A 134,725-nucleotide genomic window follows, 5' to 3' on the forward strand; every position below is an offset into this window, starting at 1 on the left:
GAGTGCGCCCAAGGCACCGAAGTCGATGGGAGGAAGGAGATGAAAAAGGGCGGTCTTGTTGTCGTCTCTTTTGTCGTGAACTGTTCAGACTGGTCAGCTTTCGAAGTCCGACTTGAAATGGCAGTAGTGAGCAGCAGTGCTGGTAATGTGTTTGTTATGGGGGATTCGACATGTCTTGTGTGAATCGCTTGGTCCGGAGGAGGTATGTCCATGGATGGTGATCTGGCGCCATAAGGCGACGCAAGAAGTTGCAGTCTTGGAAACCAACATGTGCTCGCTCGATTGGTGGGAAGCCCGACTTGTGGCACGTAAGGGACACCGAGGTGACCACCCCTTCGAGTTGAAGATGATGGGCATGGGGTTGGTTGCTTGGACGGTTGATCTCGACCCAGATGCTCAATTGACGGTTGCATTGGTATCCCTCGATGGACGGCTGAGGTCGGAGTAGAAAGTCGAGGCCGAAGGCCGTGGACTTCCTGATAGTAGCTTAAGGGCCGAAAATCATCCATGCCTCTTGTTTCCCAGCGCGGTTGTCTCCAAGGCGGCAGCGAGTTGTGAGGGCGAGATGAGGTGAGATTGTGGTGAGTTGGCCTCAGTTGTTGGGTGGTCCCTTGTTTCCAGTGGGCTTCATCCTGCCGACCGTCCGCTGTGGTGGAGGTCCAAGGCACAAACAGCGCAAGACACTCTGGAAAAAGTGAGATGCACCAGCCCCTGCACCCAATCCAGCGCTGGAGCCCGCGCAAAAGCATCTGTAGTGCCCCAAAGAAGTCGTGGTTTTCCAACGGGAGACTGAGTGGGCTGATGGATGCGAAGATGAGGATGGCAGCGATGGCAGTGATGGCCTGCAGCATCGACCAGTTTTTCGAAGAACCGTGTCGTCTGGAGTGCTCGGTTTTCTTCTGCTTCTTCCTCTTTTCCCTCCTCCTCCTTCAAGAGTCCCTTTTTGCATAGGGTTCCAGCCGTTCAACTGCGCTGAGGAACAAGGCGTTCTGCTTTGCAAAACATTTTAAACACGAGGATTTCTCGTTTGTCCTTGTCCACATTTCCACATGCGTCATGTGTATGTGTCTGCCCCTGATCTGATCCGACTTTGCAAGTTTATCGCTGCAGAAGTCCAGTGCGGGTTGAGTTCGAGCGCCATGGGTTTATTATGATTTTCACTCAAACAAACAGTGCCATGTCGGCGTCTCCAAGACGGAATTGGTGGCGGGTTGGCGGTAATGGGGGATTGCGCTGATCATGATGGCAGTGCTGAGGGGGGAGAGAGGGTGATCTGGGGGGATGTGGTTGGGGATTGGGGGGAAAGTGTATCATACCCTGCAGTTCTTGTCTCTGTCCAGCGCAAGTTATGACGCGTTCGGAGAAGAGCTGTCTCCGCGACCTTAACGTGGTTCGCGGCTTTTTGTTTGGATTGACGATGAGTCGCGAAGTTTACAACATGACGGTCGACCACCCGGGCAAAAAAAATGGGCTAGCGAAGACTGTCTACCAAAAGAAGGGGTATGGAAGGACCGCTGAGGATCCGGGAGGCGACAGTCAAAAAAGGCAAGTTAGATGCCTTATATCGCCTTCAATAGTCCCGGAAAATGAAGAGTTAATGTAGTCCAGAAAGTCGTCGCCAGTGGCCTACCGGCGCGTGTTCCTGTCGATTATGTTCGTGAGTCGGTGTTGACTTTGGATTGATGATGAAGGAGGAAGAAGAAGGGCGCTGTCGTTGCGGAGGAGGAAAAGCTGGTCATTGTTCCATAGTCGTGCCTGCCTGCCCAAAGGGATGGCGGGAAGATCTGTTGTGGCCATAAATTCAAGGCATGTATGTGGGTCCAAAGCAGAAGACCAACCTTTTCCAGGACGGAAGGGGGCCACACGGGCCCTCGTGTCTCCCATTTTGGACCTGAGCAACAGGCTCACACACTCAGCGGCTACAGCAGACCGCTGAGACCAGAACCAATCCAGGCATCCTTTGACAGGTCATTCGGGCCCAGACAGAGAAATCCACCCCCCCCCCCCCCCCGGCGGTCATCCAATTCGGGTCTACTAGAATGTCTCTCGTCGCTCGTCGGGATCCGGAGGCTTAATAAAGCCGATCCATGACATCGCCCCTCAGCTTTGGGAAGGTATCCACTCGTCGAGGAAATGTGGCTCGACGGCACTATGAGTTGAGTAGCCTTTGAGGACACCGATGCTGAGCCGTGTACGTACCTCTGTCTGTCGCAACTGCAAGTCGCCAACCTCAATCTGCCAACGCGACCACGAAGACTGGCTTGGAACATCAGCATAAACGCTCAATAGCTCTTGTTAGCCTCGGTGTTTGATTTCATGCGACTTGTCGATACACATCCCTGGCAAACCCAGCTTCATCAAGCTAGCTAGAGCTGCTAAGCTCCCCCACCATCGCCATGGCAGCGAAGGGCCATTCGCTGCGCGATCGCCAGATCTGTACGTCACATTGCCTCCAACCACTACATCCCGTATGATCATGAAACTAAGTCTCTTGAAGCCGCTCTGAAGAAACTCCTTAGCTTGAACGACTCCTTTACCGAAAGCGACACCGATAACACCCAAGCCAATGGCGGCGCACTTGGACCGACGGGCGCCATCATAACCTCCGATGGCGATCCCTTGTGGAAGGTCCTCGTCTTTGATGATCTCGGCCGAGATGTCATCAGCAGCGTTCTTCGGGTCAGCGACTTGAGGGCGTTGGGCATCACAATGCATATGTAGGATTAGTCATGTTTCAAGCTCGGTGGCCTGCTAACAAACGGACAGGCATATTGGGTCCTCCAGACACGCGATTCCGGACGTACCAGTCATCTACCTGCTCGAGCCGACGGCGCAGAACCTCCAACACATCACCAGCGATCTTCAAAAGGGCCTCTACAACCCCGCCTACCTGAATTTCCTGTCCTCCATCCCCCGACCGCTGCTGGAAGACTTCGCAGAGCAGACGATAACAGCCGGCACGTCTGACAGCATTGCCAGGCTTATGGACCAATATCTGAATTTCATTGTCGCGGAGCCGGATCTTTTCAACTTAGGCATGCAACGAGATCACACATATTGGGCGCTGAACAGCGCAACAACCAATGACGAAGAGTTGGACAGAGTCGTCGATAGAATCGTCAGCGGCTTGTTCAGCGTCATTGTCACCATGGGCGTCATTCCCATTATCCGTTGTCCTAAGGGCGCCGCCGCAGAGATGATCTCGGCGAAGCTCGATCGAAAGCTGCGCGACCACATCCTCAACTCGAAAGAAAACCTGTTCTCCTCCAGTGCCCGGCCGGCGTCTTCAGCCGGAACGCCACAATCCCGCCCCGTGCTCATCATTCTCGACCGCAATGTCGACTTAATACCTATGCTTTCCCATTCTTGGACCTACCAATCTCTGGTCCATGATGTTTTGAATATGAAATTGAACCGAATCACGATAGAGACGCTCATAGACGAGAACAACCCTGCCAAGGGGACCACTAAGAAGGCCTACGACTTGACCGCGAGCGACTTTTTCTGGACCAAGAATGCGGCCGTGCCGTTCCCTCAAGTGGCGGAGGACATTGATGCGGAGTTGACGCGATACAAGGAGGACGCCGCAGCGGTAACGAAGAAGACTGGAGTGACGGATCTTGAAGACCTTCAAAACGACACGAGTGCCAGCGCACAACACTTGAAGGCAGCTATTACTCTGCTGCCAGAACTGCGCGAGCGCAAGGCGGTGCTCGACATGCACATGAACATTCTGGCGGCGCTCTTGACGGGCATCAAGAACCGGCAACTAGACAACTTCTTCCAGGTCGAGGAAGGCGTTATGAAGCAGACCAAGGCACAAATAATGGAGCTCATCAAGGACAACACAAAGGGCGACGATCCTGTCGACAAACTGAGACTGTTTGTCATTTGGTACCTGAGCACCGAACAAGACGTCGGCCGAACAGAATGGGAGGGCTTCGAGAAGGCCCTTACCGAGTGCGGCGCAGACACGACATCTCTCCCGTATATTCGGCAGTGAGTACCGCCGACCTTTAGCAGAATGCCACTTGACTAACAAAACACTCCCAGAGTTCGTGCTACTACCAAGATGACCCAGCTCACCACCATTTCCAACCCGAACACAAACCAGGCAGCCTCCTCTGACATCTTTGGTCGCTTTTCCTCAATCTCCAACCGGTTCACCGACCGCCTCAAGGAAACGGGCGTCCCCACTGGCCTGTCTTCCAACTTCGAGTCCTTGATTGGCGGCATCAAGAACTTCCTCCCCGCCAACCGTGACCTGACCATTACCAAGATCGTGGAGTCCATCATGGACCCCTCAACCGCCGCGAGCTCTGCAATCGCTAAGACGGAAAGCTACCTCTACTTTGACCCTCGTTCCGCCAACGCTCGCGGCACTATGCCCCCACCGAGCGCAATCCGCGCCGGCGCCGGGGGCTCCTCGGCGCCAGGCGGCCTCCCGGGTCAGGCAATCGCCGGCCAGACCGCAGGCACCGGCGCCAGCTTTGGTCAGCGCCGCCAGGGCTTCTCCGAAGCTGTCGTTTTTACCGTCGGCGGCGGCAGTATGGACGAGTACGGCAACCTGCAAGAATGGGTCGAGCGGACGGGCGGCGACCGCGCCAAGAGGCGGGTCGTCTATGGCAGCACGGAGATGCTCAACGCCGAGGAGTTCATCAAGCAAGAGCTAGAGAGGCTCGGAAAGGAGGTGTCTTCGTAACGCGGGCCGGGCTAGCCATGGGAGCTTTTAACCAGGGTGGTCATTTTGACCAGCCTCACGGGCGCTGGAAAAGAAATCAAAGAGTAAATCAGGTTCCCATTCTGGTTGGTCCATATTACATTGCTCCCAGACTGCAACGGTCATCTACTCAGTCCTTGTAAGACTTGCACCGGTGCTCTCCTCTCGCATGATGGTCTTAGTTACACCAGACGGAGGGAGGGTAAGACTTGGCTCCTGATTAACCAGCAGGGTAGCCAGGCAGAGGACGGCCCCTGCTTCTCCTGCAAGAAACAACAACAAAAAGGCAAAAACGCATGCGTGCGTGTTGTGGTCTTTACCGGTCATGCCAATCTTGGGTCTCTTGTTTTTAGGTCTCATTTCGTCATTGAAGTAGCCTGTTCTATTGGGAACCTCCCTCATAAACCCCCCAAACTCCTCTTCCCGGCCAACCGCCGACTTCCCATCCCGTCATGAGCGCTAACGGCCCAACCTAGTCCAATCATCCATCAAGTGTGACTTGAGGGAGAGGCGAGGATGAACAGCATGCAGAAGAAATGAACCCCCAATGGATGTTCCATGTGATATCAGAGAAATCGAAACGCAACAAAATGACGAGGTAGAGAAGTAGGCGGCGTGTGAGTTGGGGAAGGGAGGAAGGAATAGACCAAAACGCATGATCCGAAAACGCGTGCAGGTAATGAAAGAAAAAAAAAATCCATTAGAGTTACATCCAACCACCCAAGGTCGTACTCCAAACATGAAGGGGGTTGAAAACTTCCCCAAAAAGTCGTGTTCGCCATCCACCGAGCCTTTCTTTCCAAGAAAGGGGCGGGTATAATGCTCACAATAGAATCGTCACGAAACACGCAAAAGGCGGGGAGCAGTAGTTCTTCGCCAGCAAAATGACCATCTCTCCAAGGCAACTAGACACCTCTGAACATGCGCACCACGAGGAACCACATCGCACCGATAAACTTGAACGCCGACAGCCCAGCGACGGACCAGAGCACGACTGACATGTAGATGTTGGCCCGGCCGTCAGTGTCGTCGGTAGTGCCTGCAGAGGGGTTTATTCTCTCCAGACCAGCGGCACTGAGGACGACAGCGGCGAGACCGAAGTTGGAAATCATCCAGGCAAGCACCGTGACGGAACGAACCCCGCGGTAATAGTCCATCTGGGCCTCAGCCAACTGCGATTCGGTCGGTTGCTTGACCTCCTTCACGAACTTGGTACTGAACACCTTGAGTTCGCGTTCGTACTGTGCATTCAGATCGGCCTCATCCGGGAGGTCCGTCTTTCCAGATCCGTCCTTGGTACTGACAGTAGGCAGGGTCTCTGCCTTGTCGTCACCCTTTGTACCCCAAGAAATGTCGTGCGTGTTGCAGAACGCGTAGACGTTGAGAATGTTGGTGTATGTGGGCGTAAGAAGCATGTACTGCGCAAAGGACGTAACCATGTGCCAAGGGTCGAACATCAGCAGCGAGGCAATCAGCCAGATACCGTATGTCGACATGACGGAGATAATGAGGGTGTAAAACACGGGGTTTTTGAAGAGGTCGGTGACGTTGAAGCCGTTGGCATCATTAACGTCGGCGATGATGGCCTTGACGGCAATAAACACGGCTGCAAACAACAGATACCTAGAGAAGGTCAGTGGTAAGAATCAGCAAATTCGGGCGGAAAGACTTACACCATAATAAAGGCCCAGAAGTAAACCATCGTGATGTAGTAAGGACCCGAGCCCGCTGGACGATTGCCCATGGAAAGGACGAAGCAAGTTATGAGAGCAATGCCGTAAACCCATGTGAAGACGACTCCGAGGATCTCGCCGGTCCTACCAAGCAAATTGTCCTCACCCAGACTTGTTGTCAGGATCTTGAAAACCAGGAAGAAGTTACCAATGGCGAACCAGGCGAAGATCAGGTTGATTGTGTTGAAGACGAATTCGATAAAGAACATCAGCTTCCGTAGCATGGAGTGGTCGGAGCGGAAGAACTCGTAGAAGTGGGCAATGGCGTAGATGCCGGCGAAGAAAGAACCGTTCAACCAACGACGACGTTGAAGAACCAGTTCCGTGACCGTGTCCGGCACGTCGGTCTCGCCAGTAGCAGACTTGACGTACTGAAGGATCCAGTGGCAGTTGCGCTTGGTAACAAGCTCGAAGCAGAGAATACGGTCCTCGGCGAGATACATGTTGGACGTGAAGATACCAGCGCCGGCACCCTCGAGCTTTTCACCGGCGAAGTACTTTTCCAACGGACCCTGCCCGTTCTTGTCGTTTTGCAGGGCAACATAGCGGTAGGCCGAAAAGGCGCCAGGCAACACTGAAATGAAACCAAAGGCGGATTCCAGAGGCTTGTCAAGGATGTTGCTCATCTTGTACTCGAAGTTCTGCGTCGCGACCAAAGGGTTAAGGAGGTGCTTGCCGCCCGTTCCCAACATGGCCTTGATTTCACCGCAGGCACCGGCGCACATGGGTTCAAGATCGAACGCCTTCCACAGGTGGTAAATCGAGTTGCCGCCAGGCTTGGTACCGGCATCGATGAGGACGCAGATGTTGGGGTCGAGGACACGGCCGAAAGCCTGGAAGAACCATCTGTGGGAGTTGATCTTTTTCTGGTTCTTTTCCTTCAAGCAGAACAGCATCTGAACAGGCTGCTGCTTAGGGACCAAGGTGACCACGTCGTTCTTGATTGACATTCCGACCTGCGAGGTGTACTCGTAGATGTGGGCCGTGACATCCTTGTTGTTGACTTGCTGCTTCGCGATGCCCTCCTGATACACACCCATACCTGCCAGCAGAGCTCTGGTTCTAGGGTTAATCTTGGCACGACCGTCGCTGACGACGCAGACGACAATCTTCTTCCACGCATCCTTGCCCCATGACTTGCTCTCCTTCCGGCTGCACATGTATTCGACGTTCTTGAGAACACCAATCATTGTACGAGCGAACAAGATTTCGTCCTCGTTGTACATGGTGACAACGATGAAAAGCTCCGTATGTCTTGGCTTTGAGAAGAGCTTCTGTCGCAGAGTGAAATTGTCATCGTAGAAGAAGTCGGGGTCGCACGTGGCCGCCGAGTAGCGCATGTGGGTGAACTCGTCGCGCTCGCCGTGGGGGATTTGGTTAAGAAGTCTTGGTGGCACGGGGCAGTCGAGGACCAGGTTCCCACGGTACAGCAACACCTGCTTGACAGTCTTCCACCTCTTGATTCCACCGGCCGGCTGCGGTGTTGGGTTGTCCTGGTACCCATCGGTGGCCGTGCTGTCCTGATGAGGCAGCATTGGCCTATTGTCGTCGTACTCGCTGTAACCGGTCGGCTGGTCATAGGGCATCGAGGGGTCGTGCGGTGAAGGCTCGTAGGGCTGGTTGTAGTAGGCGTCGTGATGGGCTTCCGGGTTGACGCCGTATTCGCCGTGGTTGACTGGTGTTTCGTATCCGCTCAAGTTGCTAACAGAGTGCTAATTGCGAGCGGTTAGCAGATGGCTCACACAAGAGGGCGTTGAGCCGACTTACTGCTGCGTTGAGTTGCAGCTGGTCACTAGGTGTGCCATACCGAGCCGGACCCGTGGGGACATCGAGCTGCTGGTGAGGACTGGGACGACCGTAAGGGTCGTCGATGTGTTGGGGCGGGGCCTGCTGGTAAGCGGCGTTGTTGAAGGGGTTGTCCTCCAACTGGTAGCCATGTTGAAGCGGCTGGCCCGGTGAAGGCGTGCGATGGTACCTGGGGTCCATGCGGTCGTTGTAATAATCGTCGTCTAGAGCAACAAAAGGTTAGATTCGCCGTCTTAACAAGTGGTTGAGGACTGGGTGGGAGGTGTATTAAGAAAGCAAAAAGAGGTTGTAGGAGGGGGAGAAGAGAAGAAGCTTACGCCACGGAAGGTGCGTATTCGTACTCTTGGACGACGGGCAACAAGCTCTTTGACGAATGGGCAGCGCGATCAGGGCCGAAGTGACGGGATGATTCAACCAGACAGACACACAAGGGTGTATTCTCCGGACAAATCAAGACGGGGCTTTGTGCGGGAAGGAGAGGGGGGATGTGGGATGAATGACGCCAAGGGACCAAGTCATAAGGGGACCAAGTTACTTGCCTAAACGATTATACGACATGGTTGCGATGGTATGAGGGGCCAGTCAAAAGGAACCAGTGTCTGATGTCTATGACCAGGAGAGTCCGTGGGTGGATATGGATATGGATCAGGCAGACGAGTCGCGACCGTCGGGGAGAGCGGGATGTGTTTCTAGGTGTTGGCTTGCTGCGGATGCGACGTGCTGTGCAGACTGGGGGAGGAAGGGATGTATTGACCACTCGGGAACGTCGTAGACGAGTGCGGTGAAGAGGAGATCGAAAGAGAGAGAGAGAGAGAGAGAGCGAGAGGTCGAGATGGAAAGTGGATAGGACGGGAGAAAGTTGGGACAGTTCGGATCCAGGTCGCAAAGTTGCAGTTGCAATCGCAGTCGCAGAGTCGCAGTCGTCGGATCGGTCCTGTCGGCGGTTCAACTTCAGCTGTGCCCCTATTAAATTTAATTCTTCCGCTTCGGCGACGGTACCTTGCGAGTACCCTGGTTGCGTGCCAGAGATGCGTAGGGTTTGCTCGTGCGGTGATCAAGGAGGCTGCTGGCTGTTTGTACACTGGTGGTACGGGCGGAATGCGCAGCAGCGTGTGCCTGTCTGCGGTGTGTGGTGTGTGGGCACGCGGGTCAGTGCTCAACTCAATGCGCCTGACGGGTTTCGGGGTGACGGGAGAAGGGCCCAAGGGAGGGGGGTCAAATGCGTTTGATGGAGGAGAGGGAGAGATGAGAAGAAGGGATGTGTTCGATCGAAGGTCAGGGAGGACACGACTTTGCTGAAAAAGCTGGGCCGGCGCGGTTTCAAGCTGATTGAGCCCGTAGCAGAGTGTCTGCGTGCGGGCAGAGAGGACACACAAGGCAGGCCGTCCAGGACAACCACGACAATCAGGGGGGGGATAGTTGGATAGACAGGGGTAAGCCGCATTCGGTGGTCGTTGCGCAGCAGCGGTAGGAGCCAGCTCCACGTCGCTTCCTTCCTTCTTGGTATCTCGCTTCCTTTCTTTCGACCGTTTCTTCCTTCCCTACCTGTACGTACCTAGGTGCCTACCTTACCGTACCTGGGTAAGGTAGGTAGGTAGATAAGCAGGAAATGATCCGCAGGGGCAGGCTCGTCTCACCTTACCTCAGTAGGACGTTCGATTCGAACAATATCTATGTATCCGCACTCTGTACTCTGTACTCTACTTTGGCCAGGTATTTAGGTAAGCACGACTGCGCCGAACGCCAGACAGGGGTCGAGTTGTCGCGTTTCAGGCACTAAAGTGTGGCGCGGGCAGTTTTTGACTTTGGGGTCTTGGGGTTGGGTTTCGGCAACAAGGGCAAGCAGCAGGCTTGGCGCTTCCAGAAGAGCGAACGGCTTTGCTTCGGAAATGGGGAGCAAAAAGAGAAATACAGCGCCTACGACAATAACAACAACCTACAAACGCTGTACAGATCCATCAGCGTTGTCCAGCAACAACAATGGGTTTCTGCTCCTCATCGGGGCAATTGGGGGGGGGCGAGTGACGTCGCTAGGGGGTCTAGGGACCCTCTTCAAACTTGGAGACTTGGGTGCAACAAGCTAGCAGGCCAACAGCCAACAGCCAACTGGGCAGGGTATCCGCGTATCTCAAGGTGCGTGCGTGTGCCAGGCTTAGCGGCGAGGACGGGCCACAAGAGGGTCTCTGGGCCAAGTCGGCAATGACAGCGAGACGTGCATGGCCACAGCTTTTACTACAATTTTTCTCTCTCGATTTAAGTCGAAGGTGTGTATCTGACTCTCGTCAGTCAGCCAGTCAGTCGCAGTGACATGTCGACAAGCGTCCCATAGCAACACACCACGGTCAAAGCCATACCTATACCTGACAGGACCGAACAACCCGACATCTACCACTAGCCACTCAACTCTCTGTCATGATGTACGACATCCGCAATGAGCGCAACAATGAGCGCGAGAGAGGTTCCAAGCAATCGGCAAGTTGCCGCAACAGCCGTTCGTTGCCCATTTGAAGTCGTGTTCCCAAGGTTGTATGCGCTGCTGGGATCCGTTGTTTAAATTGAGGAAGGAGGGGCGCTGACGGGGTGGACTGAGGAGGGGCCATTGACAGGGTAACCAGCACTTTCCCTTCACGACTAGGATCTGGGTCGGGACTGAAAAGGGTACGTACTACCTACACCATAAGGCATCTTGATCGCTGCGGGGGCTTGCACAGCTGTGTGCCTTTGGGGATTTAAAAATAAAAACAAGAGCAGCCATTCAGAAAGCACGCTGCTCCAGGACATCCAGCAATACGTATCCGTATGACCCCCTTCGCCGCCACACTCACTCACGGGTGACGACGCCTCCAACTTGCATTCCCGATGCGTCTCCATCGCAAATCCGCATCCTCCCCTGCTCAGCCTCGCTCGCTCCAGGACTTCCATCCGAGTTTCAACCCTGCCTCGTCAGCCCTCAAGACAAAGACTCCCCCTCTGATCCAGGCTTGGGACGGTCGCCACACCCAACCACGCTCGTTCTCCCCGCCATTGGGGCTGAATCGCTCCATTCGGGTTCCAGCACTCTCCTCCCAAGACCTGCTGCGGCCACCACTGTTTACGTATTCGTGTGCCCGCCCCTCGCCTCTCCGTGCGTCTTGTCCGCCATCAGCCCATCACTAACTTCCGCTTGGTCTTGTTACCATCTCGCGCCGCGGCGCACTTGGTTGACATTCCTGGCAAGGAGGAAATATCATCCCTTTCCGTATGGGCAGTGGCCTCACATCACCTCCTGAGCCGCTTGGCCTGGCAGCAAGGCCGCTGTTTGATCGTCACATGATACCCTCCCCATCCCAGAGGCTTCGGAAACCCCAGGCCCAAGTACCGGAATAAAATATGACTGACTTCCCGTCAATGACGATGATCCCATGTTGCTTGCTGAAACTTAAATTAATCCGAACTCTACTGCACCACTTTGCAACTCACCCCAATTCTAGACCCGGGCGTCCGTCGGTCTCCCAAACCGTGTGACACCGAGGCCACCCAGGCTTCAGCTGTGTTCTTTAGAGTTTGTGGCGGCCCAGCCCGAGGCAAAAGTGTGGCATCGACGGGTGTCCAACGTTATCGTGGCGGTTTGATGGCGCCAAGTGCGCAGTTCTTGAACTTGTCCGTAGCCAAGTCGATTCGTCTCTTGTTGTGATGTGATCAACTTACCAGGCGGGCTGAGCATCTAGACTTCGTCTCGGTGAAGCTGTTTAAGCCTTGCTTTGGTACTTATGAAATGTCAAATTCAGCTGAGTCAAGCCGGGCCAAGCTTTCCCGACGCCGTGGTTCCTCTCAACGTGATGCTCCAATACGCTTCGCTAGCATCAAAAACGACATGACCAGGAACACCATGGCATGATACTAGTCGTTCAGAATTGAAACCAGAGGGAACGCCCTCGCAATCATAACCTCAAGTACAACTGGCAATGTCAAGAACCCACGGTTTGATGGTTCGATTTCCAGTGTAGTCATTGAAACAAAACAACCTGGGCCATCATACCAAATTCGACTCGGGCAAGCTCCCAAATGTGGTTGAAGGAAAGGAAACCGCAAAGTTAAAGACCACGTACCAAAAGACCGTCCAGGTTAAGCAATCAATCCTGGCCCATGGAAGTTTGAAACTTTGCTCAATGGAGGATACCTTCGGAGTCACAATACCAAAACAAGCAGTCAGCGCCAACTCAAGCTATAGAGTGGGAAGAAACCCCCCCCTCGTGTGTTGATTTGGTATACGTTTAGCATCAGCTGTACTTCCGAGCCACTCGCATGCCTACAACACGATGGACACCTCGAATCCAGACTTGCTAGTCAAGACCCGGTTTCTAGTCATCTCGGACACCCACGGCGCAAGATGCTTGCCGGGGAATAACAGACTCATCGACCCCGTCGACGTGGCCATCCACTGCGGCGACCTCACAGAAGAGAGCAAACTGGCCGAGTTCCGCGCAACCCTCGAGCTCATGAAGACGATCCAGGCGTCACTGAAGCTCGTCATCGCCGGGAACCATGACTGGACGCTCGACACGCCCATGTTCAAGAAGAAGATCGCCGAGATAGCACCCCCGGTCGATATGGAGCTGGTCCGGAGGGAATACGGCGACTTTGGCGAGGCACAACGCATCCTCCAGGCATCCGCCAAGAACGAGGACGACGACGAGTCCGGCATCGTCTTCATGGACGAGGGCACCCGCACCTTCACCCTCTCCAACGGCGCCTCGCTCACCCTTTTCGCGAGCCCCTGCACGCCTTCGGCAGACGACTGGGGCTTCCAGTACGACGCACGCGGTGGTCACCAATGGGACATCGGGAGCGACGTGGACGTTGTCGTCACCCACGGCCCGCCGGAAGGCGTCATGGACCGCACAGCCACCGGATCACGGATCGGCTGCCCGGGCCTGTTCGCCGCCGTCGCGCGGGCCAAGCCGCGCCTGCACTGCTTCGGACATGTGCACCGCGGCTGGGGCGCCAAGCTCGCGCGCTGGCGCGGCGGCGAGGCCGTAGGCGGCCCGGCCTCGCACTTCGGGGCCTTCGACAACGACCGGTCGGTGGTCGTCGAGACACTGGCCGGCCTGACGCCGCGGGATTTCGACGGGCCCGACGCCGTCGCGGAGAAGAGGCGGAGGCTCGAGGCCCGCACGGCGGCAGGATGCTTTGCGACTTCGCATTGCGCCGGGGACGAACATCCGTTGAGGAAGGGCGAGGGGACGCTGTTCGTCAACGCCGCCGTCCAGGGAGACGGGGAGCAGCCGCAGCACTTGCCGTGGGTCGTCGACATTGAGCTTCCCAGGGCCGCCCGCGATGCTGCCGCTTGAGGGTGTTGTGGCGCAGGTGAGCCCGCCGTGGCTTCCCGAGCAGTATCTAGGAAGCAGGGGTCTGGCAATCGCGGGATGCTAGGGACCTTTGCGCCCGGGAGGGGAGAGGGGGGAGAGGGAGGGTGAGGTTTTGGCGAAATGAGAAATCGCGAGGATTGTGGGTGTCCCGAGATCCACCGCAATCAAATTGCGGGATGAAACGGCGCAAACGGACTTCGGATCCCCAGACGATCGATACTAGCTTGATGCTGATGGTATTGGGGTCATCAAACGCAGCACACTGCTTAAGATTGGTAGAATAAATTGAAGGAATATCAATAAATGGCGCAATTTCCAGTGAGTAGAGGAAACGCTTGTACTCAGTCCGTTCTAGTCGGACACGAACCCAATCTCAAAGTCGAATAACATGCTCCAACGTATGTGTTACGTTCTCATTGTGCGGCGTGCCATCTCCGGGCCCTCGGTCGAAACACCAAACACAAGAGACTAAGACGCAGCGGCGTGGGTCTATTTAATTTGCGCTGGGCGGATTCAGGGTCTCGATTCCCCTCTCCTCCATCTACTGCCCACCCATGGTGTACACGGACTTGTCGACATCGGCTACTGCCCGCATGATCTCCGGCCAGGATAATGGCTGCTGTCGTTGTCCGTCCCACAGTTGCTCCGTGTAATCCGCGGCTTGAACACGGATACACCACAAACGGACGATGGCCGTCGTAGATTCGCGCCGGAATGGGTTCGATCGTGGTGTCTGGGTGCTCGGCCGGACTCGCATACGTCCCGTCTCAACAATGCATGCCGTCTGGGGAGTTTGTTTGTATGCGGTCCTCTATGTAAGAGCCGAAACTGTTGCTTGGAGTATCCGTTGCCATGCCAGTGAAGATAAAGCCATCGTCCTTGTGACAGATGAATGGTTTTGGGCAGTTTCCGCGCATGCGTGAAAGTTTTCAAGAACGATTCGATCTGCTGAGTTTCAACTTAGAATGGCCACCAAACCAAGAGGTATGCATTTACTAAGTGATACAGTGTCTATTTGGGAGGAACAGCAGTTTCTCTTATCAAGCCCCTCGATCATGCTCGAAGTACTCTTGAGAAGGATTCGTCATATGGAGGAAATCATCGTCTTTCCTACAGAACATTGATGGACAAGAATAGAAGCATGGCTGAAAATTCGGTTCCACATGTCTAGCGTCAAGAGTGATTTCCTCATGATCCTCTGAGTAGGCAACGAGAAGCTGTTGTGCGTTGTGCGCGCAAGCCTCATCTACTGAGAGCAGACTTCCTCCACGGGTCACATTTTGACATCTCTCGGCTTGGCCTCAAGACTCCTTCAACTCAGCATAAGAACAACGGTGTCAAATGTCTTCAGACCTCATGGCAAAGCTGAACAAACGTCGCAGAATTCTAGCACATGACCTATCGCCCGAGAAACCCACCCATCGCGCACCAACGCTGGTACCTACGGCCTGAGTGTGACGGAGCGAGGTTTGATACAGGAGTGCAAGTTTCCGACCATCGTGTCGGCATTGAATACAGTTTCAAGTTATTCCAGCCCTCCAGGAGCGGGTCCCCCAAGTTGTCCAGGCCTAGTGGTACGAGGGCGAGGGTCATGCTATTAATGAACCATCCCACACAGCATCAATGCACCAGAGGCCTATGCTACGAGGACTTCAAACAGAGGCGGAGCGAAACAACAAGGAAGGAAACTTTTTTTTACAGAACCAAGAAGATTGCACAGAGTATTCTGGGACACAAATTAATTTCCATTCGTCCAGAAGACTATGATTGAAACCAAGATCTTGGAACCCGTGTTACGGGACTTGTGCCATGGTGTCGCTTAGTTTGACCCGTGCTATAACAACTGAAAAGAGCCGACAGATCTGGCCTAGGTTCTAATATCTAACCCCTATGAACAATTTCCGTCTCATCCTATAGTCAGGGTTATTCGAGACAGCGTCGGGAGACGAGAGCAAGTAAAGGATATTGGCTGACGAAATAGCGAGCTGTGCACGGCTTGGAGCCCTACATATACATACATAGACAGCAAACACTTGGATAATTGACTGCCAAATTTGCTAAGCTAGCGATCGTGCTCCGCTTAACGCAGAGCTGGTATCTCATCATCCTCCCCAATCGTACATTCATCCTGTTAATCATGACCAGGAAAGAGCAACAAAGAAGTACGACCGATGTGCAAACTTTTTCCATCTCAAACAACACCCGAGGCGCCTTTAATCCGAATGAGACTCCTAGTTAGACTCCGAGCTGGTACCACTCATATCATAACCGGACATCTCGTCACTCGAGTCCGAATCCTACGTCGACTCCTCGTCACTGGTGGCCTCGATGTTGGACTTCTTGGCCTTTGACTTCTCCTTGACAGGCTTCTTCAGCGACTCAACTGCCGTCGGCGCGTCGCCGCCTTCCTTGACGTTCTCGACGTCATGGCCTATTGTGCGGAGCTTCTCGTTGATAGCGGGAATGACCTTGACAAGGGTCTCGTACTGGGCTACAGTGAGGGAGATGCCCTTCTTGCCGGGTAGCATTTCGCCATCCTTCTCATAGTACTCGCGAATGTTGATGAAGGTGGTGTTCTTGAATTGAGAAATGCCAATACGGCGCTTGTTGGAAAGCTGTTGGGGGAGGAGCAATCAGCACCGGGTGGTGGGAAGGTAGGGGAACACACGAGACACGACGGGGGGGGGGGAGAGGAATATTGCATACATCCCAGAAGGCGTTGCCCTCCTTGTCAACACCACTTTTACTGCCCTCGGTCTCGGAGGTCTTGTTCTTCTTGGTTGGCTTGGTGGCGAGCTCGTCCTCGGAGTCGCTGCGCGAGTCGCGCGGGGCACCACGCTTGGTACCTTTCGTGAATGGCATATTGGGCTGGAGGTTACAAGATGTGCTGCTTTGAAAGACTGTTTTTTGGTCAAAATGTGGCCTAATTTACGAATTGAGAGAACGGCGTTGTGTTTCGGTGCGGGATGTCAAAAGTGCAATTGACAAGTTGCATGTGAAGCACGCTGTCCATTACTTGGTAGGCGCGTTGCGGTCAATCGTGGAAAGTGACCCGGTCGCGATTTCTTTGAGATGACGTAAGAGTGCAAACGCCAGAGCATGTGACTTCGATCACGTGAACCAATTAGTCAGCATCAATTGTGTTTGCGCAGAGGACGAATACACACGCCAGGGCTCTGATGGACAGTGGTGTGTCCTTGTCACGACTCTCGGTGCAAGGGCCATGGCTCTTTCGTCTCACCTCAAGAGCTCACTTCGCCGCCCCCTGAGGTCCTGACCCAGAATCGCTGCTTGAGATTTGTTTCAACCCCATATTCTGCCCAGCTTTGCCTTGCTACTCGTCAATCATCGGCTTCATCGTGTTCCAACTAGCTCCTTCAGCCCATTAATGTACAACGGTCGGGGCCCCCAAAGAAGTGGACTTACGCGAGTGGAGAAAGACACTGCCCAGAACCACGGGGATTTCCCTCCTGTTACGCCGTACAACTGCAGGGGGGTCTGTCACCGAAATTAGGAGACTGGAGCTTTTGGCGAGCATTTCTCGAGTTTGAGCACGAGCTAAATTCCCATTCAAGGCGGGCCAGTCTGCCACAAAAAATCCCACCACGAGACGTCAACAAGAGTCCACTGCCGTCCTTTTCTCCAATTCTCCCCCATCCGCGCTTAGGCCTCCCCTAAAACGACATCTGATTCCAACGCCAGTATCAGTCGATTCAACGCACCGCCTCTTGCTCTCCGAAACACTACTGCTGTAGAGTGTGGCTGACAACAGCCATCTCCTCCCGGAAGAGACGGACAACCTGTCCTCCCTTTATTTTTAGGCTTGCGCCTGCAGCATTACGACCGAACGACCGATCCACTGACTTAACGTTGTTTGAAGCTTATAGCTCGAGCGAAAAACTCGCTTGCTTTCCCTACTCGATTGCTCGACTCGATTGATGCACGCTTGGTCTTCACCTCCGGCGTCAGGGATGTGAGAGGGCGCGGTCCCCAAATCGAATAAGCGACGAACTAGGCAAACATGGACTCGACACATGCCGACGTGCATCCGCCCGGCGGCGCATCTGCTGCCTCTGCCAAAGAAAAGGTGCCGGCTACTGAGACGACGGCGACAACAACATACGTTTCCCCTCCGGCTGGAGAGAAGCCAGCGACTGCTTCCATCCCTTCGATAACATCTGCTCCGTTGCCCGATGCGCCAAAGCCTGCCAACGAAGAAGATGATCTGGCAACTAAGCTCCTCAGGTTCTTGTCGACCGCGACCCCCGAAACCCTCGGTGCCGTCGCCGTCGGCCTGGCAGCCTCGACCTACTTCATACTTGGCAAGGTCGGACTCGTGCTCATTGGCGCGTTTGGCGGGGTCGTCACCTTCATCACATACGAGGCGCGCCATCCAGAGGTGTCGCGGGCTGTCAGGGGCGAGAAGGGCATCGACATCCTCCAACGCCTGGCGCTGGTTAAAATCGCCGAACCGCCCAAAGATGATGCGGAAGAGGAGGAGCGGCTCATACACGGCTTCGATGACTTTCAGCCCGAGACCCGCGAGGCGTTGACTGGCCTGGTGGACGCCGTCATCCGCGACTATGTCAAATGGTGGTACTCGCCCATCCTTCCCAATGACAGCTCATTCCCTCTGTCCTGCAGGAGGCTCCTCAATTCGTTCCTCCTCTCCGTCTCGAACCATCTCCACCGCAAGCGACCTGCCGATTCCTTTATCGATTTCATGACCAACTCGTCGTCCATGTTCATTGTCTTCCTTTCCGAGCTATCCTCAGCATTTACCGAGCAGCACAATGACTCCAATTCGTCGGCTGTTGACATCATCGCCAAGTACCTCGAAGAGAACCCCAATTCGAACCTGGCCAATCTCCTGAACCATCCACAGCAAGCAGCCAAGTTCCGCAACGTGGCAGATGATCTGCTCGGCTTCCTGGACCGGTCGGCGTACAATTGTGACCCGGCGCGCGTGTTTTTGAGAGAGATCCTGGCCGGTGTCATCCTCGAGATGACCTTGCAGTCATGCTCGAAGCCGGAGTGGATCAACGGCTGGATCGTATATCTGTTGGAAGCTGGAGAGCCCGATTTCAGTCAGGCCATCGACGTTGGCATGCAGACAGGACCTGATGCTGCCAACGCCAGCAACGCCAGCATCGCGAACAACAACAATGCCTTCGTTGACATTGACGGAAACCTCGGCAACATTGCCCTGACCAAGGGAAACCGCAACTCACTGGACATGGAGCGAGAACGTCGGAAAGGTTCGTTGGTGACGCACAGGAAGCAGCTCAGCAAGGCCGACGAAGAGATGGAAGAGGCCATGGAGGAGATGAAGCGCATGAACGCCTTGATTGCTGAGGAAGAGGCTAAGAGAGCCAAGGCACGACAAAGCGTTGATTTGGCACCAAAACCAACAGTACAGGCCACCGAGGACAAGGTTGTGTCCTCGCCCGGGGAATTGTCGCCGAGATCACTGTCTTCGGCAGAGAAGCCATCCACAAGCGGTTCACATGGTTCTAATGGGTCTAACGGCTTCATCAAGGACGACGGCCTGCACTCACCCGTCACGCCGAGATCTCCTGCGGATTCATCCAGTCAGAAGTCGTCGCCGAACCACACGTCCAACGGGAGCGCATCCCAGTTCCTGAATTTCGACCAAATTGTACCACCTGCCAAAGAAGAGCCTGAAGCATCGGAAGAAGGCTCCCGCAAGCCCCCATTGACACTTCACAACGCCACTATTACTCTTTATGAAGATGGCAATGACAGCAGTAAGATTCGGAGTAAACCGACGTGGGATTACATGGTTCAGATCGAGCCATCGTCTTCCCACTATCCTGGTTGGATGATTGTCAGGCAATATTCGGACTTTGAGACTCTGCACGAGATACTTAGGCGCATTGCAACGATCTCGGGCGCGACAGCCTTTACAGAGCAGCATTCCACGCTTCCCAGCTGGAAGTCGCACACACGGGCGTCGCTGCGCGGCGAGTTGGAACGGTACGTGAAGGATGCCTGCTGGTACAAGCCCCTCGCAGAAAGTGAGGGTATGAAGCGCTTTCTGGAGAAGGACTCAGGACATGGCCACAGTAACTCCAAGTCTGGCTTGGCATGGGATACTGTCGGCAAGAACATGTTGGACGTCTTGACGATGGGTCCAAAGGGTGCCATGGAGGGCGGCAAGGCAGTGTTTGGCGGAGTGACTGGCGTGTTCAACAACATCGGCCTCGGTCCGAGAAAGAATACGGCGTCTTCCCTGTCGGAAATCCAAACATCGAATCGTTGGTCAACAGGAACACCACCACGGATGGACAGCACCACCAGCCTCAACGCGGCAGTCACATCACCAACCGGAGTGGGTCCCCGGAAGGGCAGGGACAGTCTAGACAGCCAGAGATCCTCCATCGTGTCGACCCAGCCTGGCAAGATCGCTCCCATGGAGCGACGGCCCAGCTACGATCCGCGTGGAGACACCGAGGCGGACAGCCTCAAGCCTCGTTCTGATCGCTGGGAAAGGACCTCGCCGAGCGCCACCGGCAGTCGCGAACATAGTAGAGCTTCGAGCCTGGCGCCCTTGCAGTCGCCTGCCCTGCGGTCACCGTCTTCAACGAGCCTGGATGTTATGAACCTCCAGTACCTCCCACCGCCTCCGGATGAGATGCCCGAAGACTATCAGTCCCCGACGCACGGGGACATGCAGGCTCAATTGAAATCGACCGGGGCCGTTTCACCCGGCCTGCCGCAAACTCAGGCGAACAAGAAGGAGCCGAAACCCGCAAGACAGTACGCCCCATTGTCCGAGCAAGAGGCGAACGTGGCCGTGGAGCTGGTCTTCGCCATTATCAATGAAATGTACACGCTCTCGTCTGCCTGGAATATCCGACGAACGCTTTTGGCCGCCGCAAAGTCGTTCCTCTTACGGCCCGGCAACCCATCTCTGCTCTCGATTCAGAAGATGATGCAGGAGTCGGTTATTGACGCCAACACAAAGGACGAAGGTCTTGCGTACCACCTACGCAAGCTACGAGAAAACACGATGCCAACTGACGAGGAGCGCGCTGCGTGGCCAGCCGAGATGACGGACGAAGAGAAGGAGAAGCTGCGCGTCAAGGCGCGCAACTTACTCATCAAGCGAGGTGTCCCGGCTGCTTTGTCTGGTGTCATGGGACAGGCGGCGACGACCGACGCCCTTGGGCGCATCTTTGACAGCCTTCAGATCGAGGAGGTGGCGCGAGGCTTCATGTTTGGCATGATGCTTCAAGCCGTCCGGGTCGTCACCCACTAACTACCCTTTTCCATCAACTCCCCTGGCGCCAAACGGACACGCAAATGATGAGGGTGGGACGAAAGCGCAAAAAAGACGTTGTTTGTAAGATGAGATGACATGGAGGCAAGACACGGGAAACGAACGATGATGGGCAACCTGTCGGGCAGGGGGCATATATGTATACATACATTTACACACTTATTAATTGACGAGAACATATGAGACACCGCCTTCGAGGCCTGGTGCTTTTGCATTGTGAGGACGGACTTGGTCCCGAAGGATTTACACGTTCCATATATACGTGTATGTAACACGTTAGTAATCACGCAGCTGTCTTTTGAATCAACAGACACTAAATGCGGGCTCAAGTCCCACATGCGAGGTGAGTTTGATGTCTTCGATAAGGACAAAGACTAGACCGACCACAACGGCGCAGCGGAGCTCCACGACCAGTTAATAGTGGATGGTGCCACTGGCGAACACCCCCATAACGATTGCGTAGGGCGGGGTAATGCACGCTAATAGCGGGGTGCGGAGCTCAAGCTCGTTATCTTATCGGCGACGGCCTCAGATCGTGATGTCGACCGTTAATCATCGACGAATCATTCTTCTGACGAACCATCTACTCTTCCTAAGCGGTGTCATTGAACCTTGTCTCCAAATTTCCGACTGCATTGACTGTATAACTACCCTCTGTTATAGATACGATTGGTTTGTCCGTGAAGAGAGCCACGAGAGGAACACCCACAGGTACACCGGAATCACTCACACAACACGCACCTCTCGAGGTCTACCCTTACAATGACCTTGGACTCACGAGACCGCGGCATCCGCATCGCTATTGACCGCGGGGGAACCTTCACAGACTGTGTCGGCGAGCTCAACGGCAAGGAGACCATCATCAAGCTCCTTTCCGAGGACCCCGCCAACTACAAGGATGCGCCACTCGAGGGCATCCGGCGCATTATGTCGCACTTCCTTGGCCGCGAGATACCCCGCGGCGAGGCCCTCGACACGAAGCAGATTGATTCCATCCGCATGGGCACCACCGTGGCGACCAATGCCCTGCTGGAGCGCAAGGGTGAGAAGATCGCCATGGTCGTCACCAAGGGGTTCAAGGACTGCCTTGCCATCGGCAACCAAAGCAGACCTAAGATCTTTGATCTGGCGATCCGGAAACCCGATGTTTTGTACGAAACGGTGGTCGAGATCGATGAGCGCGTGACCTTGGAGGACTACGCCGAGGACCCGCAGAGGACCCTGACGCAGGCTTCTGCCAAGGCAGGGACGCCCGAGGCCGCCGATGCGGAACTGGTCCAGGGTACATCAGGTGAGGCCGTGAGAGTACTTCAGCGTCCCGAGGCGGGAAACATCCGGGGACAGCTGCAAGACGTATACGACTCGGGCATCCGCAGCATAGCTGTGTGTCTGATGCACGGCTATACCTTTCCCGACCACGAAGCCCTCGTCGGCAAGATTGCCAAGGAGATCGGCTTCCAGCATATATCCCTTAGCCACGAGCTGATGCCCATGATCAAGCTGGTGTCTCGAGCGACTTCCGTCTGCGCGGATGCGTACTTGACACCCGCGATCAAGAAGTACATTTCCGGCTTCCAGGCTGGGTTTGAGGGGGGCTTGGGTACCAGGAGCGTCAAGCAGGAAGAAGGCGCCAAGGGGGCACGCTGCGAATTCATGCAGAGCGACGGCGGCCTTGTTGACGTGGAGAACTTTACCGGACTCAAGGCCATCCTATCGGGGCCGGCGGGTGGTGTGGTCGGGTACGCCATCACGTCGTACGACGAAGAGACCAAGGTCCCGGTGATTGGGTTCGACATGGGCGGCACAAGCACCGACGTCTCTCGTTTCGGTGAGGGTCGGTATGAGCATGTTTTCGAAACCACCACTGCCGGCGTGACTATCCAGTCGCCGCAGCTGGACATCAACACCGTTGCCGCGGGTGGTGGCTCGATGCTGTTCTGGAAGAACGGTCTTTTCGTAGTAGGGCCAGAGTCTGCCGGAGCGCATCCCGGTCCGGCATGCTACCGAAAGGGGGGTCCTGCGACGGTGACGGATGCCAACCTCTATCTCGGCCGCCTACTACCCGAGTTCTTCCCCAAGATTTTCGGCGAGAACGAGGATCAGGAGCTTGACGCCGAGGCTAGCAAGAAGGTTCTACAGGAACTTGCCGATCAGGTAAACAAGGAAACGGGAAAGAACATGAGCGTCGACGAGGTGGCATATGGTTTCCTGACTGTGGCTAATGAGACCATGACGAGACCCATCAGGTCGATCACCGAGGCCAAGGGGCACGACTCCTCCAAGCACCGCCTGGCGACATTCGGTGGTGCCGGCGGCCAGCATGCCGTTGCTATTGCCGAGGCGCTCGGCATTCAGCAGATTCTCATTCACAGATACTCGTCTGTTCTTTCGGCGTACGGAATGGCCCTGGCTGACGTCGTTGATGAGCGTCAAGAGCCTGATTCCAAGGTCTGGGAGTACCCGGGCAAAGCGGTTGACGAGCTGAAGAGCAAGATGGAAAAACTGAAGGAAAAGTCCCGCTGGACACTGCGCGAACAGGGATTCGAGGAATCGGAAATTGTGTTTGAAGAGTATCTGAATATGCGATATCGTGGTACGGAGTCGGCCCTGATGATCATAAAGCCCGATAGCGATGAACGGAACGAAGCGCGGGACTGGGACTTTGGAACCGCCTTCGTTCAACAGCACCGTTACGAGTTCGGGTTCACTCTGGATGACCGGGACATAATCGTCGACGATGTGCGCGTCCGAGGAATCGGGAAGAGCTACAGACACGTGGAGAAGACTGTCGACCAGCAGCTGAAAGAGCTGCGGCGCAAGGACGTGGATCAGAGCAAGGCACACAACCGACAGAAGGTCTACTTCGAGGAGGGCCGGCTCGATACCCCCGTGTACAAGCTTGAGGACCTGAGCACTGGCGAGACAATCAAGGGCCCTGCCATGCTTGCGGACGGCACACAAACGATCGTGGTCACCCCCAAGGCCATTGCTTTGATTCTCGATACCCATGTTGTCATCGACATACAGAAGGAGGGCTCAAAAGAAGATGGGTGTGTACCCTGAACCCAAATAGAGACGATGATGCTGACAGTTCTGATATAGCGCGCAAAAGAGCCATGAAGAACGCGAGGTCGACCCAATCATGCTTAGTATATTTGGGCATCGCTTCATGGCGATTGCAGAGCAGATGGGCCGGGCGTTGCAAAAGACGAGTGTCAGCACCAACGTTAAGGAGCGCCTTGACTTTTCTTGCGCCATCTTCGACGCGACGGGAGGTCTCGTCGCTAACGCGCCCCATCTGCCCGTTCATCTGGGTTCCATGTCCACCTGCGTGAAGCGCCAAGCCGAGATATGGAAGGGCAATTTGAAGAAGGGTGATGTCATCATCTCCAACCACCCCTCGTACGGTGGTACCCATTTGCCGGACATCACCCTTGTGATGCCGGCCTTCAACGACAAGGGCGACAAGATCCTCTTCTACGCGGCCTCGAGGGCGCATCATGCAGACATCGGCGGCATCACGGCCGGCAGCATGCCGCCACATTCCAAGGAGCTGTTCCAGGAAGGCGCCGCGATCAAGAGCGAGAAGCTTGTGAGCGAGGGCCGCTTCGACGAGAAGAGAGTGACGGAGCTTCTGTACAACGAGCCCGCGCAGTACCCCGGTTGCAGTGGCACGCGCTGCTTGGCCGACAACATCAACGACTTGAGAGCCCAGGTCTCAGCCAACCAAAAGGGCATCGCGTTGATTGAGGGACTCATTGAGGAGTACGGCGAGGATACGGTGCAGTTCTACATGGTCCACATCCAAAACAACGCGGAGCTATGCGTCCGTAACCTGCTGAAGGAGGTCAGTAAACGCTTCGAGGGCAAGGACCTCCAAGCGGTGGACTTCATGGACGACGGCAGCCCAATCCGGTTGAAGGTGACTATCGATGCCGACAAGGGCGAGGCCGTGTTCGACTTTGAAGGCACAGGCCCCGAGGTCTACGGCAACGTCAACGCGCCCGAGGCCGTGACCTATAGCGCGATCATCTACTGCCTCCGCTGCCTCATTTCCGAGGACATCCCCCTGAATCAAGGGTGTCTCAAGCCCATCCACGTCCGGATTCCGCCCAAGTCGCTGCTGTCCCCCTCGGACGGCGCCGCGGTCGTGGGCGGCAACGTGCTGACGAGCCAGCGCGTGACGGACGTCATCTTCAAGGCCTTCCAGGCGTGCGCGGCGAGCCAGGGCGACTGCAACAACCTCACCTTCGGCTTCGGCGGGAACGTGACGGGCCAGAAGGAGATCAAGGGGTTCGGGTATTACGAGACGATCGCGGGCGGCAGCGGCGCGGGGCCGAGCTGGGAGGGGACCAGCGGCGTGCACACGCACATGACCAACACGCGCATCACGGACTCGGAAGTGTTTGAGCGGCGATACCCCGTCATCCTGCGGGAGTTCTCGCTGAGGGCGGGGTCCGGCGGCGACGGGCAGCACCGCGGTGGTGACGGCGTCGTCCGCGACATCGAGTTCCGGATCCCCGTGCAGGTGTCGATCCTCAGCGAGAGGCGCGTGTACCGGCCGTACGGGCTCGCGGGCGGCGAGGACGGCGAGTGCGGGCTGAACATATGGGTGAGGAACGTCGAGAAGGGCAGCTGGGAGAAGTCGCTCAGGAGGCTCAACAAGACTGGCAAGGGGGGGCAGCAGCATGTTGAGGGGGGCGACGACGAGGTCGAGTACGAGGAGAGACGGTTCAACCTGGGCGCCAAGAATAGCGCGCCGATGAAGCCTGGAGAGAGGATCATCATCCACACGCCCGGCGGCGGCGGCTGGGGGAAGGTTGGGACGGAGAAGGCGTTCAGCCGCAAGAGGGACCCGACGGAGGGGTGGAGGAAGGGGAGCCACGCGAACAGAGAAGATACCGCGCTCCAGGTGTGAAGGGACGATATGTGATTTAGACTTTAATCTTCACGGGTACATTTGGAGATTAGATGAAATACGTTCAAACCTGCCACTCCCCAGGCAATGGGAATCCGCACTGGAGATGATGTCTGGCCTGATCTCACCCCATCCCTAATGCTGGGAACTGGTGCCCAGCCACGCTCCAGCTGGTAAGAACACAACCCTCTAGATTGAGTACTTACTGGTCGATGACTACTGTCATTAACTGCTGAAGTAATGGTGTACCTAATACAACTCGTTTTACTGAATCTACTCGCCCTCATGGCAGTCCTCACCTTCCCTCTTCTCCTCCTCCTCCTCCACCTTACAGGGATCTCCCAAACCCAATCCATCCCATTAAGAAGGGGAACGACTTGAAGAAGGCCCTCACCTACCACCAATACTTCGGTGAGCGCGCGGGAGAGAGCAAGTACATGGAGTTCAAACACTACAGGTTAGGTTCGGGCACGATCGAGTAGCAGATGAAGAAAGACGCGTCCAGAAGAGGACGAAAAGAGTGCGTAGACTTGTTTGATTGCAACGGTTCAACTGCACCGTTCACTCGGTATCCTCACACAAGACCGCGACAAGATCTCCCAGGTCGCGATGCCCTACAAAGTATGCAACAAGGATCCCCAAGAACAGGTGCCCCTGATGCCGGTCTGCCAGACTCCAAACTCCATGCACACCACACCATCCATGTATCAACACACTCTCATTATCCTTTCGTTCATCCAGATCCAAATAAACCCCCAATTGCCTCGTGAGGTTAGGCTGCCGCTCACCAGGCGTAGTAGTGGCCCATGAGAGATCCACGAGGCAGGCCGGTCTTGCGGTTCTTGCCGACGGCGGACGCTGGGTGAGCCTCGGTGGCCATTGGCTCAGCAGTCTTTGAAGCGACGAACACTGTCTGAAGAGTAGTGGCGGTGGATACGGCCGTGGCAGTGGCCGAGGCTTCGGGGTCCTCGATGGCCAACTCAGTGCTCGCGCTCTCAAGGTCCACGGCGCTGTGAGTCTTCGCGGTGGAGATGGCAGACTCAGGGGCCGGAGACTCTGTGGTGGGGGTGGGGACGACGAATATGGTGTTGCTGGCGTCGACGATCTGAGGGCCGTTTCTGAGGAAGGCGTGGAAGTCTTCTTCCTCGTTGGCCCAGGGGCCGGTGGGGTTGACCATCTGGCGGCGATGGGTGAGAGAGCTAGCAGCCCACTTCCAGTTGCTGGCGGCGAAGGCGGCAGCAGCGGGGGTAGGGTCCGAGTAGAAGGTAAATGAGGATGAGGAGGGAGTCAAGGTAGGAACGCCGGTGGCCAAAGTGACAGAGAGAGGCATGGAGTGGGGAGCCATTGTGTTTGATGTGTAGTTGTGCGTGTAGAGGTGGGTGAAGTGGTTTTTGTAGAGATGTGCACAAGAGTATGTGTACTTGGTGGTTTGATGGTTTGATGGAGTTATTGATGGTCAAATGGATGAGAGGATGAACTTGATGTGTTGATGAAGGAAGAGAGAGAGAGAGAAAAGGGAAGTCGTTGCATTTATACAAGTCTCGGAAAGACACTTTGGTGGTGGTGTTAAGGGCATCAGAAAGTTTGGTACATGTTTGACGGATCCTCCACGGAATCCATGGTTGTTTCCCAGGCAGCGATCCAGACGTTGAACTCAACCAGAGCCAGTATCAACGTTATGGTCGGCATGGCAAGGGATTATGGCTGGCCTCATCTGGGTAGCCTCCGGTCCAGGCTTCTCGGCTCTTACCTGTTTATACCTTTCTTTTTGGTCTGCTGAGGAGATATAGCACCAATTGGTCGTTTCGAGTATCTATATCCGTCCGCGCTGCCGCTCGACCGGAATCCAGTTGGTTCCGTCACGGAACCTTCTCGACTCATTGGGTTCGTGGTCTGGAATCGAAGAAGAAAGGGTGTTTCTGACGAGAACAACCAAGAAAAGGCGATGTACACGGTTTCCAGCGCTGAGTTTAATCCCGAATAAAAATCAATCACATTTTATTCATTGCTGTAAATATTTCACTTAAAGATGTTGTGAGATTTGTACTTGGATAGTACTGGCGCGCCCGTGGTAAGACCGTAATCACCTGGCTGAAGGCCCATTGCTTCTGCTGTGCCGTTTTCTATTGACGGATGAGTCCGCCTAATGAAGAGACGTTGAAGAAAATGGGTAATCCACGCCCAAAAAGACGACGAAAAAGAGACAAAGTGCAAAGAGAGACAGATTCTCAGAGTTCCCAGCCCATCTTGGCTTTCCTACGCAGGGCAGGCATCGAGGACGACGACACAGATAACATAGACAATGACTGTGAGCAGAAACCCTTAACTACCAATACATAACTCTCCGTTGCAAGATCTCTTGCGTAAGGACATGCAGGGTATTCGTGGTAGTGCAAATCCGGGCAGCCTGGACGTCGACCTTGATGGCGAGTAGAACAACCATGGACAGCGTCACCACCTTGATAGTAATAAGGAAGAATGCATGTGTCTCCTAAAACCCTGCAATGGTTTAAACGAGACCACCGAAAACCGAAAGGGCTCTCACAGATCGGCGCGCTGGTTCTTGAGTCTATCAGGTGGTCAGTGTTGCGTCCCCATCATCTTCGTTCCTGCTCACAACAGTCTTCTACTAACTTCTAGACCAGACATGTCAGCTTCAGGGTCTCTAAGAAGCACATAGCATAGCGACTGGAAGGAGGGTGAAGGGCCTTGCGGTGAGGTTGGTGTGCTCATACTGGACTACATCCATCTGGGGTACCACACCAAGCACAGCCAACGAACCCTCGTAAGTATGTGTCAAGGACGAGCTGCGGATCCGGAATCTGTTGAGGGGTAACTTGTATTACTTGATGAAGTATCGCGTCTGTTATAATCTCCTGTTTCTATGACCCAAAAATCTTCTCCAGGTATTTCAACCAGTTCTCGCCCAAGACTTTCTTCATCTTTTCCTCGCTCCAGCCCTTCTTCGCCACGGCGACAGCCAGCTCTGCCCGCTCAGCCAGCGGCCCAAGTGGCTTAACGACCTTTTGGCTCCCCCATGGTGTCAGACGCCGGGCATATCCCTTATCCCTGTTACACCATTCCAGAAAGTCGCTTGGCCTTGCGTGTCCCTCGCTGGCATCTGATCCAACGCCGACCAAATCTTCGCCAATCAGCCCGATAACGTAGTCCAGGACATCCACATAGTCCTCTATCGTGCTGTCGTTGCCCTTTGGCATGTGCGGTCCAAACTGGGATAGACCGACGAAGCCCCCTTTGCTGCCGATGAGCTTGATCAAGTGATCCGACTTATTGCGGGGGTGGTCGACCAAGCCACCGGGAAGCACATGCGAGAAACACGGAGGCTTTCCGTCCGGTGCGTACGTGATCACGTCTTCCGACGTCTGCGGCCCGACGTGGGAGAGGTCGCACACGATACCGAGACGGGCCATCTCGTCCACCACCTCGCGCCCGAACCCCGTCAGCCCGCTGTCCCGCGCCTCCGAGTACCCGGCGCCCGAGTAGTTTTGCGTGTTGTATGTGAGTTGCATCTTGCGCACGCCAAGGTCGCGGAAGACGCGGAGGTAGTCGAGCTGGTCCTCGATGCCCGACGTGTTCTGCCACGACAGGAGCACCGCGGTCTTGCCGGCCTCCTTAGCGGCACGGATGTCGGCCGCGCTGTGGGCTTGGAGTATCAGGTCCGAGTGCTCTTCGAACCACCGCTTCCACTCGACGACATTGGCGAGGCTGCCACGGAGGCCCTCCCATAGACCACATGTGCAGGAGACGCCGGTGATGCCGCCCTTGTGCCAAGATTCGAAGATATCGCGGGACCAGTTGGCGATGTTGAGTCCGTCAAAATGGATTGCCGAAGCGTAGATTGCTCGTGCTTCTGTTTCCGTCACCATGGCGTCTGTGCAAGTAACCGGATTCGCTGGCTTGGTGCTCCAAATCTGTAAGTTCAATCACAAGGCTTGACCGAGGGATACGACAACAAGAGATACCAGAGAATAAGGCGTTGACTTAAAAGCAGACCACTTCTTATGGAAAGCTCATGAGTCCGATGCACCAATGACATCCCACTGGCACGAGAACGGGGCCGAACCCGGAGATACGGTCAGCAAACTGGACGTCGGAGAACGTCCGGTAGGCGGACCACATGGTATGGTGGTATACGGCCCACTGCTTGCACTGGTCTTGACAGATCCTTCGATAACGCCATTCCATGGAATGATTGAGCCATTTGAGAAATCAGCATACGCAGGGAACCCGGTTCCAGAGAACGCCGATTTGGTTGGTGAGTTTCGAGATCGGTCCAGCCTGGGTGCTTGCCTGCTTTTATCGTGAAATCTCACTTGTCGATTCTTCCATCACGAGGGACTTGGCTTCGACCCATTGCAACCGTCTCTTTCTTGCCCCCTAAATCCTATCAAAAACCTCCTTCTCTATTGGAACAAAAACCCGGAAAGCTTGACTTGTCGGAGATTTATCCCACGTTTACTAATCAACTCGTCCACCTTGAACCCCGGTCAGATTCACAGGGCTAGTTCAAGTGATTGCGACCATACTAGGTGTGATCGGGAGTCGGGGAAAGTGCGCTCAAGATCACCGGGCTCTAGGCCGACAACGTCTGGCCTGTTGTCGGAGTGTATCCGACGGTGGTGGTTGACGCCATCGCCGGGGAAGTCAGCCCGAGCAAAGCCGGCCTTCTGGGGGTTTTACATAAAGCCATCAATCTTGCAACCGGGTTTTGGGTATTTAGGGTTGCAATTAGAGTCAAAGTTTACAGCATATTGTTTCATCATCGTCGTCTTCTTGAGTAACACCCGGACGAGAGTGATATCGACATGGACCGTTCGTCGGAAAACGACGGCAAAGACACCGCTTCCGTCGCGGTACAGCGTGACGAACCACAACCAAAGCGCTCTCTTCGTAAAAGAATCGCCGCCGTAGTTTGGGATAGTTTGGACAAAGACCCAGAGGAGCGCAAGTTCATCGCCAAAATAGATTGGTGGATCTTGAGCTACTGCTGTGTCGCCTATTTCGTCAAGTGTGAGTTCAAGATGCTCTCGGTGTCGGCGTGAGGCTGTCCCATAGCCACTAACATCTACCCTAGATCTCGATCAGACCAATGTCAGGTACACTTTCCATCGCATCCGAGACTCTTGGGAGATCGCATTTAACCCAGGGCATTTAGCAATGCATATGTGTCGGGAATGAAGGAAGACCTGCATCTGACGGGCAACGACCTCAACTACCTCACGACCTTCTTCAACATCGGCTACATCATCGGCCAGCTGCCATCCCAACTGATCCTTACCCGGATTCGACCTTCCATATGGCTGCCAACGCTTGAGCTCATTTGGAGCTTTATCGTAATGGGCATGGCTGGGGCGAAGAACGTCCAGACCATGTGTGCACTGCGCTTCCTCGTCGGCCTTCTCGAAGCCTCTGCATATCCCGGCATCATGACATTGTTGGGCAACTGGTACACCCCGCAGGAGTTAGGAAAGCGGGCTTGTATCTTCCAGGCATCGTCTTCAATCGCGCAAATGTTTTCTGGGTGGGTCATCACGTACCCCTTTGTGCCGAAGCCAAGTAGGGGTGTCTGACAGAGTACAGTTACCTGCAAGCTGGATTACTCGCCGGCATGGATCACCGTCATGGAATCCGGGCGTGGCAGTGGCTTTTCATCTTCGATGGTTTGTCTTCTATTCACTTCGATCTCCTCTCGGACCAAACGGCGACTAAGTCTCACGCAGGAATCATCGGCATACCGGTCTGTATATACGGCTACTGGGCCATCCCGGACCAGCCGACATCGTCTCGCGCCCGCTGGCTCAAGCCGAACGACCGGAGAATGGCCATCGGCCGCATGGAATCATGCGGTCGAGAGCCCATCCGCAAGCTCACCTGGCGCACTATCAAGGACATCGCCAAGGGCTGGCCCGTCTGGCTCTTCAGCGCCATCTTCATCGCCCACGTCCTCGGCATCCGCATCTATGCATACTTCAACGTCTGGCTCAAGTCGACAGGACTCTTCACCCCCGAAGAAGTCAACTTGATCCCAACCGCAGGCTACGGCACGCAGGTCTTCTTCACGCTAACGTACGCGTGGGCAAGCGACGCCATCGGCTTGCGGTGGCCGCTTGTGATTGTCGCATGCACCGTCGCCATGACCGGAACCGTGATCCTCAGCGTCTATCCGGAGGACAACATACCCGCCATGATGGCGGCGTGGATCCTCACTTTCCTGGAGACCGGGGCCGGGGCACTGATCATCACCTGGATCAACGAGGTCTGTTCGCACTCGGCCGAGCACAGAGCCGTCATCATCGGCGTCGTGGAGACGGCCGCGTTCACGTTCCAGGCATGGGTGCCCTTGCTGGTATATAACTCGGGTGATGCGCCCAAATTTCCCATTGGCTACGAGATGGCCACCATGTTCTTTGGCCTGGAGATCGTGTTGACTCTGGTGATCCTGTGGTGTTCCAAGAAGTGGCCGGTTAGGAAGATTGAACGAGTCGGCGATAGCGAATAGTTCAGAAGCGAGCTGTTTTATGCGAGTACTTCCGGCTCAAGGTGTGAGTATGTGTACTCGCATTAGAACGATCTCCCTTTGCTCAGAAGATACTCGATACAAAGTATTGTCTACAAAGCTGTAAAGTACACAATTGCGGCGATGGCGACAGCTGACCAAGTACTACTGAGCACTGAGGTTTCTCGCCACGAGTAGGCAGAGCTATCCTTTAGCCGCGAGTAGCACTCAAAGCTGCCGATGATTCCTTGTTCAACCAGATTTCTGAAAGGTTCACAGTCAAGCGTAGCTACGTTGTCTGGAGTGAGCCTGAATTCATGCAGGACCTTGGGTTGGCTCGTCGTGTTGACAGTGGCGTTTTGGTACTCAAAGAACGATTCGCTGGGAGAGGTGTCAGGGAATAATAGGTATCGCATGGCGTTGTGGGGAGAAACGTACAAAAACGCGGTCGTCAAGTTGCCACTACTGATATCGACCGAGAAGATATCTTTCTGTGGCCAGTACCATGATCTGACCCACCCGCCCTTCTCGTCAGGCATGTACTCTGACGTGAAGTTGACTTCGGTCCGGCTAATGGTGAGGCTAAAGTTGGACCATTGGGCTGCTTGCGGTGGATTAGAGACCCATGTCATGTATTTCTCCGCTTCTAGGTAAAGCCAGCCGAGTTGGTCAAAGGGTAGGTGCAAATGTGACATGTTGGTCAAGGCTGAATAATACTTGTCGACAGTCAAGTTTTGCAAATTGGGGCTGCGTCGAAAGCCCGATATACCATACTGCATCTCCATCTCACCAATGTGTATCGAAGTCGTAGATTCGCCGCCGAGAACAACTTCGAGTTGCCCGGCGTCGGCGTCCTCGGCTCCATGTATTAAAAGCTTGGCCGACTCGTTGAACCCCACAACAACTCGCTTTATCCTTCCAGACGCGAACAAGGAGGCGGATTCGACTTTGATGTTATTGTTAAAGATGCTGTCGACCGACTCTAGGCTTGTGGTGCCGATCAGGATGCCGTTCTGAGGTCCAAATGTCCGAGCAATCTTCTGAGCATCGTAGCTAGGACCAACGCGTCTCAGCGCTGTATGCTTCAAAGTAGAAAGCCCCGGTGCTATTATATGGATCGATCCAACTGTGTGAAGATTTGTGACGTCGAGGTAGGTAAGGCCGTATGTGCGCTCAAGAGCGAACGAACCACCAACGGTATGAAGATTTGGAAAGCTGAGGTTTTGAATGGTCGATCGGTACATTGAGCCAATCATGGTCACGTGGCCGTCGACCCTTGTCAAGGTGGTGGAGGCAATATTGACACTGCTGTCCGAGGATGACATGTCCTCGTCCCCAAAGATACTGCCGTGAATGACCTCTGGGCCACTGAGATCGATATCGGCAGTGTGCACTGGGAAAATGACCAGGTTGCCGTTCACTTCACGGCAGCTTCGTAAAGCGTTGGCATCGGCAGGCTGCTTGATCAAAAGCCCTTGACCCGGAAAATCACAGACTTGCCCGAGAACACCTGGGCACTGAGGTTAGAACTGCGATGAAAAGCTGCGTGCCACACGACACTTACCATGGCATAGCGCGATTGCCGTGAAAGCACCAGCCTGCAAACATTTTGAAAAGCTAATCATGACTCCGTATGTGACTGAAGGCTTGAAGGGCCATCCTCCTGAAGACTGGCGCTTTCAGGAACGTAGCCCATTATCATATAAGGTTGCCCGACGTCGCGTCGAAGATGCGCTGGGCAGGGGAAATTACGAAGCATGAGATGCCGAAAGTGGTGCCAGCCAAGATGCATCTCAGTGGCACAGCACACGCCAACTGGTGAAAGACTGTCCTGAAATCGCATGTTGAAAACAGGTCTGCAGGGAGGAAATTAGCTCGGGCGTGGGGGAGCCAGGGGTTTACGTCCTCTTCTGGAGTCGATTGGAGTATTGCTTTACGCCCGACTGCGCGGAACCCCTGTGGGCCATTGATATCCTGTTAAGAGACCACGTGGGCATGCTGTAATGCTTGGAATGCTTTTTTCGACGTTTTTCTATTTTGCAACCACTGAATTGTGTCTAGCAGCCGAAATCTCTTGCTAATTCCAAAAACGGCACCATTGGCGAGGTAGGCGCCCGAATACCCGAATACCCGGAGGCTTGGTGCCTTCGATCACCTTCCGTTGCTACCGGTCCGAGATCCGGCAGCGCCCCGGTGTGGATCCCCGAATGGGTCCTCCGATGGCGCATTGACCACTATCTCCTCGACCCCGCGTCTCCGTCTCCATCGCAGACCGCCTAATTCCATCGAAAACCGCCGGTGACGCACCAAATCTAGACCACACGCACCGGAGCCGACCGAGCAGCAACTCCACGGATCCTTGCCTATCTCGCCGACGTCGATATCCACACTGCGGTGCGTCTGAGATACCTCATAAAGCCACGACGTTCGCCGGGTTCCTCTGCCTCAATCTCATCTTCCAACACAAACCCCGCACCGTCCGCCCATCATGTCCCTCACAAACGAAGATTGGGAAGAAATCCGCCAGGACATCCCCTCGGTCTCGGACCCTTTCATCGCACAGTACATCAATGGTCGCGAAGCGCTCATCGCCCAGGAGCACAAGTCACGCGCCGACGCTTCCTTCCGCGCCGCGGCTTCGCCCATTGCCCGCCGTGCGGCTGACATTGTCGCCCGCATCCGCGACGAGGAGAAGCGGACGATATGGAACGCGCAGGCCGAAGAGGACCTCGCCACGAGCGAGGGTCTTGCACCTTTCCCCGGGATGATGTTCACGCTCGCCAAGCAGCGCCTCGAAACGACCCGTCTGTGGCGCATTGTGCAGAAGATGCCCAAGGGCTCTCTTCTCCACGCTCACTTGGACGCCATGGTTGACTTTGATTTCCTGTTCGATGTTCTGCTGAACACCCCCGGCATGCATTTTGCGGCGGACGAGCCCCTCTCGAACGAGGCGGCCAAGTCCAACTCTGGAGTTCACTTCAGATTCAAAAAGGAGGAGAACAGCCAGAGTTCACCGTGGGAGAACAGCTATGTTCCCGGAGAATTTCGGCTGCTTGCCAAGACGGCGGACGAGTATCCCGACGGCGGGAGGACGGGATTCCTGAAATGGCTGAAGGCGAGATGTACCATCACGCTGACGGATAGCATGGAGCAGCACCACGGTATTGACGCCGTGTGGCGCAAGTTTGTCTCATGCTTCACAGTCACCAGCACCATCATTCACTACGAGCCTATTTTCCGCGCCTTTCTGAAGAGGCTCATGGCGTCGCTGCTGGCGGACGGCATCTACTGGATTGAACTCAGGTGAGAAAACGAAACCTGCCCCGTCGCTTTCGACTCAAAGATCATGGCCACTGACAGAAACCAGGTTTACTTGGCCGCTCAACTATTGCCGCGACAGGCAAGAGGAGCCAGAGAAGGACTACAACCACATGTTCCAGGTAATGGAGGAGGAGCTCGCGCTCTTCAAGTCCGACCCCGCCAACGCCGCCTTCTGGGGCTTCCGCACCATCTGGACCACCATCCGTCAACTGCCTACGCGCGACATCATCGAGAGTATGGACAACTGCATCACCACCAAGATCTCGTGGCCGCACCTCATCGCCGGCTACGACCTCGTCGGCCAGGAGGACCTGGGCCGGCCCCTGCGCGACCTGCTCCCGGAGCTCTTCTGGTTCCGCAAGCAGTGCGCGCAGGAGGGCGTCAACCTCCCCTTCTTCTTCCACGCCGGCGAGACGCTTGGCGACGGCGACGAAACGGACCAGAACCTCTTTGACGCCATCCTCCTCGGCACGCGCCGCATCGGTCACGGCTTCTCCCTGTACAAGCACCCACTCCTCATCGACATGATTAAGGACAAGCGCATCCTCGTCGAGTCGTGCCCCATTAGCAACGAGGTCCTCCGCCTCTGCGGCTCCATCATGTCGCACCCGCTACCCGCGCTGCTGTCCCGCGGCGTCCCCTGCGCTCTTTGCAACGACGACCCGGCCATGCTGGGCCAGGACACGGCGGGCATGTCGCACGACTACTGGCAGGCGCTGCAGGGCTGGGAGAACGTCGGGCTGCTGGGCCTGGGATCCATGGCCGAGAACAGCGTGCGGTGGTCCGCGTTCGAGGACGAGACCCCTGAGCAGTGGACCGCGGGCATCAAAGAGGCGAGCCTGGGGTCAGGCGTCAAGGCGGACCGGCTCAAACAGTGGGCAACCGAGTGGGAAAAGTTCTGTCTCTGGATCGTGGAAGAGTTCGGCGAAGAGTCGGGAAAGGCATAAGGGAAGAATCACATGGGAGGGGGACGGTGGTGACAACCTTGACTTGGGCGAGTTCGTTTCAACAATGGGGGCTGTCTGGGTTACATGAGCAATGAAATTGGGCATGGGGGCGGTATGTATACAACGGAGTTTCAACAGTAAAATGTGCCAAACGGATTGGCCGGCTCAAGGGGGTAACATGACATTCAACACGGCGAATAAAAGGGCATTCAACGCAGCTCTGGACTGAGAGAACCATGGCAAAGGCTACTTAGGAACTGGCTGTATGTTTAGGCTGCACTATCCAGCATCATAAGGCATCCGCCAGCTTAGACAAATATTGCAGATCGACATTGCGAGCCATGGTGAATGCGCCAATAGCGAATGACGTCGATGGTTCAGGCTGGGTAGAATCGCAGATGCGGTCATGTGGCGACCCAGAGTAAAACAATGTTTATGATCCTAATAGGGTCAGAAACGAGGAGTCGCAGCAAATATGGAAAGTGACAGCAGTGGCAACTCCAGCCCTGAGCCTGTGGAACCTTTGCTGTTTGCCAGTGGTTCAGTCTGAGCATGTGGGCGAGACGCAAATGACTGATTTGACCTGCTAAATCTCATACCATCACCTTGGTTGGCAGAACGTTTACAGGCCGAAGGCTGTTGTCGTACGAGAATATCCGGGCAAGAATTCCGCGATCGAATGAGAACAGACACCCCAAGCGCTCGCGGCCAAATCCCTCCCTCCCCTCGAGGCTCATCCGAGAAGCAAAACAAAGCCAGTTCCAGTAACGACCTCCATCAGTGTCACTGCCCTTGACGGTGAGCTTCGAGTTCAGCATCTGATGTCTTCAGCAGCAGGTATCGTGGAGAAAGAACATTCAGAGGACGAGAAACCGGATTGCCTACATGGCTGAGTCCCGATACGAGACAGTCGATTGGGAGCCGCAGATCATCCGGGGTTCAACCCACCTCCAAGCACGCCCCGATGTGGACAATGGGCATACCCCGGCCCAGAATCTTGAAGCGTGGCACGGGATGATAAAAGTAGAAGGACTCATCTCGACTGAAGAGTCCATGAGAATCGACTGGCTCGGCCCTCACGAAGGAGTAGGACGAAGTCTCACGCAGCTTGGGGTCCAGCCGATGAGGACAGCCGGGTCTGCTCTGGTGATGCATTCATATATGGGCTCTCTCCGGTATTTGGGGCAGAAACACGGGCCAGCCAACATGATGCACACTCACTTATGGATCATCGTCGAAAAGATACGCCAAAGGACTGTTGCGACTGGAAGTTGTCTCTTCACTGTAATCAGGGACATCCCGGTCAATGTGCTTGTCTGCGCAGAGAACGTGCCCCCACCTTTTCCGTGTTGAGTGGACGCTCGAGCCACATGGGCCAGCGACTACGGACAAACGAATGTTCCGTGCCCTAATTTTTCCGTTTTTTCCAACCCACACAGAAAATCCACTCGCCCGCGGCCGAAAAGTTCGTGAGAAGAAGACCAGGCTCAACCGATCTCAATCAGACAATTCTTCCCCCCTTCCCTCACCACACCCACAACAACCAGACGCAGGATCAAACTTCTTTGCGTTCCGCACAACCGTCCAAAATGGCTCCTCAAGCAGTACGTACAACATGAGACAACCGCTTTGCTGTTGGCCCAGCCCGCGAGCTCGAAAGAGCTGCGCGCGGCGGCGGCGTGAAACAGTAGGCTAAGTCAAAATTCAATAGGCGATCAAGCGCACCGGCAAGGGCAAGAACCAGAAGGTCACCAAGAAGTTCATCATCAACGCTTCCCAGCCCGCCTCGGACAAGATCTTCGACGTCGCTGCCTTCGAGAAGTTCCTCCAGGACAAGATCAAGGTTGAGGGTCGCGTCGGCAACCTCGGCGACCAGGTCCAGATCTCCCAGCAGGGTGAGGGCAAGATTGAGATCATCGCCCACAACGAGCTCTCCGGCCGCTACCTCAAGTACCTGTACGTTGCCATCTACGCAGTGTTTGTCCCAAACGTTGCAATCGAAACAGACCGCTAACATCACCTCCCCCTCACAGGACCAAGAAGTTCCTCAAGAAGCAGCAGCTCCGTGACTGGCTCCGTGTCGTTTCCACCTCCAAGGGTGTCTACGAGCTCAAGTTCTTCAACGTCGTCAACGACGAGGCTGAGGATGATGACGAGTAAACGGTTTCTATGCATGGGTCAGGTTACTTTGGTCGGCATGGCACTGGAATTTTGGCAAGGTTAATGGGAAATACCATGGGGAATACCAAAAGTTAGCACCATCGTGTGCTTGTTGATCTGCCACTCCGTTTCTCACCTTCTGATCATGATGCGCAATTGTGAGATGTGATTTATGGGTATCCTTGAACAGTCTATGTATGAATTGATCCGGTTGCCCCCGTTTACGATGTCCAAATGTTCTACAATTCATCGTACACGCAATATCTCCTCCCTACTCGGGCAAGGCCCTCATAACCCCCTCGAATGCGACCAATGCCATGGCATTGGCTGGGAATGCCCTAAGGAAACACGGCAGAAACCCGCGCCAGTAACCCTTCCACCCCGCTTCCCTGTACACCGCGGTCGCGGCGTCCCTCCACCGAGGAAATCTCTGGACGCCGTCGTTGAGCCCGCCGCCGAGGGGGTCCGTCATGATGCGCTGCTTGATCACATCGGACGGGTAGCTCGTCAGCCAGAAGACCTGTGCGCTCAGCCCGCCAGCCCAGAAGTTCACGGCCGGCGCGCTGAGCTTCGTGTTCTCCCTAAAATACCTCGAGAACACGTCGTAGGAGCCCCACCAGCAGAAGAAGAAGCCTCGGAACAGCAGCGTCGCGCTCAGGCCGTGGTAGACGCCCTTCACGCCGTGGTGCGCGTAGATCTTGCGCAGGCAGTCGACGGGCCCGCTGTACAGCCGCTCGGTCTTGTTGGCGGCGTATTGGATCTGCAGGCGGGCCTTGACGTGCTCGACGGGCGCCGCGATGAAGCTGACGGTGCTGCCGGCCATCATGCCCGCGATGCCGTGGCCGTACGACGGCAGGTTCTCGACGCTACCGACGCGGAACAGGCGCTCGGCGACGAGCCGGCGGTAAACTGTCAGGGAGCCTAGCATCACCGAGTCCATGAACATCCAGCCCACCAGCGGAGGGGTCGCGCCCTTGTACAGGCCCGGGACGCCCTCATTCCGCAGCGTCTGCGTGACGCATTGGAGCGGCCCGCTGAAGCGCGAGGCGTCTGTCGTCTGGAGGCGCACCTTGATCGTGTCAAAAGGGTGGCCGACTTCGCAAGCGTCAGTGCAGTCCCTACGAGCCTTGGGACGACGGGAAATGACAGACCTGTGAGTTTTGCTATTCCGGAAAAGACTCCAGCGACGAAACCCTTATAGTTTTTGACCACAACCTTGGGCTCTTCCCTCACGTCTGCGGCCATGGTGACGTCTGAGTGAGGGGGAACCGCCGTGAGATCACTAGCAGCGGACATCGAGTCCGTTGATAATTCACAACAAGTGCAACCACCTCTGAGACAGGCCGACGGAAAAATCCGAGAGTCCTGGTACAAAAGACGAAGACCAGTTCTATCGTGTACTTTTTTGTGAGCCTTATACGAAATCCATCACAAGTGAGTTGGGGTAAGGATATGTGGTGCGTCCCGTGCTTCATGAATCATGAAGCTCTGATTCTCGCTAGGTAAGCAAAAAAAGGAGCCGATTCCGGGGACGGCGGCCCCCCCCGGTATCTGCGTTAAGACCCGCTGATTGGTTAGGCGAAGCTCTTTGGACCCTTGAATCAGGTTTCTTTTCTGCAGGGACTCTCTGTTGGCATCCCCATCCGACCACGAAAAGCTGACATCCTGGATACTAAACAGTGTGTCTATTTTCTTCTATTCTATATTATGCGTCCCATATGAGATTAGCCTTGATTCGATCCATAGTGCGAAACCAAGTATTCTTTCATCTGTCAGACTAATTCCACGCCATTCCGAGGTCTTTACCCAACCCGTTTTCTTTAATTTGTCGCGTCCTCCAGACAGGCACTTCGAAGCCGTAATCCCATGAGTCGTAACACGGTTCCCCCAGCTTATACACGCTACGTTTCGCGTACCTTGAATGAGCTTGCGAGGTGAGCATCATTTTGACCAAGCTCCCTGACGACGTGGCCGTGAATATTGCCAGGCATGGCTTTTCTTTTGCTATGATAAGGAACTATCGTCCCGCAGGTGGAAGCATCGCATGCCCTGTCATGTCGCGAGCATCTTACAGGCCGCATCCCCAGCGAGAGAGGATCTTCTTCCTGGACGAAGGTTTGAAGGCATCGTTGTTGCTGAACTTGCCATCAAGCGAGACTTTTTTCAGCCAGTGTAACAGGTCACTCGCCAGTTCTGCCTGCCGTCTTGCCGAAGAAGCTCTCGAGAGCTAGGAAGTCTTGGAAAGCCAAGGGTTGGTCGCAATGAGGTGCGACGTCGGCACGCGAGTGGCAGAGGCAGCGAGCGGGTGGACAAACTCGTTGTGGGGGCAGCGGTAGCGTTTCTCATGTCGATTCCGCGTCGGATTCGATCCTTTGGACTTCGCCGCATTATGTTCGCTTGCCCGCTGCTCTTAAATATCGGCACCGCTGTCGTCACATATTTGTTGAAAACTCCCCAGAAAAGACGGTTGCTCGCAATTGAATCTCCAAATTCGTTGCAAGAAACCCCGCCGTCGACATCTAAATCGATGAGTTGTTATAGACGGTCGTGCGAAGCTCAAAGGGAGCCTGAAAAAAGGCGATTATCTCTGCGAGTCAGATGGTCATTGAGCTGGCTCGTTGACATCGCGCTCGATAACCGGGGTTCTCCGCGACATTATTCTTGATGTCTCAAGGCCTACTGCTTCCAAGAGAAGATGAAAAGCAAGAGAATTTGGCGCTGTAGTTGAACTATCTCTCAAGACGCCTACAAAATAAGAGGTGGTGAAGAGAACAAACAGCTAGAGGGAGCTGGGCGAGAAACTGTGCCTTTGACACCAGCGTTCCTGCGGCGCTTTATGGCGGGATGGCGAGGTCAACTCTTAACTTTGGGGTCAGAGATATTAACACCTCATCAAGCACCAAAACCACTGCACCAGCGGATTTGGGCGAGGTTCGAAGAGGAAACGTCCGAAATGTACATGATTACGGGGTTATTGAAGGGCATGTGAATTAGCCTCAGTGCATGGCAATTGCTACTGTCTATGGACCCGAACAACTGAATGAATATCCGAGGGACTTACTTGTCTATGCATCTAAGAAGAATGGAAAAGACATGCATCAATGAGGACGAGTAGCTTCGCGGACAAGGATCTGGAGCTCCCTCCGAGCTCCCGGCGCTGACGTCACGTGGAGTACACACCCTCTCAGAACACCTTCGCCCATCCATCCCACCTGACAGCTTTGGAGCGTTTGTCCGAACCACTCTACAACTTCGAGGGGTTACTCCAAAAACGAGAATCTCGACAACCACGATACCCGAAGACGAACCGCCACGATGAAAGCCATCTACGCTGTTCCGGCGACCTTCGCCCTCGTCTACCGGGCCTGGTCGCACCAGTCCCTCACCCCTGCGGGCATCGTCGCTGCCGTCATCACAGCCATCGCGCACGCCTACCACCCGTGGAACCTGCCATTCGCGCTGCTGTGCACTTTCTTCCTTGCCGGTACCAGAGCAACAAAGGTATGAAGGATTTATTTGCCGAGGAGCTGGTGGCTGGTTACATTCTGACCGTTTCCCCCCAGGTCAAGCACCATGTCAAAGCTCAGATGACGATGGCCGCCCGAGGCACACCGGGAGGTGAAGGAGCGCGCACCCACGTCCAAGGTAAGAGCCCTACCATCACCTATAACCGCTGTCTCTAAGTCAATCTAACACCTGAACGATAGTCTTCGCCAATTCGTTGATGGCCTCATGTCTCTCCCTCCTCCACGCCTATCAACTGAACAAACGAAAGGCCGCGATCCTCGACTCGACGACCCCGAACCCTTCCGGTACTCTCTGCTACTCCTGGGGCGGCGACCTACTTGTCGTCGGCATCATCGCAAACTACGCTGCTGTCGCCGCCGACACGTTCAGCTCGGAACTGGGAATCCTGGCCAAAGGGGAACCCCGCCTGATCACGTCTCTGACCCTGCGCAAGGTCCCGCGCGGCACCAACGGTGGCGTCACCCCGCTCGGCATCGCCGCCGGCGCGCTGGGCTCCATGATCGTCGTCACGGCCTCGATGATCTTCCTCCCGCTCTGCGGCGACGACAGCGCCGGAATTTCCGCGTGGACGAACCAGCAGCGGTCGACCTTCATGCTGGCGATGACGCTCTGGGGCGTCCTTGGAAGCCTGCTCGACAGCGTCCTCGGCGCCGTCTTCCAGCGCTCCGTCCGTGATGTGCGCACCGGGAAGATTGTCGAGGGCGAGGGTGGTACCAAGGTCCTCATCTCGTCCGATGCGTCTGATCACGCCGACAAGAACCAGAAGCGCGCCGCCATCAAGGCCGCGGCGCTTCACGGAGAGGGCAAGCGCGCCGTCGAGCAGATGCAAGAGGTCGACGGTGTAGAGCCCGCCGAGACCAGCGACGCGAAGAAAAGATACGACCCGGAGGACAAGCACCGCAAGCCGACGATGGGTGACGCCAAGCCCTCGCGGGTCGTCGAGACGGGCTGGGACTTGCTGGACAACAACGACGTCAACTTTCTGATGGCCTTCACCATGAGCATGGGGGCCATGGGCGTCGCCAGCTGGTTCTGGGGTGTGCCGATCGAGTCGATTCTCGACCTGTAGAAATAGCAATGCATACATACTCTTCTGGCTTTCCTGCTATCCCTGGGCCTTTTCGGATTCCAAGGATGTGAGGCCTCCATATTCATCATGTCTGGCCATCGCGACAAACCTGCCCTGCAAGTCATTGGCATCTCATAGTTTGTCCAAATCAACAGGATCTGTCAAGAGGACATTCTCGCGATTCAAAGCAAGCCCCCGCTGGTCGACTGCCTCACATTTGCATCTTGTCAATCTCTTTTCATACAGACATCACGTAGGGGTGGGGTTCCGTCAAAGTAAGTGGTACTGAATTCCTTTCGTACCTAGTGTACTACACAATTGCCCAATCCCCCCATATGCCATACTACTTCTTCTACAATGATTTCCCTAGTCGGAACACGACTCTGATCATCCCTACTCCTTCACTCTGGAAACCATACACTTCGAATGCGAGCGCGCGCGCGCCTCCGGAGAACCCTTCCATTCCGCCCAGCCTCATGCACCATGGAGCTTCGCCATGATGCTCGCCACGATGGCGAGAAAAGAGCTGCCAGGAAGAAGTAGAAAGCGAATAGAAGAGAAACAGAAAAACAGCAAGAGAAAAAAAAACCTCCAAATTTCCCAACGCCAAGCCCAAAGAGCAATGCTATGCCTTACCTTTCTTTAGTTCGCTACACGAACTCGCTTTTCTTCCTCTTTGCCTCGCTCTCTTCATCTAGTATAAGTCTGGACCGTAAAAGCAGTCGAAGGCGGCACAGAAGACAGTCCGCCCCAAGGAAAGGAAAACACTTGGTCCATTCTCCCATCATGCGTCATGCTCGTGGTATTTCAGTCATCCCTCATTTGGCGTTGGCCGACTTGTGAGACTCAAGAGCGCCGGCCAGGGTCTTGGCCATGTCCTCGTTCTTGACCTGCACCATCCACGTTTCAAGACCGTTACCGGCCTCGTTGGAGGTGGTAAGCTTGACATACTTCTTGTCCGCCTTGTAGGTCTCGCCGGGCAAGAGGGAGCGGTTCAGCACAACGTGGCCGCGGGGTTCCGCGCGCAGAAGCATGCGAACGGCGCCCGTGTTCTTGTGCTTCAAGAGACGGAACGGGCCGACACCCTTTGTGGACCACGGACTCTTGTTCTTAGGCTGATCGTCGCCGCTGTCCTTGTCTTCTTCGGACCCGGGAAGGATGAACTTCATAATCTTGGCGCGGACGTCGTGAACTACAATCTCATCCTCCTCACCGGGGCCACCCTCGGTAAGCTTGAGCTGCTCGTGAGGCTTGCCGTCGGCATCGTCACCTTCACCACCGCCAGCGGCCTTGTCAGCCTCTGCAGCCGGCTCGGGGGTTCCATTGGCAGGGGTGGTAGCTAGGCTGGATGCGCCACCAAAGTTGAAGGGCGAGTTCGTTCCAGTGGTCGAGGCGCCGGCCGGGGCCTGCAGGTTGCCGAACATACCGGAGGTATGCTGTACGGGCTTAGAACCAAAGAGGCTGCTGGTGGGTGCCGAAGTCGATGCTCCGAAAAGCGGCTTTTGAGAAGCGGGCGCCGAGGCATTGGCGGATCCATTCGAGGCGCCAAAGGCGAAAGTAGGAGTCGACGTCACGGGAGCCGCAGGCTGGGCCGGAGCACCGCCTCCAAATTGGAAGGGGGAGTTGCTCGACGGCGCAGCAGAAGAAGAAGCACCGCCGAACTGGAATGGCGCAGAGCTGTTTGAAGGAGCAGAAGATCCACCGCCGAAGTTGAACATGCCTCCAGATGAGGGGGCTGGAGTAGCGTCAGTCGCACCGCCATTGTTGGATGCGAAGGGGTTGTTGAAACTCTGGCCGCCGCCGCCGCCAGCGCTGAATGTAAAGGATCCACCGCCGCCAGAGCCAAAGCTTGGAGGGCCGCTGGCTCCTCCGTTTGTCTGAGCAGCAGGTGCAGCACCTCCAAATGGGTTGGATGAGGGCGCGGTCTGGCTTCCTCCAAAGTTGAACATGCTGCTGCCCGACGGTGCGGAAGGACCATCCTGCTTCATGGGGGCGCCGCCGAAAGGAGAGTTGGCAGCCGGGGCAGACTCCGCCGGCTTGCTGGCACCAAAACTGAAGATGGGCGCCGCGGGGGCAGGAGCGGCTTCGGGTGCCTTGGGAGCCTCGGTTGGCTTAGCGCCGAACAGGCTAGAAGTGGCCGACGCCTGCGCGTTGTTGCCGAATAGAGGCTTCGACTGGAAAGAAGTAGAGCTGCCCGAAGTGCTGGCACCGAACAGAGGCTTGGCAGATTCAGTGGCAGGCGCCTCTTGGGGGTTGCCGCCGAAAAGAGTCGAAGACTGCATCACAGAGCCCGCAGGCTTGTCCTGGGCACCGAAGAGGTTTGAAGCCGGGGCCGGTGTCTTGGTCTCTTCCGCCTTGGGAGCGGAAGCACCGAACGCGAAAGTCGGCGCAGCCGCCGGCTTGACAACGGCCTCATCCTTCTTGGGCTCCTCCGAGGCCTTGGGCTGGAACCCAGACGAAGAAAATCCGCCGAAGAGCGACTTGGCAGGAGGTTGCGAGCTATTTTCCTTGTCAGACTCTGCCCCCGTATCTTCCTCAGAGCGGGAGCGCTTCTCGGCCTTGGGCTTGTCGTCCTGCTTGGGAGCACCAAACAAGTTGGAAGAGGCGGGTGCGACCGGCTTAGCACCAAAGATAGAACCGGAGCCGGAGCCGGAGCCGGAGCCGTTCGTAGACGCGCCGAAGAGACCGTTGCTGGCCGGAGCATTGGTGTTGAATTTGATCGGAGAGTTGGGGTTCCAGGTCGCGTTGACGGGAGCCGGGGCGGGCTCCTTGGTCGAGGCAAACGGCGCCTTATCGGCCGCCGGCGTGGGCTCAGCTGAGTCCGCGCGGATGGGGTTGCCATCGTTGCCCTTGTTAACACGGTCGAAAAGGCTCTTGCCAGGCGTGCTTTCTCTGGCATCAGACGAAATGCTAGAGGGACCAGTCGCGGCGCCAGTGGAGAAAAGGGGCTTCTTGACACCAAAAGGGTTCGAAGCCGGCTGGGCCAAAGGTGTATCGGCGCCACCACTAGCGGCAACACTGGGCTCGTAGCTCTGCTGGCCAGCTTCCTGCGTGCCCGCCTCATCGTCAGAGTCGGTCTCACTCTCACCGTCAGCCTCCACACCGCTGTTCTTCGCAGAGCTGGCATCGGAGAGGTAACCAAAGATGTTGGACGGTTGGGCGGGCTTGATGTTGGCCTCGAGCACGGAGCGAGAAAGGTTGTTGTTAGCAGTGGCTTTCGATGCGCCAGCGAAGGGGTTGGGCTTTGCCTCTGCAGCCTTGGGGGTTGCCTTGGGGGTCGAGGTGGGTCCCTGGTTGTTGGCAACCCTTTCGAACATGCTCTTGGTTGCCGACGGAGTGGAAGTCGACTTCTGTGATTTGCTGGGCTGGTTCTCGTCCGACTCATCGGTCACGGTTGCCCTTCTCTTGTTCTTGATCGCAGCCGGAGTAGCTGGCTCTTGCTCCTCCTCCCTGTCCACAGCACGTCTCTTGTTGTTCTTGTTAGGAGAGGCCGTCGAAAGCGCAGCGTCCTTGGGAGTCAGTTGCTCCTCGGCCTTGCGCTTGGAACGCGTGGTCTGCCTTGAAGGACTGGAGTCGGCGGCGTCATCCTCAGGCTCGGGCAGATTGTGAGCGGCTCTCCACTTCTTCAACACCTCCTCCGAAGGCTTGACGTTCTTGAACTCGTACAGGCCGTATCTAAGCATAATCAAGCTCCGACTCTTTTCAAACTCCTTGGCGAAGTTCATGATGTTGAGCTTCCAGTCCTTCTTATTGAAGATCTCATTGGCGGCATATTTGAGGCGGCGAAGGTCCAGGACGCAGAAGAGCTGACGGCGCTGCAGGTCGTCGTACTCGGGAGGGACAAGATGGCCAAGGTACTGATCGGCGTATACGGTGCCCTTGGCTTCGAGCTCGGGGGGGATGTCTCGCGCAAGTGCTTCGCCAGAAAGTTCAGGCGGCGGAGAGGGAATGCGCATCTGGAAAAGGTCGACGGACGTGGATTTGGCAGTCATGCCTCGCGGGGTCGCCTGAGCAATGGTCTCCCGATACACCTTCTGCGAGGCCGGGGTCGCACCCGGAGCAAATACCTTCTTGGCAGTGCTCGCAGACAGGCTTGGCGCAAAGGGGGAAACGGCCGGGCTCGCACTAATGGAGGAAGAGCGGAAGAGGTTGTGGGCGGTGGAAATGGTGCTCGTGTTGAGGTTGCTCGAGGGCGCGGGATCGCGGTTTAGGACTCTCTGGGACGGAGCAGTCTGGGGAGTGCCCAGTCGCTTGTTGGGGTTCAGAGGCGAAGCTTGGTAGCTCCGGTTCGCGAATTTGAGCGACGGGCGCGGGCGCGGGGTGCTGTTTCGGTGATCCATGATGACGAGCGTGGAAGAAAGATGCGGTATCAGGATTAAAATTAGTCGTTGGAGATGGCAATGTGGTCGGTCGACTCGGCGTCGGGAGGAGGGTCGCGTCTCGATTCACGCAGGATTCGCGGACAAAGCGACGGGGGGGAAGAAAATGGGGGATGAGGGACGAAAGCAGATGCTGCAGCGGGAAGCAGCTACTCAGGAGTGGATGCGAGTGGATAAAAAGACTCGAAAGGCAATGAAGCTTCGACAGCAACAAAAGGCAATAGCGCAGCGATCAGAAAAGCTGATGCTGAATGGCGCATCAAAGACGGCCTTGTTGGTGGATTGGCGGAGAGGAACCAGGCGAAAGATTTTGGTGCAGGATGTTTTTTTGGTGTGGCACGTCCGGGCGACTGGCGACGGGCAACGGGGCCAGCTGTTGAGAAAAAACGAGCGACGGCAGGTGCAGGGGGGCGAGAACGAGCACCTACCTCGACGATAGCAGCGCCAGGATCGGGATGAAATGACCCACTTTTCTGCCGTATTTATCTACTTAACCTCAGGCAACCGTGACCGCCTTCAACACGAGTTGGAGTTGGTTTACCGCTGGCTGCAACACACACAACTGCGGCGACGCGACTGGACTGGACTGGACTGGCTGGTTGATTGGTTGGATTCTGGCGCTTCCCATTCCACATTTCTATTCGAGCTTTCTCCGACCTCTCACCAACTCCAGTCGGATCCCGCGTCACTGAATGTTACCGAAAGGCTTAGCTCTGGACAGTTCACCAAATACCCGCAAGAATACGTGCTGTAGCTTTCTGCTTTTCTACTGCACTGCTCTGTCGCAGTTAAGCAACATCCGGGGATCGGAACCGGTGCTGGTCCGGGCCTCTTCCACTCGCGTCTGCTGAGTCAGCTCGGGTCATTCTACCCAAGCTGACTGCGCTCCTGACCAGCACCAGGAGACTGCACCTGCGCGACTGAAACCAGGGGGCATCTGTCCAAGATTCCAAGTGGCGGTTTTGCTCATGGATTAATTGGTTCCTACAGCCTGCGTCTTAGAGGCCGCATGGCGCCCTTTTGTCGAATGTTGAATCCATGTGTTTTTCTAGAATGGCGAGCGGTTATTGAAACGTACCTATGGTTACCGACTCGTTGGTCTCGTACGATAATATTGCGACACATCTGGCCAGAGCCGGCTCTCAACGGCCGAAAAGCACAAGTGAAGCTCGCGGCGCTGGCTTCTCCACCGCCCGGCCAAAACTGGGTCTACTGACTCGGGCCGGCAATGGTCGGGAATCGCATCATCGCAGCCCCAGCATTGCTGCACGCGGTCAAGGAGACGGAAGCACGTGTCCACGTGTCCACCAGCATGAGCATCGGACGTCCGCCATGGCTAGGGGCAATTTGCGTAGGCCTACGAATCTTGGTGGCAGTCGTGTACAACCAGTCGAGCACTTCACGAGGTTGCGAAAGTTGTTGCCGAAGAACTGATTCATCATCACATGCTTTTTTTTTTTTTTTTTTGGTTCTCCCTCCCCAAATGCGCCTATGCGACGGACCATATGCGCATCTCACATCGCGAATCATAACCCTTCATACCAAAGCAGTATCAATGTTCTGTTTCCCCCATGAGTCTCTCATCTTTTCTTGGGAATATTCAATCATATGCAAGATAAATGGTCATATTCTCGTTTCCTACGGCAACGCTACATTTGGCGCGCATCCAGGTCCAGCATCAAATAGCCGATCCAACTGGTAGGTATGGTACAGGGTATTACCGACAAGACAATGTCCACCACGACCGTCGCGACAAATTTACAACTTGGCCTTGGTCTGGGCCTTCTTCAGAATGGGCTCCATCTTGGTGGCCTTCATGACGTCGCCCTTGATCTTGAGCTTGCCCGACATGAAGAGCTTCTGCGCGTTGGCCTTGCCTTGGACGAGGTTGCCAAAGTCGGAATCGGACAGAGACAGTGTGACTGGTGCGAGTATGTCAGATTAGGGCTTCAGCGCACGCCGAATTGAGTCCACAATACATACCGGTAGGCTTCTGGCCAGTGCCCTTGCCAACCTCGCCCTTCTCCTTGAGGTCAATGTGCCAGCTATCGGTCTCGCCGGCCGCGTTCTTCAGGGTGAAGGCGAAGATGGCGTTGCCCTGCTTGATGGCGTCCTTGCGATCGGGCTCGCTGGCGCTGAGTACGGAGTTGATGGCGTCGAAAGCGGCCGAAGAAGGAAACTTATCTGCGGGCACATGACATTAGTGCTGGGCGAGGAGGGGGGAAGTCCCATGTGATCGGGTACATACCGTTGGCGAGACCCATGTTGACTGTCTGTTTTGGGGGTATTTGGTGGGCTTGAGTCGGAGAGTGATGGAATCTGTATGTTTGGGTATAGGGGATCGCGAAAGATTACCGAAACGCGGGGGGGATGGCCGGATAGTTTAAATACTGGGAAGATGGCAACGGTTAAGCCGTGCGCCGGAGGTTTGGGGGGTGTGGAGGACTCGCCGGACGGAAGAACAAAGAGACAGATGCGGTGCGTCGAAAGCTGGATGACGCTCAGTTGTCGCATGTGAACCTCGGCGATTTAGTCCAGCGTCATGTGCACCCAGACTCCACCCATCCAGAGTACCCAAGGTACCTAAGGTGAGAGTATCTGTAGGCACTCTAACCCCAGTTGGAGACTTGCGACAGGCCTGCCATGGTTCACTGGAATGCCCCATAGCTGCTACTGCCTGCTACAGAATTGCGCGCCCCAGTGTTTGCCTTTGGTACGTACACCTTTGATAGATGAGGCCCCGCTCGGTTGACGGCCCCAGCCGAATCCGAGCACTGCTGACAGTACGATGTACCTAAGTCCACAGGTGGCTGGCTACCTACCCAGGTGCAGTACCTATCTAACGCGCATCAAGCCACTCTTTATCCACCAGTCATCATCACCTACTTTGGGCCGGCGTCGCCATTGACATCTGCATTCTGGAACTTCCATTCTTTCTACATGGCGAGTCGCGGGCGGTGTGTCCAAAGCCGGACCGCCGCAGCATTCTACCTTATTTTGCTTAATTTCCGTTTCTAGTAACCAGACTAATTTGCGGGTCATTGACGCCACTGCATGTTCGACGTCTCAATTCAATGGCTTCTGGTCTCATGCAATGTCATGGATCTGGCCCAGCGCCCTTCAAGCCACTATGATGGCTCCAGACCCCAGCCAACCCTCTTCACCTCAGCCTAATTCTTTCGTTGTTTCGCGGAGACCGAGGTACGATGAAAGACACGAGGCTGGTCGAAAGCCCGAAAACCGCCTCAGACAAGACGAGACAAGACAAGACAATCCCGGCTTTGCGGTCCATTTGGCACAAACAAGCTTCAGACAACCCAGCACACATGAGCGGATTGCATTCTGCATCCGGTCTCGATTTCATGCTGACGCGGTTCAAACGACTGCGTACAACGATCTTGGTTGCTGCCTCTTGCCGATGGCAAGTAATTGATCCAGATCCCGACAATCATCCCATGCCTTATTGACAGCAGCCGAGGGAAGTCTGAATAAATTGAAAGCGGGGGACGGCCGACCCAGAAACTCTTCGGCCGAGTTAGTTAGCACTGACGAGAACGAGTCCGAGTGCGGTCATGCATTGTGACAAAGGACTTAAAAGTCAAGACAATCGACAAAGGGGCCCTTGCTGGAACCATCAAAGAGGCCTCGACGCAAATTGATGCGACGTTTCGTTCGGTCAGTTCGTCCGACTACACTTCGATCCCCAAGTTCCGGTATCGGGTATCGGTATACGCTACATTGCTACATTCACACGGCCTACATTTCGTGTTTGTCGTCGGGCCGCAACATACGACCCCTGTCTGAAGTTTGGGACGAGCGCCTGTCCTCGACTGCGGGCCCCTTTGGGACGCCGCCGCACAGCCAACCGCGACCACTACACCTCAAGCGCCCGAGTCCCTCAGATACGCGGCAACAACGCCGCCCCACGACCCCGGGTTATCCCTCGCATACACCTCCCACACGGTGCCGCCCGTCTTGTCGTACAGAAGGATCGTCGTACTCTTCGTGCTCAAGCCGAACCAATACGTTGACTTGGCGCTGTCGGCGAACGCCTGATTGGTCATGCAAATGCCTCCCGTGTTTTCGCATTGCGGGTTATGCCACTGGTTGTCGTTCATTCCGTTGAAGAACGCCCACAGAGCCGACCCGTGGATCACGATCTTGGAGCTGCCCGTCATGTAGTGGCCCCACGACCGGAAGCAGTGGTCACTGTTGCCCTGCCCCTGAGCTGCACAGTTGCTGAAGTCAGGGTCGCCGTATGCCGGTTTTACCGTCCAGGGGCTCGGCGCCCTTAGAGGAGTGCCTTGTCCCTGCCAATACGCGCTCTCTGTCTGCTCCAACGAGATGTAAACGTTCTGCGCGTTGTGGAGATTGTACTGATACAAGACGCAGTGCTCGAAGCTGGTTCCAACCAGCCACGTGGGCTTGGTGCTCTCGATGAGCGCTCCACGCCCGACGGCAATGTTCTGCGCGCCGCCAAAGGTGTCGAGCGAGTGGTCAGCCACCCAGCCCCAGACATTCTCCAAGTAGGCAGAGGCAGTCGAAGTGACGTGCATCAGTGCGAAGGCCGCCTTGCAGGCGGCCGGGTTCCCGCCGACACAGTTGGTGTTGGTGATGGAGTGCCTGGTGCCGCCGACGCGGAAGACGCTGCTCCAGATGCCAACGTCGCCGGGCTTGGATCCCGCCATGTTTACCTGCACGAGGGTTGCTCCCTGGAGAACGTCGCCGACCTCGACAGTGATGTCGGTGATCTGCGCAACGCCCGTCTCACCGGGGTTGCCGACCTTTAGAATGGGCTGAGGGTCGTCGGGGTTCCACCATCGCGATCCGATACCTGTCAAAGTTACCACTCTGTCCCAAGGGAGGCTTGCGTTTCCCGAGCTAAGGACGTACCGTTGAAGATGCTGAGGGTCTCGCCAATAAGCCTCGTGCCGGGAGGAACGTAGATTGTCTCCTTGGTGAGGTAAATGCCCTGGGGCACGAAGATGATCTTGCAACCCTTGTACTTCTGCAGGATGGCGTTGATGTTCGGCCCGTCATCGCGGCTGTTGTCTCCGTAGACGGGATACTGCGGGTCGCCCTTCAAGTTGACAAACTGATCCAGTGCATACTTCTCGTATTGAGGTAGCGGGGCGGTGAAGTATTTGCCCGCAGATAACAACCCAGCCGGGCGCTCGATTGGATATGTCGTGCCGCGCTGCAGGTTGTTCGAGTTGACGTAGCCCATGACCCACGTCTGTCCCGCCGCGACCGAGCCGGCCCTTAGGGTCGACCCGTCGCTCGCCGACTTGACGGCTGCCGCGTCGGTGACCTGGAAGTTGTCGATAACGAGCGAGTTCTGGCCGTACCCCGTCACCAGGTTGTTGACGCCGGCGTTACAGGCGCGGACGCTCGAATCGACGAGCGAGACGACGCCCGTCTTGTTGCGGCTCATGTCAATGCCGAAGTTGCAGTTGGCGAACGTGACGCCCTGCACGACGGCAACGTAAACGCTGTCCATCGAGATGCCGACATTGCAGCCGTTGAAGGAGAGGTTCTTGAACTGGTACTGCTGGCCATTGACCCGGATGCCGATGGCACCGCCCTCGAATTGCTGTATATTGTGTCAGCCCACCTCGTTCCCCTTCCCTTTGGGCTGTTGGTACTAAAAAAAACAAAGAAAATTGAAGGGCGAGGGGCAAACTTACACTATCACTGATCAGAATCCCAGAGCCGCCCTGGTTCATCGTGATACCGACATGGCTCGAGAAATTAGGCATGCGGATCTTGACATTGGACAGAGAGCACCCCTGCGAGACGCTCCAGTCGATGCCCACGGCCGGCACACCCGTGCCGACCTCAGTGGTGTCGACGACGACGTTGCGTACCGCCATGAGGAAGTTCTTGGTCGCGGACCCGTCGCCCTGGTGCGCGTCGTAGCCGTTGATGACGGGCTGGCCGCCGAGCGCCGGGTCGGCGATGAGGACGGGCGGGTTGAGTGCGTCGCCGACGAGGAAGGTCGTTACGAGCATCTGGATCGGCTTCTTGATGCGATACCGGCCCGGCGGAATGTAGACGTAGGCCGGGCGGGTCGTCACGGTGTTGCCCGTGCGGGTCCATGCTGCCGGAAGGTATCAGTCAGGTTATGTTGGTAGCGAGGTCTCTGCAAACAGCTTTGCGCGCGCGTGCGCGCACACACACACACACACACACACACGTACCTTCGATGGCAAAATTGAAGGCGTCGGACGAGTCCCTGACGCCGGTGTTGTCCGCGCCGTACTGAACCGCCGTGCGGTAGTACTGGAACGTTGGGTCGGAGCTCGTGGGCGCCGTGCCGTTATGGTCGATGGCGGCGCGCCACCAGGTCGACGGGTTGCTCTCGATGGGGCCGGAGCACGTCTGTCGAGACTCAAGGGTGCTTGCGGCGTCATTGGGTTGGGGGTGGGCAACGGCCCCGATGCCGAGCGCGACGAGGAGGGCGAGAAGCTTCATGGTGGCTTTGGGTTTCCGGCTAAACTACCGATCCTCAGTGCGCATCTCAAGCTTGGGGTGCGTGTCATGTCGGGGTATTTATAGGTGTTGGAATCATGATGCCGCTCTTCAGCTCATCATCGTCAAGCATTGCCATGGTCAATTTCCAGCTAGTGAAATAGGCTAGTTCATCTTCATGGCCAGAAGAAGAAGAAAAAGAAGACACGACCCCCGGGCGTATAGTCCGCTTCCTGCGTGTGTCTGAATAATCGCCCAGCCCGCTCAGTCCCGCAACCGCACGCAGCAAGGGTTCGAGGGCCCAGAGCCAGTTCCAAAGCTCCACCGCGGAGGGGATGATGGGTTCATTGACAATTACCGTTGTATTTCGAGGCTGATGTGAGATATGCGGATTGTGCATTGCCTTGCCCGCTGCCCCCCCCTCCCCTCTCATAGTCGTGCCTTGATTGTAACAGCCAATCTCGAGCGGACTGGATACAGACTGGACACACAGGTCGACAAGTATCTGCTGCGGGCATTTGCTTGGTTTCGGTGTAGGGCCGCCTACCTAGGCAGCAAGATTTGGGGGGGGGGATGGGGCGACAAGGGTTGTCGAGCTAGCCGGAGCTGAGTTGCGGTGGGACAACCACCCCTGGGACGGGAATGCAGGTACGAACCCCATGTGAGCGGTTTTCTCGAGCCGTCGTCTATGTCTATAACCGTCGATGTGTGTGTGTGTGCGTGTGCGTGTGTGGACTCTGTCTCGTGATGCCAAGTACAGCCGCATTTCGCTGCGTTGCGGATGGCGTTGCGGATGCTTGACGCTTACTTGATCCTCGGAGTAGAAGTATCGGCTCAGGTGCTCTGTTGACTGCGAGGCGAGGATGCAACATTGGCCTCGGGAGGCGTGTCGGGCCAATGGGGGTTGTCTGCTCGTTCATGTCTGCTGACTGTACCGTCGATCGATTGAGTCGAGCTGTATGCAGCTGTCAGGCTTTTGGTTGCATGTTCATCTAAGCACGGTGAATGCTTCGCTTTGGCCAGTCGAAATTTGTACGTAGAAGACGGCGGCCAATGGCGTTGAGCGCGTCGTATCCCACGGTTGGTCGCTGACTTTTGTTTCTCGACTGTACCGTAGGCGACGCCAGCTCCCCGGCTTTTCAAGCCGTGTGCGTTTATGTTTTTTCCCCTTCCTTTAAGTCTGACAATGGGCCATGGTGCCGCCGACAGCGATGCGAGAAGGATGTTGTTATGATGTTGAGTGAGTATTGTGTCTTTGGCCGAGACAGCTTCAAAAGGGTTGTCGGCACGAGCTTGGGGCAAAGCGCGAATCATGTGTAAGTCTTATTGTGTTAACCGCGACGGGTTACTTCTCTGGAAAGCTTGGGGAGCCTTGGGATTCTTGATGGTAGTACAGAGGGAAAACGAACTATTAAACACAATGTTAAGTGATACCCCGAGGTCAACGGTCCGTGATGTTCAAGCCATTCACTGCATGCGGGCGAACCGGAACAACAAGCAATGATATCAAGCAGGACGTCTACATTAGATCCGGGGACTGCAATCTTTGGAAGCCGTATTTACGGGGGGTCTATTGCTGTTTGGCCGGTCAAACATGACTAAAGCGCAGACACGACGCCGAATTCTTGCATCGTAGTATACTTACCGACATCCGCCTCGGAAACGCATTGCAGTTCGCGCTTTGAGATGTGCGGATGTCATGAATTCTCTTATTCCTGTCACTGACTGAACCCATACGTCCAAGAGTCGACGCCGTCCCTGACAAGAAAGGTACGTTTTGAGCACGTCAGTTTCCCTGCTTGCTCCTCGGGAAGATAGATAGCGCCAAAGTCTCTAGGCCGGCAGTCGAAGCATCCAAGGCTTCCAAATGCAGATTTGGTGAGAGGGAAGGAAAAGGGGTATCCCGTCTCGGTCAAGGCACTCAACTCGAGACCGCAACAGAACAAAATGCCAGCAAAAACTATGAGCGGCGCGACACCCGAACGAGAAACAAGATAAAGACGCAGCACTCTCCTCCACACGGGAGACGGGAAGTGTCGACAACCGTGCGGGGGACCAACGTCCTCGACGACCGAAACCGCCGTGTACTTTCGCGGGCGGCACCTTGACATACATGCAAAACACCCCTCCTCTTCTATACATGCCCTGCGGGAGGGCGTTTTCCAGCCTCCCCCCCCGAGACCAAACCATTCCTCTGCCCACTTACGACTCAACCTTGGGCTGGCTCACATCCGGGTACACGTCGAACCGCCTCTGCGTGTTGATGGGGATGTTCCGCCTCGCCTCCTCAATCTTGTTCCCGTCCAGCTCCCAGGCGACGATGCCCTCCCCCTCCTCGGCCTCGACCAGCACGTTCGCCATGGGGTCGACGATGAGGCTGTGGCCCCAGGCGTGGTAGGTGGCGCCGAGGTCGCGCGCAGGGCTGCACAGGGCGACGTAAATCTGGTTGTCGATGGCGCGGCCCTGGCCCAGCAGACGCCAGTGCATCGGCCCCGTCGTCAGGTTGAAGGCGCCCGGGTACACGAGCGCGAAGCAGCCCCTCCGCGCGGCGATGGCGGCGAGCTCGGGGAAGCGGATGTCATAGCAGATTGCGACCGAGATGCGGCCGTATCCGGGCAGGTCGACAACGGTGACGGCGTCGCCGGGGCTCAGGACCTCTGACTCGCGGAAGGTGATCTTGCCGGGGATGTCGATGTCAAAGAGGTGCACCTTACGGTGGGTGGCCAGCAGCGCGCCCTCGGGCGAGAAGACGAGGCTCGTGTTGTAGAACTTGCCCGTCTCGCCGTCCAGCTCGGGGATGGAGCCGCCAACGAGGTAGGCACCGCTCTCGGAGGCCATGGCGGCCAGCGCGTGGAAGCTGGGCGACTGCTCCCGCGTGGGCGGTGAGGGCAGCAGGGTCTCGGCGTACTTGGGAAAGTAGTCGCAGCCGTAGGGCGAATTGAAGCACTCCGGGAGCACGACAATCTTGGCGCCGTCGCGCGCGGCCTCGAGGACCTTGGCGCGGGCATTGGAGAGGTTGGTCGCCTTGTCGGCGCCCGAGGCGAGCTGGATGCAGGCCAGCTTGACGGGCTTCTTGAGCACCGGGGAGGCGGAGGTGGTTGTGGCAGTGGTCATTTTGCGAAAGGGCACGAGGCGGTGGGCGGCAGGGTTGAGGAAGGAGGATGCAAAAGGGCGAAGGGTCCGTAGGACGAGGCGCATTGTTTGTTTAAAGGAATTGGGTTGTTCGGACGGGGGCGGCGGACCGAAGTGACGTTGGAGGTTAGGTCGGGGATGGGGGGATGGATGGTGGTGATTCGAGGTTGTGACGAGCTTGGTGGGGCGGGAGAGGAGAAGGCGATAACGGCGGGGTAGCTTTGCCCGCGCGACGGCTTCGCAATCGGAGCTCTCATCCCTGAACTTCGGCCAACGGACAGTTGTTTGCACTGTGCGTGTCTGTGACAGAAGCCGGGGAGCATTTACAGTGCGAGAAACATCGAATGACGCCGAATTGTCCGATGCGCTTTGTCGGGAAAATGTGATGATCGGCCCCGGTCCGATCGGCCTTTGCGTCCCGTCCCGCGCGCCGGTGCTTGTCTTTGACCCCCCCCTCCCCCCCATCTTCCTGTCGCCCGTCGCGACACTGCACTCAGCCCAAGCGCTATTTCTCGCGTCGTCAATGGCGCAGCCACCCGTTGTCGGTCTTCGATACGAATCTTTCATCATCGTCTTCTTAATGTCTTCAGTGTCTTCAATGTCGGCCGCTGCTACTGTCGAGCGTATGCCGCGATTGGGCCTGAGTGTTCTCCGCATCGTTTGCCCACGAAGTACACGTACCCCCCGTCTAGAAACCCTCGGCGACAGCTCAAGGGCCGCGTAGCGTGGTAGACGGCAGCAGTCCAGATCCGCTCACTCCAAGATAAGCCTAGCATGGTCAAAAAGTCCTACTACTCCCCCCTCCTCCGCCCGTGGTCCCTTCCGAAGAGGTAGAGGGGGGGAGGGTTGGAGGAAAGTTAAAGGCAGGAGTCAAAAGCAAGAAGCTCCGAGTCGTCCGTTCCTTAGCCATGTCTTTCCTTTCGCCTCGTCGGCAATCCACTCATTTTTTATTTTATTTTGCTGCCTTCGCGCCCCCCCTTCCCACGTTTTGGGTTCCTTATTTTGTTTCTCCCAAGTTCGTCTGTTGGTGAATCCGTGCTTGAAACGCTCCGAGTGTGCTTACTTGGGTAGGCCTGGGGAGGATCAAGCGTCGCCGAAACAATGACAGCCTACCATCGGGGCTTTGTCTATCTACGAGACTCTGCATGGGAGACCAAGGAGTGGAAATATTCTAGCCCTGACTTATTTTGGATGCCAGAGTTAATGGCCTGATGTTGTCAATGCGAAGCTCACACGCATACGATACGCGACAGGATTCGGCTTTTTTTTCTCTTCGAGGCAAGACTGTCCCATTTGGGGCACTTCGTTCTTTGGATGATTTTTAACATGTTTTGTACAGTGTTTGTCTTCTCCTTCGTCTTCTGCTCCCTCTCCTCTCGGACAAAGATGAGATGCTTGCTGCGCAACCGCTGCGCGCCATATGGCCTTCGCGACATCGTCCAAACACACATCTTTCCCGGACCCAAAACGCGGGCGACAAAACTTGAAACACTTGATTAGGTATCAATCCATCGCCCTCAGTAAAAAAAAAAAAAGAGGATTTGAGGAAAGAAAAAAAAAAAGCACCCGATTTGCCAGAAAAACATCCCTAGCCCAGCCTCTCTCTGGGATGCTTTCGTTTCGTCTCATTTGAAGCACCTTTTGCAACCTCCATTTCCCAACCATCACAAGCCTTGTTCTGCCGTAAGGCTCAAACCAAGGGCCAATCGCAGTGCTCTGCTCTTCTATTGGCTTTCAACACACGGTGCCACCGGTCCGTCGCATAAGCAAAGAGCATGCGAAAAAATGGCTAAAGTGTTCCAGCCGCCCATTTTGCAGAAACTCTGGGAAGACCAACGCCGGCATATGGACAGTAGATGATGAGTAAACACAGAGAAATCCGAGTAATATACATCCATATCGGTTTCAGGAGCCTCGCTGGGCTCGTTGAGCTGTTTATGACGCGGAAAGCTGGCGTTGGCACGTGTGCGCTCGTGATCCTACAAGACGTCGGATGCCGTGGATGAAGGGCGCCGCTGCACGGAGCCAGGGCAGGATTGAGATTGAGGCCGAAGTGGGCCGCGGGTATCGATTAGAGTTGGCATGTTTCAAGCACGCCGAACGGAGAGTGTAGGTTGATTTGGGACCACAGGGTGGTTCGATTATCGCAGGCTCTGCCTTATAGTATCAGTTGTTTCAGGTTGCGCTGGATGATCATGTCCTGGACCGAGCCCATGGTGATTTTGAGCAGGTTCGTGTCTGTCGCGTTGGTGAAGTGTCCGTAGATTTCCTTCTCCGTGTTTCTGTTTAGGGCGCGGAACTTGTCCAAGAAATATTTGCTGGCAGACTTCCAGTCTTCGGCGGGACCGTGGTAGTCTGTGAAGCCGTGTGATGTGATGGGGTTGTTAGGTAATTTTTCCTTGAACAGATCCATTTTGTTGAGGAAGAGGATAAGCGCAGACTTGGTAAACCAGTGCGAGTTCGCAATGGACTCCCACAACATGAGTGCTTCGTTCATTTGGTTCTAGTGGGGACGTGGTCAGCTTGGCACGGGGAAACGCGACATGGGCACACATACGCCATCTTTGTCCTCAACTAAGCATTGGTCGTAACCGCTGATGGCGACAAGGAAAAGCAGGCAGTTGACGTTTTCAAAGCAGTGAATCCACTTCTTTCGTTCCGAACGCTGACCGCCGACGTCGAACATGCGGTATGTCAGCTGGCCCAGGTCGAAGACCGTTTCGGTGATTCCCGTCGTTCGCAATCTCGAGCGCAACAAATCTTGGTCTGTCGGCACGTAACTCTGATCCCAGATACGATCCAAATCGTCGCAAAAGCTAGCTGTGTCAGCAACCGCTTCCGTCACGGCGTAGAGTCGAGCTTGGGTGCTCACTATGCCAAATTATCGTGGAGAGCAAACTCATTGCCCTTGGCAATGGCTTGCTTAACGCCACCATCGAACCAAAGCTCCTTTATAGGTTGAAGGTAATCGCGCGGGAGGGGATCCTGGGCGTTGATCTCGTGTTCCACCAGTATATGCGCCATGTGCTTCTACAGAGAGACGCAAAGTGTTAGCCCGACCGTTTGGTTCCTTGTTTGCACCAGTCGCCGAGTCTCGCGCAAATCGGAGCACGCGATTGGTCTCGTCGGGGGGGAGGGAGTGTGCTTGCCTCGTTTTCGGGGTTGCTAAACTCGATTCCCATCTCGGTCATGGCATCTTGAATTAAGCGGAAGGATTGGACAATGTTGTTAAAGACGACGGGCTTCCATTCGAGCTTCTCGTTTTTGCTGAAGCCTTGGGCGTAGATCAATTTCATCTGCTTCAGCACGGTAGACTTTCCAGACTCTCCGGCACCTGTCGAGGAAGAACCAGTCAGCGGACAGGCCAGGAGGCATCACGAGATGGACGGTCGCGTCGGCATACCCAGCAACAAGAGCTTGACCTCCTTTGACAGTTTCTTCTCATCCTGGCGAATCAGACGATCGAGGTCCCGCGAGCGGGCAGCGCTGCCGTCATCCTGTTTTCGAGCCCCGAAACACATTTCTATTCTTATTCTGTTGTGGCCGATTGACAACAGCAGTTGTTGAGAGAAACCGATTGGACAAGCGTTCGAGAGGTGGAAAAAAATAAAAATAAAATAAAGGAACGCGGCCCGTCGGTGGATGGAGAGTGGGCGAAAGTGAGGATGCGAGGTAACGGCGGCGGACCAGTGAAGATGGCGGAGGTAGTAAAGAAGAAGAAAAAAAAAAAGATGACCAAGATGAAATCGAGGTGGGTAGAAGACAGACCAATAGTCCGTCCGGGTAACGAGGATTTTGGGGAATTGGCGTCCAGGGAGTGCGTAGTCTCGCAATGATCCGAGGGTTGTAATTCGAACGTCGAGAAGATCAGACGAGAGAGGGAAACCCAGACAAGGAAGCAGATAGTGACGGTCGAGTCGAGTCGCAGGGCAGTTTGACAACCTCGGAGGAGGGAGGAGGAGGAGGAGGAGGTAGAGGCGGATGGGGCGCGGTTGCAGAGTGCCTGTCTACTACCTTTTGAGCACGGAGTAGCGTAGGTGCTAGGTCGGTAGGTAGGTAGGTAATGGTAAAGTAGGTATGTGAGGAATGGAGTCGTGGTGGGTGGAGGAAGCTTTTGTCGGTTTGAGAAAAGCCCCACACTGCCTGCAGGCACGTTCCTCGGTAAGTGGGTGGGTAGGTAGGAGGTACCTTTAACAGCGAAGGCAACACGATATGTACGGATTGGGAGGAGTGAGAGCTCGGAGGGGAGGACAGGCCGAAAAAGAGAGGGAAAAAGAAGGAAAAAGAGGAGTAGAAGGGCCGCTAAAGAGTCCTGTGGCGTTCGTAGAGGACGCCCGGTAGGCTGCGGGTTGCTAATGCTAATCCCTCTGATCTCTGTGTTTTGGCTGCCCGGTGAGTGCAATGGCGTGTCAGGGGAAAGACTAACGTGCTAGCGCAGAAAACGGAGAAAGAAAAGAAAAGCGGGCGACGAAGACGACGATACAAGTAGACGATGTAGGGAAGAAGGATCAGGAGGACAAGACAGGAGGAGGGCTTCGCCGAAAGGGAAGAAGGCGAAGATGTAGGGGAAGGGGGAAAAGCAGAAAGCAGCGAGGTTCAAGGGTTCAAGGGGTTCAAGAAGCAGGAGGCATATTATGGTATCCTTAGATATGCACGCACGAACAAGCCATTGATAAGTGATGAATGGAGGCAACCTCACACTTCAAGGTGCATCGACGAGGGTGCGAGTACGTACCGCACTGGATTATCCACCTACTCATACCCTGCCTCAACTCAGGTATCCAGATGAGTAGGTAGGTCATCGACGAGACGACAAGGTAGGAGGTACATTGTCGCGTCCCTTCGCCTTCCACAGTACCTCACTGCGAACCTAGCTTGCAGGTACACTGCTGGATGCAGTGGCTGCTGCTACGGGCACGCTGCAGACACTGCAGTCTTCCACAGCTTGGACAGGCAGGCAAGCCAACAGGGCAGAGCTGGAGTGACTTGTAAGTTGGACACAGAAGAACAAGGCAGTATGAGTTCAGCCAGCGGCTGATGTTGTTGCTGCTGTAATTTTTCTTTTCCACAGAATTAGCAACAGTGGCCAACTCCTCAATTCGAGGTGCGCACACAGCACAGCAACAGGACTTCACGACCAGGATGACAGCAGTACGCACAAAGCTCTCAGTTCTTAGTGGCTGCGCTGCGCTGGTACATCTTCGCACAACTGAGTACGTACTGAGTTCTGAACCTGCTGGGGCCAGCAGTACGTTGTAGACGATGGTATGAGTGGGGGTGTTCTTTCACGTACCTGATAGGTATTTTAGCTCGATTCGTTTTGCGACACTGGCCCTTCTTGCCAGCAAGATACTATCCAAGAGACTTAGCAAGTACTTGCTTCTGGATTACCTACTCTACGAGTAAGGTAGCTCTTCCCTGCACTCACATTGAGGGCAAGCCACATCCAGTGCCCCCGTCGCTCCCACGACGGATCATACATCCCACCTTACATTCCGGTCCACATAACCTCACCTCAACTTTCCTCACCTGACGCATCTAGAATGAGTGCAGTGTTGCTGATAGCGCGGGCAGATCCCTCCGTGGAAACAAAGACAAACATTCCATCATCATCTCAGACATCTCATCCGTCACTAAGTCAGCCAGTCTCCCAGTCTACCGGTCCATTCGTTGCTTATTCTCCCGACTCTCCCGACTCTCCCGACTCTCCCGCGACCCTCCCCTTCGCCATTTGGCTCGCTCAGTCTCTCGCACGACACATGCCGCACCGACATTATGACCGCGGTCGCGCTTCCAACACGCAGGATACGCAACCACAAGCTTTCTGACAGTGTCCCCCTTCCCCCCCTCTTCCCAAGGTGTCTGCGTCCAAACAAAACACGCACCCCCATTACCGGCTTGAACTTGTGTCTGCAGAAGCTCTTCCAACTGTTGTTCGACGCCCATTCTGGTGCGGATGCACGGTGCCGGGACCCGGGTGCCCTAGAGAGATGCAGGTTGCAAGCTGCAACCTGTCGCGCCCCATGACTGCAGGGCAAACTACCGGCATATGGCAAACAACCGATCAGGGACGGGACACACACCATGGACGATATATCACTAGACCATGGGCTGCACATGGCCGTGTGTGGATGTTGATTCAGTCAAGTCGATCCGCCACACGCTGCTGCTGTCGTCTCTCTTCTCCTGGCGCACCCTACGACCAACCAATGCAGTAATACACCCACCATCACCTGACGATTTCACCTCGACATGTTTCAAACCCAAAGGCCGTAGCCTCCGCGTCTAATGTTGAGTGCAGCACGGATAGCCGTTGTGTATATCTGCACACTATTACCTGACATACATGAGGCAGGCCCGCGGAGACCTGTATGCCCACGATCTAACATTGTTAGTAACGTCAATGCATCGACTGATGGCCCCTATCGAGCCTTCATTTCGTCGTCTCCATTATCTAAACAGAGTCTCCATAACATTTAGATGGGTAGGAACTCCGTAGCCTGGACTGAGCAAGCAGTGCCGCCATCATGGCATTTCGCAGACCTGGAGCCACCCCGATCCCTGGACCCCTGCATACCACCAGATCGCTGCCGCACAACCCCAATCGGGCCCCTACTCCGGAAACGCCTCGTGCGTGCCGCCTAGCCCTTCTTCGTCTTTCCTGGTCGTGGAGTGATGCGGTGCCTTGCGTCGCTCGCTTCTCGTCGTGCGCGCGAACACAAACACAACTCGCCTCTCAGGCTCTCCAGACTCTAGCACAACCGGCAAAAGCCAGCAGAGATGGTGGCTGCATTTGCTTGCGGAACTGCGTCCCGCTCGTCCCACTTCAGCAACGCCTCTTTCGTCGTTTCCAGACGTAGCGCTGCTCGCCACACAGCCATCGGGCAATCATTTCCCTTCATCTGTAACAATGCTCTTTACCACCTTCTGCAGATTGTTTCCGCTTCCGATGACGGCCCTTTCATCTTGGGGAAGAAGCCTTCCACTGTACCCGCGCTCCATGTAGTGTATGGATACGCTGCATTGCACTGCGCTGCACAACCATGCATCATGCTGGCCCTTGGTTTCGAACAGCGGGGCTCTGGCCGAACACGTCCGCTCTCTCTCGACCCCTGATTCATGCGGTTACAACGCTCGCAGCAGCGCACGAATCTCTCGCTTTATCCTAGAGTCACATTCTGTCAAACTCGTCCCCAATAATAATTCGGATCAGCGTTGCAGACCCCAGTGGGAAGATTGATCATTGGCTTTACGGGCTACTGACCAGTGACGGTTCATTGGGAAGGGGGAGGTTCTTCAGCACCCATGGCAAGAGGCCTGCAGAAACGATGGCTCTGGCGAGCTGGGATCCTCCTGGTCGTCAAGGCATGACGGCAACAGGGGGTGAGAGTCGCAGACTTGTACTCGGTAGCTCGTCTCACTCGATGACAGGGGGCTCGTTTATGGACGGACTGCACAACTCATGGCATTCTAGCGGGGATCTGATCCATGGCCGTCGACGGGACAGATCAGCGCAAGTTTCTAGAACGCCAATGACCTGTTGCGGTTTCTGATGCTCCATCCTGCTGCTGCTGCTGCTCAACACGGTAAGGCACGGGCATCGACCTCGCCGAAAAGCTACCCGAAATAGTCGAAATAGCCCCTTTACAGCCACTCAGGACTTTGCACAACCGTCCCAAAATTGTTGCAGGCAAGCAACCGTATGCATTGGAGCCTCAAGTCAACGGCGGCCGACGCGAAAACCAAGCTTGCGAGGTCGGGCGCCCCGCTGGAGCTTTTGAATCGTCACTCGGACCTTGTGGCCAGGCCCCTATGATGCGGAAGAAACGGATGGGGCTTGGTCCAGCCATCCTTCCGAGGCTCGGCAGCGAGACACAATGTTCCAGCCCGTAATGCTCGATCAGTCAATCACCCGGCGCGGCGCAATGGGTTGCTGCCGAGGAAGGCTGTGTGTTCAGCCATTGCCGGATGCGGCTCATCAGGACACAACGGCCCAGTATCGTTTCGTATTCGAGGGACAGCCAGTTGGAAGGTCACCATCTGACAAGAAAGAAACAAAGACAACATTCCTGTCGGGCTGCTGGGCGGGCGGATGGCACACAAGTTTGCGGAAAAAGTCTCAGCTTCGTCTAATATCAGGCTGCGATTCGATGGGTGGAGGTATGATGGATGCCAGCAACCGACAGTGAGGAGGCAGGCTGGAACTGGGAGAAGGGAAGGCAAAGACTCGCGGACCGTCTTTCAAACATCACCACAGGGTCACGGCAAGCTTCGGGCTTTTGTCACACGATGCACCGCATAGACTGGCTCCCCAAGTCTATTCAAGGTTTCTGGGTCTGCACATGGCATCACATCGGCGCACTGGGAAAGCCTCGGCCACTGGGGATTGCTGGAAAGCATTAACCGGGAGAGATGGTGGCATGCTGTCTCTCTTCGCGTCTGTATTTGGGGCCAGCCCTGCCAAAGATTTTTTTTACTTTATGCGGGACCAAAGCAACACTTCAAGGTTGTGACAGCCGATGATTAGTAGCATGTGTCGTTTGAGGTTTTGTAGGTTAACCTCTTGGCAGTAGTGGCGCCTGCGAATTGGAAGCAAGACATAGTTTAGCAGGGTTTAGGAACCGCCATTTCGACAACACCGTACTACGGTATGTGGTAACAACCACGGTGCAAAACTCGGCGGTTGTTAGATAAGGTACCCTCGGGCTACCTAGACGCGACTCAAGCCTCCATCTTGACATTTCTTGCGTTATCCATGGACGCTGTTCCCAGCTTTCTGCAAGTCATGGCTCACTTCGAATATTCAAACCTTATGGTACATGTTCGGGTGTTACAGCAGACAGTAACTGGTGGTCAAACCTTGTAAAGAAAAGAGTGACTTTGCCGATGAGTCAGACAGCCCGTCAGTTGAAGCCCATAAATGTCAAGATCTGGTGTTGGCAGGCTACAGCCTAGTACCTCCCGATCATCCCGTCTGCAAACCGCATTACAATACGTCTTCGTTTCACGTCACCGGTAAGCAAGAGGGACTACCTTATCCTTACGCAGTGCGTGTCTTGCATTGCTGGCCGGCGATGGCGGATAATTATCCGCGTAGGACAGAGGTCACCTTCATCAATACGAACCTTCCAAGTCACTGAGGTTGGCAGTAAGAAGAAAAGCGACAACAACAGGCTGGAGACTTGCGATGCAGCGGCGGGCCCACGGCAGCCAAGGCCGTGTGGGCAGCAGGCTATAGCTTACTCTGGATGATTTACTGCACATTGCACGTGTGTATGTCTTGCATGCTACTGCCGCGAGTTGCGACGCCGGTACAGATATTAATAGGTACATGCACTGCTTAGACCAGTGGAGGGCGCGGCGGCAGGTTTGCCTTGACAGACAACTAACTAGGTTGGTAGATAGGAGAGAAGAGCACAGCAGCGGGGTCTCTCCCGTTTTTCCCGCGCGGTCGCCGAGCAGGGCAGCATGGGTGATGGTCGACTTTGTTGGTTGCGCGCCACAAGTCTTGTTTCTGCGGTCTAGTTGCCGCTGAAGAATGCCCCGGGCTCACAGCGCTTAACACGCACGTCGGGCCGGCAGAGTGAGAGAGCGTGCGCGTCTGCTCTCGCTCCCGGCATCCGTGACGAGGCCCAGATTCCAGCAGCAGGTGGGCGCCGTTGACCGATGGCGAAGGAGCGGAACCGGTTCTTGGGTCTGATGGAGGACATCCTTTCGAGTCCGCGACGAGGGAAGGGGAAGAAGAAAAAGAAAGAACAAAAAGGAAGCTGCATCACGGTGTCAGGCAAAGAAGGTTGGGCTGGAGATCCCAGTTCGCCACGTTTTCTTCATAGGCACGCCGTAATACGCTAGCTACCGTCGCTGCCGCATCCTGATTCCTCCCTGCGGCCCTGCCCAACCAACGCTAACCGGGGGGGGGGGGCCACGGCGGGAAATTCCCTCAAGGTTTGTATGTGTTTGCCTTGGGTCTTGGCCCACAAACTCTCCGGCGACGACGGCCGAAGAGGTTCCAGTCCCATGGTGGCTGGCTACTGGTGGGAAATCCCCGTATGGTTCACAGCATCGATCAACATGTGCCACTGCCACAATGGACTGCCACGGACGGGCATGGCTGTCAGTCAACCTTGGGCAAGAATCCGTGTGAGTCTTGAAATCCATTCTCAAAGCGATCGTCCTTCGTCCGTCGGCCATGGACCCAGAGCCATGGCCAGATATAGGGTTTGTGCGCTCCAGTAATGGCTGCGCGGGGCATCTGTACGGATGCCATAGTATCCATGGTGGTAAGGTTAGATCCCTGGGTAAGTAAGGAAGATTGGGTTGAAGGGTTGTTGCTGCCTCTCCTCGACTCCCAGCGCCCCCCCGGACCGACAAGAGTCAGGAACCTTACTCGGGCGGACGGGTACTGACTATGACATGAAGTCTGATGATGGCACGGATGCCTTTTGGATATTGCAGAGGGAGATTGGGTTCAGTGGGAAAGCCGTGAAAACCCAGCTGCAAGAGGGGGAAGGGAAGGGGAGAAGGAGATGATGGATCTCGGACCAAAAAGGCTTCCTTGCTCTTGACCAGTCACGCATGGCCTTTGCGAAATTTTGGAGCCCAGCTTTTTTCAAAACGAGGCCACCCCCGGAGCCACAAAAAAATTTCTTGCTGGGTTTTCACGCGGCCACGGACAAACGGGCCTCCCCCCCTCCCAACCTAGGTATGCAGGCAGACTGCTCTACTCCTCTGCCCCTCGTCTCCCCTTCTCCCCTCCTCAATTCACACCGCATCGGCAGGCCAACCACGACTCACCACACACTCGACGTCAACGCACACTGGCTAATTTGATATTCAAGTTTTTTTTTATTTTGGTTTTTATTTTTATTTTATTTCAGTTGTCGTCCTGGCTTCCCTCCGTCATATAATCCCTCTCCCTTCTCAACTACTACGCCCGCACCAGCGACATCTGTCTCGTTTGCCCGCGCCTCTGCCTTTGTTGACCTGTCGATACCTACGACACCATCATCTATCACACAATCCAAGTAGTAGCCCTGCTTTCAAACCCCCGTCTACCGCAAAAATGAGCGAAATTGCCCATCCTACCATCCAAGGTTCGTATGGTCCACCACCCCCTTCCGTCCTCCCTCCCTCCCTCCTTCACACGGGTTCTCTCTCTCTCTCTCTCTGCTCTACGGTTGCCCCGAGCTGTTATCCCGTGCTGCTGCTGCTGCTCGCCCTCCCAACACTTTTGTCGCCGCCCGTCCATCCCCAAGGGGCCCCCGGTAGTACTGGTCTCGTCATCTCCCCGCTCTTCACCACTTTTGCCTTGCGAGCACCACATAGCACACACCACGCACCACGGCCAACGGGGAATATCGAAACCGGCCGCGCTGGGCCCAGTAGCCTTGTCTTGTCTCGTCTCGTCTCATCTCGTCTGTATCGCCGCCCCCGTTGGCAGCTCGGGCGTGCTCGGCCCGCCCCCGTCCACCAACCTGGTCAATCACCAACAACCTCCCGCAACTATTGACGGGTGGCTTATCCGCCTCTTCCCGGGACCCCAAACGAGCCTCAGCCCTGGCTCCCTCCACCGTCTGAGCGCCCATGCACCATCCTGTCATGCCACTCTCGGTTAAGCAACTGCTCAGGAGAAACATTATCCCCCCTGCTTGCAGATCGCGCTCTCTTTCGTACAGCATCCCCCTCCCCCGAGGAGGTAACATTTGGATATCACGATCCAAGCTGGCCGCTGTTCCCTCCCTCCGGACACGGCATATTTGGGCGCATCGGCAATGCAGGCGGCGCAGTTGTGGACACACTGAGAACAACACCCATTATGAAAGAGACAAAATGAAATCAACAAGTTGAGAGCGAGCTAACCTGAATGGTAGATGGCTGGTTCCGTGAGATCTCCAACATGTGGCCCGGTAAGTTCAACCTGTCCGACATGTTAAGGAGATGATACTAACGACCTATCGCAGGCCAGGCCATGACCCTCAAGGTCAAGAAGGTCGTCCACCACGAGAAGAGCCAGTACCAGGATGTCCTCATCTTCGAGTCCACCGATTACGGCATGGTCCTGGTCCTGGACAATGTCATCCAGGCCACCGAGCGCGATGAGTTCTCCTACCAGGAGATGATCACCCACCTCGCCATGAACTCTCACCCCAACCCCAAGAAGGTCCTCGTCATCGGCGGCGGTGACGGCGGCGTCCTCCGCGAGGTCGTCAAGCACGAGTGCGTCGAGGAGGCCATCCTTTGCGACATTGACGAGGTGAATAGCATCGCATGCCATGCCCCGGCTTGCTGAGTCATCCTAACAACAAACACTAACACGGTCTCCCAGGCCGTCATCCGCCTCTCCAAGCAGTTCCTCCCCAACATGGCCGTTGGCTTCGACCACCCCAAGTCCAAGACCCACGTTGGCGACGGCTTCAAGTTCCTCGAGGAGTACAAGAACACCTTCGACGTCATCATCACCGACTCCTCCGACCCCGAGGGTCCCGCCGAGTCCCTGTTCCAGAAGCCCTACTTCCAGCTCCTCCACGACGCTCTCCGCGAGGGCGGTGTCATCACTACCCAAGGTTGTACGTTCCCATTTGTTCAGGACCATCAGGGGAATCAAGGAAGTCTCGGGCTTAGAAGACGAGAAACAGGCAAGGCGCTTTGCAGGTCGACTCGACGTTGCCTATGCCCTTTTCTCTGTTTTGGCCTGTCCTCGATTACTCCCGTGGAATCACCCGGTTCATATATATGCCCAGCGGCAGCCGGCGAGACCTGGTCGTCTCTAGGATACGCTCTTTTTCTCTCTCTCTTTTTCGTCTCCTTTGTCTGTCCATCTGAGAGAAACTTTGCGCGTGTACTTGAGACTTCTTGCTTTCTTCTCCCTTGTGTTCTTGTCTCAACTCCTCGCTCGCTGTCCTCGGGCTCCCCTCTCTCTCTTTCTTCTGTCTCTTCTCAAACCTTGAAGATCAGGACTAGCTAACAGATCATACACAGCCGAGAACCAGTGGCTTCACATGCCCCTCATCTCCAAGCTCAAGAAGGACTGCAAGGAGATCTTCCCTGTCGCCGAGTACGCCTACACCACCATCCCCACGTACCCCAGCGGCCAGATCGGCTTCATGGTCTGCACCAAGGACGCCAACCGCAACGTCAAGGAGCCCCTCCGCAAGTGGTCCGCCGAGGAGGAGGAGAAGCTGTGCAAGTACTACAACTCGGAGATCCACAAGGCCTCCTTCATCTTGCCCAACTTTGCCAAGAAGGCTCTCGAGTAAACACGTTTCAACGTGATGACGAATAGAGGTCAAATGGGAGGGATTCTGTTTCTGGGTTTTTTCATGACATGAGGTTTTGCATGTGTAGGAGGGAACGGCAAGGCATAGAAACCCGACGGGGTTTTGACAGATGGTTCTTTTTGCCGCATGGGATGAACGACGAGAAGAAAAACAAAAAGTTTAGTCATAACGCGGAGAATTGACCCCAGCGTTTTCTCAATACATTTTGATTGAGTCATGTTTGTCGTCAGACCCTTGTTGGCCATGTTTACAAGCTGAGACCGCCTCTCTGTCGAGTCAGATCATGGGTCGTCGATAAAGCGACATGCCCATATTCCCTCCATCCCCTTCTCATCTAAGTTGTGTGAGACAGCTTTCCGCATACAACGTCCATTCTCCGATGTTCCCGGAAACTCATCCCCAACTTGACCGTTCGCCGTCCGTCCCTCACCCCTCTCCCCCTCCCTCACGCATCACCAATCGCAGCTTTTGGACAGCAGGGCGGCGAGCTTCTCCAGCCAGACGCGGTCGACGTCGTCGAAGCCGCCCGGGAGGGTGCAGTCAACGTCGATGATGGCGACAAGCCTGTCGCTGCCATCATCGCCCTCGGCCGCGGGGACGACGACGGGGACGACGACCTCGCTCCGGCTGTCGCCGTCACAGGCGATGTGGCCCGGGAACATGTCGACGTCCGGCACGAGCTGGGTCTCGCGGCTCGCGGCGGCGGCGCCACAGACGCCGCGGCCGAAGGGGATCGTCTGACACGCGACCTTGCCCATGAAAGGGCCCAGGATCAGGGAGGGCTTGGAGGGTGTGGAGAGCGGGTCGAGGACGTAGAAGCCGGCCCAGTTGACCGAGTTGGAGGGGGCCGGGAGGGAGTGGTAGGCGTGCCAGAGGAGGGAGGCCGCGTTGGAGAGATTGCTGGGAAGGGTCGGGTGAGTGAGTGACTAAGTGAATGGGAGGCCGGACGAGGTGCCGTTATGAAGAGCCGTCCCTCGTAAGGCCATTAGGGAGTAGCTTACCAGACCTGAGGGGTTGTGTCAGTTCGCGTATCCAAGCGTATGAGAGTTGAGGTAAGAGTGAGAGAGAGGGTCTTCGGGGGCGGTGATCATACCCAGTTTCTCTGGCCGTCAAAGAGGCCCTCTGCTTGCAGGAGGACCTGCTCGTAGGCCTCCTCCTTGGTGACGCCGTTGGCAAAGTTTGACGCGTCGGCGTGAACCTAATTCGCTCGTCGATTAGTACACGGATGTGAGTAGGGTTTATGGGAAGGGGCTCTTGTTGTGTTTTGTCCCGAGGATTGAAATGAGGAGCTTACCATTGTGTGTCTGCAGTAGAGGAGGTTCCAGGAGAATATGGGATCTCAGTAAAGTAGAACGAAAAAAAAGAACAGAGGCTCTCTGGAGAGGAATCTTTGGTACCAGATACGACCGTTCACTACGAGTGAGGATGAGATTGGCGGTGTTGGGGCTCGAGACGGAAAATGTGTGTTGAAATCCCCTCGCCCAATCACGTCAGACTGTTCGGTGAAGACTCGGTGAGCGGGGCCTTTCTTTTCCTGGTCGTCGGGGGGGGCGGAGGGGCTTTTGTCAGCAAGACGCTCCTCTTCCTTCGTGGTCCCGGCCCTAAAGCTCCCCGATGCGGCGCCGACAGGTACTAGGTGGGGCGTTTCCACCCGCGCTCTCGACGGGCCTCCGGCCCTCGGGGAGCCGAAGCCGCTCTTAAGGCGGGTTCTCCCAATCCAATCGAACAGGATCCCGCACGCACTGCCTTGGGAAACCCCACCCCCTTCAGATGGGATCCGTGCCCGAGGTGCGGCTTCTTTGCAGATCACTTGGGGAGTGGTGGTGCGGGAGCGCCGTTTGGGTTGTCCCGAACCCCGGGGAGGGCAGGCGTACTGGCTACTGGTAGAGGATCGATCTGATCTCGAGCGGGCACGGATGGGAGCCACCGACTCCTCGGCAGCTTGTTAGGGGCGGCGCGAATGCCAACCCCGCGCTGTGCTGTGCCCCTTTTGCCTCGGCGCAGGCGTAGCTGGCCACGTAGTGCATTGGTTGAGGCAGTCGCATGAGGTCCCGTCTCATTCTACACTACTTATATCGGCCATGGATACCAATCCCTAAGCTGGCTTCTAGTCTTATCCACAGGCAGGTGCCTTCTAGTCACGAAGTTGGATAAAACACATTCCATATTTCCCACACCCCTTGTTGCCATAACTCGCTATATTGAAATGGCCTCGGAACACCAGGCCCCGCGCTTCTGCGCCGACTGCTTCAGGGGCACCCTGCGCGGCGACGTCGAGCCCCAGGGCACCGAGGAGACGCTCCACGGCCTTTCGACTTACGTCGCGCGCCCCGAGCCGGGCCGCGAGCCCGCCGGCGTCGTCGTCATCATCCCGGACGCCTGCGGCTGGAAGCTGCGCAATACGCGCGCGCTGGCCGACGCGTACGCCAGAAGGATCCCTGCGGTCGTCCTACTCCCCGATTTCATGAACGGTCAGTGACATTCTAGTTTGCTTCTTATGGTGGACTCTCAACCAAAGTCTTTCTGAACCCGATCCCTTGCCCCCCCCCCCACCAACCTCGCTCGTGCTGACGCGAATGGGAAAAAAAGGGTACGGCCTGCCCGACTCCGTGCTGGTCGTCGGTGACAGGGTGCTGGGCGAGAAGTCGTGGTTCTGGAAATACCTCATCTACGGGCCCGTCGCCGTGGCCACGATGGTGCGGCACTTCGTTCCCCTCCTCATCGCGACCCGCGCCGGCGTCATCGTCCCGCGCATCGGCAACTTCTTCCGCGCCCTCCGACTCGCGCCGCCTGAGCCCTTACCCCGGCCGTCGACCTCCTCGGCTTCTGTCGTCGACGATGGCGCCGCGACGGCGCAAAAGGCGGCGCGCATCGGCGTCGCGGGCTTCTGCTGGGGCGGTAAGTACGCCGTGCAGCTGGCGCAGCTCGGCGCCGGACCGTTCGGCGACGCGCCGCTGATCGACTGCGGGTACACGGCGCACCCGAGCTTCCTGAGCCTGCCGGGGGACCTGGAGAAGGTCGCGCGGCCGCTGAGCGTGGCGAACGGGGACGACGACATGATGATGCCTCGGGCCAGGATGGCGCAGGCCAAGACGGTGTTGGGGCGGAAGGAGACCTGCGAGATCGTCGAGTACCCGGGCGCGAAGCACGGGTTTGCCGTGAGAGGGGACCCCAACGACCAGAGCCAGGCGGATCTGGGGAGGCGGGCGGAGGACCAGGCCGTGGGCTGGTTCCGGCGATGGTTCGGGCAAGGGGCGGAAGAGTGAGGGGGATTGTTGTTTTCAAGGGGTCGGGCCCATAATACGCCAATGAGTAAATATGTTCTGGTTGTTATATGTCCACGTTGTGGCTTCCTTCTTGCTGTGGTTGGCGTGTGTAAGGCGTGGAGTTGAGGTTGGTCGCACAACTGAACGAATCCGTCGCGGGAGCAAACATCCATCCCATCAATTTTACTAAATTAGTCCAACTGCAACATTGCGATCTCGACCGCTACCTCCAGCAGAGAGTGCGGAGTTGCTACTGAATATGGGTTGTTGTCAGCGTCAGCAGAAGATTGCTAGAGCGCAGCGAGACGAGGAAAACATGGATTGCAAAGGCAATGTCTCAATACACAACTCGACAGAAGGCATCACAACTCATCAGTATGTAAGAACAGAGACCGATCGGTGTAGCATTTGAAAAAATAAATTCAAAAAGTTGAGTTCTCTCCTTCCAGAATCGAACTAGAGACCTTTCGATGACAACGTAACCATTACAGTCGAACGTGATAAACCAACTACACCAAGGAGAGAAACTATTCAAGGCTAGGCCTTGCTTGGTTGAACGGAGCGGGGAATACCCAATTCAAGTAGTGTGTGGTGGGTGGCCCACAGGTTGATCAGAGTTCGGTTAAGTAACGAGTTGTGGGTTGTGCCGCTTACATGCAGGTTGCATTTTGGAGGGTGGCAGAAAGCTGACAGGACTTCGAGGCCTTTGAAATGTTCATTTAGGGTGGAAAGCAAAGGCAGGAAAGACTACGGTGGCTTTGGAGTGGTCATCGTCATTCTGAACCACGATGGGCTGGTTTTTATTAGAGGAAGATCATTATTGAATATACACACCATCTCTTCTTGACACGGCAATGGATTGGAAGCACCTTGAGAACGAAAGAAGCATCTATTCCAAGTCTAATAGTTTACGGGCGTATTTGGTTTTCTTCAATAGGTACTCAAAGTTGATTCTATCAGGTCTGTCTTTTATTATACCTGAGCAGTTGGAAAGAGAACTTGACCTGTACAAAAGCAGAATTGTGATCATCACTCCCTCAAATCTTCTTAGCCATCGGGTAGACGATCAACCGGGGTATCCCGATGATGCATGCGAACCATCGCCAAGGGGAATAGCAAAGCTTGATTCGCGACCGCTCCCCGGATACCGATGCGGCAGGCGGGTGGAGGCTGTAAAGCGGGGCCGAAGTCGGGGCCGAGGCACGATAGTCGATAAGCGATACGAGATAAGAAATTGTAGGTAATCAGTGACGAAACGTGCCCTCTTTTTTTTTTTAATTACCCAGAAATCGATTACCGTATCACTTTACGGATACGCTCTTTACATATCTTCCGCGATCACAGCTTCGTCCTCGACCTCGATCCTCAACCCACAACCTCCCTCCATCCCTCCCTCCCTCCATCCGCCCATGCGATGAATCACAGCACGACGCTGCGCGCAATGCGCATCCCGTCTTCGCGCCTTTGCGCAGGCTCCGTCCACTCGACTTTCCTCCTCTCCTCCATCGCGAGAACAGCGACCCCCTACCACCGCTTGGCGAGCTCCGTCGCAACCGGATCCACCCCCTCTTCCTCTCCATCGCCGCCCGTTCCGAGCGCCAAAGTCAACCCCCCGGCCTCGACACGCCCGGCGCCCCTGGACCTCCCCGAGCGCCAGCCCGACTCCTCCAAGATCGGCCACCTAATCGCGACGGGCAAGGCCTACATCAAGTTCTACAAGACGGGCCTCAAGGCTGTGTTCTCCAACCGCCGCCTGATACAAAACGTCATCGCCGAAAAGAGCGCCTCTGTCGAGGGCTTCCGCTCGCCCTCCGTCTTCACCCCTGGCGTCATCCCCAAGGGCTTCTCGCGTGCCGACTGGATGCTCCTCTGGCGCGTGCGCCACGACGTCCTACGCGTCCCGCTCTTCGGCCTCGTCCTCCTCGTCTGTGGCGAGTTCACCCCGCTCATCGTCATCTTCGTCGATGGCGTCGTGCCCTACACGTGCCGCCTACCGAAGCAGATTGAGTCCAGCTTCAAGCAGGCCGAGGAGCGCCGTCAGAACTCGTTCCTCGAGTTCGAAAAGGCCGCGCCGCAGGGCGTCGTGCCGGGGATGGCGCGCGCCGCCGCCAGAAAGCACGTCCTCCGCAGCCTGCACGTGCCCGGCATGATGTGGGAGAAGCTCGGCTTCTTCCCGCCGGGCCTGTGGGCTACCAAGGGCCGGCTGCGGATGGCCTTCCTGGAGGGCGACGACAGGTTATTGGCGCGCGATGGCGGCGCGGCTGGATTGGAGGAGCAGGAGGTGCGCATCGCGTGCACGGAACGCGGCATCGACTGCAGTGGTCGCGACGATGCGGAGTTGAGGCAGCTCCTCGACGAGTGGCTGCGACTTGTTGATGCCGAGGAGGCCGAGGAGCGGAGGAAGCGCATGACGGTCCTATTGACCACGAAGTAAGACCTCGTGAAAATCATCTTTTACTTCATTACTAACTCATCGACTTCTACAGGCTCGAGAAATGGCCGAAGGACAGGAACTTTGAGCTTCCCAAGTGGCAACTCTGATTCCTCTGTGCACGACACCCCACATCTCTGTACAACATCTTCGCCCGGCGGAGGGCAACAATATCCGTCAATTTTCTTGTCAGACCTTGCATCATGGCAGGCGCCAGGCTTGTGTACTATTGTATTTCCCCTCGGTATGGGTAGACGGACGGGCACCAGAAAAAAAAGCATATGGTTGGGGCTCGGGGGGGGGGTTTGAACGGACAGCAGCGGCATGTCTGCATGTATAGACCAACTCCCATTTTCCGGAGAGACAGTAAACAATAACGTCAAAATGTTCTTATTCAAACGAATGACCAAAGACCAAGCTAACGACGCAGAGCAATGGATGGCTCTGCGCTCTCGTTTTCTGCAAATGTCTAGTACATGGATAGTCTGCGGAAATCATTGCCCGGTAGTACCCGGGTCATCCGTAGAAATCTCTAGGCAACGGGGCCGAGTCTGACTGTTTATCGCTTCAAGGCCATCTGGACCCTAGACTTACACTCATAACACAGACTCGCCCCGTTGACCCTCGCAATGGCCGCTTCATTCGTCATCAGCGTCGCCATCTTGGCCTGGAACGCGATCGAGGCCGCCACGACGAAGTCGCTCGGCAGCTGGCACGCCAGCCGCTCCCACGAGGCCGGCGAGCAGTTGCGGACGAACAGCTCCTTCAGCTTCTCGAGCAGGCCCTCAAGCTCGTCGTCGCGGCGGTGCAGGCCCTCGAGGGCGACGTAGCCGTTGGCGAAGTTGAACACCCACCACTCGGCGCAGTGCGCCTCGCCCAGCTTCTTGGCGCCGACGTTGAGCGTCTCCCGGATGGCCGTCGAGACCTTGCCCAGCAGCAGGTCGTCGTGGAAGCGGTCGCACAGGGACCACATGTCGACGAGCTCGGTGAGGTCGTGCGGGGTGTGCATGTCGCACGGCTTTAGCGTGAAGGGGGACACCTCGTACGAGTCCTCGGTGTGGTCGGCGGCGTTGCGGCGGGAGCGCTTGACGCGCTGGGCCGTGAGGCGGGTGAAGTAGCAGAGCTTGACGTAGGTACCCAGTGTCAGCGGGCTGATGCTGACGTTGCCCTCGCTATCGTCCGAGTCGTCGTCGAGGTCGATCGTGTTGGTGCGGGACTCGGTGAAAGGGCCGTCGAGACAGCGCTGGAAGTATTTTGACGACTCGACCAGGAGGGACTTGTGGATTGCGAAGGACTGTTCGGCGGTTTTGAGCCAGATGATGGTCTGCGGCTGTCTGTGCCTCAGCGGTCAGTGTTGCGGCTCGGGATGAGTTGAGGCATGATGCTGCTCAACTACAGTTGCTGCGAGAGGCTTAGGAATCAAGATCAAAGGGTCTGCCATTGACGATGATGACGATGGCATGAGGCAAGTCAGATCGCCTCTCTTTCAAACAGGAGACATAGTAAACTATGGTTCCCGAGTTGCCGCCGAGATAAAGCGCGAACTGCTTCAAAGAACTCGTACACGTGTCAACAACTCTGTAGACGCTGCCATACTTACCTCAAAAGACTATCTACATCGCTGACTTCTTCGGGTCGCTGTGCCCCGCGGTCGAGCATGTCGGTCATGATACGATTGTTTTCCGGAGATGTGACCAGCGTTTTCGGTTTTCACCACATTGAGGGGTACCACCGAGAAGATAGATAGATAGATAGAAAAAAAGCCAATCCGACTTGACAAACGCTGCTCGCCGCTCAGTTTGACACCCCGCGCGGGATGCGGCCTCGATAGAAGCTTGTCTGCTTCATCCGATGTCGACGCCCAATCGGTTCAGTTTGCGTGACTCGATCATGCACGGGTGAAGGGATGATGTTTCCCTTTTCTTTTTGGCTTGGGTTACGTAGTGGGCGAAGAGTCTTGCCCGATTGCTCGGTCTCTGCATCTATTTGATCGATACCAGATGCTCGGTTTCAATGATCATTTCAATGGTTGAACACTCGTAGCTTGTTAGTCCTTCATAACAGAGTATGCTATGCCCAACTGAATAGTATTCGTGCCTCCGACGACGTACAAAGGCGTACTTGAGCACTCACGAGGGAGGATAAAGAAGGCAGTACAAGTATTTATATGTGTTTACTGTGCCTCCTTCATCCCCTTTACATACCCGTTCTTGCCCCTTCTCATAGCGGTGGTGTATACTCTTAACTCTTCTAGATACCGAACAACGGAACAACGTTTCGACCGATTTCTCATACTAATAGGACACGACACGTCTTGTGTCACTTTTTGGTGCTAATCACGCGCCCAGATCGATGCTGCTAAACCATCCCTTAAATCCAACGTCTGAAGATCACTGCATTCCTAGGCCTCTTTTTTGAGAGATTTTCAGCTTACCAGCTGAGACCAAACACACAGCCGTACAGAGATGGCGTCTTTCTACTGGATACACCTTACACCTCTAGCTAGTCTCAACGTCCGGTGCCAAGAAATGCTGTCTCAATCATCTGGGACGGACATCCGCCGCTGGTGGGTTTCGAGCACGAGACCGCGCAGGGCATATAGGTCTGGTTTATAAGAAGACCCAGAGGTTATCGAACTGATTTCGCGAACGTTCTCGTGCCGTTGTCTTCTTTCTATGATCGTCGCAGTTATCGAGAGAGGCCCCCTGAGTGCGTTTCGAACAGATCCTGCTCCCTCACCATCGTTTCCTCAATTCCCTTGACTTTTTGCCCTCTCACGCTCTCTTCATCGCAATGGGTTCGCTTCTGATTCCAATCGTCTTCATCTCAGTAATACTGCCTGCGCAGTGTTACTTCAGGTTCAGCAAGATCCCCTCTGACGATGAGGAGATCTTCCCGTGCTGCCTTGACGACTCGCCCGACTGCGAAGCGAAGCCCGTTTCACTCATCCGTCGAGCCAGGGCGCGATGCAAGAACGTCTTGTCGACTCAATACCGAGCGGCCTGCAAGCTGCGACTTCGCGGCAAGGGGCTCCGCAAAGGCTGCTTCGTCGTGCCCGGGAATGCACGATCATTCTGCCACGGAATGGTGAGCGCTCCCCCTTTGAAAGCCATCTCAACCTGGGTTTGAGACATCCTTGGCGCACTTTGTCTTAACACGTGAACGCAAGGGCGCCTTCCTCAACAAGAATGTTGATCCGGGATACGTGGACAACATCGGGGTCATGCTCCGATCACTCACCCAGTACATGGACGATGTCGAGGCACAAGAACATGCGCTCAAGTGCACCACGGAGGAGTCTCACAGATGCGCGCTGGAATGGACGACGAGGAGCGATGTCGAGCTATTCGAGGGGGTCTCCGAACTGACGCACAATGCCCTCGTCAGGACTCTGATGGGCGATGACTTTTACGAGTCGGCCGACGAGCTCCTGAGCCTGGTGCACGCCATGGAGCGCGATGTTGACAGTATCTGGTCATCAGTCCTTCCCGACTGGGTGCCTTCTCCGCCATCCCTGCGTCTGCGTCGTGCCCGTGATCGTGTCAAGGAAATCTTCTGGGAGAGACTTACAGAGAGACATATCGCAGCGAAGAACGGCGAGCTCGAGACCGACCTGCCGGACTACATCACGTATTTGCTGCACGACACGAGCACGGGACCGCTAAGCCGCTACCTCGCTTCCCACCTCACTCTCTTGATGTTTGCCTCCCACACCTCGACAGCCGCCGTCATCTCGTGGGTCATCGTTTGTGTGAGTGTTCAACGACGTAGCGCCAGCTTCCCACCGAAAACTAACAAGACGACCGCATAGCTTTTGCGCCACCCGGACGTCATGGCTGCCGTCAAGAGAGACGCTCGAAGCGCAGCGGGCGAGTCGGTACTGCTGCAGGCTTGTATCAAGGAGACGATGCGCTACTACGACGCAATGCGATGCTTCCGCCCCGCCGAGGCCGACGCGGAGGACTCGACGTGTTTTTCGTTGCCCTACACGAAGCACGACCTCCCCGGGAACTACCCCCACTCCGACACCTGGATGCCCGGGCGCTGGCTGAACGCCGAGAACAAGCTGGTCGACCTCGAGGAGAAGGCCGAAGAGGATTCCGAGTGCATGGCCGGTCGCCGATGCCCCGGCGAGAAGCTGGCAGCGATCCTCGTCACGCAGACTCTGACGACGCTTCTACGCTGCTACGACATCAAATGGGCGACACCGGACCAGCCTCACACTGTGCCCCTTGACGACCTCGATTTCGAAAGGATCGGTTCGCCGTGGCTCAAGGTAAGTCGGTGGCAAGCTTTCGACATGTTGTCTATGACGACGGTCTTTGCTAATGCTTGTTCATAGGGAGGCCTGAGGGTAAAGGTTTCCAGGCGGGTATGGCCCGAGTTGATTGGAGGATGCTGAAAGAATGAATGTCTGGACCAGTGTAATTTGAGTGTGTTCTGCGGAAAACTAAAACATCGTTACGACAAGATATCCTTCGGAATAGGCTTTGGAGGAAACGAAACAAACTCGAGAGCCATTCGCCAGAATTCAAGCGCCAAGCAAACATTTAACACTTCGGGTTGGTGACTCTTCTGAAGTGCGCGTGCGAGGCTTCTTTTTGGAAGAACATCATCAGAGGTATCACACCAGAGTTATCCAGCCAGAAATGGCCCTATAAACTCCTTACCCACTTAGACAAGTGTATAAACTACGAGCGAGTCCTCATCTATTGTCACCTGAAGGGTGGAGGCGGGAGCTGCTATTCCGCCTTACCTCACTACGATGAGGCTAAGCTCTCCACAAAGCCTTTCGCTTCGGCGTTATACGTGGGTTTGACCTGTCTGGCCTCTAGTCAGTGACCCAGCACCTATGGCTCTCGCTATGAAAAATCCGATGTTAGTTAAGCTGCGTCTCTCTTCAATATTGGTGTCACTGCCCCCCCCCCCCCCCCCGTAGGAGCATGAAAAAACCCCTCTTGTCAAAGGATTCGTCGGGCTGCGATTGCCATCGGGTCAAATATTGCTGGTAGGAGCCAGTAACCCCATATTTGAATGGTTGGATCGATGGTTGATTAGTTCCTTTACTGATTTCATGTCGCGGTCGGTCGAAAAAATCAGGTCAACAAATCCCAGGCAGCAGTCGACATTTGTCCTGATATCGCACTCTGGCCTGTGCCGAGCCGGGGTGAGGGTACTGCAATGTTGGGCTGTGAAATCTGACGACTTGCCGATTGTTAACTGCGTTCTCTTAGAGAGTCTAGTAATAGTCACATCATCTAGGGGCAGTCGTTCTACTAAAGTTTTGCTGCATCTAAATAGAAGTACCGCTGGAAACTGAGTCCGATCTCTATTAACGCTATGTCTGCCCTGGGGCACCAATTCTCTGTCGGAGATCACACTTCTAGCAGCAGTACATTGGAAAAGTACCTTCAAGTAGTGATTGTAACCATCCCTGACTGTTCGCCAAGAATACCAAAGTAGTAGAGCCACTCGGCAACATCTCGCCTGGCGATGGTGTATCCAGGAGCCGAGTTCCCTATCGTACCAACCCGCACCGCCTAGAGTCCGTAAGGTTGATCATATGTGAGAAGGGTGGGCCTCACGACCAGGCAAGAGCTGAAGGAATGATAGTCTTGCCATATGGCCTTTTCCATGAACGATTTGTCGGCATGGGGACACCTCGCTGCCATACTCGATATGGACTCTGCATCGGTCCCGTCCGTACTGGCTTGTTCGTCACTACTACTGTTGGAGCCATCGACGCTGTCAGAATCATTGCCCTCATTGCAATCATTCTTGTCGTGAGATCCTTCGTAGCTAAATTGTGTAACGGTGCGCTCACTACTTGTGTCGCTCAAGTCGCTGTCCTGGTCCGTCGGGCTGCATCTAATCTCCTCCGAATGCACTCGTCGTTTCCCCATGAACCACTCATAAAGCGGCTTGACCTTGGCTGCGAGAGGGTTCCACGACCGGTAGATCTGCCTGCTGATTGAGATGGTGCCTATTCCGACAAGACGAGGCATCTGCTGAGACCCAAAGCTTTGGTAGCCCTTTTGGAGAGCTGCCACAAGCGTGAACATAGCTTCTTCAGAAATGTAGGAATTTTCCATGGTGCCCTCGATATCTCCAACATTCCAGGTTTTGAAGCCTCCGATAGCGTAAAGGATGATGTGCACAGGCTCTCCTTTCAGCTGTTGCGGAAAAAGGACGTCGATTAGGGTGTCCATGTTGTCCAAGTCTCCCGCGATGATGCGCAAGCGACCGGTTTGCTTGGGAGATAGCCCCCCCGATGTTTCCAGCATTTCTTCGAAAAGAAGTTGGTTTCTGACATCTGAACAGCCTCTTTGTAAGAATAATTATTGAATGGGTATGACTAGGTAAAAGCGGTAGAAGAAGACGATGCTTTGAGGCCAGTTGCTAGCCAAGGCATGTGTGGAAAAGACTTACAAACATGACAGACAAGAGTAGGGTCGTGGAGTGCATGCCTCAGACACCTGAAGAGGGTCAAGCCAGTAACGCCAAAGAAGGCGACATGACGTACGAGTATCTCGACGGTAAAGTCCGAGTCGTCCACGGCAGGCTTCGGCGGCTTGAGCGTATTGTTGCAGCAGTTGTAGCCCAGAGAGGCGATGAACAGGCGGATTGGTGGAAAGGCAAACGAGCGGATGATTTCGAGTTGGTGACATCCTAGACGCCAAGGTTGCGAGGCACGTACTCGCCGAAAAGCACAAGCGAGATCCTTTGCGTTGACCATGGCAGGAGTAATGATGTGTCAGAGAAGACCGGGAGCAATAAGCATGGGATGACACAGTGTTTGAGATGTCGAGTAGTCGAGGAGCCGTTAAGAGGGTGGGAAATGGACTTCTGATGCGGGATGGAAGCGAGCGAACGAACGATTGATAGCGAAAGATACCGGGCGTTGATGCGATTGGCGACCAACGAATACAAAGTCTGACGAGTGAAAGAAAACTGGTGGGTTGCTATCGAACATTAATGTTGTCTTGAAGGAAGACGTCAAGTGGAAGTGCGGAAAATAGCTGAGACACACGTTGGGTAGCTCCTGTCGTCCGTATCGGAAAAGAAGGGCCACATGCGCGCCTTGATTAGAGAAAGAACTTCCGAAGAAACGAACTCTCATGATTCTTTTATCTGGAAAGGACCGTAGGCTATCCCAGCTTCCTCATGGAAGGCATTGGGGTTGCAATACAACCGCTTGGAAACCCAAGGTCTTTCTACTCGCCTTCGATTTGAACTTCAAGCACCACAAGGTATATGTGGAAGACACATTTGGTATCATATACAGAGCGAGAAGATGAACAGAAGACATGCACTTTAGGTAACTCTGAAGTGGCAGATCTTTTGCCACCTCAACTAGGGAGGTAGAGGTCAGGAGCGTCGCCGAAAAGCCGTCCTGGGCCAATAATTCGCAATCAACCCTGACGGCCCCTTGTTTGAAAAAGGAACTGCCTATCCTTTCTGATAGGTACGGAGACTCGCAGTGAAAGAACCCTGACTATAGAGGTGCATTTAATCGGGGTCCTTTCTCGGATGAAAGAGTCAGATAGCGCTATATGGCCGACTCGCCCAGACCACATCTTTTGGATCATCAGGCCCAAATCTCCCATCTCACCCAGCACGGAATCGTAATTCTAATTATGGGTTCCCAGTAAGGAAACGAGACAAAAAAAACAGCAGAGAAAATAAAAGAGACTGGGGACTAATCGAAAAAAAAAAACGAGTATGTTGTCATGGCTGAAGTTGTGGTGACAGAAACCTACTAGGTGGGTGGTGGATTGAGAAAAGAAGTTCGATTAAAGCTGCGCTTTCAATTTCAGAGGGAAAAGATACGTACCTGGCCTGTATTCTGCAGGTGGGGGTGGGGTCGGTGTGTCGGTGAGCGATAAGCTTGGTATCCACTGAAATTTTCTCTGATCCAGTGCTTGCGGGCCCCCCGGCATGCTTGAACTTCGCCTTTACACCCCTTCCTGACGCCGCCCGGATCATTTGCTTCGAGGTGAGAACGTACAGCAAAACATTCTCGACGAGTTACGATCCAAGTACGGGACGAAAAGATTCATCCGTCAAATCCACTACTTGAGTAACGCCCACTTGTCTCTGCGCGCTGCTTCCCTCGGCACACACGAGGCGCCGATCGCCAACACCCCACGACGAGTCTCGCAGTCGAACCGCCCAAAGCCTCTTCCTCAGCGAAACGTACGTGCTGCGAACCCAGGCACACACATACACACACAAACGCACACAAACGTACAAAAACACGCAAGCGCAAAGAACAATGGCTCAGGGCGGCGTGAAATCCTCCTCGCGCCCGGCGCCGACGGGCAAGCCCAAGCAAAAGTCGACCAAGAACGCATCGCGCGTGGCAAAGCCGCAGAAGGCCAAGGCCCACGGCTCCGCCGACAAGATGCAGAAGAAGCTCGCAGCCGGCCTCGTCGGGCGGACGGAGAAGCTGCTCGGCGAGCGAGCCGGCCACCTCGAGCTCATTGGCAAGGGAAAAAAGGCCAAGGGCGCCAAGGATGAGAAGACGCACAAGGGCGGCAGCCGCAAGTACGGCTAAAAGGGACTTGATCAGTCCCTGTGTGTTGTGGTGGGAGGATATCACGATCTGTGCGGGGCATTGGTTCGAAGGAGTGTTGCGTTTGACGTGGCAGAGGAGGGCGGCTGGGCACAACTCGCGACAAGCGATGCGCAAGGGGAGATGTCCTCGTGTTGCTCGAGCTTCTGACCGGCGAGAATGGGGCCGGAAACCGCAAAACACACATCTGGCTCTGCGATGAAGCAAACCGCAGACGAGGCAGTGCTGAAATACTACTAGCCTTTGCGGGGTTGTGATGATCGAGGGTGTTTGACGACTAGATACCCCCAAATAATCGAAATGCATGTTTTCCGTTTAAAGACATGAGCGATGGCCAAGCTTGAGAGTCGAGGGCTCCACGTTGCGTAAGGCAGTGACTACGTTGACCGTCAGAACATGCGGAGTGGCGGATCAGCTAATAGGTCTTCGAATTTGAGGTGTCAAAGGAGACCAACATTGCTCAAGGAGATTGAATGCAGAAATGCCAAGGGTATCGCACACTCAATGATGGAAGTCCCGGATTCGGTTCCCTACGACGCAGTCTCGAAATAGTTCTGGCTCGTTTCCAAAGGGGCCTAGCCGAGTGAATAGGGGAGGGTAGAAAGCCAGATGCGATCCTCTGACCCAGCATTTTTGCATCAGCCGTCATGCTCCTAGACGCGAGAGCCGAGCCATGTCGATTTGTTGTGATCTATGTGTCCTCTTCCTAGCCCTGGCTCTTGCGCGAAGGCGACGGAGATAACGTGCCTCCTCCTGATGTGCCAGCCAAATTTACACGTTTAGGCTAACCTCACATCGCGGGAGCTTTCACGAACACCGACGAGTTCCTTTTAAAAGATTATGAACACTGATCCTATTATCTCAGAAACAACCCTTGCGTCCTGTATAGCCACTTGGTCGTGCGTTTCCTCTACTTGAAGCTAACAGGATGCATGCAAGGCTATCGTACTAAGGTAAGGCATCTTAATTATCCTCCCCAGCAGAGGAAGAAGTACACAGGAAAGCAGGCATTGGCAATGCGCAAAGTTAGCCACTCAGGGTCTGCGATCTGATGCGCCGGTAGATCACAACACAGCGGAAACGCCCCAGTCTCCAAGTCACGATATGGCTGACGCTCTCACAGTCTGCAGAAACAATACACTGCAGAACGTGTCCTGTTTACAGGGTTACACGGCAAAAAAAAGGAAAGAAAAAAAAAAGGCATGAACGAGACGGGGAAGAACGTCGCAGATCATCAATACAATCATCTGTTGGGATGTTTTGCGCTCCAGGGGGGGTCGACTCCATGCCCAGGTCCGGGGCCACTCAGACGTCCGTGTGCTCCGCGATCGACCAAGATCGGACCGGGAGCATTACATACTTGTATTGAAACAGAAGAGAAGAACCGGGGAAGGGAGGTGTGTTTTGTTGGTGAGATCCGCGCAGAAAAGTAACCGGGATTTGAAGTATATGAAGCCGGGGTAGCACATGGGCCATTGCTCACCATTGGCACAGAGTAGTTGTTGGTGTACACTGGCAAAGACTCTTGTGTCTCGGGTCGGGACCAAGGTCATCATGTGGCGTTTAAGACAGTGCCACAAATCGTACATCAATAATGCGTCCAGCATCTTTATATACGCCCATGTGTGCTAGTCTGCCCGTGAGCTCATCCCACAAAATCGTTGTCTATACAGATGTAGCGCATTAAAGAGGGTGAAAATCGACAAGCAAACATGAGTTACGGCTCAAAAGAAAGATGGTGATACCACGTCCAGCGTGGCAAAGTCGGGCAAGCCAAAGGAGCGTTTTTTTTATATTTACAGAGCCGGCATGCCTCATGATCTGTATGTATCCGTACAAATACAAAAAGAAGAGGGAGTTTGTACACAGAATCTCTGTCTCATATAAAGAGAAGGAAATGGCTTTTCTTTCAGTAGACAACGGCTACCCTCCTCCGCCGGCGCGTAGGATTCTGCGGCGGCTGCGGCTGCGGCTGCTGCTGCGGCTGCCCGCCCAACACCGGCGGTCCGGGGATGGAGTACTCAAGGTTGTCCTTGTAAATGTTGAACTTGATGCCCTCGTCGTTGGCCCTGTATAGCTCCGTCGCCCTGACGCCCGGGGGCTTCTCGGACCCGCCGCCCTGGACGTCGATGCTGACGCACTGCGGGTAGTTCTGCGCGCCGCCCTCGCGGCCCGCCTCGTGCAGCGCGATGGTCTCGTGGCGGAGCACGTACTGGCCGGCCGCGATGCCGGCCGGGATCGTCATGGTCCATGACCGGTTGTTGGCGAGCATGTCATCCGAGCCCCACCGCCCGGGCGCCTTGGTGCCGTCGACGAGCCCGACGGCGTCAATCTTGAAGAACTGCAGGTCCGCCTTGTTGACACCGGCGCAGTCGCCGTTGCAAGGGGCCAGGTAGTCCATCATCGGCCCGTGGTGTGACTCGGGCCAGTCGGCGGTCCAGAAGACGGTCAGGTTCGAGCCCGCCGTCACCTTGGCGGCGATGGGCGCTGGCTCTGCCCCGACGTGGCAGATGATGTCCGGGTCTGCGTACTTGTCGACGGCGACGAAGCCGTTGGACAGGTCCTGGGGGATGGACCAACCCACGACCTGTGGCGGGGGTTGCTTGAACTGCATCTGCGGACTGTAACCCTCATAGCTGGGGGCGGGGGAAGCATTGGTGTCAGTGAGCGTGAATCATAAGAGGCCGGGTCGGGTCCGGGCTTACAAGACCCCATCTGCCATGATACCATTCACTGTGCCATGAGCATCGACGGTCCGAAGTGCAGCAGAAGCCAAGAAGGCGTATTTCCAGACAATCATTATTAGACACGTTCGTGTGAACTTGCTTCTTCTTATTGTTGTTGAGAGTTCGAGTAAGACGATGGCTTGATCGATCCAGAGAGAAAGAAATACCAAAAGTGTTGCCAATTAATGATTGTCGTTGACTTAATATTTCTTCGTCGTGAGGGGTGAGCGACTGTGGATGGTTTGAAAAGGAGCGTATTAGTCGACCAGCGCGCTGTGTTATTGTCAAGCAGAGTGTGTAGAGTGACTTCCCGAATGCGACGTCGGTATAAGAGGATAGAGGTCCTTGGGATGGCCGTTGTTATATCGTGCCGAGCAGCAGCAAGGGTGTTGCGTTGGGAAAAGCCCCCGGGCTTGCTTCACCCGTCCAAACAAGGTCTTTCACGCAGACCAGACCCTCCGTGCGCTGATGTTTGGGATCACCCACAGCACGGTGGTGTAAAACATCAGACACGGAAAGTATGCGATGACCTCAGTAAATCGGCTGGGATCTGATCCATGACTGGCGAGGATCGGAGCTTCGCTATCCAGGAGATTGGTTCTCGGGTATCACTTGGTCATGTACCTTGTTTCAAGACCGGGGGCAACCATTTTTCGAATCGCCATCGCTTCCCGCAAAGAGTCCGTGCCAGTACCCTTCTCAGCCTCATAGAGTTATCTTCCGACGACTCTTCAGCTTGTTCTAGTGTGTTGTGGGCTGGAAGGTTTCATTCCGAGCTCGGATAGCATGGCCACCCTGGGTAGATTCCGGACTTTCATCTCGCAAGTTGTTTCTTCATATGTCACCAGCTTCGTCTCGACACTTTCCTGACCCGGCAGTGGCTTCTGCTCCGTGTCCAGGCCTTCGATGCCATCTTCATGCGATCAAGTCTTGTATTTGCTGAGCTGGTTGATATACGGCCAAACTTTTGCGACCGTTTCATCCCTCCTCAAAGTGTTCGTCTCCTTGCCCGGCGCTGCACAAGCCCGCATGACGTGCTACTGCGACGAAACTTTGGCGCTTGCTGCTTGGATCCCTCGACGATTCGCTGGCATTGCTCGGCATACTTCGCGTTTGATGAGCTGACAGAGTTGAAGGCAGGCGCTGGATTCTTCGTCTGCGAGAGGCGTTCGCCCCAAACAAAGCCCTCCGTAAAAAAACAACAACCCGAATCTGCTACCCCTCAGCCTGTCGAGCATCTGGATCAAGTGAACCGTTCCGATCGCATGCATCAGTCGACAGCGGCTCGATCTGTCCCCTTTTACTCTAGCAACTGGCAAATTTGTCCGCCTCCAGCCTTTGCCGTGTGATTTACCGATTATTCCATTTCCATAATCCTGACTCAGGGAGCGCCATGCGGGACAGTGTAGGAGGCGAATACGGTGCCTAGTCCTCATAACTCCATAACACCACAACATATTGTCGAAAATCAAGTTCCAGGCCAAAGCGGCAAGCCACCCATCCGAAAAGTAAATTCGTCTCGTGTTACAACAGCTCAAAGTCGTCCAGCTTGTCGCGATACTTCATGATGTTCCGCTTGACCTTGCTGCCCACAGTCCATGTGACGAAGTCCTCCATGCTGCGGGTGACCAGGAAGGCCGGATCGACGCACGTTTCCGTACCGACACGCACGTGTCCTTGTTCGATGAGCTTCGTCGCTGCCTGTACTGTCTCGGCCATGCTACGGTCTCAGTTAGCATCGCCATCACATGAAGGGATACGCCGTGGATGGTAAGTATTCCATACCGGAGGCGAGTCATGACAACGGGGAGACGCCGTCTCGCAAACGCGCTGACGGTGACGTTGTGCTCGACGGCCGAAAGCTTCGAGGCCGTAGACAGAACGCCCATGTCGTACAATTTGTCGAGGAGCAGCTTCTCGTGCTTTCGGCGGGCCGCATTTTCCGGGGGCATGAGACTGATTCTGTGTGCCAGCTGACGGATGGACTGAACAGATTTGTCAGTTCCTGTCGCAGAGTATAGCCGCTCGCATTATATGCTCGATTCGGATTGGCGGTTGTCAAACTTACGCCGCATAGTCTGTTGTATTTGTGCTGTCCACCCGTGTTAGTAAGTCTTTTGTGATGGAGGATTCGGAGACAACACTTACATAATCTTCGGGCTTCTGGATCATGTATCGGCGAACCTGTTCGAGTGTTAAGGTATGTCATGACGCTCGCCTCTCCTGGAAACCGTACCACTGAAGCATCGCGGTGATCGCCATCCTAGGAAAGTCATCGTTAGCACATGCATCTCCGTCTTGCTACAGTGCGCAACCGGCGACCGTCTCGATGTACCTGTTTGTATGTAATAAAGTCGTGCTTCCGCAGAAGCTTCTGCTCGTGATACTTGAGTTTGCGGACCATTTTGGGCGTTCGGCGTCGTGAGTTCCCCGTTCGATATGGTGGATGTCGTCGGTGACGCGGGTTGTCTGGGTTGTCTGGGAAAGAAAAGTTCTGGGAGCTGAGGCGGGACAAAATCCTTATCGGACAGCCTTATCGTAGAAAAGTGGAGCGGAAGGTTCCGCCCCGGCCTACCAAAGAATTTGGCCGTGACAGCTTCAACACTTCGCGACAGACCACGCCGCCGACCCCGAGACCCGACCAAAATCTCACAAAAAAAACCCAGCCATGCCTCCCAGATTACCATTTTTCTCAGCCGTCAAGGCTCCGAGTGCCTTCTTCCCCCAGATCGCACGGCCCTTCTCATCAACTCCCGCCGTTGCCAGTACGTCAATGCCTCTCTCACCAGCCATCCATCTCTCCTCGAGCCCTCGCGTGCGCGCGATACAGCTAACATTGTCTGCCGCCAGAGTCGTCTGACCCGATATCGAACCTTTTGAACCTCGACGAGAAGCCCAAGGTTCACTCGACCGACCGCATCCGTGGCCTCATCAAAACAGGCAAAGCGCGCATCGATGGGGTGGCGGCCGCCCGCAAGCTCACCATGCTCGAGTCCCTCCGCGAGAAGAAGGTCAGCGACGACTACGTCAAGCAGATGCCGCGCCGCTGGAACGCCGGTGAAATCTACGCGCCGCACGACCTGAGTCCTGTCGAGATGGAGAAGTGGCGCAAGTCGAAGCGACCCAATGTCGATGTCGTCGACCTCCTGGGCCTGAACCCCCTGGACCACTACAGGGTATGTATGGCCGGCCACCAAGCAGGTTTCGCGGTGCTGATGATTCTTTGCAGAACTTCTCTATTATATCCGAGTACATGACCCCGTTTGGACAGATTGAGCATTCCAAGTTCACGGGACTGCGGCCCGTGAACCAGAGGAGGATGGCGAAGGCCATCAGGAGGGCGATTGGCATGGGTATCCACCCTAGTGTGCACCATCACCCCGAGCTGCTGAAGAAGAGATTCCGTCTCAATGCGTCGTGGAAATAGATCCGGATAGGGCTGTGAGGGAGGCTTGCATAGCCTTTTGGAGCATGTCTACGGGCATGGGGATGGTCTCCCGTGTATGAATTGTACAACATCTTGGCGTCTATTATAAATGTACAGATACAAGAGGCTTCTCTAGCATTTTCTTTTTGTACACATCATGCCTTCAGCACCCGCTGCAGCTTGAACCTCTTCAACTTCTCCGCCGTGTAGTAGTAGCGGAACTTCTCCACCTCGGCCCATTCTTCCGGGAACTGCTTCTTTGCCCATGCCTCGAAATCACGCTGGAGCCCTTGGCCAGGCAACGCGTTGAAAGGGATGCCAAGTCTGTTGGGAAGTTAGCTACCAAGTCAGAAGAGATGGTTAAAAGGGGGGTTGCTGTTAACTCACGTCATCGCATCAGGCCCATACCCTACAGCTCGCTTCATGGTTCTGATTGTGCTCTGCACCTCCTGCAAGTTGCCATTGCCTGCGAGACCGCCGCAGTAGGCAGCAAATACCGCTGGAGGAACGTCGATTTCCATCTTTTCAATCTTGTTCCAGATGTCCCGGGCAATCTGGTCGCCAAAGGCCTTGATTTCGCAGAGGAAGAACACGATCTCGAGACTGTTGTATGATGGGCCTTCTGCTGACCGGACGATGTCCTGCCAGAACTCCAGCCCGAGACTTGGTTTTTGGCATGCTCCGTAGGCAATCATCAGGGCGTTAAACATCTTGGTGCTTGGTTGAATCTTGGTATCCATCTTCAACATGTTGTGAACTAGTCCGAGGCTGTCCAGATCGGGACACCGGCCCATGCCCTCGAAACATTGCACGTAGACATCGCTAGTCGGGTGGAACGTTGGGTTGACATGCTGACGCATGTGACCAAAGACGTGAATTGCCATATCGGGCCGGTTGCGGTCGAAGAAGGCGTTCATGAGCTGAACGCGACTCTCGACGCTGGTTTCCTGGAAGTATTGTCGCAAGATAGAGTAGGCATCCCAAACCCTTGCAGTGCTGTTCTTCTTGTCCAAGCAGTACGCCACAAAGGCGTCCCTGACGGACCGCCGTTGTTCGTTGCTGTGCTGGAATACGTTGAGCGACAGTGTGTCCATGACCTCAAACTGCTGGTCGTTTTTGAGGAAAACGGTGCACAATGCGACCACTGTCTCTGGGTCCAGCGTCGCGACACGTTCCTCCAGGATATCCAGCATCTCGCGTATCGCCTTGAAATCCAGTTTCGTCTGGTAGCACAGCGCCTGGAGGTACCTGTTAACCAGGGGTAGATCATCCTCCCCGCTGACTTCTGTCTTAGGGAGCTGCATGTATGCTGCCCTTGCTCCAGCCAAGTCTTTTGCCCGGATCTTGAAGTCCATTTGGAGAAGATATGTCGTCGCATCGGGCCGAATGCCGAGCTCGCTGGAGAACGAAACGAGTCTGTCCGCCAGGTACGGATCGTTCTTCTCAATCGCAACCTCCAGGAGACCGTTGATGGTCTCTGTGTCCGGAAGGACAGAGCTGTCATCGGGGTTATAGCGGGCAACGACATCAAACATGCCCTTGATATCATCAAGTCCCTTTCCCATGGATAGTACTGCCCACTGGTAGATGACGTCCCAGTGCCCCTTGCTCGGATTCGCGTCGACGAGCTTCTTGAAGATTGGTGCAGTCCAGCCACGTTGGTTGGTTCGGACCGAGAAGTGTAGAATCTCTTTGAACGTTCTAGGGCTCGGTTGTTCGTGGTTCAGGATCGGCCTCAGAAACCACTTTTTCGTTTCCAAAACGTTGTCCTTCTTTGCGTAGAAGACTGTGATGACCTCATGAATGCTGGACGAAAAAGGTAGCCCAAACTCCTCGGCTTTTACGACAGCAGCGACCAGCTCTGCCTCGTGTCCTTCCTCCGCCAGACCCTGCAGGACGTTGACCCAAAGGTTCTGCGCGTTCGATCGTGCTGCCTCTGGTAGCCGGGTCCAGTGATCTTGCAAAACAGCGAGAGCTTCGGTTGATGCGCCGAATAACGTCAAAGCGACCAGGTACGACTCGAAATCTTCAGCGGCGCCAGGATCTGTCGGATCCAGTGCCCTTTCCGCCTTGATGACATCATACAAGAGCCTGGAGAACTCCAGATGGTCTTTGGTATCTTCTTTTGGCAGCTTCAACAGCGCCTCCCGTATAGTCGTCAAGTCGGCCAATGTCAACCCCGGCCCCGGCTCATCGTCCTTGTTCTCGACCAGATATCTCAACAAATTCCGGCAGTGCAGCGCTTGGGTACTGTTGACGACGACGTTGTAGCGCAGCTTGTAGCCAAACAGATCCCGAAGCGCTTGAACCAGATCCGTCCTCGCCGGTGGCCGTACGCTCTCCAGAAGGTGGTTTCTCCACGTCAGGACCGCCGGCCACCCGGGCTCATACTCTGGCTTCTTGATCTGTCTCGGGGGCTTCTGCAGGATGCCGAAGAACGTCCGGCGCGGGGTTCGTCGGGATAATGATATCGTCGATGCTACCGGGAGCTGAGTACGCCGGCAGGCTGGCCGAGAGAGAATCGAGCAAGCGGGAACGCATCCATTTGGAATGAGTACCCGTCGGGAGACATGGCGGGCTATTTGCGCCCTCATAGTGTGGGTTCAGTGCTTCGATCGAAGGGTTCTGTGAGATCAATTAGCTGGGGCCAATCATGGTAACAAAGCCTCAGCGCGACGAACCTGGGCATCTCCGGACCAGTTTACTGTATGCGCGGCATGTGGTAAAGCTCAATGCCCGGCTGCCAAAGCTCTCGAAGATTTGCGATTTGGAATTTGGAGATACTGGAGCTTCGGGACTGGGACAGCGCGGTAGCTGCCACCAGAATGCGACCCGCGCGTGAAGGAGTCGCCGTAGATTAGCCGAGATTAGTCATCCCCCGCATTTTGCACTGCCCGGCACCTACGCTGTTAGTTGAATCAATGATGTTTTGATTCGCCCAAGACCTCGCGATATTCAATAGGAATAGTTGAAGTGTAAGTAGACGGAACGGTTGATTCGAAACTCTTTGGGTCGTTCTTTTTTCCATCAGTCCCCATCGTCCGTCGTCGATATCCTGATACTCAACTCTCTGACCATGGCCCAACAAAACTATTCCCGCCATTCTCTCCCTGATGGAAAATCAAGCATCCAAACCATCTCTTCTCTCAGTTGATCTATCAGAAAATGGATCAAGTCAGAGTAAAGGAAACTTCGTAGGTTTTTTCTTCTTCTTCGTTTCTTTCGTTTTCTTTAAAGAAAAGTATCGTTCTTTTCTTTTGGAGATATGTACGTTAGAGCAATAACCAAATGCCCATAAGTAGGTTGCCCTGAACATCGGCAATGCCACAGCTCGACCTAAGCTACAGAGATGTTTGCTATGGTGCCTATCCCGCAGCCTCGATTTGTCGAGTCGTGAATGAGACGTCATACGTTGTCGTCGTTTTGCTTCAAGGTTGGGATGACACCACCTTACAGAACGGTCGTCAAGTCGTCAGGCAACCCAAGTGAGATCTCGATTCCGAGCGGGATCAATTCAGACGACCCGGAGTGTTTCCTCCTGAACCGCGAAAAGGAACCACCATACTTGACCGTAGTTCCATGCGAGATCGGTCGATGACCAGAAGAGGCAATTTGATGTCAAATGATCTTCTCCAGCACGCTTATCACTTGTAAATGTTGTCGTTTAGTAAGAAAGAGACATCTCCCTCGGCATCAGCCTTGAGTTGCATGAAGCAAGAACACGCTCAGACCTACGATGAAGCGATGAAGTAAGTCAGTGCGCTCCCGGAAATCGCCAAGATGGCATGAAAGTGAATCATTCGAGGCTAAAAGGAGTAGGAAAGCCTGCTTCAAACTCCGCCTCTTTCGGCTTCGTATTAAATGCAGCTTGCACCGGATCTCAAGGCTTGTATCGCGACTTGACTTGAGACGCAATCATTTACAACAAGAGCGAGAGAATCTTCGGAGATGCTGTGTCTCGGTGAGCACCATCGTCCAAATCTTCCATTATTATTGCTACCTGCTTACCTACTTCGAGCAGTTCTCCTCTGAAAGTCAGCAAACAGATGAGCAGTTACTGTTTCGTTACCGAGCACGATCCAACTCAGTCCGCAGGAAGCCGAAAAGCTGCCAGTCAGCACCAGGACGTCTCATTCGGCCACCAGCCCTCAGGGCGACAGCTCTCGTTAGCCAGATACCTGGTTATACGAGTCTCTCCCTAGCTACATGCCCGGGCACAATCCCAATCACGATGCTATTATGAAGTCACAGCCAAAGAAACAACAACAGCAGCAGGCAAATAAGAAACTCGGAAGCAGGAATCCCCAGTGCTACTTCTGCTGTTGCTGCTGTTGTGGCCTGATCCTTACCTTGGTCGTGCTAACATGCGGCTTCTTATCTTTGATGTTCACCATCCTCCCATTGCCGGATACTGTAACTCCGGCATTGTAGGACACGACCGAAGAAACACCCTCTGGCTTGTTGCTTACTTTTTTCCTCCCTCCCCCTTTTCCTTTTTTTTCTTTTTTCCTTTTTCTTTCTTGGTCTATCATGACCGCACCTTCACATCGTGGACCCATGAGATGACGTCGGCTCTTCGAAGGCCACCGCTCCCTTGTGATCGGTCAACAATAAGAGCATCGGAGAAGATACCACGTTTTGATCGGTGTGGACATTGGAGTCGAAGTTGCGCACCCGTCCATCAGTAAACCGGTTGGCGTCTTCCTCACAACCTCTTGCGGACTTACACGCACGAAGACACAACATGTTAACAAAAGACATTGTCGATATCGGTCTCTCAGCCCGTGGTCTTCCACAGTCAGTTCGAGGTAACGGATAGTCGACTCTGCGCCCGGCTCATGTGGGTTCCGTCTGCGGCTGCAGCAAGCTCTTCCATTCGTCTACGAGAACGGCGATTATGGCGTCTTCGGTGTATTCCCTCGCTTCATTCTCGGCTTTGGGAATTCGCTGGCGGTACACTGTCGTCGAATGAGCCAAAGTATGTCAGACTGGGCCCGCCCCCATAGTCCCACTCATCAGGACTCTTGTCTTCTTCCAAACCCCACTTCGAAGTCCAGACGTTGACGGCAGGCCGGATGGTCAAGTTCGGATCCCATTTCCAAACACATTTGTCCCGATCCCGGCGCGTAATCTTCTTCAAGACTGAGACCCTCACTGTGGCTCTTTCTTCCCTCCATTCATTTGGCCATTTCCACTTTCCCTTCCTGGCTCGATTTCGGTCCGTTTCGGAGAGTCGGTGTTGTCGTTCTCGATATAGACACCACGTCGACGTTCTTCATCCTTCGTTTACGAGAATCGCCGGTCCGGTAACATCAAGACAGACTCTCTGGCTTTTTCGTCTGCTACAACCCCAGGCTTCCGTCCAACACATGTCGTTGATTACCCCGCTCTTTCCATTCTCCCAAAGCCTTTCTCATGTTACAATTCTTTTCCTCGAGCGTTGTTGCGGCGAATGCTTTCTTCATATCAGCCCGAATGTCCATGACTGCGTCGTCCCTCACCAAGATGGTGCCCTGGCTGTCGTTGTGGAGTTGTCGTTTGCGGGGGGAGTTGTCGTCGCGTCGACCTTCACAGGCGTTCCTCAGTGGAGTGTGAGGTTGCTTCGAAGTCTGTTCCGCCTTAACATTTCCCATCTGTCGAATGCTCCTCTCCCCAAGAGGCTATCGACCGGCGACCTGGTCACTCTTCGCGCAGAATACCCCTGGGAATCGACTCGAAACTCATCAAGGCGCACGTGTTGATGTCGAAAGAGCTAGCAGAGCATAGTGTGTCCTGAACGTCGAAGAGGATACGTCGAGGAAGGGAGAACCAAGAGCTATATATACAGGAGCGGGAGGGTAGGAAAAGCAAGCAAGCCGCGCAATGCTATGAGGTGCAAAGAGCTAAAATGCTGGGGGGTTGTTGTACAAGATCCATCACACTCCGGACGATCTTGTCCCGTCGTCGACTAACCCGCTGCTGCTGTCCGACATGACGACGGTCTCCAGCTAGTAGTGTTGTATATCCCTCACACTCGGTCAAAGAGAAGTCGTCCGGTAACCGAGGAGACCGGGCCAGGAAGAAGGAGATGGAGTGAAGTGATGGGTAAATGCAGGTTGGAAAGTACAGAACGAGACGAGGTGCTCACCGACTCACCACAATATAGTCCTGTACGTTTGATTCGCACCCCCCTCGGAACCATGTTGCTCTTCTCTAGTTCTTTACTCTAATTTGTCGAACTTGCTAGTGACTGGACCTGAGTCCAAGCTTGCGTAGGCTCTTAGCTCGTAACCCCCTACCCCTCCTCTCATTTCTGCTTCTCCATTGTTTGTCCGGGCGCGTATATTGACTTGAGTCTTTGCTTAGGTTTCCTCGTCTTTTCCTTGTCGTCCGTCTCTAGTCCGCGCGGCATCCTTGATCATGGGTGCGTGAAACTGACTTCTGTATGGCTGGATGAATACGGGGAAAGTCGACTTAGTCGACGGGCATGAGAGAGGGTGTGGAAGAATGCCTCCTGTCCACGTTTCATAGCTGCAAGCGCAGCTCATGGTTACTGGCTGATGTTGACTTTCGGCGCCCCCTCCAGGTCGACTCTGGGCTCCGTGTTTTTCCTTCTGTCTCCGGCCGGGTTGGATCACTATCCAGTGATGGGTTTCAGACTGACGTCGAGTCGGCGTAAGGCCTTTTGAAAGGTTGAAAGACCTCAACGAGAAGAGAACCCGGGCTCGGTAGGGATGAGTTGATCGAGAAGAAGAGGTGGGAATTGGAAACAAACACGACGCGGGCAGCGGTAGAGGGAGCAACAACAAGAAACACGAGGCGGGTCGAGGGACAGCACGAGAGATGCAGATGGAACAGGCTAAGCCCAGTGCTGCCATCCGAACATCGTCCTGATGCCGGTGATCCGTGGGACAATGATCGACAGTTGACGGTTGACGTCTCGCCCGTGCGCCGACACTCACGCTCCTTCACGCGCACGCGATGGACTCGGAGAGCAGAGTCTCGGGTACGGACTGGCCTGATATCGCCGAGTCGACGAGGCAACCGGCCCACGCCAAGCACACAGAAGCACGCAGCTACCGGACGAGACGACGAGAGGACCAACGCCGAAAAAACAACCCACCATTTGAAATACGATAGACCGACGTACTTGGCTCGCCAGGATCATTACGAGACGCACCCCGGGATGTTGACCAGCGTAGACCATGTACGGCTACAGGAACTCGCGAGAGGACTGGAGTCAGGATACAGAGAGACAAGAAGCTGCGGCTAACCGGCGTCGTCAACTGCAGACGCGTGGCACGACACGCGCAAATCCGGGACGCCGCGACAGTGCTTGCTTTTCTGCAGCCAAAGAAAAAAAAAACCAGACACCAGTATTCTTCCCTACTTCGCTCCCGTCGTCCCCGGTGATGGCGCCTCCTCCGCCCCCATCAGGAGACCAGGGACAGGAACGGACAAAGCAAAACAGGCCGGGGAAGGTTGTTGAGGTTGAAGCAGGGGCAAGACCGCCCGGCAACTCGCACACAACGACACTCAACGGATCGTGATCCCGGCAGGTGTGTGATGCACTTTACAGACATATCGCCCAAAGGAGCGAGGATGTAACGGACAAAGGCGTCTCTTACTGGCACCCCAATACCGGTCAGCTCGGGCACGAGGACTCGGGACCGGTGGCTGGTCTACGGACTTTGACGGGGTTGTCGTCGATATCGAAGTGTCCGGACGACTGAATCGACCAGCAATCCCGCATGTTTCTAGGGTCTGGTCTGTCTGACATTGAGCAACGGGGAGTGACCGAAACTTTGCCTCACATGGAGCAATGCAAAGCAAGTAGCACCTTGTTGAGAGTCAATTCGATATTGTGTGCCTGTTCTCTCTCCATGGCAACAATAGTCGACGTCGGACATGTTCGCTGCCGCACCACCGTCCCCCGTTGTCTCTCACGAAGCGCCGACCCGCCGAGATCAGACTGGACGAACCAAAGCCCCACCCCTGGTAATCCTATAGATACCGGGAAAAGGGGATGCGAACGGCCGGCGGCGTCCTTCGTCGCAACTTACAATCACCGTCTCCGTCGTCCCATTCCTGTGCGACCCGGACGACATGGAAGTGCGCCGCGCATACATCCGTTAGGGGGAGGGAAACGGAGCCGCCCAAACCTATCTACCTACCCCGGAGACTCGTCGTCGACATTGCGGCTCGTTTATTGTGCTTTGCAGTCGTGGCGACCTGCTGCGCTAGCCTGCAACGGGTTTTCTCGCCGGCTGTAGGTCGCCCTGTCAAGTGTCCAGCTTGCCGCATATCATTGCTTTTTTTTTCCCCTACGCGGAATCTTTTCTCTTGACGCCGGAGACGGTAGTGCACGTCAAGTCTGTCCCGTTGACGGCCAGGGTCTTTGTAGGAGGAGTCGTCAAGGCCCGGATACTACTTCACGTCGGCGCCATCGAGAGATAAGTTGCCGGGGGAGTCCATGCAAGGGAGGCAGACAGGCGGAGTGCGGTAGGAACAGACCCAAGTTCCCGCTCTCCGTGGACGACGTCCGCAGAATCGAGGAAGGGTGGTGGTGGTGGCTCAGGAACGTCGTCCGTTCCGACGATACAACAGTAAGATCTCGTCTCGAGATCACGCAGCTGCTGCGTCCGGTGTGTCCCAGTCCAGTCCAGTCCATTCAGACGTTGCTTTTCTTCTAGAACATGGGGGAAGCAGCAGACGGCTTGGGCGAGGTTGATGCCCGGTAAGTCTCTTAGCAAGTCCGGGAGTAGTTGCAGGCGCAGCGGCCCTTCAGTTGGGGGTCCGACGTCCCCAACTCCGTGATTGTCCGTGGGCAATGCCGCAAGACAGACAGACTTCGGGTTTGACAAAGGAACAAAACCCATCCCTTGATCTACAGCGCTTGTAAAGAAGCACTAGCTACGGCCATTGCAACTTGCTTCGCGAAGAACCCGAAAAGTAGCAGCCGATCGCGCCCTCCTTCCTCGATAACAGAACGTCGTCTCCCTTCCCCTCCCTCACCCGGACAGAGGTCGCTCTGTCTGCGGGCTTCTCGGTCAACTCGAGAGAGTCTCGCACCCGGCGCCCCGGCAGGGAGGGAGGGAGGGAGTGGGGCACAGAGACGCCGATCGAATCGGCAACGGTCGGTCGTCTCGGTCGGTCTTTCGGTGTCCCTAGGAAGCTTGCGCTGGCGCCATCACTCGATGGAGGAACAAAAAGTGATGGGAGGGGGACACAAGAGAGAGAGCGCGCAGATGTGTTTACCAGCCCTGTGGAACGACAGATCTGTCGACGCTTCGCTCGGACAGCGTCCCGTCGGGCTTCAACCGATGCACTTGCATCGACTCGCCCACCTCGACTAGATGGTCTCTGACACCAGATGGAGAAAGAAAGTTGACAGCCTGTGGGTAGCGCCGGCCTCGAAACCGTCCCTCTCTCGAAATTCTACACGATGCCCCTCGAACGATGCCCAAAGTCAAGAGCTGAAATCGATGACGACTCTATCAACCGGCTTTCTCTCGCATGGGGGACAATTGAGCCCAGCTTGGGGTATTGAAGCCCCTTCCCCCCGCCCTCATTCGAACTCGAACTCGAATCGATGGATGGGCGACGGCGTGGGTGTGCGTGTAGGGGGTAGGGGGAGAAGCAGGAGCATTCCCGGTAGGAAGAATCCGTACCACGTCGGTGGTCGCTCAAGGTGTGGTGCTCTTGTCGCACTACGATGCCGGCCTCGGCCGAACGACGCCTTTGCGAGATGTCGTGCATGGCCGTTAGCGCCGTCCCGCGGGCCCTTCTCTGCACCCGAGCGGAAAGGCGTGACATTCCCCAAAGACCCTCTTTCTCCCAACGCGGATCCGCCAGCTCGTGCGGGAGAGAGAGAGAGAGGGAAATAAGGATGACGAAACGGACGAACCAAATCCTCTCACGACACGACGCGAACAGACAACGCAGCCGAACATGGATGGGAAGCGAGACCCGCAGGAGGCAGAGGAGGAGGAGGATGAGGTCTAAGACAAGTCGGTTCGATTGCATCAACACATTGGTTGACGGAGGAAGAAGGCCGGCCTGAACACCCTGGTCCAAGGGAGACAGGCACGGTGAACGACAGACAGCCTTGCCATCTATAGTCATCATCATCATCATCATCAACACTGCCGCCTGCGGTGCCAGACGACAGGGCCATCCTCCCCCCCGGTCCCCTTGGCGGGCTCACCGACTCCGACTTGCCCGCATATGCAGTCCTCAGGTTGACACGAGCATACATGCTCACCAAGGCCTCCGCGACGGGGCCTGCATTTTGGTAAGCGCCAGCCAGGAAGATGCAAGGCTCGATTGCAGTTGTACTGATGAGATCTTTCTATCAGCCCAAGAAAACAAATATCCGTTCCAAAGTGCACAAGAAGCTAAATCCTGGCTCATGGGATTGCATCCTTCCACCCAGGCCGCTGACAGCTGACAGAGCAAGGAGCGAGGCCTATATCTGGGTATTGATAATGGATAATGTGCGGTATTATTACCCGGGCTGATGCTTATTTTCGGGAACGAACTAATCTGCTCCCTTGGCTATTCCATGTCCTTTGCCCTTATTACTACTAGTATTATCATCATCACCATCATCCAACGCCCCACGAAGCCACTCCTCTGTCGTCATTGTTGCTTACCCTGGGAGGCTCGAGGTGGTTACCCCCCCCCCCCCCCCCCCCCCATCCTCCAGAGACACTGGGGCACACACACACACACACACACACTGAGTTGGCCGCAGGCCGAGATAAGGAGGGAAATCTCCAAGTCTTAACTGCTCTCTCGGTCCTCTCACCGACAAGCGAACGAGTGAGGGCGTCTGCCGCCGCACCCCTATGCACGCATGTCTCGGGAATGCGAGAAGCGGGCGCGATCTCAGAGGAATCCCGGCAATGCGGGCCTCGGTATTAATGCCCCGGTAAGATTGCGAGGCTTTTTTTTTATCTACCACTTGCGGGTCTCTTTCAACACGTATGACATAGGTACTCAGATGCAAGCTCTTCCTTTGGTCATTGCAACTCTTGCAGACACACCCACACCCACTTTCTTTCTTTCTCTCTCTCTGTGTCTCTCTGCCTCTCTCTTCTCTCTCCTCTTCTATTCTGCCCAACAATGGTGTCAGTGTCTCCAACCCCTGTCCAACGCCCCCCCCCCGGCCGCGGCAGATGTTGTAGAACCTCGGGCCAGTCGGGTGCAGGACGTGCTTTTGGGTTGTGTCGCAAAGCGAGAGAGTTGTCACAACCGTAAAGACAACTTGTCACCGAGCTGTCTCCAATCCGGCGGACATGTTGACAGGAGTCAAGGCTTCTGGTAGAGTTATGGCGTCAGAATTTCTCCCCGACAGGACCGTGTTAGGCAATCGCCCCATCCCTTCCTCCTCCTCCGCTGCTAGGTTTTCCATCGACGTTTGTATCATGTAGTGTCGCCAGTGGGCAGATTTGTCGCGTGTTGGGATGACAGGCCATCTGCCTCCCGCGACATCCCACACAATACAAACCCACACAAGCCTCGCAATCGCAAGGTCATGTCAGAATCGGGAAGAGCGCTCGCACCTCGCCAAGCACGCTCAAGGGTCCGACCCTGGAGGGCATCCGAGCCGAGTACGGTACGATGCCTTGTACGCGCGCAGACGTTTGATGCGACGACTTGTCTTGGCTCGGCCAAGGAAAAGGGAAAAGCCAAATGTTGCTCGTTGCGTAGAAATCCGTCTCCCTCCCTCCCTTCCTCCCACTCTCTTCCTTTTGTGTATGGGGGGGGGGTTGTTCGTTTTTTTTTTTTTTTTTGCAAACTTCGTGTGAACATCACACGTCCAGGACAGATTTCCTCGCATAGGACGCGCTCTCGACGCTTCCGAGTCGAGGTGTCTAAGTCGACAGTTCACTTGCAGAGTTGCTTGAGGACCGGCGGTTTCGGAGTCCCTTGCCGCACTACTTACTGTATGCACCGGTACGGTACCCGAGGGGACCAAGACTGATCTTCTGCCGTTACCTTCGTCTGCTCCGGCGTCGTATTATTGGACGTGCAGGCCATGGCGCCACCAGCTTCAAGACGACGGCGGCGATGGCGACGGCCGAGTTGAAAGTGATGTTTTTTTTGGCCGATTCCATGGAACTGTATTTATACCCTTCCTGCAAGGCACCACGAGGCATCACCAGACGATTGTTGTAGCGTGCCTTTCTCTGCCCGGAATTATACGGAACTCTTTTGTTGCAAAAGCATTGGCGGATCGTCCGCATCGAGGACCCGGTGGCAGGGACGGATCCGTGCTGTTTCGTTTCGACCCAAGTCCTCACATGGCTGCTGCTGCGTCCCAATCCGTGCCCACCTTGTGTTTTCTGGGAGAGGCCGGCACAGGGTGGCATTGCCACCAATAGAGTCCAACGATGTTTCGACGTCTCTTGCAATTGCCTGGTGCGGCTTTGTTGGCCGCCTCGCAAACCCGTCAAACTCTCGAGTCGGTGGTGGCGTCTGTCACAACTGTCTGGTGCCCCCCCTGCCACCAACCCTGCCGAAAACAAATGGTGATGGTGTCCTGCTGTCTTGTCTGGGACGTTGCTTGACAGAAAAGGGGAAACGCACGTCTGAGCGAGCCACCCCGACATGACTCATCTTTTCCGCTTTTGGTCATCACAAGGAGAGGCAACAAACCGGATCGGCGACCTAAACTCGGTCGTCTGGCACAAAGAACAGAAGCGAACAACAAAACACAAACGAAGCAACAACAGAGACCGGGGAAGCTCGGTTGAGCGGGCAATGAGGGCGCCACCGCCAGGTGGAGGCGCGAATTAGGAGTTGGGAGCAGGCTCGAGCACTCAACGGTCTTCTTTTTAGCCTGCGTCGATCGCGACCTGATACGACGGCAAGAACACTGTCGTCAACGCAGAGTGGATCGTCATCATACGGGGGTACAAAAGAGGAGTCAACTGTTGAGGCTCTGCGTCGCGTCCAAGGAAAGACACCAGGCTTCCCGACATTTCCGGCGGCATGCCGCAAACTGGTTGTTGTAACCCGTTCGCTCAGCCTGGTGGGAGTGACGATCGGCGCCGGGACGAGTGCTTGACATTGGGGACGCAGAAGATCCCCGCCAATAGCCCCGAGAAATGAATAGCGAGATCGCGTTGCCGGTCACCGTCCTTTGCCGACATTGGGCCGTCCCTACCACGGTTTGGCTAGATGGCGAACCGTGGCAATGGGCGAGTGAGAGAAGGCCACGTCGTCGGGGTCGACGGTCGGCCGCACAAACAAGCCGCGTTGGCGAGAGAGGCAACAGATGGAGAGACGTGACGAAACATTATAATCCTGCCAAAGGTCGAGATCCCTGCATTCTGGGCCGCATTTGGTTACAACGGTGGATTCGTTGACCACTTGATGGCTTGCTGGCGTTGAGTCTTTGACTTGCGCTGACTGCGAATGTGTGTACCCGACTGAAGGCAAGGGATTTAGCGGCACATGGCCTTGCGGCGTCATCACATCTTCATCATTGCCAATAGTAGTCAGGGGCTGCCAGTCTCTCTCACCTTGATCTTGATGGATGCAAGAATGCTGGTACGGCGGTGGCGCGTATACGAGAGCGGCCGTCTTGGAACATGGAAGCGGCTCCCGAATAATGAGGAGGTGCAGGGGGGTTTAGATGAAATATCGTGCATGCGATGCCATGTTCCGAGAGTCTTTCCATTGCGAAGCCAAGCCCAGGACTGTATTTCCCATTCAAGGTGATGCTGAAACGGTGTTTGACAGAGGGCCGAGGTTTCTGCCGCCATCGCATCAAAAGCTCGCATCGCCTTACTGCAACGCAACGGCACAGCACAACCCACACCGCACGACGCCCGAAAATAGGAAACAAGAGTTGGTAGCAGCTGACTAGCCGGGTGGCCTTGAGATCCAAGAACAGTCGTCGTCGCCGAGAGAGGACAATGCGAACCGTGCAGCAGAAGTCAGGTTGGCAGGGACTGGCCTGCACTTGAACGGCTCATCACACAGGTAGCTAGATGTCTGCTTCCTTGCCACACGAGCCCTGATTGCTTGATGGGTAAAAGGGGGGGGGGGAGGGTTGTCGGGACAATTACTGGGTCGGGTTCCCAGGCCATCGAGAATGGGCAAAATATTGGCAAGCTCGAAAGCTGCCGAATCATCGTCCACCGTTTCGACGGTCAATCTCGTGTTGTTTTCTGGTCTTTCCATCCCATCAGGCAGCTGTCTGAGCGGCCGTATGTTCTCGCATCATGACACCAGCACGCCCCGCGGGAAACAGAACGAAGAAGGGGAGGCGACCGATCGTACGTCCGTGAACTGCGTGGCTTATATGGAGCAGGACGGTTGGAGAATGGCGCGAGTTGCGAGAATAGCATGCTTAATAGAACTGGGTTTGCCCACTGAGTGGATGTGGTCGCTCGGTCCAAGGCTTTGGGGGCGGAATGCATCTTTCAAGGGTCAAGAGGCGCCGAGATTGACATTGGGGGGCGGGCGGCGGCCCCCTCAAGTGTCGGCCTGGGCATCCCACAACCCTGCTGACCCCAAATCGCCTGCCGGTCGGTCCCTGGGCGGATCAGTGGGTAACCGCATCCAACCTGCTGGCGCCACTGCTGCGGTGGTATCGACGAAAAACGAGTTGATGCCGTCTCCCACAGAGATGTAGGTCCCTAGGGAAGTGAGAACCGCCCTCATACATGTCGGGGAAGCAAAAGGAAACAACGCCTCTGTGTTTCGGCGGCAGGATCATCTAGTCGTATTCCAAGACCAGCCAGCTCATCCCACGACTATCTCCAAAATCCGCCGATAAGGGCGCACGGTAGGGATCCCATGGTACGTCTTAGCCGCATGGCAGCCGGGAAAGGGACAGGAGCGCGCTAGTAGAGACTGAAATGGCGAATCCCATTGCGAGGAGCTTATTTTTAGGCGTCGGTGGCTGCGGATAAGAGCTGCCGCATTTCTTTCCTCCTGTCTCAATTGTCTCTGGCTGGTACCCGCATTTCTTTCTTCTTCGTCCGAGTGGTGACATGTACATTTGGATCAAATTCTGAGTGGATGAAGACATGTCCCATTATGTTGAAATATGGGTTTATCCTTTGCTTCTTGTGATCTCGTGACCCATGTAACTAGGTATGTTGCAATTCCAGCTTCACGTTGAGTCGTGTGTACCTAGGTGGGCTGCCAATTGGCGATGATGCTGCTGTCATTTGCCGTCTGATGGCATGCTTACCTGACTCTGATTGATTAAATTGCGCACAGTCAGGGCGGGCGTGTGGACATGTTTCTCGAAGCTGCGGTCGGTCAGATGGCGTCTGTGGATTTCAACCCACCTCGCCCCAAAAAGACACTTGGGCAGTGGACCATGAGGTGAGGAACAGATCAAGAATTTAGTCTGGGTGTTGGTGCCGCCGGCGCTAGTCCACTACAGATAGAGCGCTAGCATTTTGGATACATGGAGCGCAGAACGGAAGCTGGGCTATCTGGAATCGGGAGCCAGAGAACGAGGTCCGACAAAGAATAGAATCCACTGAGTAGGGGTAACGGCCCAGGCTGTGGAGATTCCGGTACACACGACTCGGGGATCGAGAGGAACGTGTTCTGTCGTACATTGGGTGAGGGGGTCCTAGATGTGATCTACTAACCCGGATGGGCCGGCTTATAGTACAGCAACGGCGGGACCCTGATTACGTCCCAGCAAAAGACGATGCGGCTTTCCTGTTTCGTCCCCAGTGTGAAATGTACAGATAGTTATGCATCTTCATTCGCGCTCGTCATGACTACAATTGCCGGCTTCACCTTGATGTGTCTCACCCTTCGGAGATAAAGTGAAGCGGCAAGGATGCAATGTCGAAAAAAAGGATGAGCTTAGACGGACGTGAGAGAAGCAATGGTGAGACCTACCAACCGACTGACTACCTACCAGAGTAAGGTAGACCGGGGGAATGATGATCGCTCTGATTGGAGATGGAGTGGATGAGAGGTAGGTAGACGTGTGTGAGGTGGAGGTGAAAGGTGGGAGGAGAGGGGAGGGAGGTGGGGGATGATCGCAATTCCCACAAAATCGGAAAGGGGAGTGGGGCCGGAAGCTGAGCGCCGCGAAGCACGGGCTCTCTCTCGGAGGCCCATCTTCAGCCGATATGTATTATGTCAGCTCGAGGCTGAGTAAGTGGCACCAAACAGTCACGGGTTTCGAGAGGAAGAGAGTGCGAGAGGGATCAGAGGAAAAAGATACGTACCGCGACAAACTTGACATCCCACACTCCCACCCACCCTTCCACACACACTCCTCTCCTTCCCACCACCACCACCACCAGCATCATCATCTCATTTCTCACCCTTCGGAGCGACCGTAACGATGGTCTCTGAACACACCGGCACACATCTTCCCTGCCCCCCTTGCTTATCCGCTCTGGTGCATTTTTCTGCCCTGGCACCACTGGCTAGCGTACAATGTATTGTACCCTTCTCCCGCACTACCTGCACTCCAAACGAAGGATCTTCGTCAACCCGCAGGTTGATCGTCCACCGTTTAAAGCATCACCGAACCTTGCAGCTTTGGCGCAGCCACCGTCGCCCCGAAATCGACTCCATCCCTTGGCGCAAATACGCCTTCTGAACGCCCCTCCCCCCCACCTCGGGCGCCTGCTGGCCTCCGCCGCCAAAATCCCATTCCAATTACGATGTGCAGCGCTTGTCATCAATGTCAGCGGAAGCTCTTCAGCTTCCTGGCACATATCGTCTCTCGCTTCTCGGCCTCTCAACGACTTCCAATGCTCTCGCTTGCTGCCTGCAGATGCGGCAAGAGATAAAGCCCAATATCTGTAAGCATCGTCGACTGCCGATTCGCGCACTATCGATTCTTGCCGCCTCATCGACACCTTGTGGCGGCTTCTTCTCCCCGATGCTGGCCTGCCTGGGCGCATCGATTACGTACGTCAAGCACAGCTAGTCGGTCCAAGAGTGCTGCTGTCTGCTATTTGGCCTTGAGGCCGAACACCCGATTGCAGCATTCTTTGCCGCCGCATTGTTTGGGCCAAGGCCACAGAGAAAGAGAGTGAGATAAAGGGAGTCTGATGCTTCCTTGATGGACTATGTACATGCGCAGTGCCAGTGCCTACGTCTGATTCTGCGTCTACGCGGCCTCAGACGCAACATGATGCGGATGCGAAGCGCAAGCCACCTCTCGGCGTTGAGGACCCGAGTTGTCGACAACCCTCACAAGTCACAACTGTTTAGTGTTGTAATCAGTGTCCAATTGAGGAAACCGCGGCGCCGTTCCCGCCGGCAGGCCTGTGTGAGGCAAGGTAAGGCAAGGTATCCCATCCCGTCCACGCCTCGAATCGGAGACACGCAGACTCAGCCCAGCCTCCCACACGAACCGTGACGACATGTCTCCCACCTTCTTTTTTACGTTTGCCTAGGATGCGAGTGTCATGCTGGTCGAAGCAGAAACAGATGGCAAGCGCCAATGGCCTCTCATGCTCTGTCGACATGCTCCGTACCATGAAACCCGGCAGCTCGCAACATACAGAGCTATCCCGGCCAACGCCTCTCCTTCGCTCTACTTCCCGAAATCCGTACCACTACAGGATGGTTGTCTTCTTGTCGTGGCCTGGGCCAGCCGCTTGTCAGCAGCAACATGACAAGCCCCCCCATTCTTATTTTCTCCCTCCCGAGATCCCCTGTTGAAGTCAATCCGGCTCGCCATTCGGCTGCCGTGGCCCAAGTGTCAATGATTTGACTGTCGATATTTCTTGGCTTCCCGTTGCCCTTGCCAACCTTGCTTTTCGTACTCGTTCGGCGGGCATTGATCGTGTCTCGATCCTCGCCCACATACGCCTCGGTTAACCTTCTCTGACACTGTCTCTCCATCATCTGTTGACTTTTGTTGTCTTTCGCTTTCTCTCACAATTCTCAGAACAGTCATGCTCGCTCGGCTGTTACATCCCTCCCACCTCAGCTCACTCGCTGTCTTGGCCCGTATTTTCTGTTCCTGATAATAAGAGTTTATCCACAAGACATCCCGCCGCCAATGGGCCCTTGGAAAATCATCTCAATTCTTGTCTGTACCTTGGCATCATTGTTTGACCTGCCACCCCCCACCCCCCTTCCACCCCCCCTCCTCTTTCTTTTCCTCCTTGACACTACTTACAACTTGAAGTGCCGTACCCTGACCGCTCGCCGAACGCCCCCTCCTTATCCACTAAAGCCCCATGGGCGTCCTTTCCACCCCCGTTGTTGTCGTCGTCGCCGCCGCCGCCGCCGCTACGGCGCCGCGGTCCCTGTCAAACATAGAGCTTACCCAACTGGGTTAACCAGTACAGGCACACCACTCAGGTACACCTCGCACCGTTCCCCAGCCGGCCTTGGCCGTTGATTGTTTGGACTGGTCTAGTGGAAAGTGGAATGGTTTCTAAAGTACACTAGGCAATACGAAAACAGCCGTGGACTGTATATGCACCAAGCGGCGTACACACACATGGACCTACACAGATCCCTCCTGATCCCATAGCACGCACTACTGTATCCCGTTATGCAGCCCGGTGCCTTGCGTGTCTTTGTTCACCTCGTCACCATGGCCTCTTGCTGCTCTTGAGGCCCTGCACATCCATCTGTCCCCTTGCCTGCGCCGGCCACAGACCCGTAGAGTTGCAGTGGGTGCCCACTCTGATCATTTCAATCTTTAGCCATGCTTCCAAGACTCGGTTTCATCGCTGCTTAACACGTCGGCGCCGTTTCTCCCTCTTCTCATAGTTAGCCAGTGGCCGGCCATGGCTTTGCATGTCTTGTATGTGTACCCTTACCCTCGCCCAAGGACCCATGTTGCACATCTCCATGTGCCCCAGTGTCTTGCGTTGGGCGACTGTGCGTACTCACTCTGCTTTTCGTCCTGAAGCAGGCACCGCCTCGGCCGCCCAAGATCCCATCGTCCGTCACCCACACCTTACCTTGCCTTGCCTTGCCTGACCTGACCATCCAAGCTATTCCCGCTCTGCTGGGAAGACGCCGATGCCTTGCCCAGACCGCTTCCGTATTCGCCGAGCTGACGGGTCCCATGCAACCCCTGCCCGTTGCGCCCGGCCCTGATCCATACATTATTCCTTCATGTATCGACCTGCTTCCGCGATATAATTCAAAACCATCCACCCATTCCGCTGCCCATCTTACAGAATCCTGAAGGAACCCTTCTTTCGTACTACTCCTTTGCACTCGTCTTCCACCGCCGTCAGAACCATCTTGGATGCGAGTTCGTCCAGATCCCTAATTAGCAACGTCGTCACCCACATGCACTGCACTGCACTGCCTTGTCGAACTATACTTCTTCGGCATTTCCGCCAACCCTTCTTATTTTACGGCAGCCCACTTCTCACTTGATTTGATCTCCTCTCATTGCTCTCTTCAAATACACCGAGTCCCATCTCCTCCTGTCCTCCGATATACCTGGCAAGATAAAAGCATCGAGTACACACCACAACAACATCATCCGTCCCTCCAACTTGACGCCTCTTATCAGCACAACCGGCTTGTTGTTCTCGCCCATCGAGTTAAATCGCTCAACAAGACACACCGTCACCTTCTTGCAGCTTGATGATAGCATCCGAATAGGCAACCTGTCCGACCAATCGCTTCGTTGCGATTCTCCGAAAAACCACAAGGAAAACCGTCACAATGGTCTTCTGCGCATACTGTGGGAAGTCCTTCACCAGGAAGGAACACTTGGAAAGACACATCCCCAGCCGTATGTCAAGAACCTTGAGCATCGTCAATGGTAACGAAGCAACAACTGACATGTCGGATACAGATACCAACGTCAAACCTCATCGCTGCAGTGCTTGCCAGCTTTCCTTCGCACGACGGTCAGTCTTCACTCATCTAGCTCTCATTTTCATGAGCCTTTCTTTCTTACACATTCAACAGCGATCTACTCCAGAGACATCACTCGACATACCATGAGGCACGAGACCCTATGGAGCCGTTGCCCGGTGGTGTACCTACAGTGGCAGGCCGAACACCCATCGCTTGCCAGAACTGTGCCAACGCAAAGACGGGTTGTGACAAGAGGGTGCCCTGTTCGCGGTGCGCCGAGAAGAACCTGCCTTGCGCCGCAAGGTTCGCGCGGCGGTCATCCAAAGCAGCCGTCAGGGCTGCGCAGGCCAGCGCTGCTTTTCAACAACAGATGATGCCCACTGTCCCCCAGCCTCCTCAAGCCGCCCAGCCCGTTGCCTTCATGGACCTAGACCCGTCCATGCCCAAGCAGGACTCCCCGGGCAAGATTCCCTCTGGATCTCCCATGACAACCATGGATCCTCGCATGATGGAAGGGCCCATGAAGAAGAGCTCCCCGACCCAGTCACATCGCAGCTCCGACGACTTCCCGTCACCCCACAGTCGGGTTGATGGGCTCGATGAGTTCATGCTGAACAACGACTTCATCACGCCCGACACCAACTACCAGGATATGATGGTCTGGCCCGATTACCCCATCGAGCTCGACATGTACTCCGGCCAGCTGCCCATTTCGCGCCCGGATATGTCGATACCGAGTTTCCCGGAGCTGAGCGATATGTCGTCGAGCTCGGCATCGGAGGCCATGACGGCCTCGTCGTCGCGGGGATCCATCCACACCAGAAGCACCAGCATCATGTCCACGGCCGACTTTGACACCACGATGAAGCCGGCAGAGCCTGCCCTGGGCATGCTGAGCGAGGCGACGATCCCAGAATTTGAAGTCGTCATCGCGGCCGAGGATTCGTGGCCGCTCGCCCGTTGCAACCCGCCCATCTACTCGGGCACTTGTCCGAGAACGGCCATCGTCCATTTGGAATGCCTGGAAAGGAAGTCCAAAGAGGACGGCACGTGGAGCTCGCTGGAGAAGTACCTTGAAAATGTCGACTGGGACACCACGGATGCTTCCGTCGTCCCCCTTACGTCGCGCACCCGCGACCGGATGCTGGCCATCACGCAGTCGTTTCTCCAGAAGGCGCTCGACATCCACCGCAGCGGCTTGAACAACGGGTACTCCAAGACGGGATATGCCACGCCCAGCGAGTTCAACTTCATCGTCCTCCCTCCCACCAAGATCCTCGAATACTTCCTCCGTAGCTACGTCCGCAGCCTGCAGTACTACTACCCTCTCATCGTCGCCGGTTGTGTCGACCCCAACGAGATGCTACTCAACAATCAGGCCTCGACGCTGTTACTCCTGTTGATGATCGCCCAGGGCGCCTCCGCCGTGCCGATGGCCGAAGCTCGCTACCTAGCCGCCGGCCTGACAGAGACATGTCGCATCTCGCTCTTCGACATTATCGAGAAGGACGTCGAGCTGTCGGCCGACCCCGTAGCCTTGAGATGCGCGTTGCTTTTCACGCTGCAAGGTGCCTGGAGCGGTGACAAGTGGTTGATGGACATCGCCATGGGCCAGAGGGGGATGTACTTATCGGTAAGCAGCCTACAACGCAAAGCCATCCCGCCTTCATACATGATATGGCATGAAAGAGAACGACTCAACTGACAAAGAAACAGATGCTGAAACACGCCGGCATGTTGGAGCCCCAACCGTCCATGATTCCGACCCTGAATAGCACAACAAGCACCGAGCTGCAATGGCGCGCATGGCTTCATCGCGAGATGCAGAACAGGCTCGTCTACAACTGGGTTATGTGCGACCAGGAGCTCAGCCTGTTCCACGACACGCCGCCTCAGCTGGCCATCACCGATCTCCAATGCCCTCTCCCCAGTCCCGAGGCCCTTTGGCTCGCGTCTAACTCGGAGCAATGGTTTGCCAACGCCCAGGGCCTATATGGCTGCACTGCGAATGTCAACCCGCAACTCCTATCGAGCCCTTCTCTTACCCCCTCACTCTGCGAGCTCTTCCAGGATTTTCTCCACGACAACCTTTCCCGTCGCCAGGCCGGCCTCTCGCCCCAGCAGCTTCGTCTCCTCCTTCACCCTCTTCAGTCTCTGCTATGCCATCTGCGACAGATGCTCTCATGCTTTTCCGATGTGCTCTCCACCAGACGGGCAACATCAAGGACCATCACCAAGTCGAGCACCATGCTCCGCCTCGAGGAAGTCCAGGCGCTTCTCCAGAAGTGGTACGAGCTGACCATGTCATTCCACAAGAGCAACCCTAACTGCACCACCACGCGCTGCAACCTGGTCCTCTACCACCTCATCTCCCTCAACGCCGTCACCAACTTCCCCGAGATCGAGCGCCTCGCCCGTCGCGACGGCTTCGACGGCTCTTACTGGGAGCTAAGCTTGCGCCACAAGCGCTGCATCTACAACCGCGAGGAGGCCATCTTCCACTCCGGCCAGGTCATGCGCCTCTTGCGGTCCATGCCTGCCGACCGCCGCCCATGCTGGTGGCCTGCCGGTGTCTACCGCGCCACTCTCATCCTCTGGGCCGACAGTGTCGCGCGTCTCGATCCCAACTTCCAAAAGACCCAGGCGCAACAACAGCAACAACAACAACAGCAGCAGTCATCGTCGCCTACGTCCCAACACCAGAGCGCCAGCCCCGAACACCTCAGCGGCGCAGGTACCTCCAACGCGGCCACGAGCGGGCAGCTCGGCAGCGGCAGCATCGTTGCCATCGATCAGGTCACGCCGGAGGATCCCGCCCTCATTTCGTACCTGTGGAGCGGAGGCGACGGCATCGCCCTCCTCACCCGCCGCGACGGCACCACGCTGGGCCTGGATAAGCCCGTCGAGGTCATTAATTACGGCGTAATGGCCATCGAGGAGGGTGTCACCTGCCGTATCGGCGATGGCATCAGACGCAAGCTCATCACCCTCAACAACAACTGGAACGTTGACAGCCTGGCCACTACGGCAGCCGCATGAAGACGCCCTCTCTCTTTCTCTTCCATGTCGTCTGTCATTGACAGGCCAAACACTCAAAAGTGCTTCTCTTCTTGCCATGTCCTTTTTTCTTTCACGCGATTTTGCACATATATTGTCCCTTAGTGGATGTCTTTTCTTTTCGGGTCAGCATCAAAATATTGTACAATTCTCTGCGCTCTTCCTTGTCTTTCTTTCCCTTTCCATTTCGGGGCGTTTACGAGTAAGGACACTCTGGGGTAACCATATCTGGGCAAAATTATATGAACCAGGAAGAGGCCTCTGCTCCGAGCACGCCCTTCGCTGATGATCTGGGAAACACTTCAACAACGGGGCAAACGGCATTTGCAAACATTGGCGGCGATAATGATCAAAGTTTCTTCTTTCTGTCTCATTCTCATTTTCACATACATCGTATACTCGTCTACCCAAGATACCTCGGGGCCCGCGGGCCATTGACAATAGGGGGAGGGCCTTCGCTTCTGCTGCAGCATGTACTTTATCCTTCGCATACATCTACAAACTTTAACTTGATCGGCCTCAAATAGCCTGCATGAGAATCCTTCTCGTTTATCCATTTCTAGTTCCACATAAAACGTTCATGAAGAACTCAGTGAGAGATTGTAAAGATTGACATCGGTGATCGCTGGTCGATTTGATACCAGACCCCCCCCCCTTCCATCTCAATGGGGACATGAGATCGCATTGTTTTGGCCGAAATTGACAGAAAACCCTGAAGAAAAATGACAAGAAGATTAGAATTTTACAGGGGCATGTGACAGATGACAGGATTGGGCAACAATCTCGTAATTCCAACCAGGGGGGGGAAGGTGGGAAAGGTGTCACGAAATAAGTGAAAAAGAGACTTTCACCATGTGAGAATCCGCACCCCAATAACAAGGGGGGAGGCTCGCAACCAAATTGCCTCGTAATGTTGTCAATATGATGTACTAGTAGAATTCACGTAGAAACTCGTGCCGAGCGCAGAGACGGGATGTCAAAGGATACTAGGGAGAGCCAAGGCCCGCCTCCCACCCAGAACACGCCTGTCGCGGCATTGGTTGTCCAGGATTCCCTTGTGAAGAGAAGGGTTGGAAGGATGGAACGCTTATGTACAATGCGACCCGGCGGAGCGGCCGGACCAAGGAGATATCGGATGGAAGTAGAGCACATACAGTACGTAGAGTAGTCGGGATTCGGGGGCGGGGTTTCTAAAGGGCACGCTCGGGCAAGAGGGGGGACAGAGTTCGGAGTTTGGGTCCATCACACACGAGCGTTGGAGATAGCGTTGTCTGTTGTCCCTCACCATGACTGAAACATATACAGACTTGACATCATAATAAACTGAGTTGAACCGGGTCGATCCCCGATGGCACGGTAATAGGGAAGAGGTGTGTGTGTGTGTGTGTGTGCGCGTCCTATCGTCCATCATGGTTACCCATGCTTCCAAAAGGGGTAGGCAAAAGAGCCTCACGTATGGGAACAGGAGTTTAAACCAAGCAGACTAATCGGATTTTGAATAGGCAAGATGGGTAATACTATGGTTGCAGGCAAAAGCTTTTCCCATTGGGCAGGTAGATTGTAAATGTGCCGCCACATTCAACTCAGAATCAGTACGATGTACATTTGGCTACTCACGGACGTACTCTGTTCGCTTTTCAGATCGATTACCTGTACTTGTATGTCGCCAGTCTGATCTGACAAGGGCGGGGCTGGTCAGGCAAACCTTGCGCAATACCTGACCTGCAGGCAAAGCTTACCGCATACCACACGATTAGTAGTTGCCTCGGCATTTTCTTTCTTTACATGGGAGGTCCCAGCATTGGATGGATGGTTTTGGTGTAGTGACACGCAAAATGTCGGTGCAGGGAAGCTGGGGGTGTCTGGCCGTGACGTCCCTCTTTGGGTTTCTCGAAACGAACCGAGTTCGATTTACTGGAGCGAACACAGTAAAGGGCCCAACATACCGCCGTTCGCCGGCTGGCTGGTTTGCCCGTAAAGCCCGAGTAGGGTTGTCGGAAGGGAAACGGTTTCCGAGAGAAGATAGAGTCCGCGACCCCGGGGTCTCACTGCGGGAAACGGAATCCGTACGGGAAGGATCGAAGAAAAACAATACACAGTGGTACTGGCGAATGCGAACTAGGTCCGAGGGAAAAGCCTCGTTCCGTCAGACCACTGCTAAGCGGTTGGGACGGCGCGGCAGAGGCGTGGTGGCCCAGAAGAGCATCCGGCGACGGCACGGGTCCCTGCGGGCGCCCTACGGATCCTCCGGATCGAGTGGACGGCGATACGAGGCTGGTGTTGTTTCACGAAGACGAGGCGGTATCGTCGTCTCGATTCGACGTTCTGTCACGATGGGCCCGGCAGTTGACAAGGGGATTGACAAGGGGATTGACAAGGGCGGAACCGAGGTTGGCACTGTCCACCGTAGCATGCCCTGGTTCCATCCCCACCCTTTCTTTTCTTTTTTCTTTTCTTTTTTAGCTTCCTCATGGCATACTCCAAGTGTTTGGACAGTCCCCTTTTTGACATGAAGGTGTCGCGGAAGAGAGAGTTGACTGGTGCTGGGGAGGGGGGGTGGGTGGACAAGGCCGAAAAGAGATGATTTCGGCAGACGCTTTTCGTCAAAGCGAACCCTTCCGGACCCCTATTCCCTGGGTTGGGGAAATCCGCGACGAGTGTCAATTCCGTCGGCATGTGTTCCTGTTATGAGAAGGGAAGGGCTTGTTCAGAGGAAAGATCCCGCCCTCTCTAGGCGTGTCGAAACAAACAAAGAAACTCGTCCCAAGTTTCTGAAGAGTCGTCGAGTCTGAGCTGACGATTACGTGATGGCTGGAAGGGGGTGTGATCGACGAGGTCCCACAACTTGCCGATGGAGGAGTACCGCTGTCCGAAATGCGAGGATATCGGCTTCTGTGATTGTGCTTTTGGTAGGCATTGTTTATTGAACCAAAAATATCATAGGCGGACGGGGTTTCATAGGAGAAACCGCAGGAGACGGAAATTTTGCAATATCCCCTACGCCCAAGTGGTGGGGGAGCACGACGGGCAAAGATTTTGATAATGTCGTTATAGACTTGTTGACTGAACCCTGTTTTCTTTCTCAATATTCGATTTGTCTTCAGAGGTGCGTCAACGTACACTTTCCCCTTTTTGGACGAAGCCGCGGCTGTCATTTCGAGTCTTGTGATCATGATGGACATGTGTAAGTGTGTGTGTGTGTGTGTGTGTGCGCGCCCGCGATATAAGCTTGTATTTCTAGATGTGGTAGCTTCCGGCTGCCAAGTTTCCAGCTTGCCAGCCAAGATTGCGAGACCGCTTAGCTTCCGCTTGAGAAAAAAGTCTTTTGAGAAACGATAAATCAGGATCATGACGACAGCTGCCAAACGTCAGTCAGCCAAAAGGCTCTCAACGTCTCGGGCCGCGGGTATGACCATCAAAGATTTCTGGTACTCTGACATCTGACAGTCACCTCTAGCCGAAGGTATGAACCGTCAAGCTGGGGCCCAGCGACCCAGATCCATGGACCATCGAGCCGGGCGCATGAGATGAGAGCGTGAACGCCTGGACTTGGTATGTGGCGCTAGGAAAGCTTGCAAGTCAAGTCGAGGATCTCCCTATTAGAAGGCCGCTGCTCGCTTATATCGTTTTTGTGGTTGTTGACAGCCCGAGGACGAGTGCAGGAGCCAACGGTTGCGTAATGACACGCGGAAGAAGCCTCAGCTTACCGAGTTGATTTCACTCGACCAAGTACAGAATGGCCTTATAATCTAGCAATATGATTCAAAAGGTTACAGTGCAAGCCAAACCAGAAAAAGAGGAACACAAAACTTGGTCATTGTCACGGAGTGGCTTCATCATGATCAAATATGATGGTGGGTACTTGGGGGGGTGGGCAAATGGGCGCGGTCAATGGGCGCTCGACCTGGAAACGACAGCTTTATTCCAACGTAAGCTCGACGTAGGCCCAATTTAAGCCAAAAAACGACTTGATAGAGTAGGTATATAGAAACCAGACTCAACGATGGCGACGAACGCAAACCGTGGACCTCGATATTACATGATAGACGTTCTGGGTACCCATGTACGTACCCAGATATCTATAAAAAGGTGCGGGTGCGGATATTTATGGGTCCTCCCGCCCCTTGTACGCCTCATTGCTCCACACCGATGAGTAATACTAACGATGACTAAGCGTTTCTTTTTAGTCTCCCCTCCTTCCCTCCCGTTGCACACTTTCGATCCGCAAACTGACCGTCTCCTTGGTCAAAAACCTCGGGCTTTCGCGCTTATGGCGAACGCGGCGGCATCGACGGCCTTCTCCCGCAGTACTGCAGCCAGATCCACCGGCGACTGTCCTATATCACAGGGACCCCGCCTGAGATTACAGAAATAGGTGGACAGATGGGACCTCCTATGTGCGTGTCCGGACCTCCGTTGGGGGTTAGTGGGCGGCCCCTCCGTGGCGGCGGCGGTGGCGGCGGCATGGTCGCGCCGGCCCCCTTGCGCCGCGCGACCGCCCTGACATGGGATCCACCGGCTGAACTAGACGCGACGCTACTGCCAAGTCTAGTAGTCGCATCGCCATTGTCCGGGCTCAATTGGGCTGAGCGGCCGAACCCATACGTGCGAGTGCCATGGCAACCAGACGATGGACGGACGAAGGGGTCCTTATTTTTGTTTTGTTTTCCGAGGAACAAGGTGCGGACAAAGAGGAACACACGGCACACAACACCACGGAGCAGTGTTTGGGATGCAGTACACTATCCTCCAGATACTCGTTTTGGTCGTGGCAGACATGAGTCTCCAACCACTCCGGTGAACCACTCCGGTGGGGGGCTCAAACTCGCCTGAACCAGACCAGCCGGCAGTTCCCATTGCTGTGTCTCAGTTGATAACCGTGGAGGGCCCGGCACGGCGCAAGAAGCCAAAACTGGCAGCGATCCAGCCGTGGTTTCAATTACACGGCAAGTGTTGATCTCAATAGCCATCCGTTGCCTTGGACAATCAACCAAAGGCCACCTCGAGCGTTTCGCTACACGGAGCCACGGCCTGCCCTTCCCGCTGTGGCGTTCTATCTGAGGACGACGGACTAGATGACTCTGCCCTTTCCTCGCTCCACTGGGGACGCGAAACGCGTGGGCCTCGCTCTTCTCCATGTCCTTCATTCCTTTACCCCCCCCCCCCCGGGCCCGGATCCTAGCTGAGGCCACCCCCAAATGCAAGGCGTCTCGCTACCCGGCGGAGGTGCGACGGGCGCGGACCGGGCGGACATGCGTTCGGTTCTTCGCCATTTGCCGTCACATAGCGCCGACTGAACGAAGCGAGAAGGAAGCGAGGCGAGTCATCCCCATACATATAACTTCCTCGTCTCGACCGCAGTAGCCGTTTCCTTCTTCATCCTCATCCTCATCCTTCTCCCCCATCCCTCTCTCACACTCTCTCTCCCGCCACAGTCTTTTCATAGCAACTATGGCGCCCTCAGCGACTGAGAACACCGCTGCCCAGCTGTCGGGCGGGTACGATGCGGCCCGGCCCTTCGTCGGCAAGGTCGCCCTGATCACCGGCTCCGGCCGCGGTATCGGCCGCGGCATCGCCCTCGAGCTCGGCAAGCGCGGCGCCAACGTCGTCGTCAACTACGCCTCGTCCGCCTCCGCCGCCGAGGAGGTCGTCGCCGAGATCCAGAAGCACGGCTCCAAGGCCGTCGCCCTCAAGGCCGACATCAGCAAGCCCGCCCAGGTCGTCGACCTCTTCGACCGCGCCGTCGCCCACTTCGGCCGCATGGACTTTGTCATCTCCAACTCGGGCAAGGAGGTCTGGTGCCCCGAGGAGGAAGTCACCGAGGAGCTCTTCCAGAACATCTTCGACCTCAACACCCGTGGCCAGTTCTTCGTCGCCCAGCAGGGCCTCAAGCACTGCGGACGCGGCGGCCGCATCCTCCTCACCTCCTCCATCGCCGCCCAGATGGGTGGCATCCCCAACCACGCCCTGTACGCCGGCTCCAAGGCCGCTGTTGAGGGCTTCACCCGCGCCTTCGCCGTCGACTGCGGCGCCAAGGGCATCACCGTTAACGCCATCGCCCCCGGCGGTGTCAAGACCGACATGTACGACGAGAACTCGTGGCACTACGTCCCCAACGGCTACAAGGGCATGCCCATCGAGATCATCGACCAGGGCCTCGCCAACATGAACCCCCTCAAGCGTGTCGGTGTTCCCGCCGACGTCGGCAAGGTTGTTGCCTCCCTCTGCCACTCCGACTGCGAGTGGATCAACGGTAAGTCGCCCCGCCCGCCTGTCCCCTCATCATCACAGGAAGCTGGATTTCTCAGTCCATGAACGGTGTTGCTGACTCTCACGAATAGGCCAAGTCATCAAGGTCACCGGTGGCGGCACATAAGTGCGATGATGCCACAAACTCACACGCAGTCCTATCCGCGCGGGGCTGTAGCGTGACACCTTAATGAATTGGATCGCGCGGTGCGCCGGACGCCCGCGATCCTCGGGACTGGGTGGGACTGGTCGGTAATGTGAGAGCTGAAGAGGGGGATACCTAACATAGCTTATATCTAGGACAGGCGTACATAGACATGAATCCAATGGAGCTTGACTAGAAACCTTGCTGGACTCACCGGACCTTGTCTTTGAATGACTCGTTTACATCACTTGAGGAGCTCTTACGGATGCAGACTCTCGGTCTCGGAAAATGGTAACGTTTCGCATTGTGACCCTCGTTGAAGCTGAGTGAATTCGCCCCGGGCCATGAGGCCATACAGTCAATGTTCCTTCATTCGCCCAAGCGGTCTTTGGGTTCTGCTCATGGAATGTTCCAGCCGATAGGGGCAAACATATCGTGATCATCACGAGATGTCAGTCGCCAAGGTTACCTATCGAAGCAACCATCCATAAAATATCCCAAGTCCATACATAGCTGCGATGACAACTCTGCATCCGTTCATTCCTCTCGCCAAATCCATGGTGTGCCGCTCCTGTATCCGTACCTTCCGGTCCAGGCCATTCTTCAGGTTAAGTGTCGCCTCCATGCGATTTCTGATAAGAGGCGCCGCCAGAGAACAAGAGGGCCGCTGTCTATGATATTGGAGACCAGTTCTGTGAGGGATCACAAGCCACTGCAGATGGCATATTCCCTTGGCCACTCCCGGCCCTCGTTCTCCAATGGTCAGTATACGAGTACCGGGTTAGGTTGGGTACATTCAACGCAGGTAAAGAACCTTCCCAAGCTAGGTTTAGTAACACGGCACTCCTCTGAAAGTGCGAAAGGATGACTACTGGCGTCATGAAATAATCCTCCCCGGCATTCCCTCGGGGAAAAGGGGGGGGGGGCGTGTCAGTATTCGGATGTAAGACGGGGCAGAGAATAAGTGTTCCCCGGATGTCGGCCAGCCAGATATCAGGCATCTAGACGAAAGTAAATTCTTCTCTGTCTCTGTGCGGACAAGGCGGTGCGATCGCGTTGGCAATCAGCTGGCGCTGACGCTGGCATCGCCCTTTTCTGTCAAGGGATACGATCCTTGCCCTTGCGCTTCTTCCTGCGCCGGTGAGACCGTGGAGCTTTCGCACGCGGCATGCGATAGCTGAATCAATGCGTCAGTCGAATCCTTTCCGGGACAGAGGAAAGAATCCTATATCGAACTCGGCAGTACTCAATCCTCACTAAAGGCGTGCCGCTCATCGCTACTTTGTATTGTGGCTTTAGGGCCACCGAAGCCGCAGAAGGAAGAGCTCGGTGGTCGGTGGTGTTCAGATCCGGTGCGACTTCCGGTTCAAGCCCGGGTTTTCGCCGAATGAGAGTTCGCCGATCGGTGCCCCGATGTTTCATTATTTCCAGCCCCATTCATCCGGCGATGCGGACCCCCTACCCCTCCCCTCTCCCGGTGTCACGGCTCATATCCGTCCGGCGGTGCCACCAACACGGTAAACCCAATATTGACACTGCAGGCAATACCCTGCGCTCTGGTCTGTTCGAAGCAACAACCATGGATACCGGGGCATGAGTTTTGACAGGATGGCATGGCAGAATCATGGTGTGATGCCGCGAGACGGCTGCCCGCCTTGGCCCATATTGCAATCTATCAAAAGTCGCAGCGTCTGCATTCCTGACTGCTCACATGACGATCGAAATCCCCGATCGGCGATTCAATCCGTCATGAGTAAGCATGGGGCCGGCATTGCTCCTCGTCCGGCATGCCCAAAATGGCTCCGTTGCGCCGTTGCACCAGCATGCAGCGCCGTTTATGTTCCATTCGGCTGGTCACTGTAGTGATCCGGTTTGCTGGACAGGTGGGCCGTTAGACAGGCAGTAAGACGCTGGTTATCCCTAAGACTTCTTGCCTTCAACAACCGCTCTCTGCTAAACTCAAGCTCTTGTTGGTTGCTTCGCGTATGTATCTGTGATTCCAGGTCTCTGAAGGTCGCTCCATACTTTGTCGCGATAAGGACACGGTCATATCGCCTCCATGTAACGCTTTCGTACTTTGACATACATGCACCCTCCCTCCTGTCTAAGCCTCTTGTGATTCGTACGATGCCGCAGAACACAACCAAATATAGCCATGGGTGCTTTGCAAGGATTTCGGTCTTTTGCAAAGAGAACAAAAGTTTGCCAGCTGCGTCATAAGCTCGCTGGGCTGTGACGTCGAGAACGGGGGGATTCCCAAGTGCCACTTCAGCCCTCGGGCTGCACCCTAGATGATCTAATCCGACTCAGCCGAGGTTTGCAAAGGCGGTGCAACATATATGGGACGTGGCAGACGAATTCAACGCCCATCGAGCGCCGGGGGGGGGGGGGGGGGGGGGGGGGGCTGCATTTCTTGGGACATAGTCATCGCTGACACTGAAGAACCAGCGGAACGACTCATGAATGCTAGAGGTCGTCCCACTGGAACCCCTACTCGTTAGAGAGGGACGCATACGGTGTTGTGCAATGTAACGCCACTAGAGAACAACCAGAAGCTAGAGAAAGTTTTCGGATGGTAGGACTTGGAAACCGAATCAGGCGACCCAGGAGCACAAAACGTGGTGACAGCTTCGTGATTTGGGCAGACCAAAGGCGCAAAGGTTGCTCGCCATAGTTTCGTCATTACAACGGGGACTTCGGCAGTGTACTGGTGGAGGCAAGACGGTCACCTCTTGCCCAGCGGACTTCAGCTGGATTGAGGCAGGCCTCGGTGGATTTGATGGCGTCGCTAATCGCTCCCAGGCGCCTCAGAGGCAGTGGCGTATTTGAGCCGGGCTACTCCCTGCTGAAGAAAGCCACAAAGTCCAATTTCCAATGCACAACCTCCTTTGGGATGGCAAGCTGAGGTTGTGCAATGATTGGCGTCGCGGTTGGCTGTGGATGCATCAAGGATTCCTTGAGGGATGGATGGGAGGTATTTAGGATACGATACGATGGTGCGGATGGATGTCTGGCGGGCACAGGTTCACAGAGACGAAAGGCAGCAGGCACCTAGACCGGGCGGAATACATGCACACTTGCGGATGCCGAGAGGACAACGCACAATCAGAGGGGAAAGACACATAACGAGACTATCCGAAGTGGAGAGAAGCAATGTGAGGTTACACAGGCACTTTGTGTATACGGGGCCGGGGGGGGGGGGGGGGGGGGTGGTTGATTGCCTGAGAGGCTGACACGCCGTTGAGGATAAGAAAGCATGTGGAGTACAGACTAGGCCAATTTGGCCAAGACGGCCGACCATTCACGATCCAGGGAAGAAACGTGAACACGGGGGGAAAAACAAGAAGACAGAAAGAAAGGTCATCATCGACTTACTGAGTCGAGGGGGAAATGCGCAATCTGGGTCTGGGGTACCATGTAGATCAGACAGGGTGCTCCCAAAAGGGCATTAGCTGCAACGTCGGGAACTTTCCCACGACACTCTGCTGATTGTCGTCGATCTTGCAAGTGAGACATATTGCGGGGGTAAATTGGGCTGGCTCGGGACCGAACGCTCATTTATCGGAGAATTGCTCAGGATGCAGGCCACTTGGCACCTCTCACATGCTGGACCCAAGAGACGAAGGGAGAGCGTGATTATCGCATCCTCCAGGGGTCGTGTTGCCCCGAGATGAGCAGCGACTGCGTGCCAAGAGCTGGCAGATTCCAACGAGAGACCAACCCCCCTCACTTGATAGGACGAACTTCGAGCATTGTGATGGTGGGGGGTGGTGGTGGTGGAAAGGCGCGGCTCCACGGACGACTCCCAATTCGTGCGGGTTCTGGGGTTGCTAAGGCATGGATGGAATTGGCTGCAAGAGAACTAGGGCTACCTAGGTAGGGAGTGAGATGTTCTTGTCGTCAAGGGGGAATCAAACAGGCCTATGGAGCGATGAGCGTACCTTCGTCAGTGTAAATTAGTGCTGATAGCGGAGGCGCGAAGGAGGGTAAGACGGATGCGTTGACGCGCCCTGAAAGGGGGGGTCCTGCGGGTGATCCCACGCCCGCTTCGACTTCACCACGAGGTAGCCGTGTTCTCCTCCCTGCTTGTCGCCTTGTTGGGCATAGGAGGAAAGAGAGAAATGACAGTGGTTTGCGAGGTGCTGTGCTGTTGGGGGCACTAAAGATGCATGGATATATACCTAGGTAGGTAGGTAAGTGGGGTGTAATCATCAGCTTGCGTTGATTATGTACATCCCTTCCCTGTGTACATACCTAGGTAGGAGTAATGGAAAGAAAGACGGGCTCCGTTTGATAAGTTCACGTTTAGGAAAGACGGGCTCAAAGGTACTGCACAGTCTACTCTACCTACCTAACCTCACCAGGCATTGTAAGGCAAGGGCGAAGTATGACTCAGCACCATCGGTCGGGTCTAACACCGGCCGTAAAGCCCCCCCCTTGCGTTGGGGGCCAGCCGTCAAGAGTCTCGTCATAACGTCACCTCGCTCACTTCCTTCACCTCACCGCGTCTGCATCTCCAAGTGTTCGCATCATCATCCTCCATCATCCATCATCCATCATCCATCATCCATCATCCATCATCCATCATCCACCGACATCATCCCCACAAGAACAACGGCAAAAACAACAACAACAACAACAACAACAACAACAACAATAATGACAACAACAACAACACCAATAAAACAAATAAAACCAATAACACCACACGTCGCGTAACCCACAACCCAATCGCTTCCCGTCACTGTCAGCATGTATGGCCTGATCCCGCAATGCTAAGACTCCCACTGCAGGGCTCTTCAGCTCAATAAATGGCACCGGTCAAGGGAGATCCCTACCCCGATTCGCCCATGGCCATCCATGCATTTCCGTTTGGCTATCAAGCCTTTAGGCAAGCTCAGCTGCATACCCCAGCCGATTCTAGATGTGCAGGGCGGGCGGCGACATCACACTCCTCAGCTGCATGTCGCTGGCGCAAATCACCACGGCCTCACACAGCCTCCTTGTCTAATCCATGATCCGTTTGCCCTTGGAGGTTCAACTTTTACATACGCAACACACGCAACGATTGGGACACTGCGTATCTTGTTGAGGCTCGTGCCAATAATCAAATGCAAAAGATCGAACCACTCTGACTCGGTTCGAAGCTAGCCAGCCGTACGGCCGGAACTCGCCTCGGGTGTACTACTGCCAAACTCTCAGAGTTGACTTCCAGCACGGCACTCGATGCCGTGCCCGTTGAGGTGGCAGGTCTCAGGCTTCAGGCTCTGCACGGTCCGAGCAGACTGGAACTCGAGCAACGGAGGAGCGAGCGACCTTGCTTTTGGGCAGCCATGTGATATTTTCACGTTGCTTCAATGCACCTTTCCGCACTTACCCGTTGTTACACAGGCAGTGATCCTCTCGACTGGAATTCGACCGTGCCGACTATAGCACGCACTTTGGCCTCGGAGGCCTGTCGAGACTTGCGATGGTTCAATCAGATGCTCGGCTGAGATTGACCATTTCCAATACAACACCCATACCAGGCATTATCCGGAGCCCCCCTCCCCAGGCGAAGATGTTAGACTGGAGGCCAGAAGATCAAAGTTCTAAGCCTGAGTATTTGGGTTCGGACGCTTGTTTGACGTCGAATTGCCCTGGAAGCGGACTAATCGACGATGGCACGCCCCCTGTTCACATTATGAAGCGGGCCAAGCAAGGGTTGCGGGAAGCGGCGTCATCGACAAACACTTCCGCATCGACCTGCTGCCAGCCTTTTTCCCGCTGGTCAGTGGAGAAAGTCATCGGACTCAAGACGAACAAGGGGTTTTTGATAGGGGCGGGGGCGGCTGGCGGCATCGGATCGGTTGGAGATTCGAATCGGCGGCATACATGAAGCGCAACTACCAACCGTTCGCCTGTTTCTCCAAGGAGTTGCCTCGTTAGGCACGATCTGCCTTCCGAGCCCCAATTACAGCCTCTTCTACCAGGGACCGAGCTCATACGGAAGAAAAGTTGCTATCAATCTTCGGGCAGCTTACACCATGACAGATCCTTACGGTATGTTTCCGGATCGTGGAAGAAAAGGCTGCGAAGCGTTCCGGTGATTGCGGAACGCCACATCTCGTCCAAAGCAATTGCCACCTTTCCATGGGCAAGTCCAGTTATGCATGGCCCTTGAGTCGGCCGGTCGAGTCCTTGGTGCTGGCACCCTCACTCCGTTCGTTCTCTATATGCCGACAAAATCTTTCACGAGGGTCACTCTTCTTGCCAGGATTACTTGACTCCCATGGTTCCAATACCTCGTGGTCTGGCTTGAAACTGAGCTCCTCGACCAACATTTGCCAGCGGTATCTCGGGCTTCCGCATCATATTGCACCGTCATGGGTAGCGATGCCGTTTTCCGTCCTACCCAATCACGCAAGCTTCCGCAACTTCCATTATGGCCTCGCCCCTCTCCGCGTGTTAGTTGAAACCGCTTTCTGCCAGAGTTTCTGTAACAGGAAAACATCCGAGATGCTAGGCATCGATCCTCTTGGGGTGGAAGGGCCTAAACGGAGTCGAGGACTCGTCAGCCACGCTGCCTCGGAAGGGGCTTTCGACCCACGTGTGTCCGATACACTTCACCCCTCTCCCTAGATATTCCGGGACTGCTGAGCTCTGTTACCTTGTGATCCCGAAGTATCTGAAATAGGGACGGGAGAGCCAGACACATCGAAGAAGGGGAGGTCCGCGTCCTAGGCCAAGAAGAACCCTCGAGACGGCATGACAGACGCTCTCTTGCATGTAAGGGCTCGAGCCCCGGGACTCGAACACCTCTTCATAACAGGCTGTGTGTACTGCACCGTTGCCTCATAACATGCAGGTCAGAACTGCATCTTTCTCATTATCACCATCCGTGCTCTCGTTCTTCCAGCTTTCCGGACTGGCGTGTTTCCATGCTCGGCGGATTATTCAGCACACGATGAACATCAGAGTCAATCTGTGTCTCCTCTGTACATCATCTTTCTCGTGCGCTCCTGTTATCCCCGCTCTTACGGTTGCTCTTCGACCTCGGCACTTGCGTCAGGTCGATCACATACCGCCCCCCCTGTCGTTCGAGACCCTCGCCTCAAGGTACATGTACGCAACTCTCAGCCTCAAGAATCGTCAAATGGTTGAGCTGTCAGTCAGCATCTCTACAGCCAAGACGCTGGTCCAAGATAGTGCGACTTGCCACCCGAGAACTATCATAGCCCCCCCCTCCCAAACATGTGACGAAAGCACCACCTCAAACGAACGAACGTCAGGCAGGATCATACTCATACCAAAGCCACTAGTGTCTCGATTCTACCGCGAATTTGTGTCCGCCTATATGCTGCTGGTTTCGTAGGTAATGATAAGCTCTAGACTCGAGGTCAGCAATGACTTGCATGTTTGGAAACATCCCGAGGCTGACGGTGTAAGGGCCCAACCTGATTGGGTCGAGCTATCAAAAGCCTTTTGTTGGAAGTGCCGTCCGCGCATGAAGATAAGCCCCAAATCCTCACGTACTTCCCGGACATCTCCAAACCGTCCGTGCTCTGAAGGGGCGGCGAGGCATTTCGTCACGGCAGCCACAGATCACAGGCTATGGGAGTGGCGGCCTCAGACACACTTCACCTCTGGCATCCAATATCGACTAAGAATATCGAGGAGATATGCGAAATGTAAGAAGAGGAGGAGAAAGCTGAAAGGCGAAGGTGGGGGGGGGCTCTGGAGCATACTACCTGGATTGACCGCAAAGGGAGGAAAGGACACGGGTGTAGAAATAGAGTAAAAATAAATATAAATAAATACGGAAACGGCTACTACCGCGAGTTGGGGGAGGGAGGGGGGGAAGCGATCTAAACAGCCACCGCCCGGCAAGGCTAATGCAACCTCTTCGACAGGAGGTCATGCAACCACCTTGACGAAAACGCGCGTGGGAGGACGAGTCCCTCAGGTGTGTAAGTGTGTGTGTGTGTGTGCGAGCGCACATATCCGCTTCTCCCCTCTTCTCTTGGCCCCTTATTTTCACTATAGGCGGACATAAAGACGAAGGAGAGGGGAAAGGGAGCACACCAACGCGCGAGATTTCGTCAGGTGTGTTGGGGAACGCAGGGGCGGAGTTCATGACCAGAACCAAAAGAGAGAGAAGGTGGGGGGGGGAGAGGTAGGAGTGTCCTCCGGCTGAGGCATGATGATGACATGTAAACTCCCATTATTACTAGCTATTTCTAGACGTACCTCAGGTAGCTTGCTGATACAGCCCGGCGACCGTCTGTCCTCATGCCATTGGTCTTCTGCCGTTTCTCGCTCCGTCTTTCCCCTACCTTGTCCCCTCCCGTCCGAACAGTCGAAGCGTCGACTGGAGGGACACAGTACGGAAATAATACAAATAAAATATGGGATTCGAAACCCGCTCCAATCCGATGAACTGCAACCCCCCCCCCCCTCTCACTTCCATAACCCGTTGCTCCGTCTGGATGAGACCGACGAGAGAAGGCATAACCAAGCCCAACAGTGAGAGGAATCAGAATAATAAACAAAAAGACACACGAGAGTTTGTGTGAAAGTTCTGCTTTCCCATTGAGAAAAAAGAAAGAAAAAGAAACAAGGATCTGACCCGTGCGTTCTGTTTTTGATACCCCTTCTCCTTGTCGGCCGTCCGGTTCTATCCCGTCTTCCCGCGATATGTCCCATAGCGAGTGATTTCGACAAAGTACGTCTCTCTGTGGGAAAACGAAACAAAATGAAAAGAAAATAGTCCGGTAAATAGGATCAAACCACTTCTTTCGCCGACCCCCACCAAATCATGTAGACTTAGTCAACGCCAAACAATGTACATCCCCCTCCCGTTCTCCCATAGCCGGCCCATACTCCGTGAAATAGAATCGATAGTGGTGAATTCTCGTATCAGTCGTGCCGGGAGCGCGTCTTCGCTCCATCGCTCTATGTAATCTCACCCAGACTTTTGTACGGGGCTTTTTCTTTATTTTATTTTTGTGCCCTCATCGTGAGCTCCCTTTTGCTTTGCGTTGAATGGCACTAAGCATAGCTCATGTCCCCTCTGCGATGGCTGACGACCTCGAGTGTCGTGCCAAGATTATGGCCGAGGTAGCCAATCATGGCTTTGCTGACTTCGGGGTCTTCCGAGAGATCGGCGCAGACGTCGCGGAATTGCGCGTAGACCTCCTCCAGCTTGCGCAGCTCACGGTTCAGGATCTCGAGCTCGAGCCATCTGCCATCCTCACCACCCAACGTGTACGCACCAAGGCTGACGCCGAGCCCGCCCCCGGGACTGAGCTGGTTGACCTGGGGCACCATGCCGTTCTCAAAGTAGGTGTGACTGGCGTTCTTGTAAAAGCTTGTGATCTTGCCGATGACGGTGGCCAGAAGCATGGCGGATGTGTGGGTGCCCGAGCGGCTCATGCATCTGTTGCAGGAAAGCATGGCGGCGCAACCCTCGACAGCCTTGCGGTTGAGAGAGAGCACAAGATCAAAGGGAGGCGCTTGTGGAGATGAGGCGTTGTGCAAGGCTTGCAGTGACTGCAGGCAAACGGTAAAGCAATTGCAAGAACCGCTGCCCCCCGAGGACGAAGACTTGTGTCTGACAGCCGGGCGCATGTTGGGTGTGGTGGAGGGACTAGGAAAGTAAGCCGCCGCCGCCATGTTGCTCGGTGTGGGCATGGCTGTGTAAGGCATCATGTCGTGCTGAGTGGGATCTCCCCACGGCGCCGCCGCCATATGAGCTGCCATGGCCATATCCATGGACTGAGAGCGCCCGTGGTGGGGGTTCATGTGTGCGCCGGCCATCGTCATGTCGGGATACGGCGCTGCGGAGAAGTCTGTAGGAGGTGTCCAAGGCATGCCGCCTCCGTACATGTCTGCAGTCGGATCTTGGTGGTCTCTGGGGGTTGTGTCGTCGACGCCGAGCATGGCAAGCCCAGAAGATATGGAGGGGTTTCTGCTCATGGCGCCCTCCATGCTTGTGGGAGTATGCCAACCGGGCTCCATCTTGTACATGCCGGGGTGCTGGCCGAACATCAGGTTCTTCTCGTCCATGATAGGAGATAGATCGGTCATGTCCATGTGGACGGTGTTGGCATGGCTCGGCGCGCTGTGGTCCGACTTTGGCTTGCCGGCTCTGCTTGAGGGGGAGTAACGACATTCGAGACCGCAAGCGAGGCATCTGGAGCAGATTGGCCTTGCTTTGGAGCATTTGACCTTGGCCAAGAAGCACCCATCGCAGGAGGCCCGAAGTCGGGGTTGTCGGGGCTTGGAGCTGGAAGACATTGTTGACTATGGCGAGTCTCTCGAGGCTGAATGGGAGTTGCTCTGTAAAGAAGGTTGGGTATCTTGATCTAACGAAGAATTGCGTGTCCAGAGAACTGCGGTGATGGCGGAAGGGGCAAGCCACTATTAAAGAGCTGGGCAACGGCAGTAGGTATTAGAGTTCTAGAGGTGGTGCGAGTGAGATGTCTGTGTGAAGATCGATAACAACAAGGTAGAAGTCGAAAGAGGATTAGCAAGCTACTCAGGCTTCCTGTGAGAGTGCGACTGGAGTACAGGAGGAGCTCCGAGAGCGACGGGTCGAGGATTAGGGCGAAAGTGCGCGGAATCTAGCCGACTGCAAGGCAGACAGCGGCGAGGATAGGAAAGAAACGGGGTTGCGAAACAGGAACAGAAACGGTCACGGCCATTACCCAGTGTCCAAGAGGGACGAGCATGGAGCGAAAGTCCGGGTGTTTCTGTAGGAAGGGACGAGAGAAGGAACTTGTAAGAGCGAGGAGCATGCGACATGGATGGAAATGAGCGGGCGATGAATGGTTAAAAAGCGAAGGCTTTGATTTGTAGTGTTGTGCCGTTGACTTATACGCAGCAAGTTACCCCCTCCCCCCGTCCATGTACAAGGGGGGCTGTGATTTTCACAGAGGGCGTGGCCAAACGGACCCAGGTATTCATGAGCGGCCCACTGTGGAAAGAGAGGGGAGAGACACACACACAAGCGCGCGCAGGACGCAGTGAGTGAGAGCAAAACCCCTACCCAATGTGAGGTGTGCATGTATGTATGAAAGCTACTAGTGTGCGCGACTGTGTGTGTGTGTGTGTGTGTGGTAAGAAAGGAAGGCAGATGGAGTTGCAGAGCGAGGGAAAAAAGAAAACGGGCCATGTGAACGCCCAGCTGGTTTTCGTACACTGCACTCGTTCAGTGTCATGGTGGACATGAACTGGCTCACCCACACCGCAGAGACCCTTGGTCCTCGAGTGCGGTTGGCATTGGGTACGTTTCCTCTCCATGCAGACCAGAGCTCTCTCGACCGCTTGGACGAAGTGGCCGGACCAGATCGGGGAGACAGCGGAGGCGGCAGCTCAGCATGGGGCGACACAGAACAGAATATGCCAAACCAGGCCAGATTCGAGGCATGTACAAAACGATTTGGGCTGGGTGAAACCATTTCTGGGCATAATAGCAACGTAGGTGGCACCCCGATTTTGGTCGGTGTGAGAAAAAAGAGATGGTTAAGCTGAGAGCGAAGCCATTCGAATGCGTGTTACGAGTGGTGAACGACCTTGAATTTGTCCTTCTGGGGCCCCTGGTCTCGTCATGGGCCTACGGCTACAGAATTGGGCCTACTGGCAGTGAAATGGAATGTATTTCCCCATGGCAAGATCCAGATCCAGATCCAGATCCAGATCCAGTGATTGACCCTGGATTCAACAGGGGATGGGCGAACGGACGATGGGCACTGTTGCCATCCATCCGTTAGGTGGCCGGGCAACCAGGGCGAGAGATGGTGCGAGCAGATCCCATCGAATGCTCTGTGCTCTGAGCCCTGGTCCGGTGCGGTGTGGTGCCGTGTTGTGTGAATTGATGCTGAGGATGGACTGCACGCCGGCGATGGCGATGGCGGTAGGGCGTGCTGAGTGAGAATGAAGCTGGAAGAGTGAACGGCCCAGGGACAAGACACATCCTGGCTGGGCCTTGGATACGGGAGGCCCAAGGTAAGACGTGGGACGGAGGGAAACGGTTCGTTCCAAGTTGACGTGGGAAAAAGTAAAATGGGCAGAGACAGCCAGTACTTGGACCAACTGAACAAGGAAGCGAGGTGGAAGGGAAGCGTCATGACGCCGGACCAGAGTGAACCATGGGCCTGTGTGTGGTGCCGCGTTCGGACGTTGCCGTCAGGCATTGGAAGGCAGTTTGGAATGCTCCATGAGCTGAGGTGAGAGAGTTGCCAAGATCCCAAAGGACAGGACGGTAAGACGGCAGAATAAGGCAAGGCGAGGCAAGGCAGAGGTCAGAATGGCTCAGGCGCAGCTGTGGGCACTGGGCAGCAAGCTCGGCCAGACACAGGCCCGCCCGACCGAAGCTGGTTGGGTGGTTGGTGGATGGACGAGATGAGGCGATGCGCAGGGGTCGAGGGTTAGGGGCAGAAGGAGACGCGGCATCGGGGAGCAAAACCGAGGCATAGGGTGTGACGATGCGATGGAACAATGGCAACAGAGAGAACAGAGGGGCGTGATACCCGGTTCCAGGTATGCCGGGCAACGAGGGTATACCTTGGTACCTAGGTAAGGTATGTGGGCAGGCCTGGCCATGAGAGCGAGTAGAGGTAGGATTGGCCTTATTCGAATGGACCGGATGCTGGTCCGAGGGCGAGGGCAAATGCGTGTGCGTCTGCGTGTGCGTTTGTCTGCGTCTCCGTCTGCGTCTGTGTGGAGACAACGGCGGCGTCGGCTGGCGATAACGACGACGACGACGACAACGATGCAGGACGAGCGGGTCGAGAGGGGAAATCAAGACACAGTTGGAGTGGCATCACTTGCCTTCGGTGGATGTAAGGTGTCTAAGTAATGTGAAGTGGGAAAAAAGACCATGGTACGAGTGCCTTGCCTGCGCGGGAACTTGGAAGGTGGATGAGGGAGGGAGAGAGAATCGGTATTGGGTGAAACGGGCTGAAATTGGGCAACAGGAAAGAACGGCACAGTGCCAGGTCAGTCCGGGGCAGACTGGTACTTGGGGAGACGGTACATGACCACGACACAGCGGGCTGTCCTATGAGGCTGGGAGCAGAAAGATACATCGAGCCAGGTATCTAGGAACCTTGAGCCTTTCTTGCCCCTCCTGCCCACCCTGCCACCTACCTACACTGCCTTCATACCATCAGAAGTAAGGTAGGTAGGTCTCATCGATAAGGAGACTGACTGAAGGTACGTACTGCTGTGCTGTCTTTGGAATTTGTAGATCTTTTTCGTTGCCGTGAAATATCATGTGACCTGCAAAGGAGCGGGAGCTGGACTCGCCCACTCAGCGGGGAAACAGATAGTGGAACCACGAGCAGAGCCCCCTGTTCCCGGATCTCTTGCGGGCAGGGTAGCCCTGACTTGTCCGAAGGGTGGGCAAGATCCCCCCCGTGCCCGCCCCCCCTTGAGTCCTTGTTTTATTCCTTGAAGAAGAAGAAGCTTGGGTCCCGGCTGGATCCGCAGCACGTACCCGCTGATCAGGGTGGGTGGGTTATGTTATGGATCATGGGTGGTGTTTTGTTTTATTTTATTTTCCCTCGCTCCTTTCCCTCGCTTTCCCTCGGAGCCACCCACACTCCCTTTCCTTCTCACCTTAGTGCTCATCCCCCCCTCCAACTACAGACCAGTCAGGCATGGTTCAAACAAAATGGGAGTGGAGAATATCGTGCAGGACATTGTCACCAAATACGTTGCATGTTTTAAATTGCACACTCTCTCATGCGGACTGTAGCCATTGGGGGAGAGTGAAATGAAAAGTGCCAGCCCGGACAAGACAATGCATGTGCCTATTTATTTCTTTGGGTCTTGGGCGGGTTCCAGGTCTGATTCCTATGCCAGATAAGCCAGTCAAAACGGCTAAAGCATGGCAGCGTACGTACCTGAAATACGATGTGCTGCTTCGTCAACGATTGGGGGAGGGGGGTTTCACGACACAAAATCTAGTACGTATCTCCAGAATGAAGCTCTGAGCAAGCTACGGCATATGTGAACAGTGAACAGTGGGTATTGAACGAACACTTCGTCTGCCTAATACCCCTGCAAGCAAGTATCTCGGCAGTGGCGCGGATCAAGCAAAGCCATCGAGCTTCGGATGGTAGATGCGATCCGATATTGCAACATCACCCATTATTATGAAGCGGCATGTTCGCTTCGCCAGGTCGTAGAGTTTGGGAACCTGTTGCCGTGACTCAGGCCGCGTACCCAGAATGGCATGTTTCCGACGGACCCCGTTGGACGACGTTGAAAAGACTCCCGAGGGAGTTGAAGCGTCCTCGTCATCTATCGTCAGCCTCGACCTCGCTGTCGTCTTACGGTCGAAGATGATGACCGTTGCGAGCTGTAGCAGCCGGACTTGATGCGTGCTGTGTTTCTGCCTCCTGTCACCCGCCTCCTTCTTCGAGGCAGTGATCCCAGCTCTCCGCCTCTGCGCGGGTCTCCCC

At 55.3% G+C, this 134,725-nt stretch overlaps 38 protein-coding genes across 38 annotated transcripts; 18 read left to right on the forward strand and 20 right to left on the reverse strand.

Annotated features, from left to right (window-relative positions):
• Window positions 1–2,396: 2,396 nt before the first annotated feature.
• Window positions 2,397–4,702, forward strand: CH63R_08878 (Sec1 family protein; the record flags this gene model as incomplete). The annotated part of the gene is made up of 4 exons (XM_018303852.1): window positions 2,397–2,436; window positions 2,498–2,717; window positions 2,767–3,999; window positions 4,054–4,702. The coding sequence occupies 4 exons, from the start codon at window positions 2,397–2,399 to the stop codon at window positions 4,700–4,702; spliced, it is 2,142 nt and encodes a 713-aa protein (XP_018155875.1).
• A 923-nt stretch (window positions 4,703–5,625) lies between these two features.
• On the reverse strand, window positions 5,626–8,817 carry CH63R_08879 (chitin synthase I; the record flags this gene model as incomplete). Its single annotated transcript, XM_018303853.1, has 4 exons — window positions 5,626–6,343; window positions 6,394–8,165; window positions 8,221–8,462; window positions 8,799–8,817. 4 exons carry the CDS (start codon window positions 8,815–8,817, stop codon window positions 5,626–5,628), a joined length of 2,751 nt encoding a protein of 916 aa, XP_018155876.1.
• A 3,740-nt stretch (window positions 8,818–12,557) lies between these two features.
• Window positions 12,558–13,589, forward strand: CH63R_08880 (Ser thr protein phosphatase family protein; the record flags this gene model as incomplete). The annotated part of the gene is made up of 2 exons (XM_018303854.1): window positions 12,558–13,103; window positions 13,524–13,589. 2 exons carry the CDS (start codon window positions 12,558–12,560, stop codon window positions 13,587–13,589), a joined length of 612 nt encoding a protein of 203 aa, XP_018155877.1.
• A 2,315-nt stretch (window positions 13,590–15,904) lies between these two features.
• CH63R_08881 (transcriptional Coactivator p15) lies at window positions 15,905–16,469 on the reverse strand (the record flags this gene model as incomplete). Its single annotated transcript, XM_018303855.1, has 2 exons — window positions 15,905–16,222; window positions 16,314–16,469. 2 exons carry the CDS (start codon window positions 16,467–16,469, stop codon window positions 15,905–15,907), a joined length of 474 nt encoding a protein of 157 aa, XP_018155878.1.
• Window positions 16,470–17,628: 1,159 nt separating this feature from the next.
• CH63R_08882 (5-oxoprolinase) lies at window positions 17,629–20,889 on the forward strand (the record flags this gene model as incomplete). The annotated part of the gene is made up of 1 exon (XM_018303856.1): window positions 17,629–20,889. One exon carries the CDS (start codon window positions 17,629–17,631, stop codon window positions 20,887–20,889), a length of 3,261 nt encoding a protein of 1,086 aa, XP_018155879.1.
• A 783-nt stretch (window positions 20,890–21,672) lies between these two features.
• On the forward strand, window positions 21,673–25,828 carry CH63R_08883 (hydantoinase B/oxoprolinase; the record flags this gene model as incomplete). Its single annotated transcript, XM_018303857.1, has 2 exons — window positions 21,673–23,960; window positions 24,013–25,828. 2 exons carry the CDS (start codon window positions 21,673–21,675, stop codon window positions 25,826–25,828), a joined length of 4,104 nt encoding a protein of 1,367 aa, XP_018155880.1.
• Window positions 25,829–25,915: 87 nt separating this feature from the next.
• Window positions 25,916–26,310, forward strand: CH63R_08884 (uncharacterized protein; the record flags this gene model as incomplete). Its single annotated transcript, XM_018303858.1, has 2 exons — window positions 25,916–26,001; window positions 26,163–26,310. 2 exons carry the CDS (start codon window positions 25,916–25,918, stop codon window positions 26,308–26,310), a joined length of 234 nt encoding a protein of 77 aa, XP_018155881.1.
• A 302-nt stretch (window positions 26,311–26,612) lies between these two features.
• CH63R_08885 (uncharacterized protein) lies at window positions 26,613–27,173 on the reverse strand (the record flags this gene model as incomplete). The annotated part of the gene is made up of 1 exon (XM_018303859.1): window positions 26,613–27,173. One exon carries the CDS (start codon window positions 27,171–27,173, stop codon window positions 26,613–26,615), a length of 561 nt encoding a protein of 186 aa, XP_018155882.1.
• A 1,537-nt stretch (window positions 27,174–28,710) lies between these two features.
• CH63R_08886 (Dipeptidase) lies at window positions 28,711–29,715 on the reverse strand (the record flags this gene model as incomplete). Its single annotated transcript, XM_018303860.1, has 1 exon — window positions 28,711–29,715. One exon carries the CDS (start codon window positions 29,713–29,715, stop codon window positions 28,711–28,713), a length of 1,005 nt encoding a protein of 334 aa, XP_018155883.1.
• A 939-nt stretch (window positions 29,716–30,654) lies between these two features.
• On the forward strand, window positions 30,655–32,348 carry CH63R_08887 (Pantothenate transporter liz1; the record flags this gene model as incomplete). Its single annotated transcript, XM_018303861.1, has 4 exons — window positions 30,655–30,859; window positions 30,924–30,945; window positions 31,005–31,370; window positions 31,430–32,348. The coding sequence occupies 4 exons, from the start codon at window positions 30,655–30,657 to the stop codon at window positions 32,346–32,348; spliced, it is 1,512 nt and encodes a 503-aa protein (XP_018155884.1).
• Window positions 32,349–32,458: 110 nt separating this feature from the next.
• On the reverse strand, window positions 32,459–34,188 carry CH63R_08888 (uncharacterized protein; the record flags this gene model as incomplete). The annotated part of the gene is made up of 3 exons (XM_018303862.1): window positions 32,459–33,855; window positions 33,910–33,943; window positions 34,033–34,188. 3 exons carry the CDS (start codon window positions 34,186–34,188, stop codon window positions 32,459–32,461), a joined length of 1,587 nt encoding a protein of 528 aa, XP_018155885.1.
• Window positions 34,189–34,833: 645 nt separating this feature from the next.
• Window positions 34,834–36,613, forward strand: CH63R_08889 (Adenosine/AMP deaminase; the record flags this gene model as incomplete). Its single annotated transcript, XM_018303863.1, has 2 exons — window positions 34,834–35,648; window positions 35,713–36,613. The coding sequence occupies 2 exons, from the start codon at window positions 34,834–34,836 to the stop codon at window positions 36,611–36,613; spliced, it is 1,716 nt and encodes a 571-aa protein (XP_018155886.1).
• A 1,589-nt stretch (window positions 36,614–38,202) lies between these two features.
• On the forward strand, window positions 38,203–38,773 carry CH63R_08890 (Ribosomal L22e family protein; the record flags this gene model as incomplete). The annotated part of the gene is made up of 3 exons (XM_018303864.1): window positions 38,203–38,217; window positions 38,325–38,590; window positions 38,647–38,773. The coding sequence occupies 3 exons, from the start codon at window positions 38,203–38,205 to the stop codon at window positions 38,771–38,773; spliced, it is 408 nt and encodes a 135-aa protein (XP_018155887.1).
• A 271-nt stretch (window positions 38,774–39,044) lies between these two features.
• On the reverse strand, window positions 39,045–40,069 carry CH63R_08891 (Mitochondrial carrier; the record flags this gene model as incomplete). Its single annotated transcript, XM_018303865.1, has 2 exons — window positions 39,045–39,868; window positions 39,925–40,069. The coding sequence occupies 2 exons, from the start codon at window positions 40,067–40,069 to the stop codon at window positions 39,045–39,047; spliced, it is 969 nt and encodes a 322-aa protein (XP_018155888.1).
• A 2,019-nt stretch (window positions 40,070–42,088) lies between these two features.
• On the forward strand, window positions 42,089–43,370 carry CH63R_08892 (Integral membrane protein DUF92; the record flags this gene model as incomplete). The annotated part of the gene is made up of 3 exons (XM_018303866.1): window positions 42,089–42,274; window positions 42,337–42,418; window positions 42,481–43,370. The coding sequence occupies 3 exons, from the start codon at window positions 42,089–42,091 to the stop codon at window positions 43,368–43,370; spliced, it is 1,158 nt and encodes a 385-aa protein (XP_018155889.1).
• An 818-nt stretch (window positions 43,371–44,188) lies between these two features.
• Window positions 44,189–47,710, reverse strand: CH63R_08893 (RanBP1 domain-containing protein; the record flags this gene model as incomplete). Its single annotated transcript, XM_018303867.1, has 1 exon — window positions 44,189–47,710. The coding sequence occupies one exon, from the start codon at window positions 47,708–47,710 to the stop codon at window positions 44,189–44,191; it is 3,522 nt and encodes a 1,173-aa protein (XP_018155890.1).
• Window positions 47,711–49,507: 1,797 nt separating this feature from the next.
• Window positions 49,508–50,013, reverse strand: CH63R_08894 (SCP-2 sterol transfer family protein; the record flags this gene model as incomplete). Its single annotated transcript, XM_018303868.1, has 3 exons — window positions 49,508–49,671; window positions 49,733–49,933; window positions 49,998–50,013. 3 exons carry the CDS (start codon window positions 50,011–50,013, stop codon window positions 49,508–49,510), a joined length of 381 nt encoding a protein of 126 aa, XP_018155891.1.
• A 1,617-nt stretch (window positions 50,014–51,630) lies between these two features.
• CH63R_08895 (putative Exo-beta-1,3-glucanase) lies at window positions 51,631–54,223 on the reverse strand (the record flags this gene model as incomplete). The annotated part of the gene is made up of 4 exons (XM_018303869.1): window positions 51,631–52,583; window positions 52,643–53,342; window positions 53,437–53,849; window positions 53,950–54,223. The coding sequence occupies 4 exons, from the start codon at window positions 54,221–54,223 to the stop codon at window positions 51,631–51,633; spliced, it is 2,340 nt and encodes a 779-aa protein (XP_018155892.1).
• A 2,199-nt stretch (window positions 54,224–56,422) lies between these two features.
• CH63R_08896 (Carbon-nitrogen hydrolase) lies at window positions 56,423–57,334 on the reverse strand (the record flags this gene model as incomplete). The annotated part of the gene is made up of 1 exon (XM_018303870.1): window positions 56,423–57,334. One exon carries the CDS (start codon window positions 57,332–57,334, stop codon window positions 56,423–56,425), a length of 912 nt encoding a protein of 303 aa, XP_018155893.1.
• A 2,176-nt stretch (window positions 57,335–59,510) lies between these two features.
• CH63R_08897 (Guanine nucleotide-binding protein alpha-2 subunit) lies at window positions 59,511–60,873 on the reverse strand (the record flags this gene model as incomplete). Its single annotated transcript, XM_018303871.1, has 5 exons — window positions 59,511–59,855; window positions 59,910–60,168; window positions 60,225–60,382; window positions 60,502–60,686; window positions 60,756–60,873. The coding sequence occupies 5 exons, from the start codon at window positions 60,871–60,873 to the stop codon at window positions 59,511–59,513; spliced, it is 1,065 nt and encodes a 354-aa protein (XP_018155894.1).
• An 8,342-nt stretch (window positions 60,874–69,215) lies between these two features.
• CH63R_08898 (Spermidine synthase) lies at window positions 69,216–70,608 on the forward strand (the record flags this gene model as incomplete). The annotated part of the gene is made up of 4 exons (XM_018303872.1): window positions 69,216–69,258; window positions 69,313–69,605; window positions 69,678–69,960; window positions 70,331–70,608. The coding sequence occupies 4 exons, from the start codon at window positions 69,216–69,218 to the stop codon at window positions 70,606–70,608; spliced, it is 897 nt and encodes a 298-aa protein (XP_018155895.1).
• Window positions 70,609–71,081: 473 nt separating this feature from the next.
• Window positions 71,082–71,615, reverse strand: CH63R_08899 (GAF domain-containing protein; the record flags this gene model as incomplete). The annotated part of the gene is made up of 2 exons (XM_018303873.1): window positions 71,082–71,529; window positions 71,578–71,615. 2 exons carry the CDS (start codon window positions 71,613–71,615, stop codon window positions 71,082–71,084), a joined length of 486 nt encoding a protein of 161 aa, XP_018155896.1.
• Window positions 71,616–72,835: 1,220 nt separating this feature from the next.
• CH63R_08900 (Dienelactone hydrolase) lies at window positions 72,836–73,895 on the forward strand (the record flags this gene model as incomplete). Its single annotated transcript, XM_018303874.1, has 2 exons — window positions 72,836–73,100; window positions 73,219–73,895. 2 exons carry the CDS (start codon window positions 72,836–72,838, stop codon window positions 73,893–73,895), a joined length of 942 nt encoding a protein of 313 aa, XP_018155897.1.
• Window positions 73,896–75,309: 1,414 nt separating this feature from the next.
• Window positions 75,310–76,436, forward strand: CH63R_08901 (Letm1-like protein; the record flags this gene model as incomplete). The annotated part of the gene is made up of 2 exons (XM_018303875.1): window positions 75,310–76,325; window positions 76,382–76,436. 2 exons carry the CDS (start codon window positions 75,310–75,312, stop codon window positions 76,434–76,436), a joined length of 1,071 nt encoding a protein of 356 aa, XP_018155898.1.
• Window positions 76,437–76,885: 449 nt separating this feature from the next.
• On the reverse strand, window positions 76,886–77,994 carry CH63R_08902 (Kelch-like protein 30; the record flags this gene model as incomplete). Its single annotated transcript, XM_018303876.1, has 2 exons — window positions 76,886–77,660; window positions 77,927–77,994. The coding sequence occupies 2 exons, from the start codon at window positions 77,992–77,994 to the stop codon at window positions 76,886–76,888; spliced, it is 843 nt and encodes a 280-aa protein (XP_018155899.1).
• Window positions 77,995–79,119: 1,125 nt separating this feature from the next.
• CH63R_08903 (Cytochrome p450 4f8) lies at window positions 79,120–80,728 on the forward strand (the record flags this gene model as incomplete). The annotated part of the gene is made up of 4 exons (XM_018303877.1): window positions 79,120–79,413; window positions 79,496–80,077; window positions 80,138–80,602; window positions 80,669–80,728. 4 exons carry the CDS (start codon window positions 79,120–79,122, stop codon window positions 80,726–80,728), a joined length of 1,401 nt encoding a protein of 466 aa, XP_018155900.1.
• A 1,138-nt stretch (window positions 80,729–81,866) lies between these two features.
• On the reverse strand, window positions 81,867–82,535 carry CH63R_08904 (uncharacterized protein; the record flags this gene model as incomplete). The annotated part of the gene is made up of 1 exon (XM_018303878.1): window positions 81,867–82,535. One exon carries the CDS (start codon window positions 82,533–82,535, stop codon window positions 81,867–81,869), a length of 669 nt encoding a protein of 222 aa, XP_018155901.1.
• A 224-nt stretch (window positions 82,536–82,759) lies between these two features.
• CH63R_08905 (uncharacterized protein) lies at window positions 82,760–82,999 on the forward strand (the record flags this gene model as incomplete). The annotated part of the gene is made up of 1 exon (XM_018303879.1): window positions 82,760–82,999. One exon carries the CDS (start codon window positions 82,760–82,762, stop codon window positions 82,997–82,999), a length of 240 nt encoding a protein of 79 aa, XP_018155902.1.
• Window positions 83,000–84,601: 1,602 nt separating this feature from the next.
• CH63R_08906 (Kinetochore protein) lies at window positions 84,602–84,883 on the forward strand (the record flags this gene model as incomplete). Its single annotated transcript, XM_018303880.1, has 1 exon — window positions 84,602–84,883. One exon carries the CDS (start codon window positions 84,602–84,604, stop codon window positions 84,881–84,883), a length of 282 nt encoding a protein of 93 aa, XP_018155903.1.
• Window positions 84,884–86,810: 1,927 nt separating this feature from the next.
• Window positions 86,811–87,701, reverse strand: CH63R_08907 (Glycosyl hydrolase family 61; the record flags this gene model as incomplete). The annotated part of the gene is made up of 2 exons (XM_018303881.1): window positions 86,811–87,537; window positions 87,607–87,701. The coding sequence occupies 2 exons, from the start codon at window positions 87,699–87,701 to the stop codon at window positions 86,811–86,813; spliced, it is 822 nt and encodes a 273-aa protein (XP_018155904.1).
• A 1,450-nt stretch (window positions 87,702–89,151) lies between these two features.
• On the reverse strand, window positions 89,152–90,031 carry CH63R_08908 (U3 small nucleolar ribonucleoprotein IMP3; the record flags this gene model as incomplete). The annotated part of the gene is made up of 6 exons (XM_018303882.1): window positions 89,152–89,347; window positions 89,413–89,612; window positions 89,696–89,719; window positions 89,776–89,811; window positions 89,864–89,890; window positions 89,963–90,031. The coding sequence occupies 6 exons, from the start codon at window positions 90,029–90,031 to the stop codon at window positions 89,152–89,154; spliced, it is 552 nt and encodes a 183-aa protein (XP_018155905.1).
• Window positions 90,032–90,295: 264 nt separating this feature from the next.
• Window positions 90,296–91,054, forward strand: CH63R_08909 (Ribosomal protein S18; the record flags this gene model as incomplete). Its single annotated transcript, XM_018303883.1, has 3 exons — window positions 90,296–90,392; window positions 90,478–90,803; window positions 90,857–91,054. 3 exons carry the CDS (start codon window positions 90,296–90,298, stop codon window positions 91,052–91,054), a joined length of 621 nt encoding a protein of 206 aa, XP_018155906.1.
• A 155-nt stretch (window positions 91,055–91,209) lies between these two features.
• Window positions 91,210–93,648, reverse strand: CH63R_08910 (Pentatricopeptide repeat domain-containing protein; the record flags this gene model as incomplete). The annotated part of the gene is made up of 2 exons (XM_018303884.1): window positions 91,210–91,378; window positions 91,442–93,648. 2 exons carry the CDS (start codon window positions 93,646–93,648, stop codon window positions 91,210–91,212), a joined length of 2,376 nt encoding a protein of 791 aa, XP_018155907.1.
• Window positions 93,649–99,465: 5,817 nt separating this feature from the next.
• On the reverse strand, window positions 99,466–100,792 carry CH63R_08911 (uncharacterized protein; the record flags this gene model as incomplete). Its single annotated transcript, XM_018303885.1, has 3 exons — window positions 99,466–99,920; window positions 99,979–100,296; window positions 100,705–100,792. 3 exons carry the CDS (start codon window positions 100,790–100,792, stop codon window positions 99,466–99,468), a joined length of 861 nt encoding a protein of 286 aa, XP_018155908.1.
• A 9,894-nt stretch (window positions 100,793–110,686) lies between these two features.
• CH63R_08912 (CMR1 protein) lies at window positions 110,687–113,863 on the forward strand (the record flags this gene model as incomplete). The annotated part of the gene is made up of 4 exons (XM_018303886.1): window positions 110,687–110,756; window positions 110,820–110,874; window positions 110,936–112,457; window positions 112,541–113,863. The coding sequence occupies 4 exons, from the start codon at window positions 110,687–110,689 to the stop codon at window positions 113,861–113,863; spliced, it is 2,970 nt and encodes a 989-aa protein (XP_018155909.1).
• A 5,469-nt stretch (window positions 113,864–119,332) lies between these two features.
• On the forward strand, window positions 119,333–120,257 carry CH63R_08913 (Short chain dehydrogenase; the record flags this gene model as incomplete). Its single annotated transcript, XM_018303887.1, has 2 exons — window positions 119,333–120,134; window positions 120,223–120,257. The coding sequence occupies 2 exons, from the start codon at window positions 119,333–119,335 to the stop codon at window positions 120,255–120,257; spliced, it is 837 nt and encodes a 278-aa protein (XP_018155910.1).
• An 8,130-nt stretch (window positions 120,258–128,387) lies between these two features.
• Window positions 128,388–128,766, reverse strand: CH63R_08914 (uncharacterized protein; the record flags this gene model as incomplete). Its single annotated transcript, XM_018303888.1, is given in 2 exon segments — window positions 128,388–128,586; window positions 128,591–128,766. Coding segments are annotated over 2 exon segments (375 nt in total).
• A 539-nt stretch (window positions 128,767–129,305) lies between these two features.
• CH63R_08915 (Transcription factor) lies at window positions 129,306–130,553 on the reverse strand (the record flags this gene model as incomplete). Its single annotated transcript, XM_018303889.1, has 1 exon — window positions 129,306–130,553. One exon carries the CDS (start codon window positions 130,551–130,553, stop codon window positions 129,306–129,308), a length of 1,248 nt encoding a protein of 415 aa, XP_018155912.1.
• Window positions 130,554–134,725: the final 4,172 nt, after the last annotated feature.

This window comes from Colletotrichum higginsianum, chromosome 6 (assembly GCF_001672515.1).
Source record: "Colletotrichum higginsianum IMI 349063 chromosome 6, whole genome shotgun sequence".
In the NCBI taxonomy this organism is placed as follows: Eukaryota; Fungi; Ascomycota; class Sordariomycetes; order Glomerellales; family Glomerellaceae; genus Colletotrichum; species Colletotrichum higginsianum.